A 137704-nucleotide genomic window follows, 5' to 3' on the forward strand; every position below is an offset into this window, starting at 1 on the left:
CACCCAAGTACTCAAGCAGCCCCCAAAACGAGGGCTGGAGTCCCGGCTCCCTCCTTACTCCTCCACACCAGCCCTCGGTTTGGAATCTGGGTCTTCCATCCAGGTATGCTCCTGGGGTAGTCTGGAGGGAATCATCCGAATAGTCACTATCGTTTATTGGGTGCTTGCTGTGTGCCGCTACCTGTCACACAGTTCTGACCACAATCTGGGAGCAGTCACTAACACAATATCTACTTTTCAGACGGGGCACAGAAAAGTGGAGGAGCTTGTCCAAGGTCACATCACCAGTAAATGATGAAGACTTCCGTGGTCAGAGGATGAGATGGTTGGATGGCATCACCGACTCGGTGGACATGAGTTTGAGTAAGCTCCAGGAGTTGGGGGGTCGCAAAGAGTTGGACAGGGCTGAGCGACTGAACTGAACTCCCTGGTGGTCCAGTGATTAAGAATCCATCTGTCAATGCAGGGGACACGGGTTCTATCCTTGGCCCGGGAAGACCCCATACCCCGCAGGGCAACTAAGCCGGCGCACCACAACTTCTGAGCCTGCGCTCTAGAGCCCTTGAACCGAAACTACTGCGCCGGCACGCTGCAGCTACTGAAGTCCATGCGCCTAGAGCCTGTGCTCCACAACAAAGGAAACTGCCGCAAAGAGAAGCCAGGGCACCACAACAGAGAGCGGCCCCCACTCGAGGCAACTAGAGAAAGCCCACAAAGCAACAAACACCTGTGCAACCAAAAATAAAAATAATTAATTTTAAAAAAAAGTGATGAATCTGGGATTCAAATCCAGGCCCTTGGGAACCAAAGCTTGGGCCCCCACCCTTGTGAACTACAGTTTCTTTTACTTTCTCCCCATCCCCTGACCTGCTCAGACTGCTAGACAAGGTAACACCAATAACACCACCATATTGTCCCCAGTCATTTTTATGGCACCTTTAACCACTTAGAAGTCAACTGAGCATCCAGATGAAAGGAAAAAGTAGCTAGGCAATGAAGCACGTACTACCAGCCAAAGCACATAGCCCAGAAGGTCTATAAGCTCCAGGAAGATGGGGATCCCATTAATCTTACCTTGAGAAGCATAAAGACCAGCATGGGGTGAGTGGTCAGTATCTTTTAGTGGAGATGAATCGGACTCATGGTTGTGGCCCTGACATATAGCCTATGTACTCATAGAATGGCAACCCACTCCAGTGTTCTTGCCTGGAGAATCCCAGGGACGGCAGAGCCTGGTGGGCTGCTGTCTCTGGGGTCGCACAGAGTCGGACACGACTGAAGCGACTTAGCAGCAGCAGCAGCAGTGATAGTGAAGTCACTCGGTCGTGTCCGACTCTTTGAGACCCCATGGACAGTAGCCAACCAGGCTCCTCCGTCCATGGGATTTTCCAGGCAAGAATACTGGAGTGGGTTGCCATTTGCTTCTCTAGGGGATCTTCCCAGCCCAGGGATCGAACCCAGGTCTCCTGCATTGTAGGCAGACGCTTTACCATCTGAGCTACCAGGGAAGTCACATTTACTCATAGTTTAGACATAATAATAACTACCATAATAGTTAGTTATGTTAAATGAGCGAAGGGAACTAATCAAGGTGGACAAACCAACAGTGATGAAGGCAAGAGATGGGAGGAAATCTTGCCTGAGTCTGGATTCCTTCTTTTGTAAAATGGGTTATCATAAAGGTTACTGAAAGGTGTATCTTTCAAGTGTCTAGCATGGTGCTTGTCACTTAAATATTAACTTGAATTTTTGAGGAGGCCAGTGTGAAAACTACGAAAACAGACACAAAATCTCAAAAAGCATGGCAGCCTAGGAACAACCTTATGAGGTTTGAGGAGAGCTATTGAACAAGATCAGAACTTGTTTCTGCCACAAAAAGCAGGACTAAGATCCTGTTATTTACAGAAAGCCTAATGGGGATTTGAAAAACTACCTATAACATTGATATAAGTAACAAGAGCTGACATCTTTCAGCTCCAGGGCATTTGTACCTCCCTGCAATTGAATGAAATGGGTACTGTAATAATGCCATTTATAGAGAAGGAAATGGAAGCTCAGAAAAGTGAAGAAACTTCCCCAAAGTCGCCCAGCATACAGTGGTCAGGCTGGGACAAGTCCCAGCTCTGTCTGACCCCAAATCCTGCCCTGAGAAAGATTAAAAGGATAAACACCTGAAGATCAACAGTGATTTCCTCAAGGCCAGAAGTTTGGGCAGAATTTATTGTCTTCTGGTATACACGGAGTATGTTTCCTGACTGTAATAAGAAAAAAGCCAAATATTAAAAAATTCTCCCTAAATATAGGTAAGAGGAAAGTTCAAGAGGAAGAAGACTTTTTCGTTAGGGTCCCCACGGGAAGGACAGGAAAGCCTGGCGTCCTGCAGTCCATGGGGTCGAAAAGAGTCGGACATGACTTAGCGGCTGAACAACAACCGCATGGAAAGCAGGCTCTGAAATTTAGGGATGAGACTTAAGGTCTGTTATAAAGATTCAGGAAAGGCCCTTCCTGGATGTCCAGTGGTTAGGGCTCCAAGCTTCCACTGCAGGGGGCACGGGTTCAATTCCTGGTTGGGAAACTAAGATCCTGTAGGCCTCATGGTGTAGCTAAAAAAAAAAAAAAAAAGTTTAAGGAAGCTGTAGGAAAAGTTCCTTCATGCAACCTGGGGCCGGGTGAGGTTGGGGAACCATTACCACCCCTGGGAGCAGTGGTTTCTGGTCAGGGGAGTGACCAGTTTGCAGGACAGGCTTAGAGCTATCCCCCCGCCTCTCCCATCCACCATCACCTACTGGGTACCTCCTGAATCCACTGGAAGCCAGAGGACCAGGGAGACTCCAATCCACTCCAGCATCCCAAGCTGGATGGAGGGGAATGAAAGTGGGTCTTTTTTTTTCAATTTGGTTGTGCCGGGTCTTAGTTGCAGCACATGGCATCTTTAGTTGAGGCATGCAGGATCTTTTAGCTGTGTCATATGAATTAGTAAAGCCATGTGGGATATAGTTCCCTGACCAGGGATCGAACCCAGGCCCTCTGCATTGTGAGCCTGAAGTCTTATTCACTGGACCACCAGGGGAGTCCTGAAAGTGGGTCTTGAAGGCCACATGGGAACTAATTTATCCTACCTCATATCCCCTGGTTGTTTAAGAGTCAACTCTGGTGGCTCAGACGGTAAAGCGTCTGCCTACAATGCGGGAGATCCAGGTTCAATCCCTGGGTCGGGAAGATCTCCTGGAGAAGCAAATGGCAACCCACTCCAGTATTCTTGCCTGGAGAATCCCACGGACGGAGGAGCCTGGTAGGCTGCAGTCCATGGGGTCGCAAAGAGTCGGACCGACTGAGTGACTTCACTTTCACATATCCCCTCCGGAATGTAAATGAGCAAGGGACAGGATCAGGAAGCCATCCAGACACAAGTCCTGAAGCAGCTGTGACTCTTAACATACAGGAAGTGAGAAGGAGGCAGAGGGCAGGCAGCCCTTCTCTGTACCCTCAGTGGGGGGCCATGGGTCCATTTTAGAGCTGTCAGCTTGGGTGGTTCAAGGGTCCAGGATTACTAAGAGTCTGGGGAATGCTCTCATTTCCAAGAGTGCTCAAACCTCAGTTCCCTAATCCATGAAATGGGTATAACCATGGCTATGCCACAAAGTCACTGTGAGAGTTCGCTACATCATTACACATAAAAGGACCGGGACCATAAAAACGGTAATAGACGTATTGAGTGACAGTTGTGTGCTACAAGTTGTTTAATCGCTTTTCCCGTGTTAATCCACTTAAGTCTCACAATAACACTATAAAGTAGGATTTAGAGATTCAGTTTTGTGAAAGTGGAAACAGGAAGGTTAAAGAATGAGCTGAGGCCCCACAGTGAGGCTGCTGGACCCTTGACCTTCCTTTACCAAATGCAGTGCTTTTTCTACCCACAACCCCATAACTCCCATGGAAAAGAACAGATGAACAAATGGAAGAATGTCAGAGCTGGAGAAAGACTATATTTTCTTGGAGCTGGTGGCGGGTGGCGGTGGGTGGCTAGTATAATAACCCAGGGACCACGTGTACCCATCCCTCTCCTTAAAAAAAAAAAAAAAAAAGTATTTATTTTTTTGGCTGCACTGGGTCTTAGTTGCAGCTTGCGGGACATTTGGTTGAGTCATGTGGGACCTAGTTCCCTGACCAGGAATCAAACCAGGCCCCTTGCATTGGGAGCTTGGAATCTTAGCCATTGGACCAACAGGGAGGTCCCCTCCCTCTCCCTTCTTAACCACTGAGTTCCACTCAGACCTTTCTTGCCAAATCAGGGAGGGGTTTGGGGCAAAACTGGTAGGGGGAAGCATCTTTTTCAAGATCAGAGGAAGGGGGCTTCTCCTCTCCTGATTCTCATTTCACTTTTATCGGGGAAAAGCACCCCCGCCATGCGATGAGATGAAGCAATGGTTCCTGGGGGCCTCGTGGCCCCATTGCCATAGCAACCAGATTCACTAGCAGTTTCTGGTACAGAAACATTGCTTGGACCCACAGCTTGGGCTGGAGAAGTTGAGGGGTAGAAAAGAAACTTTAAGAGCTTTCTTTTGCTCTGAGACTGGACCACTTACTCTTCAGGGCCAGTGGAGACTAGAAGTCCAAGTCCCAGGACACGGGGGAGAGGCACTCCCACCCTTGGCCCCCACTCCTGAATCTGGGGCAGCTGCTTAAATTTTCCAACTTTTGTCTGCACCAAAGACTGTTGGGAAACATCTGAGGAGGGAAGTGTCAGGCAGGATTCACTCAGCATATAGGTCACTTATAGCTCTAGGGGACTTTTTCTTTTGTTTTGCTCTTTTCCTTTTCTTCCCTTTGAATGAGGTATAATTTGCATAAGGTAAAGTGATCAGATGTTGTTTCAGCTTGATGAATTTTTGTGTATCTATACCACCCAGCTCAGGAGAGGTCAGGTCCATTCTTCCAGAAAGTTCCCTTAGGCCCTTTCCTGAAACTCAGTATTCCCCAATCTGACTCTATCATCACGGGTTAGTTTTACTTGTGCTTGAACTTCATGTAAGTGGAACCGTGTGTCCTCTTCTGTATCTTGTGTCTTTCATGTTATGTTCAACCTCTGGTGTTATTAGCCTGTTCTTTTTTGTTGTTGTATTTTGTTGTAAGGATTACTGTTTCCTTGCTCTACTGTTGATGGATATTTGAATTGTTCGCAATAATTGGTTACTGTGACTAAAGCTGCTATGAACATTCTTATATGTGTCTTTTGGGAAACACAAGTTCACATGTCTGTTGGGTAAGTACCCAGGAGTAGAACTGGTGGGGAGTAAGGCAGGTGTTACGTGTAGTCTTAGGAGATAGTGCTAGTTTTCCAAAGTGGTTATAGCGTTTAACGTTCCCACCAAGAGTGCATCAAGATTCCAGCTTCTCCACATTCTGTCAACAACACTTAGCATTAGCAGTTTTTCATTCTAGCCATTCTGGTGAGTCTGGTATTTCATTGTGGTTTTATTTACATTTCTGTGATGACCAATGACACTAAGCATTTTCCCAAAAGCTTATTGGCCATTTTGATAACTGTCATTTCAACTCTGCTATCAGTTTGGTTTTCTTGATTTGTAGATACTCTTTATATATTCCGAATATGAGTCCTTTGTCAGATATCAGTTCAGTTCAGTTCAGTCGCTCAGTGTCCAACTCTTTGTGACCCCACGGACTGCAGCACACCAGGGTTCCCTCTAAACACCAACTCCCAGAGCTTGCTCAAACTCAAGTCCATCAAGTCGGTGATGCCATGCAACTATCTCATCCTCTGTCGTCCCTTCCTCCTCCTGCAAATTTCTTCCTTCTGGAAGAACATGTCCTACTCCGAATTTTCTCCCCAGATTTTGGGCTGGGAGTGACCACAAGAACAAGATTATCCTTTCCTAGTTCCATCATCATGAAGAAAGCAGGTGCCCTGCTTTACTGAATATCTGTGATATGTCAAGGACTTTACATCAGTGAAGTGAAAAGTTAAAGTGTTGGTTGCTCAGTTGTGTCCAACTCTTTGGGACCCCATGGACTGTAACCCTCCAGGCTTCCCTGTTTATGGAATTCTCCAGGCAAGAATACTAGAGTGGGTTGCCATTTTCTTCCTCAGGGGATCTTCCTTACCCAGGAATAGAACCTGGGTCCCCTACACTGCAGGCAGATTCTTTACCATCTGAGCCACCAGGGAAGCTCAAAATCAACACGTCCTGCTGGGATACGAACCCAGGATCTCCTATTTACATCAGTCATACCCTTAAATAGTCACAACATTCTTATTTATTTAACTTACTTATTCAACACATATCTGAAAATCGAACAGGTGCCAGAAATTGTTGGACACAATGAGAACAGGAGTCAGGGTCTAAAAAGAGACTGTGTTCCAGTGGCAAGTGAGGCATACTGTACACATGAAAATACAAAACCAAGGCAGGATCAGAGGGCGGAGGGTGCTGGAAAAGTGGTGGATGGAGAGCAACTGGGGTGGTGGGGAAGATCCCATGGAGGTGAGATGGAGCTGGGGCTTGAAGATGAAAGTCAAACCAGCTATGTAAAATCTAGGGGGAACAGCGCCTCCAGAGGTGGGGGAACAGCTAGCACAAAGGCTCAGTGGGGCCGAAGTGGAGTAAGAAATGGGAGAGCGATCCAGAAGAGGCTGAGTGAAGGATTTAGATTGAATCTAAGAGCCGTGGGGATGGACTACAGCGTCCTGAATACTCAGTCCTGACAGCACAGAGGGTTGAAGCAGGGAGTTCAAGGCAGAGGCAACTGTGATAAGCCAAGTAATCCTGACAGGGACAGGACAAGGGTGTGGGACACAGAAATGGGAAGAAGTAAGTGAATTCAGGCTCTATTTGAAGCCGGTTATTATGGACAGAGGAGCCTGGCAGGCTACCGGCCATAGGGTCGCAAAAAGTCAGATACAACTGAAGCGACTTAGCATGCATGCACATTATCATCCACAATTTGGAGGGAACAGAATCTGAGAGGTCAAGTGACTTGCCCAAGGTCACACAGCTCAGAAATGGGGAACAGGGAAGAAAATTCAAGCCTGACTTGTCAATTATATGAAAGATGTCAGGTTCTGGGCGGAGTGACCTCAGGAGACCCAGAGGTGGGGATCCAGGGTGCTGGTGGGGTACGGGAGGGGGCCTCAGACCCAGAAAATCTACCTGTCCTTAAGTTGGACCCTGCTTGTCCCTGGACTGCAGGGCTGGTAAGCAGCAAGCTACAAATTGAACGGAGACCCAGTGACCAGACGTATGAGAGGTGACCCAAACTAGTCTGGACCCCGTACAGCCAGTGTAGACCATTTAGAGATGACAGGGGCCATGGGTCGTCAGAGACCCTGGAAGTCCCGCCCGATCCTCGTGGGGAGGAGGAGGTTGGGCGCTGCGGCTGCCAGCCCCATTAGCACCAACGTCATTATCCTAGATTTATGTGTATAATTTTTCTCCCCCCACTCCAACCCCCAATAGCTCCAGCATCTCCCCTGGCTGCAAACTAGACTCCCCCGGAAACAGCCGGGGAGCTGCCGGCTTCGCGGTCATTAGCACGCAGGGAAGGGGGTGTGGGAGGAGGGAGCAGTCAGCACGAGGAGGTGGGTACGGGGAGAAGACGAGAGAGGAGGAGGGAGGCAGCAAACGGAAAGGAAGGGAGTGAGGTAGCAAGATGGAAGAGAAGAGGGGAAGGAAACTGGGCCGGGAGGGGAGGAGGCGGCACAGCGGGTTCTGGGAGCGGGCGTGTCCCAGACGGCGTGGCAGCAGAAAGCGGGTCCCAGGGGCAACCCAGGATCTCCAGAGCCTTTTCCGGCCAATGCCGACGAGGGGCTCCTTCAGTTCAGGAGTTACTAGAAAACCAGAAGCCCGAAACCCCTTCTTCTAGGAATCAACGCCCAAGGCTGGCTGCCGGGTCCCCGGCGCCCCCCACGGCTGAGCGAGCCAGCCTGCGGGGGCTGCCCCTTAAGAGCCCAAGCCTCCGGGTGGTGGTCGGGGAGGGGGGCCAAGGCCCCTCCATTCCGAGGGAAATCAATGCCGCGTTAATGTAAGATTTCCAGGCCGGGGGCAGGAGGCGCTTCATAAAAGATGTATTGTTTCGACCGCACGCGCTCCTCTCCGGCATCCTGCAAGATGGCGGCGGCCCCGGCGGAGGGGAGGGCGCGGAGCCGAGCCCGCCGGCCCAGAGAGAGGGGGTGGCAGGAGCGGGGAGTGCGGCCCTCTCTCCAGCTGGGGAAAGTGGGCAGAGATGAAGGAAGGGAGGAGAGAGAGAGAGAGGGAGGGAGGGAAGAGGCTGGGAGAACGAAGGGGAGGCGGGAGCAGGGCCGGCGGGCTGGGGACGGGTGGCGGGGAGGGCGGTACTGAGCGGGGCGAGGATGGCTGGGAACCGGAAGGAGGGAAAAGAGAGGCCGCCCGAGGAGGTGGCGCCGAGAGTGACAGGAGAGCACGCCGGAGCTGGGGGTGGGAGACAGGCTGGGGAGGTGAGGAGCGGGGAGGGCGGGGGCCGGGAAGGGAGGTGAGCTGGAGTGGGCGGGGCGAGGGAAGGAGGCAGTGAAAGAAAATGGGAGCAGGAGGCAGAGCGGCGCCTGGACCGGAGGGATGGGCCACCCCACCCCACCCCAAGCTGTCGCGGGGCTCCTCCCCGCCCTCCAGCCCAGGCCCCCCGCCGGCTCATTGCTGGTTCCTATGCACTGTCCCCACCCCAAGACTCGAGCCTAGGAACCCCCCCTTCAAGGAGGTGGCTGCACCCCATTGGCCTGTCTCCTAACCCTCTTGTCCTGGCACCAGGGGTGGCAAACGAAGAGGGAACAACCTCCTCCATCCGTCTCTCTCTGGGCATCCTGCCCTGCCCAGGGACTGGCATGGGGCAATACCCGCAGTGTCCCCCAACTCAAGGCCTCCAGGGTTGACCCCAAAGAGCCCCCTTAGCGGGAAGGAGGTTTGGGTACATCTACATCCATCCTACCTTCTGGAGAGGCATGCGGAGGTTCCAGAGAGGGGAAACTGCGGCAGAAGAGAGCCAAAGTCACAGTATGGACCGCCTCACCCCTCCCAAGTGTCCCACCCTTAATGCCCCCCAGTACCCCCACCACCCGGCTCCTGGCCTACTCCCCATCCTCCGTGGCAACCACGGTGAGTTTCAAGGCCCCCTCCCCCTCTTCCAACCTTCCTGCTTCACCATAGGGGAGCTCCCAAACGCCTGAAAATATCTTTAAATTAGGAAAAAGAGCTAAGCCGCCAGGGTCCTTTGGTCTGCTAAAGGAGGAGCAAAGGCCACGGGCGCCCCCTCCCACCCCCCCTTACTCTGGTTTTGCATTTGAAGCCCAGACAGAGGATCCAGCTGGAACAATGACGGGGGCCTGCCCAGCCAGCCCCAGCTGCTTCCTTTTCAGTGGCCCTGTGCCCCCTGCCAGGTGTGCCAAAATTAGAATGGCTCCCTTCTCGGGCCCTTTTCATCCCCCTCTCCCCCTCTGTCCCCCTCCCCTCCCCCCGGGGGCTCCTGGGGTTTCCGAAGCACTAATGAAGCTCACATCCCTGCCTTTTCTTTAAGCAGATCCTGCCTGGGGGAACTGGAGCCTGGGTCCACGATGGAAATCTGCCCTTGAAGAACTGCCCCCAGGGATGGATTCCAGTGCTATGCTCCACGTAGCAGCTTCCCTACCCCACTTCCTACTCCTCAAGCCCCTCTAGGTCCTGGTGACATCCACTCCTCCAGCCAGCCCTCCCAGCCTGCTGGCACTTGCTCCCTACTGTTTCCCATGGGGTTGGGCAGTGGGATCTGGCTGTCTAGGTTCAGATCCAGGCCTCACCTCTTTCTGCCTGTATTCCCCCCACCCCCGGCAGCTTGGTTAACCATTCAGAGCCTCAGTGTCCCCATCTGTCAAACGAGGGTAGCTTTGAAAACCTATGGCATGAGACTTTGATGATGCTGAAAGGTCATATGTGCAAACTGGGTAGAGGAATCCTAGGCCTGTTGCTAGAGCCACCCCGGCTCCTCACGTGTGCCAAGCTGCTTCAGTGGTGTCCGATCCTGCTTCAGTGGTGTACGATCCTGCTTCAGTGGTGTCCGATCCTTTGTGAACCCGTGGACTGTAGCCCACCAGGCTTCTCTGTCCATGGGGATTCTGCAGGCAAGAATACAGGAGTGGGTTGCCATGTCCTCCTCCAGAGGATCTTCCTGACCCAGGGATCAAACTCAAGTCTCTGACATCTCCTACATTGGCAGGCAGGTCCTTTACCACTAGCGTCACTTGGGAAGCCCTTATACTGGCCCCTCACTAAACCCCAAACACACACGGCACGCTCCTACCTCTAGGCTTCCCACTGGATGTTCCTTCCAGATGTCCCCACGGCTCCCTCTTCCCTTTACTCACATCTGTGCTAGTGTGCCGCCTCCTCAGAAGGACCCTCCCAAGCCATCGCCAGGCTGTTTGCCATCACTCGTTTGTCACCACCTGGCATTATATTACTTACCCGAGCTTAGGCTCCGCAACCCAAGGGCCCTGGCTTCACAGTTATTGGCTGTGTGACCTTGGGCATGTTACTTAACTTCTCTGAACTTCAATCCCCTCGTTTTTAAAATGGGGATAGTAATAAACCGGTCTCATACAACTGTTGGGTGAATAAGTGACTTAGCAGATGGAAAACCTTCAGAACAGTGCGTGGCCCACACTAGGTGGTATTCCCAAAACTAATTTTGTTTCTCTTATTTTTGAGTACCCTCTCTCCTTCCCTCCCAGCCCCACCCCCAACTAGAATGTATGCCCTCCTGAGGGCTAATACTTCAGGGGGCAGTCTTTGTTTTATTCACTGCTCTATTCTCAGTACTCAAATGACCTGGTATCTAATAGATGCTCAATACTTGTATGTTAAATGAATAAAAGAGGTTCTACTGGACCTGTCCGAGTCTCAGTTTTCTCATCTGTAAAATGGGATGATAATAGCACATACTTCACAGATGTTGAGGATTCCATGAAATAAGCGCTATTAACTATTTTTTGCAGTAATTCAGTGAGTCTACAAACATAATACCTAGTATTAATACTTAGTACACAATGTAATTGTGTATTATATATGTAATTGTATATCATATAATATTGTATATAATACTAGATCTAGAAGCAGGGAGAATTATGAGAGATACCTTTTACTGCCTCCAACACTCTTGGTTTCTTCCTTTGCTAACAGAGTATTTGCTCTGATTAGTTGGCAGATTCCCTGTCCTCTGCTTCCCGCCCAGCCTCCCTTGCCTCTCATTGGCCATAAGTGTGGCTGAGTGACACATTTCTAGCCAATGAAACCCAAGCCAAAGTTGGCTGAGGGGTTCAGGGGAGGATGAGCCTATTATATGAGCCTCCATTGCCTTATGGGAGAAGGTAATGGCAACCCACTCCAGTACTCTTGCCTGGAGAATCCCATGGATGGAGGAGCGGGTAGGCTGCTGTCCATGGGGTCACTAAGAGTCGGATATGACTGAGTGACTTCATTTTCACTTTTCACTTTGATGCATTGGAGAAGGAAATGGCAACCCAGTCCAGTGTTCTTGCCTGGAGAATCCCAAGGATGGGGGAGCCTGGTGGGCTGCCGTCTATGGAGTCGCTAAGAGTCGGACAGGACTGAATCGACTTAGCAGCAGCAGCAGCCATTGCCTTATATATAAAATGGGGATTAACAACAGCAACGAGCTGGGGTGAAGATCACACAACTGATCTAGAGGGATCTAGGTGACCATGGGAATCTAAGTGGTGTTAGCCGTTGGTTTCCAGCAGCACCAAACTCCAGATTGTCTGGTGACAAAAAGGCAACTTTTTGTTTAAGCCACTGCTGTTCAGGTATTTTTATATTTGCAGCCCAATGTATTCCCATATAATGACACTGAATTTTTCTGGATCTCCAAAAATACTCAGGATAGGGTTTTGTTGTTTAGTCACTAAGTCATATCTAACTCTTTGCAACCCCATGGACTGTAGCCTGCCAGGCTCCTCTGTCCATGGGGTTTTCCAGGCAAGAATACTGGAGTGGGTTGCCATTTCCTCCTCCAGGGGATCTTCCCAACCTAGGGATTGAACTCAGTCTCCTGCATTGGCAGGCAGATTCTTTACCACTGAGCCACCAGGGATAGGGTAGCTGTTTATTAACATTTTTATGTTAACAAAATATAGATTGAGACTCAGGCACTGCAACATTAAAAAAAAAAAAATGGAGAAGTGTGTGCATTTAACTGGGCCCCTGTGCAGCCCAGGAAGAGGTGATAAGAAACAGTCTATAAGGGAAGGAGAGAGTTACAAGGTAAATTGTGTCCCCCCTCCAAAAAAAATACATGTTAAAGGCCTAACTCCCAGTACGTCTGAATGTAGCCTGATTTGGAAAGAAGGTTGTTGCAGATGTGTGTAGTTAAAATGATGTCATGCTGGAGTAGGGTGGGACCTTAATCCAATATGACTGAATTATATTATACATTTCTTCTAAGGAAAGAGACAGACACACAATGGGAGAATGCTACATGGTGATGGAGACAGCCTGGAGTGATGTGTCTGCAAGCCAAGGAATGCCAAGGATGGCTGACAACCACGAGAAGCTGGGAGAGGCGTGGAGAGAGCATCCCCTAGAGACCTCCGAGAGAGCGGGGCCCTGCTGACACCTTGATTTCAGAGTTCTGATGTCCAGAACTGTGAGATGATATATTCCTTTAAAAAATTTTTTTTTGCTATTTATTTATTTATGGCTGTACTGGGTCTTCGTGGCTGCACGTGCGTTTTCTCTAGTTGTGGCAAGTGGGAGCTACTCTGTTGCAGTACACAAGCTTCTCATTGTGGTGGCTTCAGCTCCGTGAAAGTGTTAGTGGCTCAGTCATGTCCGACTCTTTGTGACCCCATGAACTGTAGCCCTTCAGCCTCCTACGTCCATGGAATTCTCCAGGCAAGAATACTGGAGTGGGTAGCAATGCCCTTCTCCAGGGGGTCTTCCTGACCCAGGAATCAAACCAGGGTCTCCTGCATTTCGGGCAGATTCTTTACTGTCTGAGCCACCAGTGAAGCCTTTCAGCTCAATGACTTGGAGCAAATCTTTTGCCCACTCCTGGCTTTTGTATGCTTAGCACTCTCTGCAGTCCCAAGGCATAAAGGTGGACAACAGGGGTCCTCTGTCCCATGGACATGGCATCACTTCACATACTGCGAAGCCCTTCCAGCCTTCCAGAATCTCCCCAGGCAGAATTAATGCATTCCAAGTGCCTCAGTGCAGGGTTAGGTGGCTGCTGTCATTACTGAGAATTTAAGGCTATTGATGTCCTTGTTTCTCCAGCAAGTCAAGAACCTCCCTGAGAGCAAGAAATGGCCTTTCATTGATGCAGCCCAGTGTGACAGAACTATCTTCTGGTAAAACAAAGGGGTGTAACTCCCTTTAGGTGCACAGGCACTCAGTAATGTCCATCTGGTCAAAAGCAAGAGAATTTACATGTGTGACACAAGCTGAATCTCAGCGAAGACCCCAGTGCTGCTGTTAAAACGACCTGGGTTCAAATCCCAGTCCAACCTAGGACTGGCTGAATCAGTTGTAAGTGAGTGATTTTGTTGCTCTGTACCTCAGTTTCTCTGACTGTAAAATGGGGAATAGTGGCAGTCCTACCTGGTTGGATCATTTCAAGGATTATGTTTTTTTTTAAAAGTTGAAGTATAATTGCTTTAGGGCTTCCCTGGTGGCTCAGTGGCAAAGAATCCACCAGCAATGCAAGAGATGTGGGTTCAATTCCTGGGTTGGGAAGATCCCCCTGGAGGAGAGCATGACAACCCACTCCAGTATTCTTGCCTAGAAAATTCCAAGGACAAGAGGAACCTGGTGGGCTATAGTTCATAGGGTTGCAAAAAGTCAACATAATTCAGTGACTGAGCACAGCACACACACACATAACTGTTTTACAATTCTGTGTTAGTTTCAGGTATGTAGCAAAGTGAGTCAGTTATACATACGCATATATCCACTCTGTTTTAGATTCTTTTCCCATACAGGTTATTACAGAGTATCAAGTAGTTCCCTGTGTATACAGTAGGTCCTTATTATTTATCTGTTTGATATACAGTACTGTGTATATGAAGGATTAAACCTTTAATCCATTTGAGTTCATTTCACCAGTGATATAAGAAAGGGATCTGGTTTCATTCTTTCACATGTGAATATCCAGTTTTCCCAGAACTAGACTTCCCTGGTGGCTCAGACGGTAAAACATCTGCCTGCAATGCAGGAGACCCGGGTTTGATTCCTGGGTTGGGAAGATCCCCTGCAGAAGGAAATGGCAATCCACTCCAGCACTCTTGCCTGGAAAATCTCATGGACGGAGGAGCCTGATAGGCTACAGTCCATGGGGTCGAAAAGAGTCGGACACGACTGAGTGACTTCACTTTCACTTTCACCTTTTCTCTATTGAATCTTCTTGGGTCCTTTGTCAAATATTAGTTGACCAAATATGTATGGGTTTACTTCCAGGCCTCTTGATTCCATCCTACTGGTCTATGTGTCTTTTTTTTAGTGCCAATACTATACTGTTTTGATTACTATTGCTTTGTAATACAGTGTGAAAACAAGATGTTTGATGCCTCCGGCTTTGTTCTTGCTCCCTTCAAGGATTAAATGAGATCATACCATACTCAGAAGTTAGATGCACAGTAAGTACGTAATGAGTGTTGGTTCCACACATGAGTGGGCAGCACTGGCAGAGTGTGTGCATGGAGAAAGATGTGAGGCCAGCAAGCTGCCCCCCAGGGGCCATACGGTCAGCACCAGTGGACTAAGAACTCTTCCCTTATATCATTTTCTTCCTTATGCAGGTACAGGAAGAGAAAGGGGCTGACTGGGGGTGATTCGAGATCCAATCTAGCCTGACTTGACACTTTACTTCATCATTACTGAGCACCTACTGTATGCCAGGGTATGATTTATGATACAGAAGCCTCTTAGCAGGAGAGAATCAGCTGGATGGAGACTGATGGGGAGGAGGGACTCCTGCTTTGATTAAAGTCAGAGACAAGGCTAGCTTGACATGAGCTAGTGGCAGTGCAAGTGGGGAAATGTATATGGATTCAAGACAGATTTTGGAGTTTGAACTGACAGGGCTTGCGAATGGACTGGATATAAGATGTGAGAGAAGGGGAAGTCTAGAGTGATCAAGTGGATGGTTTACCAGTTACTGTTTTGTTTTTTAAATATTTATTTGTTTTTGACTCTGCTGGGTCTTTGTTGTTGCATGGGGTTTTTCTCTAGTTACAGTGTGTGAGCTTCTCCTTGCGGTGGTTTCTCGTTGTGGAGTATGGGCTCTAGGGCACATGGACTTCAGTAGTTGTGGCTCCAAGGCTCTAGAGCACAGCCTCAATAGTTGTGGCGCACAGGCTTAATTGCTCTGCAGCATGTGGGATCTTCCCAGATCAGGGATCAAACCCATGTCTCCTGCATTGGCAGGTGGGTTCTTTACTACTGAGTCACCCAGGGAGCCCTGTTTTGTTTTTTTTTTTTTTAATGATGCTTTTTCTATCTTAGAAAAAATATTTATTTGGCTGTGCCAGATCTTAGTTGCAACATACAGGATCTTTGTTGCTGCACCCCACTCCAGTACTCTTGCCTGGAAAATCCCATGGACGGAGGAGCCTGGTAGGCTGCAGTCCATGGGGCCGCTAAGAATTGGACATGACTGAGTGACTTCACTTTCACTTTTGACTTTCATGCATTGGAGAAGGAAATGGCAACCCACTCCAGTGTTCTTGCCTGGAGAATCCCAGGGACGGGGCAGCCTGCTGGGCTGCCGTCTATGGGGTCACACAGAATTGGACACGACTGAGGTGACTTAGCAGCAGCAGCAGCATGCTCTTTAGTTGCAGCATGTGGGATCTAGTTCCCCAACTAGGGGTTGCTTTGGGAACTCCAGGTCTTAACCACTGGACCACCAGGGAAGGCCCACCAGTCACTGTTTATGTGCCTTCCCCCACGTCCCTGTGGCACTCAGCATTACCACATAACAAATTATCCCCAAACCTAGTGGCCTAAAACAGCATGCACTTATTATTTGACAGTTTATGCGGCTCAGGAATCCAGGTGTGGCTTAGTTGGGTTGCTCTGAGTCTCTCGCACAGATGCAACTAAGATGGTGGCTGTGGCCATGGTCTCGTCTGAAGGACTGACTGGGGAGGATCCACGTCCAAGTTCACTCTTTGTTGGCAGGATTCAGTCCCTCACTGGCTATTGGTCAGAGGCCTCCTTCAGCTCCTCTCCATGGAGCAGCTCACAACATGATAGCTGGCTTTCCTCAGAATGAGCAAGAGAGAGTGAGAAGGAACCCCAAACGGAAGTCCCTGAGTTTTTGTAACCTAGACGTGGAAGGGATATCCCATCACCTTTGCCACATTCTTTTTTATTTTAAGATTTTTTTAAAAATGTGTACCATTTTTCAAGTCTTTATTGAATTGGTTACAATATTCCTCCTGTTTTATGTTTTGATTTTGGCTGCAAGGGATGTGGGATCTTAGGTCCCCAATCAGGGATCAAACCTGCACTCCGTACATTGGGAGGCAAAGTCTTAACCACTGGACCACCAGGGAATTCCCGCCCTTGTCACATTCTGTTGGTTAAAAACAAGTCATAGAGCCTCATCCACACTCAAGGAGAAGGAGTCACACAAGAGTGCAGGTTGATGGGAGGCATTTAGAGATTGCACTGTGCACGTCGGTCCAACGGCTCCATATCACCAGCACCTGCAACTCTGCTTGGCAGCTCCCTCTGGCTGCAGAGGCAGCTCAGACCTGCCTGGGAGTAACCAGACCTTCCGGAGAATCCATTGCCCTGTGAGCATCCTTCAACCAAAGAACACACCCCAGCTCCCTCAACCCTCAATGAGATGACTCTGAAGTGCAGGTGCCACAGGTCTCCGGAGACGGAGGAGAATTAAGCCCTAGGTGTTCCAGTATAACCTGCTCATGAATATGCTCTTTTTAAAATTTTATTTATTTTTAGGCGTGGGATGGAGAGGGAGATGGGAGGGAGCTTCAAAAGGGAGGGGGATATATGTATACCTATGGCTGATTGATGTTCAGGTTTGACAGAAATAGCAAAATTCTATAAGGCAATTATCCTTCAATAAAATAATTAATTAATTAATTAAAATTTTTAATTTGTTTTTGACTGCACGGGGTCTTCATTGCTGCTCGAGGGCTTTTTCTAGTTGCAGCCAACAAGGGTACTCTCTAGTTGCAGTGCGTGGGTTTCTCATTGTGGTGGCTTCTCTTGTGGAGCACAGGCTCTAAGACACACAGCCTTCAGTAGTTGCTGCACGTGGGCTAATTGGTTGCGGCACACCGTCTTAGCTGCCCCTCAGCATATGGGGTCTTCCCAGACCAGGAAGGAACCTGGTGTCTGCTGCATTACAAGGCAGATTCTTAACCACTGGGCCACCTGGGAAGCCCCACACTCTTTAAAACAAACAAACAAACAAACAAACATTTATTTAGTTAAAATGATTGTGTGGGGTCTTAGTTGCAGCATGCAAGCTTAGTTGCCCTTTGGTAGGCGGGATCTTAATTCCCCAACCAGGGATCAAACCCACATGCCCTGCATTGGAAGGCTGATTCTTAACCACTGGGCTACCAGGGAAGTCCCCATCAATACACTCTTTGCTGGGTGCCCTCCCTCCCCTATCTTCCCCCCACCTCCCCTGCCAGTGCTTCCTGCAGTCGCCTTCCAGGTAAATCACCTGTACTCAAATCAAGGTGTCTCAGAGCTCGTTGTGGAGAACACAGCTATGTTTGCTTCCTAGGGCTGCTGTAATAAATAACCACAAACTTGGTGGCTTAAGACAACAGGATTGTATTGTCTTATAGTTCTGGAGGCTAGAAATCCGAGTTCAAGGTGTGAGGAGGATTGTTATCCCTCTGAAGGCTCTAGGGGAGAATCCTTCCTTGCCTATTTCCTGGCTTTTGGTGGCTGCCAGCCATCCTTGGCTTTCCTGGGCTTGCAGCTGTATCACCCCAGTCTCTACCTCCATCTTTTTTTCTGTGTGTCTTTGCCTCCTCTTAGAATGATGCCTCATCATTGGATTTAGAGCCCACCCTAGGTGGCTCAGACAGTAGAAAATCTGCCCCCAAGGCAGGAGACCTGGGTTCGATCCCTGGATTGGGAAGATCCCCTGGAGTAGGGAATGGTTACCCACTCCAGTATTCTAGCCTAGAGAATTCCATGGACAGAGGAGCCTGGTGGGCTACAGTCTATGGGGTTGAAAAGAGTCAGGCACAATAGTATCTTAACACTTTCACTAGGTCCAGTACATACCACCTCAAGATCTTTGGCTAATGACATATGCAAAGACCTTATTTCCAAGTAAGGTAACATTCTGAGGTTCCAGCTGAATGTGAATTGGGAGGCATTGTTGTTCAGTCACTAAGTCACATCCAACTCTTGGCGACCCCATGGACTGCAGCACATCAGACTTCTCTGTCCTTCACCATCTCCTGGAGTTTGCTAAAACTCCTGTCCATTGATTCAGTGATACCATCCAACCATGGCACCCTCTGTCACCCCCTTCTCGCTCTGCCCTCAATCTTTCCCAGCATCAGGGCCTTTTCCAATGAGTCGACTCTTCACGTCAGGTGGCCAAAGTATTGGAGCTTCAGCATCAGTCCTTCCAGTGAATATCCAGGGTTGATTTCCTTTAGGATTGACTGGTTTGATCTCCTTGCTGTCCAAGGGACCCTCAAGAGTTTTCTCCAGCACGATAATTCAAAAGCATCAATTCTTCAGCACATTATTGGGGGGTGTTATTCCACCCATTACATAATGGAGAACAGTGATGCTGCCATTAACTGAGATGGGGAAGATAGGAGAGGTGCAGGTTTGGGGTGAGTGGAGGGATCAAGAGTTCTATTTCGGGACTTCGCTGGTGGTCAGTGGTTAAGAATCCACTTTCGAATGCAGAGGACATGGGTTCGATTACTGGTCTGGGAAGATTCCACATGCTGTGGAGCAACTAAGCCCATGCCCCACAACTGCTGAGCCCTTGCTCTAGAGCCAGGGAGCCACAACTACCAAAGCCCATGCACCACAACTAGAGATTAGCCCATGTGCAGCAACAAAGGCCCAGAGTGGCCCAAAACACACAAATAAATAATAATTTTTCTAAAATGAGCTCAGTTTCAGACATTATACCTGGGCATACCCATCAGGTTTCCAAGTGCAGACACCCAGGGAGGCAGCTGAAGGTCAGTGGAGAGGCTCAGGCTGGAGGTGTCATTGGAAGATACCATTGTTAGATATAAGTGGCATTTAACTCCTCAAGGCTGGTCAAGATCCCCAGGGAGCTGACCAGAAGTAGACACAGGAATAAAAAGGGCAAGCCCCATGGCTGTCTCTCCAACATTAAGGACAAGGGATGAGGAGGAATCAGCAGAAGACAATGAGCAGAGACAGCCAGGGAGGTGGAAGCAGGACTCGGGAAGCATAGCATCTTGGAGGCTGAGAAAACACCCTTGAATTCAGCAGGATGAAGCCCTTTCCTCAGTTGGGCAGGGGCAAAAAGTCAACTGGAGCAGGAAGGAGAGGGGATTAGAGGGGGAGGATCCGGAGCTGGGGAGGAGAGACGGCTCTTGGAATGATTTGCTGGGGACATTGAATGTATTTGGGCTTCCCAGGCGGCATTAGCGGTAAAGCATCCACCTGCCAATACAGGAGACATAAGAGATGCAGGTTTGATCCCTGGGTTTGGAAGATCCCGTGGAGGAGAGCATGGCAACCCACTCCTATATTCTTGCCTGCAGAATCCCATGGACAGAGAAGTGTTTGCTTCTGGTGGCTGCTGTAACAAGTAGTCATGATCTGGGAGGCTTAAATACCACAGAAAACAAAAACAAAGCAAAACCAGGGCTTCCTGGTGGCCCAGTGGTTAAGAATCTGCCTTGCAATGCAGGGGATGGATGGGAGTTCAATCCCCAGTTGGGGTACTAAGATCCCACATGCTGCGGGGCAACTAAGCCTGTGTGCTGCAACTGCTGAAGCCCAAACGCTTTAACTGCTGAGCCCACATGCCACAGCGAGAGAATATGTGCCCTGCAACGAAAGATCCTGCATGACACAGTGAGGGTCCTGTGACCCACAGCTGAGACCTGATGCAGCTAAATAAATAAAACAGAGCAAAACCAAACCAGAAAACCTATAGAAATGTGTTTTCTCACAGTTCTAGAGGTTAGAAGTTCATAAGCAGTATCATCAGGCCAAAGTCAAGGTAGCCCTTGGAGAGAGTCCACTCTTGGCCTCACCCAGCGTCTGGCGTTTCCAGGTGTGCCTTGCTGTGTGACTGCATCACTCCAACTTCTGCCGCCATCTTCATGTGGCCTTTTCCACTGTCCTTTCCTCTTCTCTTCTAAGGATGCTGGTCAGGAATTCCCTGGTGTTCTGGTGGTTAAGGCTCCATGTTTCTGATGCAGGGGACATGGGTTCAGGGAAGTTCTGCATGCTGTGAGGTGCGGTCAAAAAAGGAAACAAACAAACAAAATGTAAGGACTCTGGTCAATAGAGTTAGAGCTCATTCTAATCCAGTTTGATCTCAAGATTTTTTTTTTTTTTTTTTGCCATACAGTCGATCCTTGTTGTTTATCTATTTTAGATATAGCAGTGTGTACATGTCAATCCCAAATTCCCAATCTATTCCCTCTCTCCCTGCCTTCTTCTCCTCTGATAACCTCCCAAATTCCCAATGTATTCCCTCTCTCCCTGCCCTCTTCTCCTCTGATAACCATAGTTTGTTCTCTAAGCCTGTGAGTCTCTTTTGTAAATAAATTCATTTGTGTAATTTTTTTGACTCTGCATATAAGTGATATCATATGATATTTGTCTTTCTCTTCACTTAGATAGGCTTCCCTGGTGGGTCAGATAGCAGAGAATCCACCTGCAATGCAGGAGACCCTGGTCCGATCCCTGGGTTGGGAAGATCCCCTGGAGAAGTCAACATTCTTAATTTAGTGATATCCGCAATGACTCTCTTTCCAAATAAGGTCACATCTACAGGTTCTGGCAGTAGGAATGTGGACATATCTTTAGGAGAGGGGCCACCATTCAACCCACTACAGGGAGGAAAGGAACAGGGTTGGGGATGGGGAAGATGAGGCAGTGACCTTGACAATCCACATGGCCTCCCAGAGCTGCTCTTTCCAAATAGGCAAAACAAGGACTGGTTTTGAGACTAAAGGTTGAATATGCACAAGACTGTCATGGCTTTATCTCATGGAGAAACCCTCTCTACCCAGAAACAGGGAGAAAGTCCCCAAGTCTCTGTCCACTGATACACACCACTCCTCGTAACCCACTTAGCCCTTGCCTACACTGGACCCATGACTTTTCTCCTGGATCTGAGCCTGCACCATATTCTTTCAAGCTTTAAGATGTTTGCCCAGGAAGTCTCCCCCGACCTGGATGGCATTCCCTCTTGCAACTCTGTCTATCCTCCAAGTTTCAGCTTAAGGGTCTCTTGCTTCATGGATGGGGTTGTAGTGATGCCCAAAGTCCCTATAGTGGATGCTGTCCACTCCAGCACACCACAGACTCTCTCCTGAAGAGTTTCCATGATTGTAATTCCATAGTTTTCCACAATTATTATGTTTTATTTATTTTTGGCTGTGCTGGGTCTTCATTGCTGTGCTTGGACTTTTCCTAGTTATGCCAAGCCAGGGCTACCCTCCAGTTGCGCAGGCTTCTCACTGCGGTGGCTTCTCTTGTTGCAGAGCATGAGGTCTAGGGTGTGCCAACTTCAGTGGTTGTGGCTCCCGGGCTCTAGTATGTGTGCGGGCGTTAGTCGCTCAGTCGTGTCCAACTCTTTGCAACACCATAGACTGTAGCCCACCAGGCTCCTCTGTCCATGGGATTCTCCAGGCAAGAATACTGGAGTGGCTTGCCATTCCCTTCTCCAGGGAATCTCCCCACCCAGGGATCGAACCTGGGTCTCCTGCATTGCAGGCGGATTCTTTACTGTCTGAGCCACCACACCAGGGAAGCACAGGCTCAACAGCTGCTGCGTTTGGGCTTAGTTGCTTTGCATGTGGGATCTTCCTGGACCAGGGATCAAACCCAATTCCCTGCATTGGCAGGCGGATTCTTATCCACTGTGCCACCAGAGAAGTCCAATTATTTTAAATTATTATAATTTTTCACAATAATTTACAATTATTTTTAAATGTCAATCTCCCCCCTTCCAGAATGCTGACCTAGGGAGGCCAGGCCTGGGAGACCACTGTGACCCTTGCATCTAGCTCAGGTATAGCGCACATACAGCAGGTGATCAGTAAATGTGCCCAGGTTTCTGAAGGAATTCCTTTGTCCAGGTGAGGGGGATGTGCTGGGAATCACCCAACTAGACAGGTGACTTGGTGTCTCAGTGATATTCTGGAATCTTCTCTGAGATAAGGGGACGCTAGGCACAAGTGTGTGCGTGTCTGTGCACGCACACACACACACACACACACACAGACAAAATGAGCCCCCAGCTCCCAATTTCTCCACGGAATATTTTTTCCCCAGGGCAGAAAATGAACCATTATTAAAACAACAGGGCAACCGGCTGGGAAAACCCATTTTCAGCGATTTATATCACATCACGTGGCTGCCGAGAGGAAATGGGAGAAGCACGGGGTTTTAAGCACTGGGTGAAGAATCACGTTCCATCAGAGGAGGAACAGATGGGTGTTTTTTCTCCCCTCTCTCCGCCTGTTCGGGCTCCAAGTCAGGAATCCACGTCAGCCCTGGGTTTGTTCTCAGGTGTGATGGGGGCAACTCTGGGAGGAGGCGGCCAGGCTGCTGGGCCCCAGGGGACCCACCCAGGATGCCCTGTCTCCCTGCCCACTGCCTGCCCTGCCACCTGGGCTGGTGGGCTGCCTCCCCTGATCACCTTCTGCTGTTTTACATTTTCTTATCACCACCTGAAATTTTCCTTTCCCTTTATTTCTTCCCTCATCCACTGCCCCTTTCTTCGAAGGCAGTAGCACATCCTGTCCCTTCATCCCCGGCGCGGAACACACAGCAGTTGATCAAATATCCACAGACGTGGGCTAACTCATTACCCCCGCGCATCATGTTCTGAGGTTATTATTTACGCATCTGCCCTCCTTGCCAAGCTGTAAGCGCACTCAAAGGAGGGGGCTCTTTCATTTCTTTCGCTCATCTATGGAGCCACGGTCCTTCCACCTGCAAAGAAAGCCTGATCCACAGCCAGCCTCGGGGTGGAGGGACACAAGGCTGACTGAGTCATTCGGCTGTTTAAAAGCCATCCGTGGCTTCTCTTCTTCAAAGCTGACACCTGTTAGTGTGACTCCAATGGCCCCTCCCAATCTAGACCCCCAAAACACCTATTCAGTTTCATCCTAACGTCCCGCACCTGCGCACCTGCCCTGGGCCCCAGGCCCTTTCTAGTCAAACCAGCGGGCTGATCCGCGGTCCCCATCTCACCCATGATGCTTTGCGCGGCTGCCTCTCAACCTCCCAGTTTCCACTGTTGGGTATGCTGCGCGGTCCGCTTCCACCTTCTGAACCAGGGGCTTGACACCCAGAGCCCAATCCAGCCCACACCTGCGATTTGTTTTGCCCATGCAGGGTTTGTAAAATGGTAATAAGGTACCAGCTCTTAAATACCTGGTGATTGTTGCATAAAAATCTGTATTCCTGGCTTTCCATCAAAAGACACAGCCTCTATGAATCTCAGAGGCAGTGCTCAGTAAGACTGGACCCCACCCCCAGGAGACAGCGCAGGTCTGCCAGTTCTCACATGGTGAGTAGTTCAAGGGAACTGGACCCAGGCAGAGTCACTGTTAGGGAATCTTCCGCTTTCGTCTCTCAGAACAATTCTCCTGGCTTCTCCACCTAGCTTAGTGTCTCGGGAGTCTGGGCTGTGTGGACCACACTGCCGGGCTCCTGGGTCCTCCGGCTCAGGTTGGATTCAGCCAGTGAGGGGAGAGGAAGTGAGGGAGATATTTGTTCCCCAGTTCAGCCCCTGTGGCTTCTGAGGGCCGCTCGCATCCCTGTTGGAGGTCACAGGTCTCCCCCATCCACACACAGCCTGTAGTGTCTCCAGTTCATAGCAACTGCCCACTCAGACCTAGGGGTCTGAGCTCCCACCTGTAGTGTCTCCAGTTCATAGCAACTGCCCACTCCCCTTGCCCCTCAGACCTAGGGGTGCTAATAGCTCCCACTTGTCCTAGTCCAAGGCGTGGCGTTATTCTTTGTGGTTCCTGTGGTACATCTGTCCATGCTGTGTAATATTGTCCCATCATTTAGCTCTGCTCAGATTACCCAGTTTGAAATGTACCATCAGTTTCCAGCCCTACAGCCTCTATGCCTCAATTAAGCTCTCTGGTAAATGGGGATAACACCTGACTGTAGAGTTATGAGAAAATAAATGAGTTAATACTGTGCAAGGAAAGAACTTAGCAAGTGCTAATCAACGTTAGCAGTTATCATTATTCTGTGTCACAGTCACCACTCCTTATTGCCCCTTGACACTGAAGTGAAGGTCACCTGTGCCATTACTCATGCAGACGCCTTCTTGACTGCTCAGAGTGTCTGTATTACCTGCTGTCCGTGATAAGTAGTGGCGTGTGTTGTCAGCAGCTGTGTGATGTCATCCCTGCTATAGAGTTCCTAGGCAGTCCTCCACACCCACGGGATGTCCATCCTTCCACACTGACCCCAGGAATTCGCTGGCAGTCCAGTGGTTAGGATTTAGTCCAGTGGCTACTGCCGTAGCCCAGATTCACTCCGTGGTCAGGGCAGTAAGATCCCAAAAGCCTCATGGCATGGCCCTGTACCTGTACCCATCTATCGATTTATCTATCTACGCATATGTGCTCAGTCAGTCATGTCCATCTCTTTGTGACTCCGTGGACTACAGCCCACCAGGCTCCTCTTATCCATGGAATTTTCTGGGTAAGAATACTGGACTGAGTTGCCATTTCCTTCTCCAGGGGATCTTCCTGACCCAAGGATAGAACCAGCATCTCCTGCATTGGCAGGCAGATCCTTTACCACTGCGCCATCTGCGAAGCCCTATTGTTCAGTCACTCAGTCGTGTCCGACTCTTTGCGACCCTATGGACTGCAGCACGCTAGGCTTCCCTGTCCTTTACCGTCTCCGGGAATTTGCTCAAACTTATGTCCATTGAGTTGGGGAAACCCTTATATATATACAGAAGTGATCCATTCATGTGTTTGCTTTCTCCACTGTACCATGATCCTTTCCAGGGGCTTTGTAAATATTCCGAGAATTGACTATCAGGGCCTCTATTATTATAGTTCCCTAGGGCTGCTATCTGGAGAAGGAAATGGCAACCCACTCCAGTATTCTTGCCTGGAGAATCCCAGGGACCGGGGAGCCTGGTGGGCTGCCATCTATGGGGTCGCACAGAGTCGGACATGACTGAAGCGACTTAGCAGCAAGGCTGCTATAACAAAGGACCATAAACTGGGTGACTTAAAACAAGGGATTTATTCCCTCACCGTTCTGAAGTCCAAAGTTGACATCAAGGTGTCAGCTGGGTGGTGCTCCCTCTAAATGTTCTAAGGGGGGATCCTTCCTGGCCTCTTTCAGCTTCTGGTGGCTCTGGGCTTGTGGCCACATCACTCCAATCTCTGCCTCTGTTTTCACATGGCCACCTTCTCCTCTGTCTTCACCCCTTCTCTTCTCTTCTAAGGACACTTGTCATTGGATTTAGGACTCACCCTAATCCAGGATGATCTCATCCATCGAAAGAGTCTTAATTACATCTGCAAGGGCACTGTTTCCAAATAAGGTGACAGCTCCAGGTTCCAGGTGTTCATATTTTGTGGGAGTCCCCATTGGCCCCTACCAGCCAGGACCCCCAGCTTCCTGGAGCCCTTAGCTTGCTTTCTCTCTTCACTCGTTCAAAAATTTTTTTAATATTTATTTTTATTTATTTATTTGGCTGCTTTGGGTCTTAGTTGAGGCATACGAACTCTTTTTAGTTGTGGCATGTGGGATCTAGTTCCCTGAGCAGGGTGTGAACCCTGGCCCCCTGCATTGGGAGCATGGAGTCTTAGGCACTGGACCACCAGGGAAGTCCAGTGGAGACTCAAGATCCTGGAAGCCCATCCCCTGGCCCCTGGCCCCTGGCCTCTGGCTGCTCACAGTGGGTGGTTCTCCCCTTCCCATCCCCCCACACAGCAGGGGGTGGGTGGGAGGGAATCAATAGGCCCAGTGTCCCCCATGGGTTTGTGTTTCCAGTGTAGGCCAAGCTCTCAGGAAGCCTGCTCCTCTGTGAGCCCCCATTGCCCCCTTTCAGCTCTCAGAGAACATCCCCACGACCCCCCTGCAAGCACTGCGGGGGTGTTGATCACCCCTCGGTGGCGTCAGGCTGGGCTGAATGGTTGTCATTTCTCTTCTACCCGTCAGAACTCTGTATTCCCTTCAACAGCTCGCAGGCTAGCCTCTGACCTGCCTGCGATTTCTTTCCAGGGCTGACAGGTTGGGTTAAGAGAGAGCACTCCCCTGAGCCAAGACATACTTTTTGCTTCAGCCCTCCCTTTTCCAAGAAGGCCCACAGTTCCCGCTTTGCTTCACACTTTCTCTGGACAGAGGCTGTCTATCACCTCACTTTCCCACCATCCCCTCCCTCCATCGCAAAGTGGCCAAGCTGGCCCAGGCCCCGGTCCTGTTCAGCTTGTTTGAGTTGACTCTATTAAAAAAAAAAAAAATTCTGGGACTTCTTTGGCGGTCCAGTGGTTAAGACTTCACCTTCCAATGTAGGGGGTGTGGGTTCGATCCCTGGCTGGGGAGTTAAGATCCCACATGCCTTGGGGCCAAAAAACCAAAACATAAAACAGAAACAACGTTGTAACCAATTCAATCAAGACTTTAAAAATGGTCCACATCAAAAACCTTTTTTAAAAAATAATTTGTTTTTAAGGTAAAATTCACACAAGATAAACCATTTTCAAGTGAACAATTAAGTGTATTATTGTATAGTGTTATACGACTAATTCCAGAACATTCCCATCACCCCAAAGGAAACCCCTGACCCATTAGCAGCCACTCTTCCTTACCCACTCCCTTCACCCCTGCCCCCAGCAACCGCTCATCTCCTTCTGTCTCTCTGGATTTGCTTCTTCTGGACTTTTTGTATAAATGGAGTCATGTAACCTGTGGCCTTTTGTGTCTGGCTTCTCTCACTCAGCATCATGTTTTGAGGGTCATCCATGTCGTAGGGTTCACTCTTTTATCGTGAAGCACGTGCTTCCTAAAATACAGCACTGTGTATTTTAAAAATATGCTCCACCTTGATCATCACCATAGTTCAAGATAGAGAATATTCCAGTCCCTTGGGAGCTCTCCAAGGCCAATTTCTAATCATTGTCTCACCTCAAAAGATCACTTTCCCAGGCTTCCCTGGTGGTCCAGTGGTTAAGAATCTGCCTTGCAATGCAAAGGACACTGGTTTGATCTCTGGGCTGGGAAGATCCCACATGCCGAGGAGCCACTAAGCCCGTGCGCCACAACTACTGAGCCCACTCGCCGTGGCTGCTGAAGCCTGCATGCCTAGAGCTCGTGCTCCACCACAGGAGAAGCCTCTGCAGTGAGAAGCCCGCACATGGCAACAAAGAGTAGCTGCTGCTCCCACCACAACTAGAGAAAGCTCACGAGCAGCAGCAAAGACCCACCACAGCCAACAAATAAAATAAATAAATCTTTAAAAAATATGTCACTTTTCCAGTGATCCTCACCTGAAGCTGACTGTGCCCCCTCAACAAGGGAGGGCACAACTAGGCAAATGCTATTGGCATATGGTGGGGGAGAGGACGGGGATACTTTTTCCACACCCTCCAATGCACAGGATAGGTCCCATGCAGCAAAGAATCAGCCAGCCCCAAATGTCCGTGGTCCATGGTTAGGAAGCCCTGGGCTCCCTAGCTCCACAGATTACTTCTATCTGTCCTTGAGTGATAGGAATGTCGTCATGCATTGCATCCCACTTGTGTCCTGTGGGCAACACGCACAGGGCTGTGTATGTGTTCATGCATTGTTCTTTTTCATCACTGTATTGTATTCCATTGAATTTACTCCAAAGTGAAAGTGAAGTGAAGTTGCTCAGTCGTGTCCGACTCTTTGCGACCCCATAGACTGTAGCCTACCAGGCTCCTCTGTCCATGGGGTTTTCCAGGCAATAGTACTGAAGTGGATTGCCATTTCCTTCTCCAGCGGATCTTCCCGACCCAGGGATGGAACCCTGATCTCCCGCATTGTAGACAGACGCTTTACCGTCTGAGCCACCAATATATATTCTGAACAAATATACTCCAATTAATTTCCCATTTGCCAGTCGACGGTCACATGGCCGGTGGCCAGTATCTGGCAATGGTGAACGAAGCTGCTGTGAACATCCATGTATGTATGTATGTCTTTTGGTGGCAGAAACTCCCATTCCCATTGGGAATGAACCAGGGAATTGAATTGCTGGGTTACAGCAATTGATAGCAATTAGTAGATCAGTCTGAGAGAATTAAAGCTCAGGGAATTTTACCCAAAACACCTGACTTCTAGCTTCTCTTGAAGAATCCGTACCAGCAATTCCAACAGCCTGGCTTCCCACGTGGTAGCTCTCAGCTGAAGCTGAGGAATAGCAAGCGGCTGCTGGCTTAAAAGGGGGTGCATCTCCAGCTCCCCACAGCTGTCACTGTCCCTCCTTACTGCCTCACCCCTGCCCCATTTCTGTTTCTTGTTCCCGTGTCAGCATCTGGCATTGAGGGCCCTGGCCCTGGCCCATGCAAGGTCAGGCATCACTTTTTCCCCCTTTTTATGGCTCTACTGCAGCCTAGTCTCTGCTGGCATTTTTCTTGTCAATGTCCTCAGAATCTCCTCTCTGTCCAGACCATCAGGGTCTTCTATGTTCAGCTGATGGATTCTTGCTGTCTGCTTACAAGTCACTTCCCCAGGGCAACCTTCTCTGAGCCCCCTGGCTGGGGAGGGCCTCTGGTCTCCCACAGACCCTGTCTTCCATCCCACACATCCGTGGACACCTTGCTGGTTTCCAACCAACTGGGACTGCCTCTGTCTCATTCATCTGCTTACCACCCAGCTCAATGCACCGTGAATCCCAGCCATGGGGGTACAGGGTATGAAGGAGAGCCCCAGTGCCAGATTGCAGAAGCAAACTGGGCTCCTGTGTGGAGCCTGGTCTGCACACCTCACTCCTCAGAAGCTTTCCCCCCATGTCTGACGCATGGGGTCAAGATCTGAGAAACTATCCTCCCCCCCGCACCCACTGTCCGTACCAGCCACGACTGGCAAAGTGCCAGGTGCCTTCTCTGGGGTCCCTCATTTCCCACAGACCAGGCCCAGCCCTCAACCATCCCAGCAGTCCCCACGCACTGTCCAAATGTCCCCCTGTCACGTCCACCTCACCTCCAGGGCCATCCCTGACTCCTCACCTGCTCACCCGTCTTCCTTCCCTCAACTTTGCTCTATACCCTCAGTTTCCCCCCCTCCCCAACTCCTCTCTCCTCCAGACACCTCAACTCCCCCTCCTCTCCCCTGCTTTCTCGCAAGCACTCAGTCAACCATCTCTGGCTCCTCACCTGCCTCCTCCAACCTCACCTCTTTCAGCATCCTCTACGTGGGACTCGCTCAGCTCTCTCCCTTCACCCCCATTTCGTCCCCCCAACTCCTCCCCCAGCCCTGCTATCTTTACTCCAGCCCCCTGTCCTCTCGACCAACCAGAGCACCTGCTGGGGAAGAGGCGGGGCCTCCTCCTCACCTGGCGGCCGCAGAGCAGCGGGGCAGCGGCCCCTAGCGGTCGGGGTGGGAAGTGCAACCCAACTGGCCTCCCCTCCCAGTTGGTGCCTTACTGGGAATGGACCACCATTGCTGCCTGCCAGCTGTTGCTCAGACTGGACCTGGGTGGCTTCCTGGACTCTTGTTTCTTGGGAGTGAGGAAGGTGCAGCGTCCGCACTGTGATCCAGAGGTGACATTTGAGAAGTTCTGCTGGGGAAGGGGGATTCAAAGACTAACGTGTCCTATTGGCTCTGTCCCTAGGCTGTGCCTCAAATCTGGCCCTTTCTCCCCAGCACCCTGTTCCAGGCCTCCATCACCTCTCAGCTGGATTGACTGTGGAATCCATCTCCCCAGTCTCCTGGCTCCTTCTCAAATCTTACCAGGGCCAGAAGGTTCCTGTGAACATATAAGTCAGGGGAAAACCCTCCTCTGCCTAGAACCTTCCATTGCTCCCAGGTGACTCTGATTAAAAACCAATTCTCCCCGAAGCACATCAGGCCAGGATGGTCTAGCCCATTACCTCCCTACCCTCACCTTCCTCTCCTTTTGCCCTCACCCCCTCCCTCCAGCCACACAGGCCCGCTCATTGATCCTTTGAACACCCAGCATGTTTCCACCTCAGGACCTTTACGCTGGCTGTTCTCTCTGCCTGGAACCCCCTCCCCCCCCACCGCCGATCTCCCCAGGACTCCTTTTAAGTCTTTATCCAAATACCACCTTCTTAGTGAGCTCTTCCCTGACCTCCTCTATCTAAAACTGCAGCCATCACCATGTTCTGCTGCTGCTGCTGCTGCTGCTGCTAAGTCGCTTCAGTCGTGTCCGACTCTGTGCGACCCCATAGACAGCAGCCCACCAGGCTCCCCTGTCCCTGGGATTCTCCAGGCAAGAACACTGGAGTGGGTTGCCATTTCCTTCTCCAATGCAGGAAAGTGAAAAGTGAAAGTGAAGTTGCTCAGTCCTGTCCGACTCTTAGCGACCCCATGGACTGCAGCCCACCAGGCTCCTCCGTCCATGGGATTGTCCAGGCAAGAGTATTGGAGTGGGGTGCCATTGCCTTCTCTGGTCACCATGTTCTGTCTTCCTTAATTTTCTTCCATAGCACTGATCATCTTCTAACATCCTGTACCTTTTAATTGTCTGATTTCTCATCTGTCTTTCTGATTGGAATGTCAGCCCCAAGAACAGAGAAGCTTGTCTGCCTTATTCACTGCTGTGTTCCCAGCAGCTAGCACAATGCCAGGTGCACAGTAGGTGCTCAACACATGCTTGTTAACTGAATGCATTGCCTTGCCCCTGCCAATGACGGCAGTTGGAATTAATCCCCACCCACACAATATCCTCCCAGCTCAATTCTGAGACCCCTTTACCTGCCTTTTCACTTGAGCCGAGGCATAAAGGACAGGATGGGGCTCCAGCAGTGCCCAAGGTGGGGGTATAGGAAGCCTCCAGGAGAGGCAGGGGCACACAGAACTCCACCCCACCCACTCTTCAAGGCTTGGACAGTTCACCATCCACTCCCCTTAGCACCCTGCTTACTTTCCAGGGCTATTTCCATCATGCTTTCTGTGCCTGCCTTACCCACTGAACAGGGATGCCCCAGAGAGGAACTCCAGTCTTACTGGCAAGACACTAGGGCATTCTCAACATCTGGCCCCCAGCCACTAAATGCTGTAAGGGGTCCTCCGTGTTTGAGGAATACATGGAAAGAATGAATACACTGAATGAGAAGCCCCTCAGGGTAAAAAATGCTGGCCGAGTGGGCTCTAGGTGTATCTGTGCTGGGGGTGCCTGGTGGGCAGTGGAGGGCTGAGCATTTTTCCTGAGACCAGGAACGTGTTTCATTACCAACCCCAACCCCTGCGCCGCCCTCGCATGGGTTCTCGCACCTCCGGCACACGGACCTAAGGAATACGAAGAAACAGGACACCCACGACTGAGGGCGCCAGCCCTGAGGTAGAGGACTCAGAAGATCGGGGACAGAGGAAGGTGGAGGAACACAGCACCCAGGTCGGTCAGCACTGGAGCTCAACACACGTGGACACAGGAGGAGGGCAGAGGGCACAGGTGAGTAGAGCTATCCACGTCTGAGGTCAAGGTGCGCCAAATGCTAGATGCACAGAATGTAGGGTCTCCAAGACGCCGGGGGATCCGTACGTGGGGTGTCCTAGGCGCGGGCCACCTGGGTGTGAGGGTTTTCTGGCATAGGGTAAAGAGAAAAGTGGATGTCCAGGCGCCGGATGGACAGGTAATTGGGTATCCAAGACGCGGGTCACGCTGAGCGTGAGAATCCGAGGCATAGGTAGGATGCGCAAAGAGAGAAGCGCCTTGGGAGTAGGGCGTCCTGGGCGCGGGTACGGACACGCGCGGTGCTGGGCGCCGGGAGCTGGGGCGAGACTGCGCGCGCGCGGCCGCGTTAGTTTCAGGAGCCCGGCTGCTGGCGCGGCCTCCACTGCGGCTGCGCAGCCGGGGGTCTTCGGGGAGAAGCGCTGGGGCTCTTTTGCGCCCCCAGCCTCTACTCATCCTTCTCCTCTTGAGCCCCTCGCCCGCGAGGCCTAAAAACCGCGATAGAATGGAGGCTAGTGAAACCGATCCCGGCCACAACACGGGGCGCTCTGCTGACCACGGGCTTTGGGGAAAAAAGAGGAGGGTTTGGGGGAAGGGAGTCCTAGCCAGGATTTTTCCAAACTGAGCCGGGGGTTCCTTAAAGCATGGCACTCCTTTCCCTCGTATAAATTAAAGACACCGCTTCTCGCAGCAACTGAAGAACGCAAGTTAGTACCGTCCCCCAGGCACATTCATTGGTTCTGAGGGTCCCTCCATAGAGCAGGTGGGTGGGCTACTCAGGGCTGGACGGCAGGGTGGTGGGAGGACTAGGAGCCAGGGGGCTCTGGAGATGCTCAGCCTTCCTTGAGCTGCACGTTCTTCCCCCTTTCAATCCTTCCAGGTTTATAGAAAGCTGGCTGTGTGGATGTGGGGGGAGGGTTCCTGGTTGCCCCCTGCGGTACCGCCAAAGCCTTTCATGGATCCTACCAGGTGCTGCGGAGATATTTCAAAGTGGGAAACTGACGTGTGGAGAAGCCGAACCTCCCCCATTCTCCCATCCTGGTATTGCACCAACCATAGATGGATAGAACCCCCTCCGCAGCCACAAACCTCCACTTCATACATATTTGGTCCCTTAGATCCAGCCGATGGGCCTGACCATCCGTATTTAAGGCCCAAGGTCTACAGCCACGGAACCCTGGGTGTGAAGGAGGAATGAAGTTAGCCCGCCTACTGTCTCCACCCCTGAAGTCTAGGGCTGGATTTGGCCCCAGTTCCAGGCTATGAGAATCCCTGCCCAGTCCTGAAATGATGGTTGCCCACAAAAGCAGGTGGAGGGTGGTGGGTGCCATAGAGGTAAACCCCGGTTACCCGGTCAGCCTGGAAGTCTGGCGTCTCTGTGGGTGCTCAGTCACTCAGTCCTGTTCGACTCTTTGCAACCCCATGGACTGTAGACTGTGTCCGTGGAATTTTCCAGGCAAGAATACTGGAGTGGGTTGTCATTCCCTTCTCCAGGGTATCTTCCCGAGCCAGGGGTCCAACTCACATCTCTAGCATCTCCTGCACTGGCAGGTGGATTCTTTACCTCTGTACCACCTGGAGAGTCTCTGCTTTTCCCTAAATTCAAGCTTCTGGGAAGGGATTTTTAGAGGACGGGTTTATTCACTTGCAGATGTTCCTTTTAGGGTTTCTTAGATTTTTATAGCTCCCCTCTAAGCCTGCCCCAAGTTTTGTCTATTTGTCACCCCAACCCTTTCCATTGCTACTTCCACGCTGTTTCTCAATTCCTCACCCATTCTGCAGAGCCAAGTTGGAATGGCAATGCATTCTCTTCCTTGGAGACAGAGACCAGGGTTTGCCATCTTCCTCGTCCTCAGCACATCCCCTTCCTCTATAATCCAGGTTCGGACTTGTCTGCCCCACTCTCCCCACTATTGCCTGCTCTGTGTCTACCTGAGATTCAGCCCCGACTTTGTATGCTCTGGCCCGTGTGCTAATTAGACCTCCACTGGATGATTCCCTTCCCTAAGGATCCAAACCAGGGATTTGCTCCTTCCCATCCATCAGTCTTCCCCTTGCACCCATCCTTCATAAAACGCCAGGCTTCCAGGTCCGCTCTCCCGAGATCCTCACCGGATCTTACCTCTCAGGACCTTCTAGTACCCGCTGCCCTCTAGTTTTATCCTCAGCCCCCACCCTGCACTGAGCTTTCTATTCTGCCAAAGTGCCTATTTTTGGCCTGGGGCCCGGTTTTATAGCCCCCACTGTGGGTCTTGGCAGTCACAGCTCTGGCTCTGGGAATCCACGCCAAGTCGGACTGCCTTCCCCAACCAGGGAGATGGGGTGCGGGGCTCCCTTCTGCAGCTGCAGCATGAAGCCAGCCCCAGGCCTCACTCGGCCAGATGCCTAGGAACCCGCTGGTTCCTTGTCCTACTTCAAGTCCACCAGCTGCAGTATAGTTGCTGGGCTGCGGAAGTCCATACCGAGTTTTTGCACTTGCCGAAAACCTAAAATGCAATTTTTTCTCTCGGCCCCCCCACCCCCACCCAAAGCAAGACCTTTGAGGCGTTTATAGATACTAACCTCCCCCAAATACCCACCCTCTCCGCTCCTGCGACCCGGTCAGTTCCCAGTCCTTGACCAGTTGCCACAGATCTTTAGCTAGGGTCTTGTCCCATCCCGCATACTCCAGTCCTGGCTTTGCGGTCTTCCCTTGCCTTATATTGTAGGTCTGGTCTCCCAGGGTAGCGGCCTCCTCATTGCATTCCCTTCGCATCGCCCCTGGATCCTGAAACCGCTTTTACCTGCCTGCTTCGGTGCAGCCAGCGCTCCAGATCCTTTCGTGCCCGAGTCCAGCCCTCCTTTTGCCCCTCCTTCTTGCACGTCGCTGCCAGGAAGACGAGGGCAGCCCACGCCGCCTCAGCCACTAAATAGCCCCCTCCCGGAGACCCCTGCGAGTCCAGGTCTGGGAGCTCTAGGCCAGGTCTTGCTTATTCCCACTGCATTAGGCATGACGCATTACTCCGTCTCCCGAGGAAGAATCCGGCCCGAAATTTGCGTGCCCGGGGTGCATTTGGCCCTGTCGCAGCTGCCTTCGTTCCTCCCATCTCTGTCTAATCCAACCCGGGTTTTGCAGACCCCTTCCAGATCGCTCCCATTTCTCCCCTCACCGGGCAAAGCGCCTTTACTCCACTACCTGCAAAATCCGCTCCGGGTCTTCCTCGAGCCTGTCTCCCCTCCCCCACTTCCCGTTCCAAAGCCGGGATCCAGCACAACTCCTTCCCTCTCCCGGTTTTTCCATAGGGACAAGAGCGGGACGAAGGGGAGGAAAGTCCATTCCGGGTTTTCGGACCGGCCTCCGGTGCGCTTGGGCAGGTTGCGGCGGCCGGTCCCGGGCGGCGGCTCCGGGCCGGGTTTTGCGCGTGCCCGCCGCCCCCCTCCCGGAGCGGGTGCGCCGGGGAGAGGGGCGAGCAGGCGGCTTGTCATTGCTGGTGCCCGGCGCCCGCTCGGTCCGCGCGTCCTGCGGTGCCCACGGGCCCGGCCCGGCGCCCCCCCCATCCGGCCACCCCGGGGGCGCGACGCCGCCGCGCCCGCCTACAACCGCGACCCCCCCCCAACAAGCTCCGCGCCGCCCACCCCCTACCCGAGCCCCCCGTGGCCACTGCGGGGAGCCCGACCCGTCGGCGCGGGAGTTGTCGGTTCTGCGGCGCCCCCGCCCCGCCGTCTGCTGAGGAGGCCCAGGCGAATGGGGCCGCGTGGGCCCCGGAGCGGCGCCGCCGGGCGGCGGGGGGCTGCAGGGGCTCCCTAGCTGCTCGATTAACCCCTCGGCTGCCGCCGTCGGAGGGGGCTGGGAAGTCGCCTGGGCGCACACGTGCCGCCTCCGTCGGGGCCGCGGAGCTGCGGGGAAGATGCGGGCAGCTGTTGGCGCCGCCTCGGGGGGCTCCGCCTCGCCCCAGCCCCCGGAGCTCTGACACCGCCCCCGCCCCGCCGCCTCCGCCGCCTCCCTCCCCGGGAGGGGCGCGGACGCTCGCCCCCAGCCCCGAGTCTCTGCCGCCGCGAGGGGGCCGCCTTTGGAGCTGTGTAATCCGCTTCTTCTTCTTCTTCTTTTTTTTTTTTAAATTTTTGGTTGGTGACAGCGGTTCTGGGCCCCGCCACCCCTCGCCCGATTTCCCCCCTGTCCCGGTTCCGGGAGATGTGCTGGGCAGGGGTCCTGGGTTCGCGGAGCCGCAGGAGAGACGCGCAAGGCCGACCCCGGAGCGGCGCTGGACAGGTGAGTGTCTGAGGACCCCGGGCGAGGGAGACGCCGTACCTGGGCCAGGTGTGGGGGCCGAGGTAGGGAGGATGGGAGCCCGGGCCTGTCCGGGCCAGGAAGGGGGAGGGGATGCTGGAACCGCGGGTCACAGCACCTGAGCGCGAGGGGGATGGAGGACGGCCTGCACCTCACCCCACCGGTGAGGGGGCCGGGAGGGGCAGCCCCCGTAGACTGTCGGGGGTGCGGATGCGCGGCCGCGGGGTGCCCGTGGGGGGAGGGGACCGCGAGTGTGCCCGCGCGTGGCTGCGTGTGCCCGCGCGCGCGCCAGCCTTTGTGGGGAAGCGGCGCGGCAGTGCCTGCGTGTCCCCGGTGCGTGTGCGCGCGGGTGCTTGGCGCCCTGTTTGTGTAGGTGTCTGGGTGTGAGCGGAGAGGGTGCGTGTGCGCGCCGCGCGCCGGCCCCAGCCCCCGGAGGAGCCGTGTCGGGGGCTGGCACCCCACGAAGCCGGGCCGGGGGTTGTTTTTCTCTGGGAGGCAGAGGCGCGGGGGATGGGGAGGGGTCTGTCTGGGTGTCTGGTCGGCTGTAGCCGTCGACAGCATCTTCCCTCCGCGGTACCGCGTTAAGCCTGGGAAGCTGTTGGGTTTCATCCATCCGGATTCGGGCTTTGAGGTCCAGCCCTCCCACTCTCCCAGGTGTTCGCCGAGTAGAGCTTGGGGTTTCAATTGTCATCTTTCCATCTGCCTGGGACGGGAGTCCGTGCCAGAAGAGCCTGGGCAGCGCTGTGTGTGTGCTCCCGCCGTGGCCAAAGTGGCCCCACAGGCACACCGCCCCCCGCCTGCACACAGCCCTCATACACATCCCTGGCCCTAACCTTCCAGGCTCGGTCAGCACCCAGCCCCATCGCTGCCCGGCCCCTCACTGGACCTTCCTCGCGCTCCGCTCCTCCTTCCCCTGCCTCTCCACCCCCCCCCCCGCCCCCCGCGCGCACACAGTCATGGCAGCTGAGTGGGTGTCCCTCCATCGCAGCCTTGAGACAGGGCCCCCTTTCCTCCTGGTTCCTGCAGGACCCGGGGCCTGGGTTCCTCTGCCCACATCCAAACATGTGGTGAGCTGGGGGAGCAGGGGGAGGGGTTCAAGATGGCTGCCAAGATGGCTGGTTGCCTTTCCGCCTCTCTCTCTTTCTCTGCTTCTCTCTCCCTCTCTCGGCTTGCCCTGTTCTCTTCGCTGCTACAGGAGTCACCGATGAGAGGGGTTTGGACAGTCTGAGGGACAGATATGGGGGACACATGAGAGTAGATGTCTGCTCAGGGCTGGTGGATCTCAATTCTGCTTGGGGAGAGGCGGGTGATCCCTGCTCCCCTCTCCAAGCACCCAGGGGCCGGGCGGGAACCTGTAACCTGACCCCAGACCCCAACTCCTTCACCCCCGGGCCTAACAGCCTGGGAGCTGCCCGCCCTCCACCTGGTCTCCTAGGCCTGGCACCCTGAATGGGTCATCAGGGTGTCCCACTGAGGGTCCCTGTCTCTCATTCTCTCCATCTGCCTGATGGCCAGGGACTGAGCACTCCCCGCTGATGGGTCAGGCCCCAGCTGTGGGGGCAGGTGACTTCTCCTTCCTCCCCATTCCCCCACCCCCAAATTCTAATGCCGATTTTATTACTTAAAAGTAGGATGAAAACAGGGAGAATAAGAGAAGGAATACAACCTTCATTATCATATCGAGAAAATTATCCGTGATTTTCCTAACTAGTAATTTGCCTGCCATGCTGTTCAGAACTGACTTGCCCATTAATTACAGAGATGAAAAATCATCTGGAAAGCGGAAAAGGGAACTAATTCGATCCCTGGCTGGCAGTAAGGGCCCCCATGCACCAAGCCACATATGTGTGTGCTCACATGTGAGTGCCTGGCCTTCCCACTGGCATTGCCACCTTCTTCCTCCTCTCCCTCAGGGAACTCCCTTGGGGCCTCAACTCACCCCACGTTTGTCACTCCTGCTCTGCATGGGGTGCCCACCCCAACCCCCTCTCCTGGGGAGCTGGCTGATCCATGCTGATTGCTGCCCTTGGGCGTGGAGAGGATGCCCAGGGTTGAGGGAGGGCAGGGAGCTGGGGACCAGCCGCACCTGGGTGCCGTGAGGCCTGCAGGGAGGAGGTGGAAGGCAGGAGACTCGCAGCCTGGTTTCTATTCCCAGCCTGCCCTGGGGAGCCCCTTCTCCTGGGAGGCGGGCCATAGGGGAGGAGCTCCGGGGGCCCTGGCCCTTCTGGAGTCTGTCTGCATCAAGCAGTCTGGTCCTGGCTTGGGCACCACTGCCATGTGGGGGGCTGACAGGAGAGAGCATGGTGCTTCAGCCCCAGCCTGGGCATCAGGGGGTGGGGGTGCCAACCCCAGGAGGCTGTGCTGCCTGGCCCCAGAGGGGGTGCCCCGATGGAGAACAGGAGGAGCAGTTCCCCCTGCCTGCTGTCCCCGTCCCAGCCCCTGCTGGCCACAGGGAGCTGAAGTTGTCAGTCACTGCCCCCTCCTACCTCTCCAGACCCAGACGTGTGACCAAGGACACACAGAAGGCTCTGGTTTCTGTGTGGGCTCCTCTCGAGGATTCAATTTCCAGACGCCAGACAGTTCCCCTCTTCCAGACCCTCCAGGGAGGTGAGGAGGGGGGTGATGCTCCTGAGATGGGGGTTCCCTGGGTACCTGACTGCACCAGTGCCCCTCCCAGCCCTGGGCTCAGCCACCCTGATGAAAGAGGAAGCGGGGTCCCAGGTGGCAGGGGGGCTGCAGAACAGAGGCCTGGGAGCGGGTCCCACCGCCCTGAGAATCCAGGCTGCTGTGACCTGTGGGTACGTGTGCTGTGATTAGGATGGTAACCTGGACGAGCCTGTGTGTGGCCACGTGTCCGACAGGCTGGTCCTGTGTTCATAAGGTTCTCCTGGGTGCTAGTGTCTGTGAGTTTTGCAGAGGGGATGTGTGTGTGTTTCCACGTGTCAGGAGCTGTCTGCGTCTTGTGTGCACCTGCTCTGTGTGCACGTGTGGCTCCTGGGAGCAAGGCTAAGCAGACCTCTTCATGAAACCTGTGAATATTTGCCAAGTGTCTTTTCCACTCAGCGCTGTGCTGGGGACGCCAGGGGGACAGTACCCCAGTCCTGTCCTCAGGGAGCTCACAGTCTAGTGACGCGAGCAATTTCAGTCAAGGGGCTCCTATCATAGGAGTTGGGAAGAAGGCATATATCTCCCCTCCAGAGCGGCCAGAGCCCCAGCTGGGGTGGGGCAGCCCCTTCATCTTGGCACCCCAAGCATGGGGTGTCCCAGAGTCCAGACCTTCATGATCTTCCCTGTCACCCCTTCCACCTCGCCCCCTCTCTCCTCACTGCTCCTAAGCACGCAGTTCGACCACAGGCCCTTTGCACTGGCGGCTCCTTCGCCCGGGCCCCTCCCCCTGACACATGCGAAGCTTTTGCTCCCTCACCCAGGGATGAGGGTTGTCCCCTCCTCAGTAACCTTTATCTACCCCATGTAGCCTGTTTAAAATTTCAGCCTCCCACCTGCCTTCTGACTTTCCCTAGCAAGGATGACTTTGCGCACATTCTGTAATTTACTGATTTATGGTGCCTGTTTGTTTATTGTATGTCTTCCCCGATCAGGACCCGAGCTCTTGGGGAATTTGTTCCCTGGTTTGCTTTTGGACGCCAGGTGCCTAGACTCAGGCCGGGCCCACAGTAGGCGCTTGAGAACTCTTAGCTGAGTGAATGGAGGCGGGGGGAGCCTCTCAAAGGACGGAGACCCCAAGGGACTCCCTCTCCCTGGCTTTGCACACTGAGGGGTCCCTGTGGACCCTGGTCCTCTTAGGGGAGCCAGGGCTACCCACCAGGGGCCAGACCAGGCCAGCTCGGCACCTGTCCCATGCACACTCTTGTGAGGCAGCTCCCTGAGAGGGCCTCATGGGTGCTCCAGTGTGTGAGGGTGTCCCTGTGGGCAGGCGTGGGGTAGTGTGCATATAGGGTTTAGAGCCCAGAGGGTCACGTGGGGGCCCCCGCCTTTGCTGGGGATGGGAATGTCATGCTCAAGGCCTGAGCAGCTTTGATCCAGGGGGACACTGACTCAGACTCTCATAGGATGATGGGACCCCACTCTACCCTTGTTTCAGATCCTAGGAAATCAGCCAAGCAAAAGCTCCCCCGCCCCCCACCTCAGCTCAGCTTAGCGCTCAGTCACGTCTGACTCTTTGCGACCATGGACTGTAGCCCGCCAGGCTCCTCTGTCCATGGGATTTTCCAGGCAGGGATACTAGAGAGGGTTGTCAGGCCCTCCTCCAGGGGATCTTCCCGACCCAGGAATCGAACCCACGTCTCTTGCGTCTCCTGCACAGGCAGCCAGGTTCTTTACTACTGCACCACCCCCTCCCACACCATCCTCCCCCAAATCCAAAATTTGGGGAAGATAAAAATTGCAATAATTAGATGCTAAGGCTAAAAATACCCTTGTTCCCCCTCTCCCCAAAACTAAAAATAGCCAGGGCTCTTCCCTCCGAGGCTAAAAATACCAGGCAGACCAGAAGCCAGGTGGGTGCTCCTATCTGGTGTCAGGGAGGTGAGACAGACAGGCAAGGGGCCCAGGGCAGGGTCTCCCAGCCATGGCGTTCCTGACATTGGGGCTGTGTTGTTCATTCTTTGGGAGGAGGCCTGAACTTTTCAGCATCCTTTGCCTCCATGCTCTAGATACCAGGAGCAATCCCCCCACCCCTGAGTTATGACACCTAAAAAGGCCTCCAGATTTTGCCAAACAGCCTGGGGCAGGTGGGGCAAAATCATGGGCCCTCCCAGGTGAGTACCACTGCTCTAGATTGAGGGTCTGCAGATTCCCTCTGTGAAGACCCAGACAACAAGTGTTGGAGACATTGGCGGGCTTAGCAGCTCTGTTGCATAAACTTTCTCCGCCTCTTCTTCTTAATCCTTTGAAAGCGGCCAAGCTTATTGGCTGGGGGCAGTGCCCAGTCCATAGGTAGTCAACTCCCACCCTGGCAGACCCACCCACCCTTTTTTGCCCCTGGTGATGAGGTCAGGGTGCCCTTGAATGCACCCTCATCAGCAGAGGGGCGAGTCTGGTGGTGTTTGTCCCTTTCACCTCCCTGCCCACACCCCCTGCTGTTCCCCTGTGCCCACTCTCTCACTGGTTGTCAAACACACAGCCCCCGCCTCCGCCGAACAGCCCCAGGGCCTTTGCACAAGCTGTGCTTGCTCCCTGGAATGCTCTTCTCCTCCCTGGGCACCTCTGTGGCTTCTTCCTCACCTTCCCAGAGCTTTATGACATGTCTGGCCTTTCTCCATCACTGTATTTAACATTGCCCAACACACACACACACACACACATACCAACCACTAGTACATCACAGGACTGACTTTTTTTAGTGTTCTTTATGTCTGGCTCATTCACAGCTGTCTCTCCACACCTCGGTCAGTGCCTCACACACAGTTGGTGCCCTAAAAGAGACGTGTGGGTACTTCCCTTGTGGTCCAGTGGTTAAGATTCAGGCTTCCACTGCCTTGTTCCCAGATTCGATCCCTGGTCGGGGAAACTACGGTCTCACAGGCTATGCAGGTGTGGCAAATAAATAAGATAAAGAGTCATGTAGAATCGCTGAATATTATTTCTAAGCCCCACAACCACCATTGTGAGACTTTCGTCCCATTTCCCCAGGGAAGAGACAGAAGGCAGAGGAGGGACCGTGGTGGGGGCAGGGGGAGTTGCATCGTCACACAGCCTAAAGTGGGCACAGCTGGGATTTAAACCTAGGACCCTGAGACCTGGGGCCTCTTCCCTGTTGCCCCACTGAGCGCCATCTCCCCCACCCTCTGGTCTCTGCCCCTTCACTGCCAGCTTGGTGGTAGCAGAGGGCCCCAGAGCTTTCTTCCATGTCTTCTGCCACAGGCCCTGGCTCCCCTGACCATTTTCAGCACTGCTCTGCAGTACCTGGGGGGTTCCCAGGTGGCTCAGCAGTGAAGAATCCGCCTGCAATGCAGGAGACCAGGGTTTGATCCCCAGGCTGGGAAGATGCCCTGCAGGAGGGCATGACAACCCAGTCCAGGATTCTGGCCTGAAGAATTCCAGGAACAGAGGAGCCTGTTGCAGTCCATGGGGTTGCAAAGACTTAGGCACAGCTGAGTGACTAGATAGCAGCTACGGGACCTGGAATGTATGTGAGGCGTGTGATTGGTCAGGGAGCACCTTGGGGTGGAAATGGGTCTCGGGCTGCCTGTGGTTCCAACCTGCTGTGGAGAGGAGCATCGAAGAGGTGGCCGGATGGCCTGTAAGGGAGAGCTTCCTGGCGGAGAGGGCTTCCCAGCCGAGGCCTGGAAGGGAAGGAGGGATAAAGTGGAGGGGAGTCAGGGAGAGTTAGTGAAAGGAAGGGACCCGCCCTGAGGTCAGAAAGAAGTGGGCAGCTCAGACGGGAAAGGAAAGACATTCCCTGGCCAGGCAGGGAGACAGGACGCGGGTCCTGGGGCCCGAAGGACTGCTTTGGATTTGTGTTTCTACTTGTGCACAGGGCTGAGGAGGCCTGGGAAGGGGTCAAGGCCATGAAACAGGGTTAGAATGTTTAGTATGCGCTCCTTCTGGCTGCTTCATAGGCGGGAACTGTGGAGGGCAGGTGGGAAGGGAGCCCAGGCCAGGGGGGAGGTGGGGGCGAGGCCAGTGTGGGTCGGAGGCCACCACAGCTGTCAACATGAAGGCTTGGGCGGGGGCCTTGAGACCTTAGAGAGGGACCCGTGCGGGGCTTTCGAGACAGAGTTGACATGATTCAGTGGGTGACCAATTGGAAGGCAGAAGGAAAGGAGGGGGACGGGGAAACTGCAGGCTTCTGGTTCAGACAGCAGGGTGGACCTAGAGAAACGAAGAGGGTGGGGCCAGGGAGCACCTTCCGCTCTCATCATCACCCCCCACACGTAGAGTCTCATCTCCCCTCGCCCGAGTCAGGGCACATCTTGTCCCCACTCAGTCTCAGGGTGGGCCTTCCCTGGTGGTCCAGTGGCTAGAACTCTACACTCCCAATGCTGGAGGCCTGGGTTGAATCCCTCATCAGGGAACTAGACCCCATATGCCACAACTCAACGTTCATATCCTCAACTAAAGATCCCACGTGCCGCAACTAAGACCTGGCCTAGCCAAATAAATAAATATTTAAAAAAAGAAGCTCCACTGCTCCTGGCTCACTCCCACAGGCCCTGCTCGCTCTGCCCTCTACACCTGCCCTCACCCCTTCCCACTCTCCCCTTTCTCTCTGAACCAGAGCCACGCTCTAGCACATTCCTACCTACCTCAGGGCTTTTGTGTGTGTTCTTCCCATGGCCTGGATACTCTTTCTCCAGTACCTCGGTGGCTCACCTCCTTGTGACCTTTGCTAAATTGTTACCTACTTAGCCAGGCGTTCCCTGACCACCCCATCTATGTTTGCATTGACACATATTCCCCACCCCACCCCCATTCTTTCTCTGCCTCGAGTCTATTTTCCTCCAAAGTACTTGTGACCAGGTGGGAACTAGGTAACTACCCCCTGAATGGACGACGTCTTCCAAGGGTCTGTTTCATCTTTGTTCATTAAACGAATTAATGAGAACGCTCTCCTCACCAGAACTGGGCATGCAACAGAGAACCAGGCCAACCCACGATGGAATGTTCCCTGATGGGATAGATAGACTTTCAACCGCAGAGCCCAAGTCCAGTGAGGGGAGCAAAATGTGGAGGCCCAGTGTACTGCTAGTGTGGGTTCCAATGCAGTCCTGGGGGACAGAGCCTTTTGGAGGAAGAGGGCACAGAGGGCAGGAGTCTTCTGGGTATGTGGGTGAGAGATGTGGGGGGTGAGGAAAGAATAGGCCGGAGCAGAGAAGGTGATGAAAAAAGCAGGAAATCCAGGCCTGAAATACCAAGTCGCAGCCTCTGAGGCAATAGGGAGCCATGGAGGGTTGTAGGCAGGCAGTGATGTGGAGTTTTCATTTTGCCAAGAGCACTCTGGGTGCAGGATAGAGATCAGAAGGGGTGGGAGTGGCAGATAGATGTGGAGGAGACCAGGGAGGAGGCATCCGTGGAGAAGGGGAGGCTTTGAATGGTCCCACCCCTGCCACTCGGCTGCCAGAGTGACCTTTTAAAATTTATAGGCAGACAGACCCCACCCTGTGGCGCCGACATCTAGTGGGAGAGAGATAATAAGCAAATAAGTAAAACGCATGGAGAAGGCAATGGCACCCCACTCCAGTACTCTTGCCTGGAAAATCTCATGGACGGAGGAGCCTGGTGCGCTGCAGTCCATGGGGTTGTTAAGAGTTGGACACGACTGAGCAACTTCACTTTCACTTTTCACTTTGATGTATTGGAGAAGGAAATGGCAACCCACTCCAGTGTTCTTGCCTGGAGAATCTCAGGGACGGGGGAGCCTGGTGGGCTGCATAGTCCAGTCTGTGGGGTCGCATAGAGTCGGACACGACTGAAGCGACTTAGCAGCAGCAGCAGCAGCAGCATGGCAGGCATGATAGGGATGAGTGCCGGGGAAAGCAGGATGCAAGAATGTTTGGGCTAGCAGGACCTCCCAGAGCTGGCAGCGTCACTGTAAAGACTTGAAGAAGGCAAGGGAGGAGCTTTGCAGGTCTGGGGAGGAGGGAACAGCCTGTGCAAAGGCCCTGAGAGGATACTTGCCTGGTGTTAGTGAGTGAGGAGGAAAAGGTGGAAGGAGGTGAGGGTAAGGACGGGATGGGGCTGAGTGCACAGGGCCTTGTGGGCCGAAGAAGGGCTTTGACCTTTGCTCCTAGTGTGGTGGGAGCTGTGGAGGGTTCTGAGCTGGAAAGGGACAGTGTGGGGACTCAGGTGCTCACCGGCGCCCTCTGGCAGCTGTAGGGGGAATAGGCTGGGCTGCGAGGGTGGAGAGCAGGAGAAAAGGGAGGAGGCGGCAGGGCTGGACCAGGGAGGGGACCAAGGCCTGAGGAGACAGTGAGCAGATGCCGAAGGAGGAGACGCCGCAGCCGCTGCGGGGATGGGAGGAGGAGAGGTTCTTGAGCACCTCGGAGGACTCGGGCTGCTTTCTGCTGAGATGTTGGAAGATGAAGGGGTGGAGCTAAGGGTTCAGTGGGGACCCTGGCCTGACCCCACCCCCAGAGCCCACAGCCCCCTTCCTGAAGGAGGTTATGTGCTGGACACTCTCTGGCACTTGCTCCACCTCTGTGACGGCAGTCTGTCAGTCCTAGAGTTGGGATGGGGAGATGGGCTCAGAGAGGCCAGGAGTCTGGCCTGAGAGCAAATAGCACACAGCAGGTTCAGACCCAGGAGCCAAGTCCCTGGCCTTAGCCCAGGCCTGCCGCTTACCCACTCGGCCACGCCTGAGGGTTCCCTGGAGGAGGCGGGCCCAGGGAGCTGGGCTCTCTGGCTGCTGGGTTTGGGGAGGACTCAGGCTGCTGAGGAGGGAGCAAGAGGAAGGAGACTTGTTCTCAGGGGCCCGGAATCCTGCTGGTGGTGTCCCCCACCTCCAGGCATTCAGACTCCCACCCACTCGAGCACAGAGGGTTGCCACGGCAACCACACTCTAGGGCAAGCTCGCGGCTCCCCCTCTCCGCCAGCAGCCGGTTTTCCTCCTGTCGCCCTCCTCTGCCCCATCCCAGGGCACCTGAGGACAGAGGTTGGGCCGCATCACCCGCCCCCAGGACATGCTTTTGCCCCTTGACTTGAGACTGAGGTGGGGCTCAGGCAAAAACAGAGGCAGGTGTGGGGTCAGTGGGCAGCCTGCATGACCTGGGGGTCTTAACACACCTGGGGCCCAGTCTCCCTTCTCAACGTGAGGGTGGCGAGCCCTGTTTCCCATGGGTTAAGTTGGGAAACAAGTTTCCCAAACACTCCAGTTCCCTGAGGCTCAAAGTGGGGACAGACACAGGTGTGCGCTCACCTGACCCCTGTGGGCATGCCCACTTTGGAGGCCACTCAGGCTTACAGAAGCAGTCTGGGCCCAGAAGAGCGGCCTCTTGAGGGCCCCCCAGGTCTCCCCAGCTTGCCGTGATCAGCCTGGGGTTCCAAGCCCCCTTGCCACTTGGGTGCCCTTGGGATCTCACTTTCCTCTCCTATAAAATGTGGGTATGCACCCCCCATCCTTACTAAGTCCTTATGAGGATTACCTGAGATACAGGCGTACAGTGCTCGGAATGGGGCACAGCGCTGTCAGCTGCTGCCCCTGGCCATCGTGGGTGGTTCTGGCAAATGGGAGGTCCCAGCTGACCTCCCACACCCCTGGAGCAGAAAGGTTTTCCTGAAGTTGTGAGGCTCAAGGCCCATCTCCCATCTCTGCCTATATACCACCACCCCTGCCCTGTCTGCCCTGACCCCCTGTGTGAGTTCACTGGGGCTGCTGTTAAAGCCAGGCTGGGTGGCTTTAACAGAAATGTATTGTCTCCCAGTTATAGACACCAGAAGCCCAAGATGGAAGCATTGGGTTGGTTCCTTCCAGGGGCACAGAGAAGGAACCTCTGCCCCAGCTTCTGGAGGTTGGCCAGCAATCCGTAGCTTGAAGGCGCGTCACACCAATCTCTGCCTCGTCTTCATGGGGTGTTCTCCTTGGGGGTGTGTGGGTCTGGGTCCATGTCCTTTTTATAAGGACAGCAGTCTGATTGGATCAGGGTCCACCGTACTGGGGCTTCCTAGGTGGCTCAGTGGTAAAGAATCCATCTGCCACAGCAGGAAAAGCAAGAGATGAGAGTTTGAGCCCTGGTCTGGAAAGATCCCCTGGAGAAGGAAATGACAACCCACTCCAGTATTCTTGCCTGGGAAGTTCCATGGACAGAGGAACCTGGCGTGCTGCAGCCCATGGGGTCGCAAAGAGTCAGACATGACTGAGTGCGCACAGACACACAAACACACACACACCCCACCCTGATGACCTCACTCATTTTAACTTAATTACATCTTTATCTCCAAATAAGGTCCCATTCTGAAGTGCCGGGGGATAGGGCGCCATCGTATCTTTTCTGGGGGGAATATAGTTCCATCCACCCCAAGGCCTCAGGGCTGGTCAGGCCTGGATCTCCCAGGTGGTTCCCACCTCACCACGTCTGACCTCACCTCCTCACTTCAGTGAGCACCAGGTGCCAGGAGAAACTCCCCAGGGCCTAGTGGGTGTGCAGTCAGGCCAGGAAGAGAGGGGACAGAGCTGCTGTGCCCAGCTCCCCCCACTCCAACCCCGAGGTGGGGACAGCCCTGGGGATGCCTGGGGCTTCGTGAGGGAGCTGCTCCAGGGATGGGGCTTCCGGGAGCAGCAGCAGCCCATTGGGAACACTTTCGTGCCCCTGAGGCAATGGTGCCCAGCCTGTGTGGGTCAGGCTTGGCCCCTAGGTCACAGGGCAGATGCCCTGCCCAGCCATCCCCACCACCATTCGTGTGTTCATTTGGTAAATATTTGTTTGTGAACCTATTATACATCTGGGCTTCCCTGATAGTTCAGTGGTAAAGACTCCGCCTACCAGTGCGGGAGATTCAGGTTCGATCCCTGGTCCAGGAAGATCCCCTGGAGAAGGAAATGGCAACCTGCTCCAGAATTCTTGCCTGGAGAATCCCATGGACAGAGGAGCCTGGCAGGCTGCAGTCCATGGGGTCGCAAAGAATCGTGCACAGCTGAGCAACTGAACGACAGCTAGTACTGCACATCTAAGTGCCAGGGGACAGCCTCGGGAACTTCCCTTCTTGGGGGCGGGGGAGGAGTACGAAGGAAATCCACCAGTGGACAAGTCAAGTCACGTGGCAGTGGCGTGACCGGTGGGTGCGGGGATGACAGCGCAGCAGGGGACACCTTGAACTCACTGCACACCAGGCAGGGCCCTGTATGTTCCCTGGGTGTGAATTCATCATGCTGTGCAGCTACCCTAAGCAGCAGCCCCATTTTACTGAGAGAAAAACAGCCGTGGGAGGTTACGGGACGGTGGGAATGGGCCAGGCGGGCACTGGCTGCCAGCGGCTATGGTGCAGGGTGGTGGAGGCCCACCGCATCTCTGAGGGGGGGACATGAGCGGAGATCTAAGGGGCACCGGCCAGGACTGCGTGGCCGGAGGAGCGGGGAAGGGGCAGGAGCTGGACGTGTGTGGTCTCACAGGATGTGAAGTGGGAGCTCTGGCAGGGATTTAAGCAGGGGCGCAGTGTGTTCAGATTCTTTTTTTTTTTTTTTTGGCTCTGCCACATATCTTGTGAGAGCCTGGTTCCCCAACCAGGGGTTGAACCTGGGTCACGGCAGTGACAGCACCAAGCCCTAACCACTGTACCGCCAGGGAGGTCCCAAGATTGTCTTTAGAAAGTCCCCTCTGTGGAAGAGACTTACAGACGTGGGGGCGGGAGGGGTGGAAGGAGAGGGTGGGATGAATGAAGACAGGAGCATAGAAACATATACACTGCTGTATGTAAACTAGACAGCCAGTGGGGATTCGCTACATGACTCAGGGCTCAGGTTGGCGCTCCGAGACAACCTAGAGGGGTGGGATGGCGCGAGAGGTGGGAGGGAGGCTGAAGTGGGAGGGGATGTATGTATACCTATGGCTGATCCGTGTTGATGTCTGGCAGAAACCAACACAGTATTATAAAGCAATTACTTTTCAATTAAAAATAAATAAATTGAAAGAAAAGGTCCTCTCTGTGGAAACAGCCTAAGTATCCGTCAGTGATGAATGGATAGGAAATTCCCTGGTCATCCAGTGATTAGGACTTCACATTTTCACTGCCTAGGTGTTATTAGCTGCTCAGTCTTGTCCAACTGTTTGCCATCCTATGGGCTGTAACCCACCAGGGTCCTCTGTTCATGGGATTTCCCAGGCAAGAATACTGCAGTGGGTTGCCAGTCCCTTCTCCATTCACTGCCTAGGGAGCGGGTTCAGTCCCTGGTCAGAGAACTAAGATGCTGCGAGGCACACGGCATGGCCAAAAACAAACAAAAATAAATTAACACATACAGACTACTCTGTTAAAATACATAACTAATAAGGACCTACTATATAGCACAGGAAACTCTATCAGTACTCTGTAGCGGTGTATACATGAAAATAATCTTTTTAGAAAGTGGATATATGTATATGTATAATGGATTCACTTTGCTGTATACCCAAAACTAACATAACCTTGTAAATCATCTATATTCCAATTAAATTTTTTTATCCAAATGGATGAAGAAATGTGGTTCATTCGTACAATGAATATTACTCAGCCAGGAAGAGGAACCCAACTGACACACTCTTCCACATGGGTGAACCTCAGAAACATCTTGCTGAGTGAAACAAACCAGACGCAAAAGGCCACTGATTATCTGATTCCACGTGTGTGCGATGCTAGAAACAGGCAGATCCATTGACACAGAAAGCAGATGAGTGGTTGCCAGGACCTGAGGGGAGCGGGGAGACAAGAGTTCTTGATCAGCAGGTACCAAGTTTCTGGTGGCTCAGATGGGAAAGAATCTGCCTGCAGTGCAGGAGACCCAGGTTCAATCCCTGGGTCAGGAAGATCCCCTGGAGAAGGGAATGGCAACTCACTCTAGTATTGTTGCCTGGAGAATCCCATGGATGGAGGAGCCTGGTGGACTGTAGTCTGTGAGGTCACAAAGAGAGTCGGATACAACTGAGCGACTAACACACACACAAGTTTCTCTTCGGGGCGATAGAAAAGTTTTGGAAATAGAGGTGCTGGTGGCACAGCATTGAGAATGTAGTTAATGCCACTGAATTGTATACTTAAAAATGATTAAAATCACAAGTTTTACATCATATATGTATATATATATACACACACACATATATATATAGGGCTTCCCTGGTAAAGAACCCGCTTGCCAAGGCAGGAGATGCAAGTTTGATCCCTGGGTGGGGAAGATCCCCTGGAAAAGGGAATGGCAACTCACTCCAGTATTCTTGCCTGGAGAATCCCATGGATGGAGGAGCCTGGTGGGCTACTATCCATGGAGTCGCAAAGAGTTGGACACAACTTAGCAACTAAACAACGGTGTGTGTGTGTGTGTGTGTGTGTGTGTGTGTGTGTGTGTGTGATACCACAACCTTTTAAAAAGCCCCTCTGGCCGCCAGGGGAAGCCTGGGATGTAGGAGTGGAGGTGCTGGAGGGCAGCGGGGAAGGGATCAGAGCTCTTTGGTGAAGATGGGAATGCCCAGGTCTGGAGGACAGATGCTGAGAATGGACAGAGAGACGCTGGGCTGTTCTGGAGGTGCAGACCCCGGACTTAATCCTGAACTGGCTGTGGGGGTGAGGGAAGAGGGAAATCCCAGATTTTGACTCCTTGAATTCTGACCCAAGGTCCTGGGAGGATGGTGCCAGGGGGGACCATGCCCTGAAACCGGGAGTTTGGTCAGGTCTGGTCAGGGTCAAGGTGCTTTGGAGATCCAGACAGAAGTGTAGATGTGAGGACAGAAACGGGGCTGGGACTCAGAGGCGGCAGTTGTCACGGGTACAGATGGTGTCTAAAGCCATGAGGCCGGTGGAATCCCTGAGTGGGGTGTGGACAGGAAGAGGGCTGGGGTCCTGGGGTTCCGGGGAGCGGGGCCAGCCCGGAGGAGAAGATCTAGCTCCTTCATGGATGCTTCCTGGGTCCTGACCCTCCTTACTCTGGGACAGCATCCTGTGCTGGCTTACTGTGCATGTAGGCTGCGGTCCTTATGAGAACCCTGCAGAAACAAGGTGTCAAGGGAACTGGGGGTGGGGGGACCCACTCAGGGCCTTGGGGCATGAAATGACCGAGTTGGACCCCAGACCCATGTTGGCCGGCCACACCCAGAGCCTGGCATCTGGCAGCCTCTTCAGCATTAACCAGGCGCTAACCGGTTTAACTCCCTAAGGGAGCCAGAGGGAGAATGCTAACCAGCTACACTCCCTAGGGGAGAGCCAGGGAGGGGAGCATCCAGCAGCCTAGCGCCAGTTCCCCGCTCCACCTCGAGTCTGGAAAGTAGATGCGGGTGGGAATGAGGTGATGCCCCCCACCCCACCCCGCGCCAGACCATGTAAAATTGTAGAATGCTTCAGAATGAAAGGAAACCATCCAAGGCCGCATCTGGACAGGGTTGTGGGATGAGAGAGATGGTTGTGGGCTGAGGAAGTAGAGGGGAGAGTTTGCTGAAGGCTGGGAGCTGGGGAAGGTCCTGGGGGTCAGGGTGGGGGAGCTGCGCCGGGAAATTACTTTCTATTTCTCATGAGAGGAGACAGCCCTGGAGGGACGTCCTGCCCCATGAGTGAGCAGCCCAAATCTTTATTCCCTGAGAAGCTGTGCTGAGTCCCTGCCCTCAACTGGCTCATGATCTAGTGGGGAAGGCTGACAATAGACCTGCTTATACAAGAAGGTGATTTCAGGGCCTTCCCTGGTGGTCCAGTGGTTAAGACTCTGGGCTCCCAATGCAGGGGGCCCAGGTTCTATCCCTGGTGAGGGAACTAGATTCCACATGCTGAAACTAAGAGTTAGTGCAGCCAGATAAACAATTTCTTTAAAAAGGCAAAATGTTTAAAAGAAAAAAGAAGGTGATTTCAGGTGCTGTGAATTAAACATGGGGCTGGGGACTCCCCTGGCGGTTCAGTGGTTAAGACTGTGCGCTTCCACTGTTCGGTCCCTGGTCAGGGAACTAAGATCCCACAAGCTGCACAGTGTGACCAAAATAAATTAAAATAAAAACAGGGCTAAAGCATGGCGAGCGAGGATACAGGAGTGCTGGGGGTGGTCAGGGCAGGTTGCTCTGCTGGGGTGACCTTGAGGTTGAGCCCTGAGTGCTGAGAAGCTGCAGCAGGCGATGGGGGTACTGGGAGGCTGTTCAGCAGAGGGGCAGCCCAGGCAAGGGCTCAGGCTGGAAGGAAGCTGGAGCTCCTAGGACTGCGAGGAGGGTTGCATTGGAGAACGTGGTGACACCAGCCCAACCAGCAGCCTCTGGGTCCTGGTGATGAACGGAGACCCCAGGGGAGAGCAGAGGGGGAGGTTAACGCTCAAATTTACATCACTGAATGCTGGCCTTAGCACTGAGTGGAGGCAGCGAGGCTGGGAAGAGGAGGAGACCAGGACAAGCCTCTGGGGGCAGCAGGGTGGTGGCTTGGGCCTGGTGGTGGCCCTGGGGAGTGGGCAGATTGACAGGGTACTTTGGAGGGAGGCAGAGCCCATGGGACTTGCTGGAGGAGCTTATGAAGGAGAGGGGAGCAGAGAAGTTGGTAATTGAGGAGGATTTCTAGGTTCGGGTTCTGAGACTGATTCAGCGTGGAGAAGGAAATGGCAATCTACTCCAGTATTCTTGCCTGGGAAATCCCATGGACAGAGGAGCCTGGCAGGCTGAAGTTCATGGGGTCGCAAAGGAGTTGGACGTGACTGAGCAACTGAACAACAGCTGTTCAACAAACATTCAGGCCTGTTGTGGAAGCAGGACCAAAACAATGCAATGATCCCTGCCTGTGGAGGGGCACATCCGTTAAAAAAGAGAAATAGTCACATTTGAACCAAGGTTTGAAGGAGGCCAGGGAGCAGAGGAAGAGGCCATGTGAATAACTGGCAGGCAGAAGATTCACCCAGAGGAAGTGACAAGTGCCGAGGCCCTGGGGCAGGGTCTGGGCTGCTTGAAGAAGAGCAGGAGGCAAGAGTGGGGTCAGGGAGCTTACCGGGCTGGTTGATAGGCTTTCAACTGTGGGGGGAAAAACAACCAGTCGTCAGGGCTCTTTTGTGAGATTCCAAACTGTAAATAAGAGGCTTGGAAAGTATGAGCTTGTCCCTGGTGTTGAGACCATAGGACAGACGTGGGGGATGCGAGTAGAGGACAGACCAAGGGTTTGCACACTAGAAGTGAAGTGAGAGTCACTCAGTTGTGTCCCACTCTTTGCGACCCCATGGACTCTGCAGTCCATGGAATTCTCCAGGCCAGAATACTGGAGTGGGTAGTCTTTCCCTTCTCCAGCGGATCTTCCCAACCCAGGGATCAAACCTAGGTCTCCCACATTGTAGGCGGATTCTTTACCAACTGAGCTATCAGGGAATGAGAGCCAGATAAAACATGGGGTGCTGGAACTTGCCTGGTGGTCTAGTGATTAATAATCAGCCTTGCAATTCAGGGGGTGCAGATTCGATCCCTGGCCAGGGAACTAAGATCCCGCATGCCACAAAGCAACTACACCCATGCCACACAACTACTGAGCTGGTGAACCACGACTAAGAACTCAGCCAAATAAGTAAAAGAGAAACTGTTTTTTAAAAAAGAAACATGGGTGCTGACCCTCCTCAGAGAAGGTACATTTCTAGCAAGTTGCTGTCCAGGCTGGTGCCCCTGGGCCAGGGTCATACTTGAAGAACCGGGGTGTAGATGGAGCAAAAGACCAAGTGTGGAGATCTGGGTGTCCCATCTTAGGAGTATCGCAGGGGAGACAGAAGCAGTGAGAAGAGGAGAGGCTAGGAGGGAGAAAAAGTGGTCAGAACCCGGCTCTGTGCCCTCGAAGCCGCTGTGCCCGGGAAGGACAGACTGGGGAAGAGGGGGCTAGCCTGGGAGGGCATACAGCTCCCACCCCTCCTCCAGCCTCCCCAGCCCCCCCAGGGGCTGCACCCACCCCTCACCCCGCCTGCCCATCTCCAGCTCACCCTGAGGGTCCCCCCGAGAGGAAAGAGGGGACTTAGTTGTCCCTGGTCCCTGATCTGTGGCGCCAGCCAGCTGGATTCTAATTAGCTTCCAGAGCCAGAGAGACAGGAAGCCAAGGGGCTGGGGGTGGGGCCCTGGACTCCAGCCCAAGCCCGCGAGGCTGCATGCCGGGGCCAAGACGCCTGGGTCCCCCACCCTGGACGCCGTGCTGGATGAGGAAGCTGGGGTAGGGGAGACGAACTGGCAGGGTCTCAATTTCAAGAGGCTTCCAGAGGGTTCTCCTCTGGGATGGAGGGTCTGGGGCCTGCCTGGGTGCAGGTGGGCCCTTCTTAACTGATACTGCCTGAAGAATTACCCCAGCCACCTGGGGAAGGGGGCACTGGCAGACCCCAGGAGGTGCTTCTGGGAGATTCAAGGTGCCCAAATGGGTGGGTCCACCTGTTGGGGTGGGGGGGGTTGCAATGTGAGCCAGAGGCCTTGGAGGGGTCAGCCTCTGGCCCAGGGGTGCCGCTTCTGTCAGATACGGCCGGCTTGGTCCACCCCTCTCGGGGCAGCAGGCTAGAGGCCCTCGGGCACCTGCAGAAAGAGAGGGGATCTGCCCTCCTCCTCAGCCCGCCCTGCCCCCCGCCTCACTCTCCCTGTCCTCCACAGGCTGGTGGACCAGGCCGTGGTGCCCACCTGGTGATGCAGGGCGAGGCCCCCTGCACAGCCCACTGAGCGGAGAACGCACCCCTGGCCGCCGCCATGGCCCGCCTGGCCGCCGCGCTCTGGAGTCTCTGCGTCACAGCCATCCTCGTCACCTCAGCCACCCAAGGTAGGTGTTGAGGGGGCCGAGGCAGGGTAGAGGGGATGAAACCCCGAAATACCCCTGACCAGGGCTCCCCTGGTGGCTCAGCGGTAAAGAGTCTGCCTGCCAGTGCAGGAGACCTGGGTTCAATCCCCGGATTGGGAAGATTCCCCTGGAGGAGGGCATGGGAACCCACTTTTTGCCTAGAGAATCCCATAGACAGAGGAGCCTGGTAGGCTACGGTCCGGAGGGTCGCAAAAGAGTCGGACATGACTTAGTGACTCAACCACCACAACCTCCTGATCCCTTGTTAAGAGAATCAGGCCCCCACCCAGCCTAAGTCTGGCAGACCCAGAGCAGAGAAAGACTTGGTGATCAGATACCCTGATTCAAGGGGTCCCCAAATCAGCCCCTCACCCCCAACCCAGAGCTCCAGGGCTCGTCCCGCCAGGGGTCCTAGGGCCTGGGATTTGGGCTGTGGCCTCCAGGACCAGGACAGGCCTTCCTGGTGAGGCTCTTCTGTCTCCTGTGTGTGTGTCTCTCTGTGATTACATCTCCGAGGCTCTCGCTGGGAAGAAGGCTTAATTAAAGCATGCCCGCTGACGTTTATTTAAAAACAACTAATTATCCAGCTCGGCCCTATGCCGGCCCTGGATCCCGCACACGCCACAATTAGTGCCCGGAGCATACCCGCCCACCCTCGCCCGATTACTCAATTACTGTCCCTACGGTGGGCCCAGGCGGGGGCAAGGGCAGCGCGGGATGAGAAGCAGAGAGAGGAGGCCTGCCGGCCTTACCCTCGCCCTGGGGGTGCCCCCTGCCCCACTCTTCCCAGCCCTGTCTGGAGGCCGCTGGTGGTGAGCCCTGCTCACCAGCGCTCCCTCTCACAGAGAGCCTCAAAGGTGGAGGGGGCATCATTCAGCCATGCCACCAGGCCTTGGCACTGCTCCGGCCAGCTGGCACCCTCCAATCCCACAGCACCCGTGTTCTCTGCCCGTCCAGGTCCTGCCCTACAGCCCCAGTGGGGCTGGGTGGGGCTGCTTCCACCCCCAGACCCATCTGAGCCAGCCCTCCACCCCCAGCCTCCTTCCCAGACCCAGGAAGGACTAAAATTAGACGTGGGAGCAGATGGCGCTGGAGGAACACATGTAAAACTTTTCCCCAAGTGGGACTCAACTCACCCCAAAAAACCCTGAGGGCCTGGCTGCCAACCCTGTTGGGCCCCCAGCTGGCATCAGAGGGACTAGATCACAACACAGGGGATCCGTCTGTCTCTGCTGCCAACGCACACTGGGACTTTCTCTCCATCCACCAGTGACAGTCTCCATGTTGGTGGCTTGGGACCCTGCTGTGTATCCCTGCTTCCCTCAGACCCCTGGCATAGGCCTGGCTGGGACCAGTGTGCAAGAAGGTGGCTGCCCCGGCAGGCGTGGATGGTGCTGAGCCCGCTCTGTCCCACAGAGACGAGCTGCCTTAATCATCCTCCTGACAGTAGTAATCAGGGGCCTGTCTGCTCACTGCGGACCAGTTCTGCACCCCTCAGCAGAGGCCCGTGAGGTAGGCGTTGTTGGCTCCCTAGAGTAGGAAGTAAGGGCACTGGGGTGGTCAGTGACTACGTGAAGCCACCAGCCAGGGAATGGCTGCACTGGGATTTAAACCCTAACCACCGGGCTCCTGAGTCCCAGCTTGCAGTCCCTGAAAGGCACAGGAAGGGAGCTGACATGTGACAATGTAGCCCCTCCAAGAGCCAGGCACTCCCATGGCAAGTTCTTCCATTGTCATGGCAACCCTAGGAAGTTTCCCAAGTGAAAGCCAGGGCCCCCTCCCTGGGATGCCCTCGCTGTCCACAGCACCTCCTTCCAGAACATCTTCTAGCACAGAAGCCTCCCAGTACATCCCTGGGCTGTGGTTTGCCCATTTTACAGATCCAGAAACAGGCCTGGTGAGGCGCCAGCAGCAGCTATCCAGACGAGAGTGTGCATGGGAATCACGGATGGGTGTACCCATTCGGGGGCTCCTGGTTTCACCCCCGAGATTCGGGATCAGCAGGCCTGGGTCTAGGGGCACTCAGAATCTGCACTCTGAACACAGTGTGGATATGCCCAGGGCCACACTGGGAGGAACCCTGGCCCAAAGGACCCACCTGGCCTGTCAGCTGGGAAGTAGCAAAGTCAGGCTCTGTGGTTTCTTCCAGAACGTGAGGACATTCCCTAATACACCCTCCCTGCTCTGTGGGTGGGGGTGGTGCGAAGTTAGAGAAGTGCCCCAGGCCACTCTCAGCTTTGATGATTTGCCTGAAGGATTCATGAAATTCACAAGCACCATTATTGTTGTTTACTCGCTCAGTCGTGTCTGGCTCTTTGGGGACCCCATGGACTGTAGCCCACCAGACTTTGCCACTGAGCCACAAGGGAAGACCGTCCCTTGCGGTTATAGTTGATTACTGGTGGCTCAGATGGTAAAGATTCCTCCTGCCAATGCAGGAGACCCAGGTTCGATTCTGTGGTTGGGAAGATCCCCTGCAGAAGGAAATGGCAGCCCACTCCAGGATTCTTGGCTGGGAAATCCCACAAACAGGAGTTTGGCAGGCTACAGTCCATGGGGTCACAAAAGATTTAGACATGACGTAGTGACTAAACAACAACATCGTTGACTACAGTGAACTGATACAGATGAAAATCAGCCAGGAGAGGAGGGGCATGGGGCAACTTCGGGAAGGTTCTGTGCAGGTGGTTCCCTCCCAGTGCAGTCTCAGACAGCGGGAACTCTCTAGGCAATGATGAGCCACACCACGCATGTTATACTGCTAACCAGGGAAGCTCTTCTGAGCTTTGGTGTCCAGAGTCTTTACTGAGGCTCAGTCACATAGACATGGCTGGCCTCAATCTCCAGCCCCTCAAGAGGTCAGCTGATACATCACCCAAAACGCCTACCTGAAACCGCATTGTTAGTGAACTATATTTAATAGTTTGCTAGGACCGTCGTGACCAAGTGCCACAGACTGAGGGGCTGAAGCCACAGAAAGGTATTCCCTCCCAGTTCTAGAGGCCAGACGTCCAAGATCAAGGTGTCGGCAAGATTGGTTCCTTCTGAAGGCCACCGGGGAAGAGTCTATTCCAGGCCCTTCTCCTTGGCTCATAGGTGGTCATCATCTTCCTCCCTGCATCTCCACGTCATCTTCCTTCTTTGTGTGCCTCTGGGTCCAAATTTCCTCTTTTTATAAGAACACCATTCATATTGGATTTGTTGTTGTTCAGTCGTTCAGTCACATCCGACTATTTGCAACGCTATGGATTGAAGCACACCGGGCTTCCCTATCCTTCACCATCTCCCGGAGTTTGCTCAAACTCATGTCCATCGAGTTGGTGATGCCATCCAACCATGGCATCCTCTGTCAACCCCTTCTCCTCCTGCCTTCAATCTTTCCCAGTGTCAGGGTCTTTTCCAGTGAGTCAGTTCTTCGCATCAGGTGGCCAAAGTATTGGAGCTGCAGCTTCAACCTCAGTCCTTCCAATGAGCATTCAGGGTTGATTTCCTTTAGGATTGACTGGTTTGATCTCCTTGCTGTCCCAGGAACTCACAAGAGTCTTCTCCAACACCAGTTTGAAAGCTTCAATTCCTCGGCACTCATATTGGATTAGGGCCCACCTTAGTGGCCTCATTTTAACTTGAGTACCTCGGTAAAGATGCTATCTCTAAATCTGCTCGTATTCTAAGGCAGGGGTCCCTTTCCTGGGCTGCAGACCAGTAGTGATCCATGGTCTATTCGGAATCAGGCTGCAGAGCAGGAGGTGAGTGGTGGGCCAGCAAATGAAGCTTTATCTGTATTTACAGCTGCTCTGCATCATTTGCATTACCGCCTGAGCTCCACCTCCTATCAGATCAGCGGTGGCATTAATATTCTCATAGGAGCGTGAACGCTACTGTGAACTGTGCATTCAAGGGGTCTAGATTGCGTGCTGCTTATGAGAAACATCCGAAAACAATCGTCCCCATACCCCGTCCATGGAAAAAATTGTCTTCCATGAAACCAGTCCCTGGTACCAAAAAGGTTGGGGACCGCTGTTCTAAGATACTGGGGCTTAGGGCTTGATTTCAGCATCTGAATTGGTGGAGGGGGGAAGACCTGATTTAACCCATTAACAGTTCACACAGGCTATCCTGGCATGGCTCCAGGCCCCCAAGTAAAGACACTCTTCTCACAAAGGACACTAGAAGGGCTCATAGGACACGTCCCAGGAGCCAGACTCTTCTTGGGCTGGGCTAATGGCCTTACTACACAAGTGGGCACACCGAGAAGCCCATTTCACAGATGAGTAAACTGAGGTTCATACAGCCTGCAGGCCGATACAGTCAAGCTGGAGGTGGAGCCTCTTCAGTGGGGTTCTGTCCCATCCCTCCTGGGCCTGGTGGTGACCGACTCCCTCCCTCTTCTCCCTGCAGGCCTGAGCCGGGCTGGGCTCCCATTTGGGCTGATGCGCCGGGAGCTGGCATGTGAAGGCTACCCCATCGAGCTGCGGTGCCCAGGCAGCGACGTCATCATGGTGGAGAATGCCAACTATGGGCGCACAGATGACAAGATCTGCGACGCCGACCCTTTCCAGATGGAGAACGTGCAGTGCTACCTGCCAGATGCCTTCAAGATCATGTCCCAGAGGTGAGGGGCTCCAGGAGGAAGGGGTGACAGCAGTCCCGAGGGGCCCCAAATAAGGTGCCTGTCCTCTGCGCGCCCCATGGCCAGCACACCCTGTTCCCCTTCACCCTTCCTTGTGGGCATTCGACACATATTTCCTGAGCAGCTACTAGGGGCTAGGTGCCACGCAAACAGCCAGTAAGACCCAGCCCACCCCCTGCCAGCCTGTCACCTCCCCAAGCCGTACCCTTCGCCAAAAGCCCGTTGCCTCCAGACGCTCATCCTAAGATTAGCGGGGGCTTGCAGGGTACGGGCCAGGGCAGGACAGGGGGCTGTGTCAGAGGAGCTGAGGGACAGCCCAGAGGGCTTCCCTGAGGAGGTGACATTAAACATGGACGGCAGAAGGTTATGTGCTTGTGTCAGAGAGAGGTGTGTGAGAATGTGAGGGAGTGAGTGAGTGTGAAGACTGTTCCTTTCTGTAAGTGTGTGTTTGAGTGGGGGGTGGGAGGTGTACAAAGCTACACACTCAAGCCAGACCACCTACAGCTCGTCAGCCCTTCCTTCAGATTTTACCCAGATTTAGGACTTCCCTGGTGGTCCAGTGGTTAAGAGTCCGCCTGCCAGTGCAGGGGACATGGGTTCAATCCCTGGTCCGGGAAGATCCTACATGCCACAGGGCAACTGATGCTGTGTGCCACAACTGCTGAGCCCATGTGCCACAACTGCTGAACCCATGTGCCACAACTACTGAAGCCCGTGCACCTAGAGCCTGTGCTCTGGAACAAGAGAAGCCACTGCAATGAGAAGCCCGAGCCCCACAGCTAGAGAGTAGCACCCGTCGCCGCAACTAGAGAAAGCTAGCACACAGCAGTGAAGACCCAGTGCAGCCAGATTAAAAAAAAAAAATTTTTTTTAACCCAGATTGATTGCTGCTGTTTCCACGCCAAACCCCCCACGGCTGCTTACAGCATGCTCTGCCCCCTCTCCTTGCCTTCTCTTGCCTGCCTGCTATAGTCTGTTCCCGCCATAGCAGCCAGAGCGCTTGTGAGCACTTGAGTCAGGTTCTGCCCTCCTATCAGATCCCTCCTTGGTGCCCACCTCACTCAGAGCAAAAGGCCTAAGTCCTCCTCAGGTCCACAAGGCCCTGGACACTCTGCAGCGTCCTCTCTAGTCCTCACCTTCTCCATGCTCCTCCTCACTGGATTTCAGTTACCTGGCCACTCCTTAGACTCATCACCCACCTTCTGCTAGGGGCTCCCTCAGGACCTTTGTGCTGGCTGTTCCCCCTGTCTGGAATCCTCTTCCCCGAAACCCGCGTGACTCCTCCCTCCCCTTACTTAGGTTCTTTCATTTGAATTATGGTTTTTTGCTGCACCCCGCTACTAGCACGTGGGATCTTATTTCCTTGACCAGGAATTGAACCCACGCCCCCCGCACTGCATTAAAAGCACAGAGTCTTAACCACTGGACTGCCAGAGAAGTCCCCCATTCAGGGATTTTTTTTTTTTGCCTGACTAGCCTCTTAATGAGGTCTACCTGACCACACTCTAAAATCACAGTGCCCCCGCCCCACTTTCCAGCCCCTTCTCTGTCTCTCTCTCTCCTAGTCTTGACTTCTGCCCACAGTTCATTGGCTGTATTGCCTCTTTATCATGTCTCTTTTACGTCTTCCCTCCCTGGGCTGTCAGCCCCACAGAGTGCTGTCTGTCTCCACCATGTCCGCAGCCAGCTACCCCACAGGCGCTCACTGAATTTTTGCCAAATGCCTGAGAGAGAGCAGGGTTCACTCCAGGACCCTGAGCAGAAAACTGGAAAAGGGGAGGCCTGGGGCCAGCTCCACAGCTCCTCGGGGATTCTAGAATCCCTCACTGGATGGGGCTTCCAGAAGCCTTCTGAGAGCTTGGGGCAGGGAATGGGCATGGTCAAGTGGCTCAGGTAGGTGGGGCGGGCTGGAACCACATCACCCTCTCACTTCCACCATTTCTTTCTCAAACATCTACTCTCAGGACTTCCCTGGTGGTCCAGTGGTTAAGGCTCTGAGCTTCCACTGCAGTGGGCATGGGTTTGATCCCTAGTCAGGGGCTTCCCAGGTGGTGCTAGTGGTAAAGAACCCACCAGCCAATGCAGGAGACATAAGAGACATGGGTTCGATCCCTGGGTTGGGAAGATCCCCTGGAGGAGGGCACGGCAACCCACTCCAGTATTCTTTGGGGACTTCCCTGGTAGCTCAGACGTTAAAGAATCTGCCTGCAATGCAGGAGACCTGGGTTCAGTCTCTGGGTCGGGAAGATCCCTGGAGAGGGGAATGGCAACCCACTCCAGTATTATTGCCTGGAGAATCCCCATGGACAGAGGAGCTTGGTGGGTTATAGTCCATAGGGTCACATAGAGTAAGACACAACCGAAGCAACTTAGCACAGAGAAATAAGGTCCAGCGGTGTGGCAAAACACACAGAAAACAAAAAACTATTTCCCTGAAGCAATCTTCTCCCTCTTCCCTAATTTCCATCTCCCAACACCCCTGCATGGACCATCCCAGTCCAGCCTCCCTTTTCTCCTACCCACTGCCTCTCCAGATCCTCCCTGCCCACTTTACTCGGACCAGCCTCAGGGTCTATGGTGGTTTTCGCCATCTCCCCAAGTTGCTTGCACAGAAACTCGCCTAGTTTCCGACGCCCATGGGGTCTCAATTCTGGGGCAGAGGGGTGGGGGACACAGTAGTTTGGTCACTGGGGCCAAGCGAACATGATGAGGCCACTGCCCCCACTGTCGTCACATGTGGAGACTCTACGTTAGTTCAGGGTCCAGCTCTGTGACTCTGACAGAGACACCCTAGGGTAAGTACAGTGGCCTAAACAGGATCGGCTTCCTAGGTGAGGCTAGTGGTAATGAACCTGCCTGCCAATGCAGATGTAAGAGACACAGGGTCTGTCCCTGGGTTGGGAAAATCCCCTGGAGGAGGGCATGGCTACCCACTCCCGTATTCTTGCCTGGAGAGTCCCATGGACAGGGGAGCCTGGTGGGTTACAGTCCATAGGATTGTAAACAGTCGAACACAACTAAAGGGACTTAGCTCACAAACAGGATCAGAACTGAAAAGACCCTCAGCACCTGCTTGTATCTGAGTACTGAAACCCCGCCCCCTACTTCCACCCCGGGGCCACTCCCTTAAAGGCTACATCATACCCACTCTCACCTTCTGGGTTAGAACTCAAGTCACAGGCACTTCCCAGCAGGGGAGGCTGGACATGTGGTTTTTCCAGGAAGGCCAGCATTTCTGTGTTTTTCTTTTTGTTTTCATAGAGGCGAAATCCACATAACAAAAGATGCACCATTTTAAAGTGAACAGTTCAGTGGCATTAATTACATTCACGATATTGTGCAATCTCTGCCTCTGTCAAGTTCCAGAACATTTTCATCACCTCAAAAGGAAACTCCATCACCCTGAGCAGTCACTCCCCACCCCCCTCCCCTCCCCTGAGTCCCTGGCAACCACTAATCTACTTTCTGTCTCTGGATTTGCCTGTTTTGGACATTTCATATAAATAGAACTGTGAAACACGTGGCCTCAGGCTGGCTTCTCTCACTGAGCATGATGTTTTCAGGGCTCATCCATGGTGTAGTATTAGCGCTTCCTTCCTTTTTATGGCCGAATAATGCTCCACTGTGTGGGTAAGCTGTGCTCCATTTATCCACTCATTCGCCCGTGGGTTGTCTCTACCTTTTGGTGATTGTGTGAATGATGCTGCTGTGAACATTCATATACAAGCAGTTGTACACAAATACACCTTCAGTGTTGCAGGAGATGAACGGACCTGCTTTCAGTTCTTTGGGTCATAGGTAACAAAGTCTCTGTTTAACCATCTGAGCTCAGTGTTATATATATTTTTAAATTTATATATTTTTAATTGAAGGATAACTGCTTTACAATATTGTGTTGGTTCTGCCATACATTGACATGCATCAGCCATACGTATACATATGTCCTCTCCCTCTTGAACCTCCCTCCCACCTCCCATCAGTGTTATATTTTTGAAAAGGGGAGGTGAGGAGTGTGGGTATGAGCAGATGCTCATGAGTTAAGCACTCATTGGTTAAGAGCAGGATTGAAGTGAAGACGCAGGAGCCCCCTCTGCCTCATACCTGTCAGGAAGCCCCCCCACAACCAAACCACTTCTTTCACACCTACAGTCAAGGTGCTGTCCTGCGCAGCCAAGACTCAGCTGCTCCAGGAAACAGAGACCTTGACCGTGGGTATAGACAGCAGAGAAGAAACATCTTTTTGTTGTTGCTAAGTAGACTTCCCATCGCGTGGTAGCCAGACTCCTGAGAAGTTGACAGGGACTTGGGGGAGTTCCGCATGGGGAACCGAGGATGGTTTCAGCATGAAGGGACGACTCTGCCCCTCTCTGGCTGCAGAGCCTTGCGGCAGCTCTGTCCAAAAGGTGGGACGTGTCAAGACGTGGTATGAGGTGGCAAGCACTGAGCATTTCATCAGTGTTCACAAAGATACCACCTTGTATGTATGGCTTCACATCTTATTGAACAAAGGACAGGTTTTATGGTCAATTTATGGGAAAAAAAAGAGACATAATGGCACAGGTGACACTCAGGAGGAAAGTGATGAAGGGTGACTGGAAAAACATTTTATGGAGTGACCCTCTGGCATAGCCTTGAGCTTCCTGCTGTGCCAGGCCTGAGAATAGAAGACTCCTATCTGGAAGGAGAGAGCAGACAGGAGGCAGAAAACAACATCCACATACGGCCCCTGGCATGGTCACCGTGGTTCCTTCCCCAAGTGGAGATGTCCCTTCCTCTCCTGAGCCTGGGCCTCCCCCGCCCAGTTCCAGGCTCGTCTTTTCCCAACCCCCCATCTCTCCTCCACAGGTGTAACAACCGCACCCAGTGTGTGGTGGTCGCTGGCTCCGACGCCTTTCCGGACCCCTGCCCTGGGACCTACAAGTACCTGGAGGTGCAGTACGACTGTGTCCCCTACAGTGAGTCATCTTGTTCCTCACGCGACATGGGCCCTTCCCCCTCCCAGAAGCAAGTGAGGAGGAGACACCTTGAACACACACACACACACACATACACACAAGGCCCAGCTGGGCCAGGAACACAGGGATGGCTGGACCCGCTCCCCCCCTCACAGATTCTCTTTGCTCTGACTCCCTTGTCCACACTGCTGTCTGCCCCACCCCCACCCCCACCCTTGACTCTGTCCCCATCCACTGGGCACCTTCTCCAGCTCCTGTTACTCTGACCTGCTCACCCTGCTTCTTCACCTGCCCTTGGCTTATTTATACACTTCAAGGCCGCACCCAAATACTCCACTTGGCACACTTATTATCTCTCCTCTCCCCGGACCTTGACCTCACTGCCGTCTAATTCCTCCTCCCCTGCTCTTCCCACATCCCTTCCCTTCCTGACCACCTCTTACACACATGCTCTTCCCTCTAACCCCACTTCCTCTCAGCTCCCTCTCCTTTCTCTTATCCTTCTCACTCCTCACAGGCCCCCACTCTTGCCCCTTCCCAATCCTGGAAGCTACCCATAGAAAAGCAGGTCATCCTCTGAGGCCTGGCAGCAGATCTCATGTGAAGGGCTAGGGGCAGCTTCCACAGATTCTTAACTCTTGGTTGGTTTGCCTGTTAGCATGCCAGTACTTCCTTTCTGCACAGGAAGTGCTGCCATGTTGGACTGAGGGTGGTACCCAGGCATCCTGAGGAAGGTGATCTGGGGAGCCAGGGGCCTTCCATTCTTGCACCCAACTAAAGGAAGCAAACCATCAACAGGGTCTCTCCTCCTCAGCACCCCACCCTTAACATGGCCCTTCTTTCCAGCCCTCATGCTCCCCCAACCCTTCCTCATCATCCATTCCCTCCTCTCCACCCCCAGCTTCATGTAGCCAACCTGGAGGTAGGGCCCTCTGGGCAGAGGGGGGAGGAGGCAGGGCCACCAGGGTGTCTTGAGTGTGGGGGGCAGGGGCGGGGGAGCAGGAGGCCCTGTGACTCTCTCTCCTCTCCCCTCCCACCCCAGCCTTCCCCCCAACCTTTGATTTCTCCTCGCAGGTGACCGCAGATGTGCTGGGGGAGATAAGAGCCTCATGTGCTTCCATAGCTTTCTTCTTTTACTCCTTACCCTTTCCTTTCAGCGACCGAGGCCTCCAGTCACCGCCTGAGGGGGACGCCCATCTGATCCTTGAAGCCTCCCCACAGCACTGGGGACACTGCCCACCCCCTGTGGGCTGGGGCAGCAGGGGAAGGGGGACAGGAGTTGGGGAGCACAGCACAGTGGAAAAATCTAGACTGGGTTCGAGGTTCAGCCCCGGCCCTTGGGTTTTCTGGCTCGGAAACTGGAGCAAATGACTTAAATTTCTCTGGGCCGCTGCAGAAGAAGGCAAGAGTCTGGGAGGTCATGTGTGCAAGGCGCCCAGCCCAGGGCCCGCCACAGAGCCCAGTCGTGGTGGCAAAGTGCTGGATGTAAACTCCCCCCACAGGGCAGAGACCTCATCTTCAACCCCCTCCCCAGCGCCCAGACCCAAGCCTGGTTCGGGATGTGCTCAGTAATGGTTTGGGTGCCCTTTCAATCCAGCTGAGCCTACACCTCCCTCTGTGATGCTGGGAGGGGATCAAACACCTCTGAGATGCTGCCGGGACTCCGGAGAACGTGGGTAAAGAGCTCTCTGTGCACCCCCAGCGGGAGATGTGAAGGAAACTGCACCCGTTCTGTTTACTTCACTTCATTGAAGTCGTGTTGCTTCACTTCATTGAACCTGTTTCCTCATTTATAGACAGGATTCTCGAAATGCTGCCAGAGGGGTGCTTAGCTCGCTTCCTGGCGCCTAATAAGCGCTGAGCACTTAGTAGTCGTTGCTTTTCTTTTGACCACTCACCATGACTTTTACCAATTATTATTGCTATTGGTAATCAAAAATAAAACTAACACCAGCTGACAAGCCCAGTTTCTCCTGAGACCAGGCAGATAAAAAGCAGGGGGGAAAAAATCTCTTGGTCCAAGTGGTGTGCAAAAGCAAGTGGGAAAAAAAAAACAAAAACAAATGAGTGGATACTATGCAGGTACAGAAGTAGGGAAGAGGTGTAGAGACTTCCTAGAGCTGAACCTCCGAGTGTGGGTGGGAGGGCATGACCCACAGAGACCAGGAGGGCTCAGGGAATGGGCAGCCCCCAGTCTGATGGGAGAGAGCTACCTTGAGCCCTGGGAGAGGCAGTGGCACACGCGCTTGGGTGCACATGCACACACACACATTCTCACACTCACTGACACGGAGGATGTATCTGGGTGGCTGGGCTAACTCTGGTCCCAGAAGAAGAGGGCTGGCATTCCAAGGGTGATGGAAGCCAGGCCACCAAACAGGGAGGCCTGGCACTCACTTAGCCCCAGACTCTGAGCACCTCCTGTGTACCAGGCTCTGGGAGAGGCGCTGGGAAGGGAGTCAGACACTGCCCCTCCCGGCAGACAGGTGGCAGGAGAGCGAGGCCCAGGTCAGAGGTTCCTAAGGGGCCAGGGGGCCCAGAGCCTGGAGGGGGCACAGCCTGGGCAGCCCCTCTTGCCATGGGCTTCAGAGGCTGGGGTGACCCCAGTGCTGGTCAGGGGTGGGTGCGGGGCTACCATGGGAATGGAGCAGTGGGTGTGTGGGGCACCCCCCACCTCCCCTGGCACACGGACCTGACAGGCCCGACTAACGCTGGATTTGCCTTGCAGCTGAGCACAGTTTAACCCGTGCCCCCTTCCTCCCCAGGTGCTGCCCGCCTGCCCATCCCAGCTGTGGGCTGGGGAGCTCCCAGCTCCTGGGCCCCCAGGGGGGGAGCTGGGCAGAGAGACTGAGTGAGCCTCGGGCTTGCCCCCGGGGGAGCGGGGGAGCGTGTCTGTGGCCCCTCCTGCTGTCCTGCCCGTCTGTGATGTCGCCCCCAGCCCAGCCTCTTCCCTCTCTGCCTCGTCTCCCCGATGGGGCTCTTGGAGGCCCCGGGCTCCGCCTGTCTGCCTCTCCATCGTTCTGTGTCCGACCTGCCACCCTCTCTCTGTGTTGGCTTCCGGGTGGGGGTGGGGTTCCGAGGGTTTGGGGAAACGCAGCTGGACTCTTTTTAAGGCCAGCACAGAAGGGGAGGGCATCCTGCGTGTCTTCTCTGTGGTGCTCCCAGGCTGAGGGTGGCACTGAATCCCCTCCTGGGCCCCCGGTTCTAGCACAAGGGCAGCAGGCAGGGCTGGAGGGGACCAAGGGGTTCCTCCACCCCCCACCATCCCTTCCTGGTGGCCCCTGGAGCGGAGCTGCCTCCCGGCTGGGGCTCCCCCTCCCCAGCCTTGCTGCACTGGGGGTGCCCCCTCCGGGCTGAGGGCTCTGTCCGTCTGCCTACCTGTATGCCCCCTCTCCCTGCCCCCAACCCGTGTCTCTCTCGGTCTCTGTCCTCCCGTGTGTCTCCCTCCTCCCTGTGACTGTCTTCCCGACATCCTCCCTAGGAGGAAAGGACATGGGGGCGGGGGCTGCTCTACCTTCGGGGTTGGGGAACCAGGAGTGAGGAAAAGAAAGGAAAAGGGGGCGTGTTGCCAGAAAAGAAACGAAAGCAATTTAATCTTTTTTTTTTCTCTTTTTTTCTTGCACATTTTTTTTTTCAATTTGTTTTCTCTCTCTCTTCCGATGCTTAAAGTAGAAGTGGAGCAGAAAGGTAAACGCACTGTTACCAATGCTAACCCCTAACTCAGACTTTGTTTTACCTGTACCACACTTATGTGACCTGCCCTCCCCTCCGGCCCCTTCTTCTACCCCCCCACCCCCCAACTTGGTCCAGTCGCTCCCCACCCCACCCCGGTGTCCCCCCACTGGTGGGGCCAGCCCTGGTGCGACCAGGCAACTCCACCCTCCAGACACCCAAGGGAGCTTCTCTGAGCTCGGGCAGGACCTTCTGCTCTCTCTACCTCTGTTTCTCTCTCCTCTCACTCTGTCTGTCTCTCCCTGTCCCTCCTTTCTAGTCCCTGGCCCCTGCAGGGGTGGGGGGGGAACCTGACCTTCTCTCATACTTCTTTTGCCTCCTTCAGGAGAAGTCTATAAGCATCCAGGGTGGGTGGGGAGAGAGGGACCCTCTTCCCTGGCTCCCGACTGGGGGCGGAGGGCACCGGGGAGCCGGCTGTCTTCTCTTTTCTTCCTGCCCCAACTTTTGTGTCTGGTTCAGGGGAGGCGGGAGGGAGGGCACACCTTTGTTTTCCTTTTGGGGAGCAGATTACCTCCTCCTTCTCCTCCTCCTCTCTCTCTATTTCTCTCTCTCTCTCTCTCTCTCTCTGGCTCCTGGTGGTTTAAGTTCCTTCTGATTTGGCGTTTCCAAGGCCCAGAGCTGTTTCGGAGCACGGAGCACCAGTTTTCCCCACCCCCACCCCATCCTCCACCAGCGGGGGGTGGTGGGGGGCAGCCCCTGGGGAGAGGGGTGTGAGTGAGTTGCCCCCAGCCCGGGGAGGGCGCCTGCCAGATCACTGGGGGGCCCGAGGGGGCGGGGGTGGGCCTCACGGTTGGGGGAGCGAGGGGCGGGGGAGCGTTTGTTTTTTTTTTTTTTTTTTGGTTCTGAAATACTTGCGAAGCTGCAGTCAGGGTTTCTTCTGGGCTGTTGTGGTTAGAGGACCAGAGAGAGGGGGGCGGGGGAGGCACAGGCTGGGTCTGGGGGCTTCCGTGAGCACCGTAATTTCCACGGCGGTAGGGAGGGTGGCTGGGCTGGACTTGGCTGTCATGGAGGGCCACCGCCTCCCCTGGAAGTCATGGGAAATGGACAGCACTGAGGCGGGGATGGGAGAGATGACCTTTTGGGATCACGTTGGCCTTGAAATTACGGTGGTCAGTGGAGCGTCCCCTTTGAGGGAGGCAGGGCGGGGTCCCTCCGAGCTGCTCCCCTCCCCCTTGTCCCTCCCCCCATCTCATAGAGGCCTGGGCCACCAGCCCACCGCCCTGCCCCTCACTGCACCCCACCACCCTCTCCCTCTCTCTTTCCTGGAGTCTCTCCGCCCAGCACCAGACACTCTTCTTGCAGGCCCGGTGGTGGTCGGACACGCAGCCTGGGATCTTTTCTCTTCAAGGGACGGGTGGGAGGAGGCTGAAGGGCAGAGAAGGCTTTGGGAGCTTGGCGCTGGGGCAGGGTCCTTGCTGGCAAAGGCCCCGAGCAGGCCCTTCCTCATCTTCTCCCCCTTCCCCCAGGGTAACCTCTAACCACGTTTTCCTTCTCCATGCCCTGCCCACCAGGCCGGGCTCTGAGACCTCCCACTGCCCACCACCCCCCCCTGCCCACCACCCCCCCCCCACACACACATACAAACACATCTGTCAGGCGTCACAAAGCTGGCTGGGGGGCCTGGCTTGGGGAGAGGGAAGACCCAGGCACAGGAGAAAAGGGCAGAGGCCAGTGGGCTGGACAGAAGGTGCAGGCTAACCCCTCAGGGCACTGGGAACACAGCACTGGAGCCCCAGGCTTCCCTCCCCCTCCTAAAGCAGGGCATGCACCTGGCTGCTTTGTGACCCAAGACCCCTGGATCAGAAAGTCCCTGACACTGTGGCGGGCGGGCTGGAATCCCCAGCCACCCACCTAACCCTGCTGAAGAATGGGGCTGGAATTGGAATGAGGAATGGTTCCTGGCCAAGGCCCTCTAGCCACTGGGGCCACGCCCCTCCCCAAGCCAGCACCAAGTCCCAGCCCTCTCTTGTCCCCTCGGGCCGGCTGCTTTGGTGACAGGCCAAGCAGGAGCAGAGAATTCACTACAAACTCTCACCCCGGCCGGTCCTCAGGTTCTGCTAGTCGGGCGGCGCCGAGAGGGAGGCCCCCAGCCATCCTGGTTGGAGGGACCTCGCCACTGTGGGAGAAGGAGGGGAGCCTGGCCACACTGTTTGTGCAAGCCCAGACTCCCACCGGGCCAGTAGGGGGAGTCCAGGAGTCGGTGGCGCTGGGTCGTGACTGGGCAAGGGTGGGCAGGCCGTTGGTGGCCAACGAGATGCAGTTGAGGTTTTCCTCCTTTTCAGGGAATGGGGGGGTGGGGCGGGGCCCCCCACCTTTCTGACATCAGCGCTGCCTTGGTCCCTCCTCCCGAGCCGGGGATGGTTGCAGGTAAATCGGGTCGGGGAAGGGGAGGTGGGGGGCCTGTCGGGGGCGGGCTGGGTCTTTATCCTAGCACCTGGTTCCCTCCCTGGCCCCCTCTGAGCTGGACCTGGGACTGCCCCCCCAAGGGACCCTCAGTCGGGCCTGGGCCTTGGAGTGAATTCTCTGCTCACCCCCCTCTCTCCTCGCCAGCACTAACTCTTTCTTCCCAGGTGCTCTCCGGCGTGCCTCCCTTGGAGCCAGGACCTCGCCGAGCGCCCCCACACCACCACTTGTCTCTCTTCCCTCCACACAGCTCTCCTCCCCCCTACCCAACTCTCCCGGGAGTCCCCTCCCTCTCTGCCCTCGCCCCACCACCCCTGTGCACCAGTATCAGTGTCTGCTGCTCGATAAACCCCATGAGAGACCCTGCCGGCTGGGGGCAGGTCTGGGCACCCCTCAGGAGGGGCTGGACTTTTCAGAAAACTCTTCCCCAGCTCCTGATTTCCTGGGTGCTGGGTGGGGGGTTGTCACAGGCTGCGTCAGGAACCTTGGGTGCCTCTCTCACCCTGGAATAGGAGTGCGCTCCTGACACCCACCCACAGTGGGTACGGAAATATTACTCTACCTTGCAGTTTTTGCAGGAGGAAGAAAATGGAGTTTTTTAAAAAAACGTATATATATATATATCTGTGTCCTGGTGTGGTTGGTGAAAGATGGGACCCTTGACCCTAGCTCTTCCATAGGGGCGCAAATGATGGCAAAGGGACAGGGCCCTGAGTCCCTGGCACCTCAAAGCCACCAGTGGCTCCAATGAGGAAATCTCTCCATCCCCCACTAAAGGCACATGAGACTGACTCTCGGATGGCTCTTGCCAAACCCCTTATCCCCAGCCTGTGGGGTCTCTAGCAGCCAGGGAAGGAAAGAGGGGCACCTCCTCCCTACCCCCCCACCACTAACCCTGCTCTTAATGGCCTCCAGGGTTGACATCTCCAGGGAGAGGGGCAGCTGGGCGGGGCAGGGGTCCCAGCCCAGAAACCCCCTTCCCATCACCAGCCCTACCAAGCAACCGTGACTGCAGCAGCAGGAGGGGACAGCCTGGCTCCCCCCGCTGGCCACGTGACCAACTCGCCTCTCTCTCTCCCTCTCCCTTGCCACCCCCGTCCCCCCCACCCCGCTCCCCGCTCCTCCTCCTCTCCCTGTGTCCTCCCTGCCCCTCCCCGCCCGACCCAGTCTTCGTGTGCCCAGGGACCCTGCAGAAGGTGCTGGAGCCCACCTCAACCCACGAGTCGGAGCACCAGTCTGGTGCATGGTGCAAGGACCCGCTGCAGGCAGGTGACCGCATCTACGTCATGCCGTGGATCCCCTACCGCACGGACACGCTGACCGAGTACGCCTCGTGGGAGGACTACGTGGCAGCGCGCCACACCACCACCTATCGCCTGCCCAACCGCGTAGACGGCACGGGCTTCGTGGTCTACGACGGCGCCGTCTTCTACAACAAGGAGCGCACGCGCAACATCGTCAAGTACGACTTGCGCACGCGCATCAAGAGCGGGGAGACGGTCATCAACACAGCCAATTACCACGACACCTCGCCCTACCGCTGGGGGGGCAAGACCGACATCGACCTGGCAGTGGATGAGAACGGGCTGTGGGTCATCTACGCTACTGAGGGCAACAACGGGCGGCTGGTGGTAAGCCAACTCAACCCCTACACGCTGCGCTTCGAGGGCACGTGGGAGACCGGCTACGACAAGCGCTCCGCGTCCAACGCCTTCATGGTGTGCGGCGTCCTGTACGTGCTGCGCTCCGTGTACGTGGACGACGACAGCGAGGCAGCCGGCAACCGCGTGGACTACGCCTTCAACACCAACGCCAACCGTGAGGAGCCTGTGAGCCTGGCCTTTCCCAACCCCTACCAGTTCGTCTCATCTGTCGACTATAACCCTCGCGACAACCAGCTCTATGTCTGGAACAACTACTTTGTGGTGCGCTATAGCCTGGAGTTTGGGCCGCCCGACCCTAGTGCGGGTGAGGACAGCTCGAGTTCACTCCCCAACAGCCCCTGCCCCTGGGTCTCAAGCGGAGGGGGGTGCACTCTGAGCTCCTAGAGGACCTGGAGGTGCGTTCAAGGGAACCCTGGAGGTCACAGAGGTAGCAACGGGACAGGCTGTTTTCAGCACTTTCCAATTAACTCCTCTGATCCTTGCAGTCTGAGAACCAGGGCTTACTGTTGCCTCATTTACAGATGAGGAAACCCAAGCACTGGGTGGGCTTCCCTGCTGGCTCAGATGGTAAAGAATCCGCCTGCAATGTGGGAGACCTGGGTTCGATCCCTGGGTCAGGAAGTTCCCCTGGAAAAGGGAATGGCTACCCACTCCAATATCCTGGCCTGGAGAATTCCATGAACAGAGGAGCCTGGCAGGCTACAGTCCATGGGGGTCTCAGAGAGTTGGACACAACTGAGCGATTTTCATTTACACAAGCACTGGGTGGATGTAAGACTAGCTAGCTTGCTTATTTGAGAAGCTAGACCAAGGACTCTGGGCTTTTAGCCAAGCTGCACTCTCCTAAGGCCGTTTTGAGCCCTGGAGCCCCTTCAACCCCAGTCTTGGGTGGGAGTACCAGTAAAACAGCAAAGCTGAACTGCTGATATTGACTAGGATTGGGAATCCCTCGGCAGTCTCATTCTAACCCCTCGGCCACCCTAAACCAGCTCTGTGCAGCCCCACAGCTCAAGAAGAGTCCCCTCGAATAAAAAAGGGGGAACTGAGGTCCCCAGAGGGAAGGGACGTGGCCAGGCCAGAGAGCCCAGAGTAAGAGGAGCATGAGGGTGGGAGCCTGCAACACTGCCTTCCTGGCTTGTCCTCTGCAGTTGCTCTCAGACTTCAGAGGACAAATTTCTGCCACCTTCTGATGCTGTATAGTCCCAGGGGTGCATGGGGCCTCTGGGCAGAGAGGGGCTAGGGGAGATCTCTCAGACCTAGTGGGAGACCAACCCTGGGGGTAACCGCATCTTGTGTCCCCTCTCCCTTCCAGGCCCAGCCACTTCCCCACCCCTCAGCACAACCACCACAGCCCGGCCCACACCCCTGACGAGCACAGCCTCGCCAGCAGCCACCACCCCGCTCCGCCGAGCACCCCTCACCACGCACCCCGTGGGTGCCATCAACCAGCTGGGACCTGACCTACCTCCAGCCACTGCCCCGGCCCCCAGCACCCGGCGGCCCCCTGCCCCCAATCTGCACGTGTCCCCAGAACTCTTTTGTGAACCTCGAGAGGTGCGGCGGGTCCAATGGCCGGCCACCCAGCAGGGCATGCTGGTGGAGAGGCCCTGCCCCAAGGGGACTCGAGGTGAGTGCCGAGCCTAGGTGACCTTTGCTGCAGCTGGCTTGGGGAATGACCACTGCTGGCCTGGCCAGGAAAGGGACAGGGGACATGCCCCTAACTCAGCTTGGATGCACTTACCTGTCTACCTTCCCTGCCAAAGTGGGCTGTATGCAAGGATCATGCTTCATGTCTGCAGCTGTGTCCCCAGGGCACAGTCACAGCTCAGTTAGTGCCCCTTGCTCCACCCCTGTCCCCTCCTGCAATTCTAAGCACCTGCCATGCAAAGCCCTGGATGGACCCTGCAGGGAGCCCCTGGGAGGTAACCTGAGTCCTGGCCTCGGACCGAAATGGACACAGGCCCAGGAGCTGCTGGGGGTCAGGACACAGCAGCTGACACACCAGAGAAGGCAGGGCCGGGACCACAGGCTCCAGGGATCCGAGGGAAGGGTCAGAGAGGCTTTGCGAGAGGCGTGGTGGGGCTTCCAAGGTAGGCTTGACCGGAAGGCTCTGACCGTGGTAGGCCAAGCTGGAAGAGGAGCCGAGAGGGAGGGTTTAGGGGAAGTGGGCGGCTCATGTCATTTCAGAGTGACACCTCTCTTTGACTTTCTGGCCTGTTTCACGTCCGGTCTTCCGTGCCCCCTCACCTCTTCCCTCACCTGCTCGTCCCCCTCTCTCTGCCATCTCCTTTTTCCTGCTCTGGCCCATTCCCCTCTCCCTCCCCGTGGCTCCCTTCTCTGTTCCTGTGTGTCTGTCCCTACAGGAATTGCCTCCTTCCAGTGTCTACCAGCCCTGGGGCTCTGGAATCCCCGGGGCCCTGACCTCAGCAACTGCACCTCCCCCTGGGTCAACCAGGTGGCCCAGAAGGTACCAGCAGCCACCCCACCCCCAGATAGGCACACATGCTTACCCTGCTGGCCCTGGGTGCCCAGGCACAGGGCACAGCGGGGGGCGGTGGAACTCCTGGGGAGACAGGCCGGGGTCCACCCCTAGTCTCCAGAGGGGACAGACAGATGGGGAGGGCCAGGGCAGGCAGGGAGAAGGGACCGCAGAGAGGGATGAGAGGGGCTGAGCAGGCTGGGTGTGTGGAGAGAGAAGCAGGATGGTCCCTGACGAGACCGGGGGCTCCCCCTCCTGCCTCCTGCAGATCAAGAGTGGGGAGAATGCGGCCAACATTGCCAGCGAGCTGGCCCGCCACACCCGGGGCTCCATCTACGCGGGTGATGTGTCCTCCTCTGTGAAGCTGATGGAGCAGTTGCTGGACATTCTGGATGCCCAGCTGCAGGCGCTGCGGCCCATTGAGCGCGAGTCGGCCGGCAAGAACTACAACAAGGTGGGCCTGGCGGCGGGGGCCGTGGGGCAGGGGCACCGCCCTAGGAACTTGGGAGACACCCAGCCTGGCACTGCAAAGCCAGGCAGCCATCCACGGCCAGGAGAGGAGAAGGCGAGACAGAGCCCAGGCCGGCCGGGACTCCCTCCTGGATGGTCCTGGGGGCGCGGGGGCTCCCTTAGCAATGGCTCTTGCTCATGGGCTAGCCCCAGGTCAGTGGCAGAGACAGAAGAGGAATCTCTCTGGTGCCCAGACGTGAGTGTCAGGGTTCAAGGAGAGGGGCTGGGAGACCAGCCTTCACCCCACCTCCTTCTTTCCCCAGATGCACAAGCGGGAGAGAACTTGCAAGGACTACATCAAGGTGAGGCCCAGGAGCTCCTGTCTCCTGAGTGAGTGGGGCTGGCCCCAGGAGGCACCGGGGGATAGAGGTTCCGAGAAGGGGGTGCGGAGCCCAGCTGGAGGGACTGAGGGACAGAGCGGGAGTCGCAGCGTTGCCCCGCCACACTTGCAGGCTGTGGTGGAGACAGTGGACAACCTGCTGCGGCCGGAGGCCCTCGAGTCCTGGAAAGACATGAACGCCACCGAGCAGGCGCACACGGCCACCATGCTGCTAGACGTCCTGGAAGAGGGCGCCTTCCTACTGGCAGACAATGTCAGGGAGCCGGCCCGCTTCCTGGCCGCCAAGCAGAACGTGGGTGAGTGCTGCTGTCAGGTGGGGGGGCAAGTCGGGGTGCAGAACTTGAACAGGGTGGGGGGGTCCCTGTTCCTCCTGGACAACCCAGGGCTACCCTGGCCCTCAACCTTGCCTGGGCCTCTGGACTGTGGACAGACCCCAACCTTGTGTGCCCTGCCATCCCGTCCCCACAGTCCTCGAGGTCACAGTCCTGAACACTGAGGGCCAAGTGCAGGAGCTGGTGTTCCCCCAGGAGTACCCAAGCGAGAACTCAATCCAGCTGTCTGCCAACACCATCAAGCAGAACAGCCGCAACGGTCAGTGTCTGAACCCTGAGCCAGTACCCCAGCTCTTCTCATGGGGAAGTTCTTAACTCTGATCAGGCTGAAGACTCTGATGAGAGGTTGGAGCCCATAGCAACACACAGAGGTGTCCTTCATGCAAGCTAGTGTAACTTTTCAAGGGATTCAGGGGGACCCCAGAAAGCCCCACAGAACCTCAGACAGTTTGGAGGGCTCACTCCTGTGCGACAGCAGCATGATCCTCAGAGTTTAGGGCAGGTTGTGCCATTTGAGATTTAAGGCCCGGAGAGGTTAGGGAATTGCTCAAGGTCACACAGAAAGTGAGAGGTGGGTGAGGTGTGTCCTGGATCACTACCCTGCCATTGGGAACTGCCTGCAACTGAGCAGCGGTCCCACGGAAGGGCTCCTAGAGCCCCCTTGCCTGGGCGGCAGCCTGACTTCAAAGATCCCAGCAGCCAGTGTAACTGGAGGGCGGCACCAGCCAGGGGCTGACACACGCCTGCTGGGCCTGTCCTACCTAGGAGTGGTCAAGGTTGTCTTCATTCTCTACAACAACCTGGGCCTCTTCCTGTCCACCGAGAATGCCACGGTGAAGCTGGCGGGTGAAGCAGGCTCGGGGGGCCCAGGGGGCGCCTCCCTGGTGGTGAACTCGCAGGTCATCGCAGCGTCCATCAACAAGGAGTCCAGCCGAGTCTTCCTGATGGACCCTGTCATCTTCACTGTGGCCCACCTGGAGGTGAGCTGAGATGTCCACTCCTTCTGTGAGTGTCCCAGCACCCTCCGCTTTCCCAGGCTGCAGATCCATACCCCGCACTGTGTGTTCACCCACCCCGAGAGCAAGTTACAACCCCTCCCTGGAGAAGCAGCCTCCCAGCCCCCACCTTAGCATCTCGGGCCATCTGTCCCCAGAGATCTCAGGCTGTGACCTGGAGCTGGAAGCCCCAGGCATGTCTCCTGCTTGTCCCCATGGTGGGGTGTTGGGGCTGGGGCTGGACTCCCAGCTCTGACCCCCTGGCCTCCACCCCACAACAGGCCAAGAACCACTTCAACGCTAACTGCTCCTTCTGGAACTACTCAGAGCGCTCCATGCTGGGCTACTGGTCAACCCAGGGCTGCCGCCTGGTGGAGTCCAATAAGACCCATACCACATGTGCCTGCAGCCACCTCACCAACTTTGCTGTGCTCATGGCGCACCGCGAGATCGTAAGCTGACCGGCGCCCCGCCCCTCCTGGCGGGCCTGCTTCCTGGCTCAGCCTTGCATGGCCTCTTGGGTGGTGCCAGGGAAGGCCACCTTCATGGGCGTGGGGGGCCCTGAGTCTTGCCCAGGGCAGGAGGCCACATGTCTGGCTCTCCCTAGTCCGAGTTCCACCTTTTCCCAAGGCCCGCTGGAGAAGCAAGTTGGTGTCAACCTTTGTCATGTCTCCACAAGCCTGCCAGAGCATGGGAAGTGAGCGTGCCACCTGTAGAGGGGTGGGGGCCTGGCTAGTAGACTGGGGTGGGGCAGAAGGCCAGGTAGGTGGCAGAAGGCCCAGTGGGCTGCAGCTCGTGGCCCCTGGCCTGGCCCATGTGTGTGTGCAAGGCTCAGCATGCCCCCTGCTCCTTCCCCAGTACCAGGGCCGCATCAATGAGCTGCTGCTGTCGGTCATCACTTGGGTGGGCATCGTCATCTCCCTGGTCTGCCTGGCCATCTGTATCTCCACCTTCTGCTTCCTGCGGGGGCTACAGACCGACCGGAACACCATCCACAAGAACCTCTGCATCAACCTCTTCCTGGCGGAGCTGCTCTTCCTTGTCGGGATAGACAAGACTCAGTATGAGGTGGGCGGGACTCTGGGGCAGGAGCGGAAGGGGCGGGGAGGAGATTGTGATGCCCACTGGCAGGTCGGCGGCCAGGGCAGCCCCTTACCTGCGTTGCTTCCCCACCCCTGTCCCCAGATCGCCTGCCCCATCTTCGCGGGCTTGCTGCACTATTTCTTCCTGGCCGCCTTCTCCTGGCTGTGCCTGGAGGGTGTGCATCTCTACCTGCTGCTGGTGGAGGTGTTTGAGAGCGAGTACTCCCGCACCAAGTACTACTACCTGGGCGGGTACTGCTTCCCTGCCCTGGTGGTGGGCATTGCGGCCGCCATCGACTACCGCAGCTATGGCACCGAGAAGGCGTGAGTGCCCCCTCTACCTAGTCTCTCCTCCTTGTGGTTCCCTGCTCAGCAGCTTCCCTTGAGCCAGGACCCTCAGGGCACTGGCCTCCCTTCTCCTGAGCTCTGGGGCCTGAGCCATTAGAGTCCCTGGGCCCTGGGGGTCAGAGGGAGGGAAGGGCGCACCCCCTCTCCCCTGCCCCCCTCACTTCTCTTCCCCCGCACCGCCACACCTCTCTTCCCGGCCCTGCTTCCTTTACAGGTGTTGGCTCCGAGTGGACAATTACTTCATCTGGAGCTTCATTGGGCCCGTCTCCTTTGTTATTGTGGTGAGTTGGAAGGCAGTATCCCTAGCATTGAGTCTGTCCTTCATCCAGACCAGCTCTGACCCCCAGACCCCCATTTTCCCCAAGCCCTTGAAAACTGAGCAGCCAACTGAGGCAAAAAAGAGCAGCTTGTGTCTGTAAAGCTCCAGCACTGAGGTCGGTCTGTCTAGGAGCTGTGGTGTGAGCTCCTGCTCTATGTCAGGCCCCCGAGCCCTGTCCCCCCAGCCCCGAGAGCCACATTAACAGGCACCTAGGGGCAGGAAATGGCAACCCACTACAGTATTCTTTCTTGGGAAATCCCATGGATAGAGGAGCCCGGGGGGTATAGTCCATGGGGCTGCAAAAAAGTTGGACGCGGCTGAGCACACATACCAGCAGAGGGGACCCTGAGGCGGGGGTGGCAGCTGGGATTTGGTCAGAAGCCGCTGCCTGGAGGCAGAGGGGCCGCGGGCCAGCCCTCCCCTCACCCGCCCGCAGGTGAACCTGGTGTTCCTCATGGTGACTCTGCACAAGATGGTCCGGAGCTCATCCGTGCTCAAGCCTGACTCCAGTCGCCTCGACAACATTAAGTGAGCACCCCTCCCTGCACCTCTGCCCTGGCACCTCTGAGCTGGGCCCAGCCTCTCCCAGGCTTTCCCGAAAGGTGGTGTTCTCACCTCTTGTGTTGCTTTTTAAGGACGAAGGTGGTGTTTTACTATGTTCTTTGTGTGTCTGTTTAACGAGTATTAGACAACACGGTGTTAGCACATCCAATGAAGGTTTCAGGCACATCACCGCTTAGGGTGAGAGAGTTCACAAAGCAAGCGCAGCGAGTCCCCTGGAGGTCTGGTGGTCAGGATTCGGTGCTTTCACTGCCAAGGGTGTGGGTTCAATCCCTGGCTGAGGAACTAAAGATCCCGCAAGCTGTGCAAGGTGGCCGAAAAAAATACGCGAGTCCATTTTAGGGTAACTTAAAGACACGTAGGCAGCAAAAGATAGATTAAAGGTTTGGAAGTGTAGCCAAGAGGATGAAGGATACAGGAGAATGACTGGCTATTCAGAGAAAACCCTGACCCCCCGACCTCCACATGCCCCCCAGGCCTAGCTGGGCTGATGAGTGTCGCTGGGCAGGCCCGCTCACCCCAGGGCACTGCCCAGACTTGCTGAAATAGGGACGTGCAGCAGGGCCCTGGGGGTGGTGTCCCCGACGGCGGGGACTCTGACGTCCTGTCTCCTCCCCACCACCCCCCCAGATCCTGGGCCCTGGGAGCCATTGCGCTGCTCTTCCTGCTGGGCCTCACGTGGGCTTTCGGCCTCCTCTTTATCAACAAGGAGTCCGTGGTCATGGCCTATCTCTTCACCACCTTCAACGCCTTCCAGGGGGTCTTCATCTTTGTCTTTCACTGCGCCTTACAGAAGAAGGTGAGTTCTGGGGAAGAGGGCCAGGGGCCTGTCTTCTGCAGCGGGACCTGTGTCTGCCTGGAGGGAAGCACAGGCTCAGGCAGATTCTAGCCCGTGGTGAGGAGGGTTCTGGAAGAGAGCAAGACACAGGAGCCCAGAGGAACGAGAAAGCAAGACAGATGTGGGGAGTGGGGAGAGCTCAGGGCAGGGACATGGCTTGGGGTGTAGATCAAGCGTGTGGAGGAATACAGCTCCGGGTGCCACCCAGACAGAACATTTCCTACTTTAATAGTCGCGGGGTAAACCATGAGTTTTGTGGTGACAGGAAGTTTCCTTTTTAAATAAAGAGTGTTAAAGTCTGAATCTTAAAAATAAAGAGGTAACAGAAGCAGAGGAATGTAGAGAAGAGTCTACAGGCTGTAGACTCAAGACGGAAGCCAGGGAAACGGAGCCAAGGAGTGTTAGACTTCATCTTGAAGGCAGTGGGGAGCCCCAGTCAGGCCGTTGTTGGTCTCAGAGGACAGTGAGGTGGGTGATGGCTGCACAGGGAGTGAAGAAGGCAGGGGTCACTGGTCTTGGCTGCAAGGTCAGCTGTGTTCCTGTTCTGATGACAGGTCCACACTGGACGCACAGTGACAGTGGCATCCTTACAGGGCTCCCCCACCGGCCCGCAGGGTCCGCCCTGGGCCCCCCTTTTCTCCCCGTTCCTCCAGCCACGCTCTGTCTTCTGTCTGCAGACACTCAGGCATGGGCCTTCCTCGGGGCTTGTCCCCTACCCCTCCCCAGATCTCTGCGGGGCCCACTGCCTTGTTGCTTTCAAGTCTTTGCCAAACGTCTCCTTAGTGAGTCCCCCCGCTCCCCCGTCTATTGGAAATCACCACCCACTCCCGCCACCAGCCCTGCCTAACCCCCAGCCATGGTTCTCTGGGCAGACAGCCCACATAACGCACTGCTGCTGTAGATGTGTTCAGTCTCTGTCTGCTGGAAGATACCAGCTCTGAGAAGGAGGGCTCTGTTTCTGATTTGCATCTGTCCTTGGGGCCTAAACCACACTTGGCACATAGAAGATGCTCCCTTAAGGTCTGCTGAGCAAATGAACAGATGAGAACTTAATGGTGAAGGTGGAGAAAGGAAGATGGGCCTGAGTGAGAAGAGAGCCTGCTGGGCTGACCGCTGGAGGCAGGAGGGGATGGCGGGGTTTCTGGTGCCCACCAGCAGCTTGGTCTCGGGTCTGCCAACTGCCTGCCCTCCTCGCCCACCCGCAGGTGCATAAGGAGTACAGCAAGTGCCTGCGGCACTCCTACTGCTGCATCCGCTCCCCACCCGGGGGTGCGCACGGCTCACTCAAGACCTCAGCCATGCGGAGCAACGCCCGCTACTACACAGGGACCCAGGTACAGGCAGGATCCGCGCCCCGGGCTGAGGGCCGGACCCAGCGCCCCAGGCGCAGGGCACTTCTCCGCCCAGTCCCTGGTGGTACCCATCGGGCATGGGGAGAATGGGCGGCCCGAGAGCCCTCATGTCTGGGTTACGTCCCCAGAGCCGAATCCGGAGGATGTGGAACGACACCGTGAGGAAGCAGACGGAATCCTCCTTCATGGCGGGCGACATCAACAGCACCCCTACCCTGAACCGAGGTGAGGGGGCACTCCTGAGCCCCGCCTGCGCTCCCTTTGAGGTTCTCCCAGCTGCCTCGTGACGTCCTCCCTCCTGGGCAGGTACCATGGGGAACCACCTGCTGACCAACCCTGTGCTGCAGCCCCGTGGGGGCACCAGCCCCTACAACACCCTCATTGCCGAGTCAGTGGGCTTCAACCCCTCCTCGCCCCCAGTCTTCAACTCCCCAGGTGAGGGCACGCTGGTGCCAGAGAGGGTGCCAGGTCTGGGGGTGGGGAGGGTCTCTACGGGGGGCACCCTCGTGCCTCCTGAACTGGTCGGAGCCTAGACCCGGCATTCTGAGCCTGCTCTCACCTTCTCTCTCTTCCCTCCTGGCCGGCACCTGCAGGGAGCTACCGGGAACCCAGTAAGTGTGACTGTTTCCTGTTGATGTTTCCAAGGGTGGGGACGAGAGGGGAATGCGACAGCGGCCCCCTCAGGTGACCACACCTTAGAACTGGGGTGCCCCCCACACACAGACAGGAGTCTCTGGCTTGGCAGCCGGCTGGATGATGTTGCATTAGGTGAGGAGTCATGGTGTTGGAGATCACGGGAAAGGGACCTGGCTACCCAGGCTCCTCATACTGCTGAGACTCCAAGCCCCCAGATGGGAGGGGACCCTGGGGAAATCGGTCCCTACCCCCACTAACCGTCTGCTGAGCTGGTTCCCCACTGCCAGTGAGGAAGAGAGGGAATAGAAGACCCCAGACCTCAGGGACAGGGTGAACCCAGGGAAAGCCAGGTGAAGGCAGACACCCACCTCCCATGTGGCCCACATCCCTTCCACCGCCCAGCTCTCCTCCTGAGCTGCTCCCTTCTGCCTGCAGAGCACCCCTTGGGAGGCCGGGAAGCCTGCGGCATGGACACGCTACCCCTCAACGGCAACTTCAACAACAGCTACTCCTTGCGAAGCGGGGATTTCCCTCCTGGGGACGGGGCCCCTGAGCCCCCTCGAGGCCGGAACCTGGCCGACGCCGCTGCCTTCGAGAAGATGATCATCTCGGAGCTGGTGCACAACAACCTGCGCGGGGGCAGCAGCGGAGCCAAGGGTCCTCCACCGCCGGAGCCCCCTGTGCCGCCAGTGCCAGGGGGCAGCGGGGAGGAAGAGGCTGGCGGGCCCGGGGCTGACCGGGCAGAGATCGAACTTCTCTACAAGGCCCTGGAGGAGCCACTGCTGCTGCCCCGGGCCCAGTCGGTGCTGTACCAGAGCGATCTGGACGAGTCGGAGAGCTGCACGGCGGAGGATGGAGCCACCAGCCGGCCCCTCTCCTCGCCTCCAGGCCGGGACTCCCTCTACGCCAGCGGGGCCAACCTGCGGGACTCGCCCTCCTACCCGGACAGCAGCCCCGAGGGGCCCAGTGAGGCCCTGCCCCCACCCCCACCCGCACCCCCTGGCCCCCCCGAAATCTACTACACCTCGCGCCCGCCGGCCCTGGTGGCCCGGAACCCCCTGCAGGGCTACTACCAGGTCCGGCGGCCCAGCCACGAGGGCTACCTGGCGGCCCCGGGCCTTGAAGGGCCAGGGCCCGACGGGGACGGGCAGATGCAACTGGTTACCAGTCTCTGAGGGACCTCACGGACCGGGGGCTGGTGGCCCGGGCCAGGGAGGGGCCCCTGGGCGGGGCTCGTGGGAGAGGGAGACGGATGGAGACCGTGGCCGATGGGCCACTCTCTCCAGGCGCCCCTTGGCCGTGGGCCCTCCAGGCCCCTTGGGGGCTGCGCTGTGGGGGCCCGAGGTGCAGGGTTCACAGACAGGGTTTCCCACCAGCCATGTGCACCAGCTCAATTTGGGGGAAGTGCAGTGAGGAGCCAAGAGGCCCCCAGGGGAGTGAGGAAGGAGACATTGGAAGGGTGCAGCCCACCCTTGACTTCCCCCGCCCCCCTACCCTTCCTGCTCCCTGGAGGGAAATGAGGGTTCTGCTTGCCCTGGGCCAAAGGCCCTGCTGGATGAAGCCTGTCAGCTGCTCCTCTCTTTGCAGCCGGAAGTGCTCCCGGCTGCACCCAGATGGAGCAGTGGGCGCAGGACAGATGGACAGGTTCCTCTGCACTCCAGTTCCCTGCTCCTCCTTGGAGACTGGGGCCACTGGCCTGGGAGAGCGCCCTCAGGGGGAGAAAGCCCCAGGGTGAGAGGAACGGGCGGTTGTGGCTGGTGGTTTACAGGTGGAACTTTCTCTGAAGCTCCTTCTCTCTGCTCTTCGTCCCTGCTTTCCCCGGCAAGCCTGCCCCCTCAGCCCTCCCTGAGTGCACCCAATGACCCCCTCCCTTGGGGCGACTCCTGATGAAGCACAACTCCCCGCAGGGCCCCCAGCCCACAGGGGTGGCCGTATTTGAGCAGTTCCCAGTCCTGTGGGCTCGGCTATCTGGGGAGCAGATTTTGGGTCTGGAGCTCCCTGGGGAGTGGGTCCTGGGCTTGGATCTTTCCCTAGGGGGCCCTCTTACCCCCTCCTCTCTCTTTCTCCTCCTCCTCTTCCCCCATTGCTGTAAATATTTCAATGAAATGGAAAAGAAAAAAAAAGACAAAAAAAAAGAAAGAAAATCTCATCACTTGAAGCCACCGGGAGCCTGCGGCCCGGCCAGCCCGGGATTTTTCCGGAGCAGAGCTGCGCCGCTGGGCCCTGGCAGCCAGGACTTCTCCATGTATGTGTGCATCCCCCAGCCGGGGTGGGCGGGCCACCAGAGCAGCTTTTTACAATCCAGAGACAACAAAATCTAGAAGCAACATCGAAACAAAGAACCGTTTCCTTCCCCCAGCACCTGGTTCTGTCGCCCCCCCCGACCCTCCTGGTTTGCCTCTCCCTGGCATCAGTCAGCCCTCCTGAGGCGTGTACCTCACTGTCTGCCCCAGGGCTCGGCCTGTCTCCCCTGCCCCTCCCCGTGGCCCGGGGAGGCACCCTCACGCCCAAAGATGCTTCTGCCGAGATGGCTGCGCTGTCCCTTTGAGTTCCTGCTTCTTGTATATTGCTTCTGGGACTCAGGGCCTGGGAAGAAGGGGCTGATTTCCTGCCTAGAGACGTTGTTGGGAAGGAAAATGAGGGCGGCGGTGTTTGCTGGGGGCAGGTAGGACTGGGAAGGAAGGAATGGGAGTGGTGAGATGGTCTTACACCGGGTGGGGAGGCCGAAGCTGAGAGGTCGCCTTGCCTCCCCTCCACCCTCCCGCAGGAGAGTCAAAGCCAGGTACTAGGGCCTGGTTGGGGTGTCTCCTGAGGACCTCTCCCTGCCCCCTCTCCAGTCTGTCTCCCTGGCCTTCCCAGCAACCCTCCCCCCTCACCTCTTCGGGGGTAGTGTAGTCCCATTGCCATAGCCCAGCCCTGTCATTGCCATTTCCCCAGGGGTAGCCCTCCACCTTTGCTCTGACCCCTCATCTCTTTTGTCCCTCTTTTCTCACAAGTGCCATGAGTTTTCAAACATCTTCGGGTCTCAGCCTGCTGCTGCCATGAACTTCTTCGGGTTCAGGGGGAGGGACTCTAGGGAGGAACTGGGGAAAGGGGCAGAGGGGTGGCTGGAGGGACCCTTTTTGCTGCTAGAAAGCCCCTCCCTTCTCCTGAGGAGCTGGGGCTGGCTGGTCCCCATCAGTTAGGGGAGAAGGGGCCAGACCAAAGAAGCTGGTTTGTCCCATGCCGGGGGACAGGAGTGGGGAGAAGGTAAGGCTGGGTTCCATCTGTTTTCTGGAAGGGAGGGTTAACCCCTTTCACCAGATCATGGGCAGGTCTGAGCGGGGAGGGGAAGGAAGGATGGGAATGGTCTTTCCCAGGTGGCTCCGTGAGGAAGGTATGGGGCAGCTCCACTGCTTTCCTCGACTTCATTAGGCCAGAACTCCTCTCTGGGGACTAGAGAGCTGCTGGGAGACAAGGGTAGGTGGAACGGTGGGCCTGGCCCAGGCATCAGCCAGGCCATAGAGTCAGGCCGCCTCTGGCACCAGCAGAGAGGTCTGGAAGAGCTGGGGGCAGTGGGGGGAGAGGTCCGGAGGACTGGAGGCAAGCAAGGCGCCCCGCTTCCTCTTCCCTGCCCAGTCCTTTTTTCTCTCCAGTCTCCGACAAGGGGAGAGAGAGGGTGCAGTGGGTCCCGGGGCTCCCACTCCAGCCAGAATCCCCAAGGTGGGCTCCCAGGCCTCAGAGCTGTGTGGCAGGGCCCCCTGGTCAGTAGGTCTGGACATGCCGCAGTCCAGCACGAGGCTACCCTGAGCGCCCAGGTGTCCCCCCACCCCCGCCAGACCTGGTGCCTTGACGCCCCCACCCCAGCTGGGACAGTGTAGAGAAGGAAGGGTCTTGGTTTCCTCTCCTACTCCCTTCCTTGGGCTCCTGAATTCATTTGCTTTGAAATCTTGTTGTTTTTCTCTGGGTTTGGTGTTTTTGGTTTTTGGTTTTTTTTTTTGGGGGGGGGGGTTGGTTTTCCTTGCCTTCCTTTCTCAGTGTCTCCACCTCTTCCCCTGTGTCTCAGTCTCTGTGTTCCTCTTCTCTCACCCTCAGTTTCTCTCTGTCCATTCGGGCCTCCTCCCCTCTTCTCCCATGACCCCAGTCCCTCCTTGGTCTCCTTTTCGATATGCCAAACCAATTTTGGGTCGAGTGCATTTAACGAGAACAAAACAAAAGGCTCATAACAACAAGAACGTTTCAGAAAAAAACAAAAAGTTAAAAAAAATTGTTGAGTCAAAAATCAATAAAGAAATTAAGATTTCTTGGAATGACAAGAGTGGCATGACTCATTGAGGTGGGGGGGTACGGTTGGGGGTGTGTGGTGAGTGAGCGGCTCTTTGTAGAGCATTCCTGTGAGGCTGTGACACAGGAGCCTGCACTGCCGTTCAGAACCCATGGCAGAGGTCTGGTGAGTCAGCCAGTGTTCACAACACTTGGTGGGCTCAAGGGCCTAGCTGGACAATTCAGGTGCAATTTCTCTCAAGCCTCATGAATGCTTTGGGTGGAGGGTGCTTGCGCTCCATTTGACAAGTGGGGAAACAGGCCTGTAGCACCTGGATACACATCCCAGTCTCTGGGCTAGGCCACTGTGCCACATGGTGTCTCAGCCAAGCCCTTCTTGGCCCAGACAGCTGTCCACAGGCTATGTTGAGAGCCAAGCCCAGGGACCATACACTGCACCTTGTATGATTCCAACTGCCATTCCTGGACTCCCACATGTTATTGGAGTGGTGCATTTTTGATCGTGACAGCACAGTGGAATGGCATCATGTGTATTTCACTTTCTCAAATATAGCAGCCAGTGTTCAGAGAGAGAGAGGAATGACCAAACAGTACAAGAACCTCTCTCCATGCCCGTCTGCCCTCAACACAGGCATGTGGGGTACCACCCTCCGCCATTCCTCTCCCCAGCTACTCCTTCCCAGTCTCCATGCTGGTTCCCTCTCATCTCCTGACCTCTTAATGTTGACAGGCCCAAGGGTTCAGCCTTGGACCTTTACCTACACTCCCTGGAAGATCTCATCCCATTTCATGGTTTTAAATAAAGTTGACCCTTGAGCAACACACCACCACACAGGTCCACTCGGATGAGGATTTTTTTTTCAATAAGTATATTGGAATCATTTTTGGAGATTTGCAACAATTGGTAAAAACTCAGGTATAGACTAGAAATACTAAAAAAAATTAAGAAAGGTATGTCATGAATGCATAAAATATATATAGATACTATTTTATCATTTACTACTATAAAATATGGGTTTTCCAGGTGGCTCAGTAGTAAAGAAACCATCTGCCAATGCAGGAGACCCTGGGTCGATCCCTGGGTTGGGAAGATCCCCTGGAAGAGGAAATGGTAACCCACTCGAGTGTTCTTGCCTGGGAAATTGCCTGGACAGAGGAGCCTGGCGGGCTACAGTCGTGGGGTCACAAAAGAGCCGGACATGATTTAGTGACTAAACAACAATCATAAAATATATACATATCGATTATAAAAAGTTGAAGTCAAAACTTATCAAAGCTTTTGGACTTACATACCATACATGGCGCCACTGACCACACAAGGCTCCCATAAAGCAATCATTGGTGCTTCTTCATTACCAATGTGTGAAACATTATACCTGTAAATAAAAATGAATTTCTTTTTCAGTTATCTAATTTCATTTTTGATGTCCACTGTTAGGAATATGTGTAACATCTACAGTGTTTTTTGTATCATATAAGAAAACATTGATGTAGATACTGAGAGACAATTCATCTTGTAGACAGAGAAGGTAAACTTAAATGTATTTTCTCTTCCTTATGATTTTCTTAATAGTTTCTTTTCTATAGCTTATTTTACTGTAAGAATACAGGATATAATACATATAACATACAAATATGTTTTAATTTACTTTATGTTATTGGTAAGGCTTCCAGTCAACAGTAGGCTATTAGTAGTTAAGTTCTGGGGGAGACAAAAGTTATACATGGAGGGACTTCCCCGGCAGTCCAGTGGTTAAGACTCTGTGTTTCCACTGCAGGGGACACGGGTTCAACCCCTGGTTGGGGAACATGCTGTGTAGTGCAGTCAGAAAAAAAAAAGTTACACATGGATTTTTGATTGCCAAGGGTCAGCATCCCAAACTCCTGCATTGCTCAAGGTCAGCTGTACCATCTATTCTACTGATGACTTCCAAATGTAGAGCTCCAGCCTGAACTTCTATCTCGAGCTCTAGATTCATTTACATCTGATGAACCACTCCACATCTTCCCCTGGGTGTCTGGTAAGATCTCAAATGTAATGTGTCCTGAACCCAGCTACACACACCTGCTCCAGTTCCTCCTAATGTAATGTGTCCTGAACCCAGCTATACACACAGATACACACACACACACCTGCTCCAGTTCCTCCTACCGGCTTCACCTTGATTAACAGCAAGTCCATCCTGAGATTCAAGATAAGACCCTTGGAGCCTCCCTTGAACTCACTCGCTGTTTCATACCCCACATCTAATCTGAAGCAGAGGCAATGGTGGCTCTAACTTTAAAACACCCAATTAACTAGTTCTTACTACCTTGGTTCAAGCCCCCACTGTCTCTCACCAGGACCATGGTAACAGTCCATGAACTAGCGCCCTTGTTCCTCTTCAGGCTTTTCTCAACACAGAAACCAAAGTGATCTCAATAAGCATACTTTCGTCCCTCCTTGGCTTAAAGCCCAGAAGGCCTCCTCCTGGCCCAGACAAAAGGGCCAGGACAACAAAATGGCCCACAAGGCTCTCCAGCATCAGATCTCATCCCCATGGCTCTCCTCCTTCCCTCCACTCCAGTCACACTGGGGTCCTCACCATCCACAAACATGCAGGCACTCTCCTGTCTGCCTCAGGACCTTTGCACCGGCTGTTCCTAGGGTTCACCTATTCTCCTTGCAGGGCATATGAAAATCAGAGCTTCCCAGCAGGCCTTACCAGGCTACTCCATTTAAACGGCAATTGCTGCTCCAGAATTTCCCAACCCCTGTCTTGCTTTGTCTCCCATCTCACAAACTATCTTTTTTGCTTGTTTATTGTCTGCCTCCCAAACTAGAATATAATGCACAAGTCACGTCCAACTCTTTGTGACCCCAAGGACTATACAGTCCATGGAATTCTCCAGGCCAGATTACTGGACTTGGTAGCCTTTCCCTTCTCCAGGGATCTTCCCAACCCAGGGAAGATTGCAGGCGGATTCTTTACCAACTGAGCCACAAGATAAGCCCAAGAATATAATGCATAAGGGTCTTTTTCTTTTCACTGCTGTTTCCTACTGTTTAGCACAGTGTCTGACACACTGTAGGTGATCAATGAACATTTGTTAAAAGACATAAAGCTGAACTGAGCATCAGACCCAGAGGACGCCTGAGATGAGTTAAAACCCTTCCCTCAGCAGCTCTCAGCTCCCACACACTGTTTTGTATGATGCTGATGTTAGCTCAGCAAGGTCCTGAAACCTAAGTTCAACAGTTTAGCTAATGCCCAACGATATCCTATGCTGATGAGGAACTAGTTCTACTGGACTTACTGAGAGATGCTCTGTGAGCAAATTTGGGAGATCTAAGCATAGTTAAACTTAATTGTATATGATTCTGACCTCATGCTCTTTGAAATTTAATCCTGGCGTAAGATGAAATTCTACAACAAGGCCAGTTCTTCCACCTTTTTGCCCAGCACTGTACACACGACTCCTTCCTCCGCACATACAGTGAAACCTGCTGTGCCTGACAACCTGTGACCCTCAGGGCTTGTTACTGGGGCACCTGTCCACACTGGGGGCAACCATATGCACGTGCCAAGGAACAGTAACACTTAAGTTGAGACTCCTTTCAAAGCTCTTTGCTACATTTCATCTTAATTATCATAAGATATATATTATTATCCCCATATCAGATGAGGAAACTGAAGTTAAGAATAATTAAATGACTTACTCAAGTAAGATTACTAAGCAGTTCAAAGTGCCCACACCCTGTAGATACCTTACGTATACTGTCCAATTTAATCCTTCCAACCACCCAATGAGACAGGTTTTACTTAGTTCCATTTTACACGTGCAGAAGCTGAAACACACCGACGTTCACCTGGCCAAAAAGAGAAAGTTGGACCAGGCCTCCATCTTGGTCTTCTGACCCCAGGGGCTGCATCTAGGGTTGTCTGCACTCAGCTGTGGTTTCCCAGCACCATCCCCCTTCCTGCCAAGCCCACTCAGATCAGATCAGATCAGATCAGATCAGTTGCTCAGTCGTGTCCGACTCTTTGCGACCCCATGAATCGCAGCACGCCAGGCCTCCCTGTCCATCACCAACTCCCGGAGTTCACTCAGACTCACGTCCATCGAGTCAGTGATGCCATCCAGCCATCTCATCCTCTGTCGTCCCCTTCTCCTCTTGCCCCCAACTGCTCCCAGCATCAGAGTCTTTTCCAATGAGTCAACTCTTCGCATGAGGTGGCCAAAGTACTGGAGTTTCAGCTTTAGCATCATTCCTTCCAAAGAAATCCCAGGGCTGATCTCCTTTAGAACGGACTGGTTGGATCTCCTTGCAGTCCAAGGGACTCTCAAGAGTCTTCTCCAACACCACAGTTCAAAAGCTTCAATTCTTCGGCGCTCTGCCTTCTTCACAGTCCAACTCTCACATCCATACATGACCACAGGAAAAACCATAGCCTTGACTAGACGGACCTTTGTTGGCAAAGTAACGTCGCTGCTTTTGAATATGCTATCTAGGTTGGTCATAACTTTCCCTCCAAGGAGTAAGCATCTTTTAATTTCATGGCTGCAGTCACCATCTGCAGTGATTTTGGAGCCCCCCAAAATAAAGTCTGACACTGTTTCCACTGTTTCCCCATCTATTTCCCATGAAATGATGGGACCAGATGCCATGATCTTCGTTTTCTGAATGTTGAGCTTTAAGCCAACTTTTTCACTCTCCTCTTTCACTTTCATCAAGAGGCTTTTGAGTTCCTCTTCACTTTCTGCCATAAGGGTGGTGTCATCTGCATATCTGAGGTTATTGATATTTCTCCCGGCAATCTTGATTCCAGCTTGTGTTTCTTCCAGTCCAGCGTTTCTCATGATGTACTCTGCATAGAAGTTAAATAAACAGGGTGACAATATACAGCCTTGACGTACTCCTTTTCCTATCTGGAACCAGTCTGTTATCCCATGTCCAGTTCTAACTGTTGCTTCCTGACCTGCATACAAATTTCTCAAGAAGCAGATCAGGTGGTCTGGTATTCCCATCTCTTTCAGAATTTTCCACAGTTTATTGTGATCCACACAGTCAAAGGCTTTGGCATAGTCAATAAAGCAGAAATAGATGTTTTTCTGGAACTCTCTCGCTTTTTCCATGATCCAGAGGATGTTGGCAATTAGATCTCTGGTTCCTCTGCCTTTTCTAAAACCAGCTTGGACATCAGGAAGTTCACGGTTCACATATTGCTGAAGCCTGGCTTGGAGAATTTTAAGCATTACTTTACTAGCGTGTGAGATGAGTGCAATTGTGCGGTAGTTTGAGCATTCTTTGGCATTGCCTTTCTTTGGGATTGGAATGAAAACTGACCTTTTCCAGTCCTGTGGCCACTGCTGAGTTTTCCAAATTTGCTGGCATATTGAGTGCAGCACTTTCACAGCATCATCTTTCAGGATTTGGAATAGCTCAACTGGAATTCTATCACCTCCACTAGCTTTGTTCGTAGTGATGCTTTCTAAGGCCCACTTGACTTCACATTCCAGGATGTCTGGCTCTAGGTCAGTGATCACACCATCGTAATTATCTGGGTTGTGAAGATCTTTTTTGTACAGTTCTTCTGTGTATTCTTGCCATCTCTTCTTAATATCTTCTGCTTCTATTAGGTCCATACCATTTCTGTCCTTTATCGAGCCCATCTTTGCATGAAATGTTCCTCTGGTATCTCTGATTTTCTTGAAGAGATCTCTAGTCTTTCCCATTCTGTTGTTTTCCTCTATTTCTTTGCATTGATCGCTGAAGAAGGCTTTCTTATCTCTTCTTGCTATTCTTTGGAACTCTGCATTCAGATGTTTATCTTTCCTTTTCTCCTTTGCTTTTCGCTTCTCTTCTTTTCACAGCTATTTGTAAGGCCTCCCCAGACAGCCATTTTGCTTTTTTGCATTTCTTTTCCATGGGGATTGTCTTGATCCCTGTCTCCTGTACAATGTCACGAACCTCATTCCATAGCTCATTAGGCACTCTTATCTATCAGATCACACTAAGGGGGGCTGACTATATGGGCTCCCCACATCAGAGATGCCCACAAACTGTGCCACACCCTGATGGTCCCCACATAGCTAGTATGTTAGAGGACTATCCAGAGTGGACTCATGTGAGTTAAGCTAGAGGGAAAGCCCTGATGTAGAGCAATGGTAGATTCTCTCAGATACCCAAAGGGCTGAAAACACTGGAGCCTCTGCTGTTGAGAAAACCTCCTCTCTCCCATGAACTCTTGGGAAGGTCTAGAGGTGCTAGGTTGAGGCTACCCCTTTATCCCCACAATATCCCTTTTTTTAAAAAATTTATTTGGCAATTGAAGGCTAAACACTTTACAGAATTTTGTTGTTTTCTGTCAAACCTCAACATGAATCAGCTATGTGTGTTAGTCGCTCAGCCGTGTCTGACTCTTTGCAACCCCATAGACTGTAGCCTGCAGGCTTCTCTGTCCATGAGATTCTCTAGGCAAGAATACTGGAGTGGATTGCCGTTCCCTTCTCCAGAGGATCTCCCAGACCCAGGGATCAAACCCTGGTCTCCTGCATTGCAGCCATTCTTTACTATTTGAGCTATAGGGAATCAGCCATAGGTATACATATGTCCCCTCCCTCTTGAATCTCCCTCCCATCTTTCCCCTCTAGGTTGATACAGAGCCCCTGTTTGAGTTTCCTGAGATACAGTATTCTTTCTTATTTTTGGCTGTACTGGACATGGGTTACTGCACATGGGCCTTCTCTAGTTGCGGTGAGTGGGGGCTGCGCTCAAGCTGCGGTACACAGGATTTCTTGTGGCTTCTCCTATTGCGGAGCATGGGCTCTAGAGCACATGGGCTTCAGTAGTTGCAATGCCTGGGCTTAGCTGCCCTGTGGCATGTGGGATCTTCCCGGACCGGATACTAAACCTGTGTCCTGTTCATTGGCAGGTGGGTTCTTAACAGCAGGGTCACCAGAGAAGTCCCTCCTCAGGCTTATTCTGCTCCTCTCACCTTTTCAAACATCTCAGTCATGGCAACAAGCTGCGATGACAAGACCCGCTCCCACCTGCATCCCTTCCTACGTCACTGGGCCTCTCCTTGATGAAAACCCTTGTAACCACGACTCTTCTATCTGTCCTGGCCACTGTTTTCCACCACCCTTTGCCTCTGTCCAAGTGATCCCATCTTCTCACAACTGAAGCCCTCATTTTAAGCCAACCAGTCCTCTCCTGGGAATTGATCCTAAGGAAACACCCATGTGCATGAAGACTGCAACAAGAAGGTTCACTGTAACAAGGCTTCTAAGAGTGAAACACTAATCTAAAATTTCAGCACAGAGAACTGTTATGTGAATAATGCACACCCATATGCAGCCACTCAAAATGACAATGTAGAAGAACACTAAATAATGTGAAAATATATTCATAATAATCCTAAGGGTAAAAACCTATATATAAAAACAAGGTAAAGTATGACTTTACTTTTGTTGTGATGGCATGTATATACAAAAAGTGTGTATATACAAACATGAAACTGTATATGTGTGTATAAATATAAAATATATGCAGAATATAAAGCTAAACATCAGAATATTAACAGGGGTAACTTTAACTTTCTTGAAACTCTGTATTTGAAAAATTGTTTGCATTACACATATATTACTTTTGCAACAGGAAAAAGTATTTGTGTGTCCTACTTTCTATGGAGGAACAAAAGGCCAAGGATAACCAACACAAATGGAAGAAGAAAGAACAAGGTGGGGAATTAGCCTTGCCAAGACTGGTTATAGTGTGTTAATATTTCACCCAATGGGGTGTTGGCAGGGGAAGAGATGAAAAATCTGAGGGAAGAGACCTGTGGCTAGATGGGAACTTGCTCTAGGCAGAGATTACAAATCACTAGGAAAAGGATGGAAGAAGGCAATGGCACCCCACTCCAGTACTCTTGCCTGGAAAATCCCATGGATGGAGGAGCCTGGTGGGCTGCAGTCCATGGGGTCGTGACGTGTGGGACACGACTGAGCGACTTCACTTTCGCTTTTCACTTTCATGCATTGGAGAAGGCAATGGCAACCCACTCCAGTACTCTTGCCTGGAGAATCCCAGGGATGGGGGAGCCTGGTGGGCTGCCGTCTATGGGGTCGCACAGAGTGGGACACGACTGAAGCGACTTAGCAGCAGCAGCAGCAGCAGCAGGAAAAGGATGGGTTAATCCAGAGGATCTGATATTTTCTGGTCTTGAGCTCCCTTCACTCTTTTAAAAACTTATTTTAAAAATAATGGTAGGGAAGGGGCTGTCTGGGAGGAGCACAGAGGATTTTTAGGGCAGTAAAGATACTCTGTATGATACTATAATGATGAATATATGTCACACATTTGTTGAAGTCTATAGAATGTACACCAAGGGTGAACCTTTCTGTAAGTTGCGGATTTTAGGTGATAATGATGTGTCAGTATAGGTTCATCACAAATTCAGCACTTCAGTGGTGGATGTTAACAGTGGGGGATACTATGCAAGCGGGAGGCAGAAGGGGATGTGAGAAATCTGTCATGAACCTAAAACTGCTCTAAAAAATTAATTTTAAAAAAATTAATGAGGACCCTAATGAGCTGTTCTTTATGGGACTAGAGATTATATCTATTTATACTTACTAAATTGGAAATTAAAACTGAGAAAAATTTAAAATATTTAAATTAGGTAATAAATCTTTTAAATGTTAAAATAACCTATTAAAAATAACTGTGTATTTTTAAAAAACAGGTAGTGAGAAGAATGGCATTGTTTTACATTTTTGTAAAGCTCCTACCCTCTAGCGTAATCGAAGAGCTGGATTCTGACATAGGTTTCTACAATCAATCCATTGCAGTATGCTGTTTTGGTTGAAGTATATGAAGAAAAGCCAGACTAACAAAGACATATAGTTGGAAAAGGGAGGAGTGTTATAGACTTTTCAACTAATTTGGGATATTTTACTTGGTTACTATACCAAAACTCAACAAGTGGTAGTGTATTAAGTTTGTTACAATGTAGAGTATGAAACTCTATCAATAAACTTTTCATAGTTATACTGGAACTCATTGGTCTATTTTACAAATTTTTATCTTTTATGACTGATTTTGTAACATCATGCATTGGTCTTTAGAAAACATTAATATGCTGAGTTATTATATTTCACTATATAGTATTTTAAAAAATATATGGTAATTGTATCACCACTGATCTCATCAGGAAAGCCTTCAAATATTGAAAAGTTGGGGACTTCCCTGGTGCTCCAAATAGAGAGCTTGGGTTCAATCTCTGGTCAGGGAACTAGATCCCACATGCCGCAACTGAAGATCCTACATGCCACAATGAAGACTGAATATCCCATGTGCCCCAACTAACTAAGAGCCGGAGCAGCCATATATATATATGTTATCAGGCTCATGGTGATGAATAAAAGCTTCCCAAATGTCTGTTTTGCTTAAAAGCTCAAATATTATCACTGACAACACACTGTCAATCTTCCTCCTAGTGACAACTCACTTCATTCATTTCTGAGAAAATACATGGCCAATATCCTAATCTGAATAATTAATAATTAGCGATTATTCAGTAAAAATGGTGTTCATGAAAAAAGTAGGCTGTTCCACCTCCACTCAAACTGGACAAGTGCATTACCTCCTTACCGTCATTCTCCAGCATGCAACACAAGTGCTCTATGCAAAGGTCCCATTTCACCACCCAGAATATTAGGAAGACCTGCTGCAGGGCTAAGCTTTAACACAATTACTACTTTCACTGCTCCTTCAAGGACATTCTTCAGTGAAACTGTTTCAACACTGAGTGTGTGTGAGGTGGTGAGGAATACACGACGACCACTACATAATACAGTGACACTGCACTGATTGCTGGAAGTGACCAGCAGTTTTACTAACTGTTGCTTTTGTACCAACAGTACACAGACAACAGAGCACAAATGAAAAAGGCAAATAATGCTTTAGAAAATTATGAAAACAGTTTATCTCATGGATTCCCTAAAAGGTTCTTAGGGATCCCCAAGGGACTATATTTTGAGAACCACTGGACTGCTCAATAAATGGAGCTGAAGCTGGAACAACTGGTTATCCATCTGAAAAAAATTAAACCTACCTCACATCATAAACAAAAATAAATTCCAGTTTGATTTTTTTAAGCTAAATATGAAAAATAGAACTTCCAGAAGAAATACAGTAAGATATCTTATTGACTTCAGTGTAAGATTTCTTAAGCAAGACACAAAAAACACAAACCCTAAGTAGATTTATAATTCCGATGACATTAAAATAATGATGATGGTGACAGTAATAATAATAAATTCTGAACATCAGTAGACATCACAGTGCAACTTCTCTGGCAGTCCAGGGGTTAAGAATCTGCCTTGCAATGCAGGGGATTTGGGTTTGATCCCCAGTTGGGGAACTAATTGGAGAAGGAAATGGCAACCCACTACAGTACTCTTGCCTGGAAAATTCCATGGACTGAGGAGCCTGGTAGGCTACAGTCCATGGGGTCACAAAGAGTCGGACACAACTGAGAGACTTCACTCACTACTGGGGAACTAATATTCCACATGCCTCAGAGCAACTAAGCCTACACGCCCACAACTAGAGAGAACTAAGACCCAGTGCAGCCAAATAAACATTTTTTTAAAAAATGAAAAAGACACCATACAAACAAAAAGGCACACCTCACTTATAAGAAGTCCTGCACTCAGTAAAATGAGGACAATCCAGCAGGAAAATGGACAAAGATATGAACAGGCAATTCACAAAAGCAAATGGTCAAACAAACATGAAAAAAGTTCAATTTCCCTTGTTAATCAGGGTAATGCAAACTGAAACCAGTAATTCACACCCATCATAAGGACAAGTATGTAAAAGTCTGACAACAGCAAGTGTAATAAGGACACAGCAACAGCAACTTTGTTGGCAGGAGTGAGAACTGGATCCATCATTTTGAAGAACACACTAGCAATATCTAGTCAAGGTAAATATTCCCAAACCTCAGCAAATCATCACCTAAGTATGCATCCCAGGGAAACTCCTGCACATGTACACCAAGAGCCATGCACAACAATGAACACTACAGTGCTGTTTCTAAGAGTAGAAGACTGGAAACTGGGCTTCCCTGGTGGCTCTATGGTAAAGAATCCACCTGCCAATGTAGGAGACATGGGTTAGATCCCTGGTCCGGGAAGATCCCACATGACGAGGACCAACTAAGTCCGTGTGCCACAAATATTGAGCCTGTGCTTTAGAGCCCAGGAGCCAAAACTACTGAAGTCTGTGAACCCTAGAGCCTGTGTTCTGCAACAAGAGAAGCCACCGTGGTAAGAAGCCCACGAATGGCAACTAGAGGGTAGCCCCTGCTTGTCACAGCTAGAAAAAAGCCAGCACAGTAATGTGACCCAGCACAGCCAAACATAAGTAAATTTTTTTAATTTAGGGAAAAAATAGAAAAGTGGAAACAAATAACAAGCAAGAGGTGGATGGATAAGTAAATTCTGTCCAACAAAACTTTCTGTGATCACGCAAGCATTCTTTATTGGAGTTGTCTAATGTGGCAGCCACAAGCCATGGTGTCTATTAAACATATGAAGTGTGGCTAAGTAACCAGGGAGTTAAATTTTTCATTTAATTTGGATTAACTGGAAAAAAAAAAAATAGCCACACGTGGCTAATGGCTACTGCATCATACAGCACAGCTATACAGGAGGGAAAATAAATGACTACAGCTATACATGTGTCACAAATACATTTTAAAAACATTACACTTGACCAAAAAAATGCAAGTTTCAGAAGGTAGGGCTGGCACCAGAGGCAAGCTAGGTGTCTAGACAAAATTGTAGGAGGCACTTGCCTTCAGAGTCATACAAGTATAGGTTGGCACTTGTGTGACTTGGAGGGTATGTCTCTCCTTAATGCCAGCCCTGATGGGGTATGTCTGGTATGACACTGCGTTGGGGGTCCAAGATAACCCCTGCTGCTGCTGCTGCTGCTAAGTTGCTTCAGTCGTGTCCGACTCTGTGCGATCCCAGAGACGGCAGCCCACCAGGCTCCCCCGTCCCTGGGATTCTCCAGGCAAGAACACTAGCTTCTATGATTCATGAGGAGGATTCATAGAATTTAGCATCTAGCTTACTCAAGGTATGATTTTGTTTGGGTTTTTGCTTTTGGCTGCACCATGAAGCATGTGGGATCTTTGTTCCCTCACCAGGAACTGAAACCATGCCCTCTGCCATGGAACCATGGAGTCCTAATGACTGGACTGCCAGAATTTCCCAGGGTATGATTTCTTACTGTGAAAGGACACAAAGCAAAATCAGCCAAGAGAAAAGGTGCATGGGGCAAGGTCTGGAGAAAACCAGGCACAAGCTTCCACAAGTCCTTTCCTGGTGAAGTCACATGGGACTTCCTGAGTTCCTACAGCAGAATTGTGACAACACGTGTGAAATGTCTACCAGGAAAGCTCAGTACCCAGGGTACCTGGGGCAGGAGGGGGCTGATCAAGTTTCAAACTTCCAGACTCCAGAAGGAAAGCAGGTGTTGGACCCAAATCACATTGTTTGTACAGTTTAGGCCCCACCAGCCACTTGTATCATTTAGGGAATGGTGGGAACTCTCCTGAAATCCAAGTTCCTATACACCAGCCAGGGCCAACCTTGCAAATAGGGCTTTCTAAGGACAGTGGTCTCAGGCCTGATACAGTTAACTCTTTTGTGCACAGCTATCACTTCTGCAGGGCTTCCCAGGTGGTGCTAGTGGTAAAGAACCCTGCCTGCCAATGCAGGAGACGCAGGAAGATCCCTTGGAGGCAGGCACGGCAACCCACTCTAATATTCTTGCCTGGGGATCCCGTGGACAGAGGAGCCTGGCGGGCTACAGTCCATAGGGTCGCAAAGAGTCGGACACTATTGAGGTGACTGAAGTGAATGGAGTTCCCACCATTCCCTAAATGATACAAGTAGGCTCGTGGTGCCTAAACTGTACGAACAATGTGGTTTGGGTTCAACACCTGCTTTCCTTCTGGAGTCTGGAAGTTTGAAACTTGATCAGCCCCCTCCTGCCCCAACTACCCTGGGTACTGAGCTTTCCTGGTAGATATTTCACATGTGTTGTCACAACTCTGCTGTAGGAACTCAGGGAGTCCTTTGTGACTTCACCAGGAAAGGACTTGTGGAAGCTTGTGCCTGGTTTTCTCCAGACTTTGCAGCAGTATCATTTCCATAAGGTTGTGACATACAATACTATATATAGTTTGAAGACACCTATTAAAGATGTACAAGCATGTACAGAAAGATAAACACTAAATCCAAGATTGTAGTTACATCTGTAAAAAGGGGAGGAATAGGTCTGAGGCAGGGATATATAAGGCCTTTCAATTGCATCACTAATGTTTTACTTAAGCTGGATAAGGAGTAAAAATGTACTTTGTTATAGCATTTCTTCTTCTCTTTTGAGTGAGTACACCTGAAATACTACGTAAGTTAAATGATGACTGTGAACTGCTAATGTTTCTTATTTATGAAGTAGTTTTCACATTCCAGGTACCATGTAAGCCCTTTATATGGATTTATTATTTTTTAAAAACAATCTACTGAAAACTTTCTACATGTGAGGTCCTGTGCTAAGCTCTGGAAATACACTGAGAGGTCTGTATGAGACAGGTGGAATCACTGTCCTCAACCAGCTTTCAGTCTACTGAGGGACAAGAGTTCCCTGGTGGTCTAGCAGTTAGCATTTGGGGCTTTCACTGCTGTGGCCCAGGTTCAATCCCCAGTAAGGGAACTGAGATCCCGCAAGCCATGCAGTGGAGCCAAAAAAAAAAAAAAACATATCTACAGATTCTGATAAGTGCTCCTAATAAGCAGGCTTTTGTGATTAATGAAGGTCTACTTTAACTAGGGTGGTCCAAGAAGACTTCTTCTAGAGAGACATCTGAGGTGAACCATAAATGAGAATGAGACAGCCCAGCAATTATCTAAAGGAAGCACATTCCAGGCAGAGGGAACAGCAAGTGCAAAGCCATGCAGCAGGAATAAAGTTTGGTGTGTTGAAAGACAGGAAATAAAGCCAGCAGGGCCTGGGAGTGGTGACAAGAGGGAGACTGGCAGATGAGGTCAGTTGAGGCCACTGTGCAGGGCCTCCTAAGCCACAGTGAAGATCTTAAGTTTCATCCTAAGTATGATAAGCCTTTGAAGGTTTTAACCAGAGTAATGACATGAACTGGTTTATAATTGAAGATTATTCAGCCAGCTGTAGGGAGAAGGCATTATAGACAGAGACATAATACTTCTGACTGATGAACTTTTCAGGGGCTATGAAAAGGCTGGGGCTGAGAATAAAGGAAAAAAAGTTCCACAATGCAGAAAGAAAACTACAAAGTTGTAATGAATAAAATGTTTAATATCTAGAAAACAAAACATAACAACTTCATCAAAGTTCATATGCATAAGCAATTGAATTACATTTGGAAATAATTTGAAAATTTGACCTTCTCAAATCACAGAAATTCCTAAGGATGCCCAATGACTGCCAAGAACCCAGAGCCAATCATAATGGGAATTTTCTTGCAGCCAAATCGTTTCAGTGAGGGGAAAAATCCTTTCAATCCTACTTTATTTGAGATGGAGATACAATACAAAAAAAAAAAAAGAGAGAGAAAATATTCTGAGCATCACGAGGCCAAAGAGGAGGATGTTTAAGAAAGGCTGCTGCTGCTGCGTCGCTTCAGTCGTGTCCGACTCTGTGCGACCCCATAAACCGCAGCCCACCAGGCTCCCCCGTCCCTGGGATTCTCCAGGCAAGAACACTGGAGTGGGTTGCCATTTCCTTCTCCAATGCATGAAACTGAAAAGCGAAAGTGAAGACGCTCAGTTGTGTCCAACTCTTAGCGACCCCATGGACTGCAGCCTACCAGGCTCCCCTCATCCATGAGATTTTCCAGGCAAGAGTACTGGAGTGGGGTGCCATTGCCTTCTCCGATAAGAAAGGCCAGTGGCTTGAAATACACCGTTCAAGCTTATGTTCTACGAATTTGAATGTTGTTCGGGGGGCTCTTGGATTTTCCGAAGAAGACATCTGAGAAAAGACTTGAATAACAAGGAGGCACCAGAAAAGAGGTTGGGGCTGTCACGTCGGATTTTATGGAAAAAAAAAAAAAAAGGTCAGTTTGGCTGAAGTTGGTATTGGCTATCCAATATCGGAAGCCACAGGGGATGACAAGCACCTGAATGTGGCTAGTGCCACTGTGAAACAGAACATTCCACGTCGCTTAACTTTCATCAATTAATATTTCCATTTATCACCGACATGAGATTGAGTTCATGGGAAATTTTAACGTATGTTGGGAAACATTTGGGCATGTGAATCTCCATTTCAACTGTAAATTTTTGTGAAACCTCAACTATTTCCGGTGAAAACCTAGCGTCCGGATCACAGATGTGGTGTAACGTGTAAAACACACAGGTTTTCAAACCTTTAGTACTAGGTAACAAAAGATACCTCAGGTTCGTGTTTTTTTTAATACAGATCACATGTTGAAATGATATTGTGGCTATAGTACATTACATTTAATATATATATATTTAAAGTGGTTTCTATAGAAAAGTGTAACATTAGGTTTGTTGCCGCTGGACTGACGGGAGTGCGGAGGCCCCTCGAGTCTTCCAGACAGGGGGCGACGGTGGTCCCGCCTACGCCTGGGAGTGGAAAGAAATTTCTAGATGTATTATGTAGTCATAAATCAGGCCAGTAAATTTTCATGACCCCGTTCAACGAGCCGGGAAATGAGGCCTCGGGTGGTGCGTGGCAGAAGCCGGATTCGAAATCCCATTCAGCGCCGTCCACCTGAAACCTCCCCAGAGGCTCTCAAGTAAGAACCTGATTCGAACCAGGCCCGACTACTGGGTCCCGGGCCCCAGAGCGCCGCGTTACCCCGGCACCGTCTCCGCTCAAGGGTGAGTTAAACGTTCACAACGTTCACAACGGACTCCCAGGCTGCTGGGCCTGCGGGGCCAGGAGCCCCTTAGAGAAACTTCCGGCAACGCTCACCTGCTGACAGACGCCGATGCCGCAAACGCTACTCCCTTCTCTTCACACTCGGATCAACCGCGTCAGCTGCTGACTTCCGCTCTACTTCCACGAATCCCCGGCCGAGTCTTCTCTTCTCCCGCCCCCGAGCCAATTCAGCCAATCATCTCTCAGAAAACCTGCCTTATCTACGCCCCATTTCTGCCTGCCAATCACTGCAAGTCCAGCACCTCCCTTCCTTCCCGCTTAAGCGAGCGCTGTGCGCCACCACTCGGCGGTTGACTGCGCGGCCCCCAGCTGGAAGTCTCTCCCGGAAAGGCGGGGCTAATCGCGGACCTCGCTGATGCGGGGACCCTCGGGATTGGCCAAGAAGAGCCCGGCGCTCTGACCCCGCCCACCCCTCCCTGGACAACCGAGTCGGAGGCTCTGGGGATTGGTTCCCTGCGGACACCAAAGAAGCCTAGAGACGGTCCCGCCTCCCTCGCTCATCCCCTAAGATGGAGCTCCAGGGATTGGTCCCGGGTGTCTCGGCGCGCGCCGACCGGCGCTCCAGGATTGGCTGAGGAAGCGCTTGCGCAGTCGTGGAGCGTTGACGGTGATTGGCCGTAGGGTGAGAGCCGGCTATTTGAAGGAGGCGCGCGGACTAGATACGCACTTCAGATCGCGGTCAGAGGAGGCGGGAGCGGATTTGGGCAGAGCTTCTCCGCTGACCCGACAGGACCCAGCCGCGGGCTCGGCCCCAGCTCTGGCCTCAGCCGCGACCCGACGAGGCGATGGCTAAAGTGTCAGTATTGAACGTGGCGGTGCTGGAGAATCCGAGCCCTTTCCACAGCCCTTTCCGGTTCGAGATCAGCTTTGAGTGCAATGAGGCCCTTGCAGACGGTGAGATTGGGCCCTTGTGGAGACCCCACTCCCCTGAGCTAACCTCGACCTCCCTTTGCAGACAACCCCGAGGCCAACCCTGCCAAAAACACTCCCTCTCCCCCTCCCCCAACCTCGATCTCCCTTGAACCAAAGCCCGCCCGCCAGCCCCAACCCCGCCCCTTGGAGACTACCCCCATCCCACCCCACCCCCATGGTTATTCCTCTTTTTCCCTAATGGAGACCACTTCATCCCCATCTTTCTCCTGGGCCGTTCCTCCTGAGCACCTGTTTTCTGTGTAGAGACCTCAGCCTCAGTTCTTTAACTTGTAGAGACCCTCAGCCTCCCATCTTCCTTAAGAAACCCCCCATCTTCTATTTCTGTATGGGCAGACTACCATTCCAGCCACCCAGCCTCCCCCACCAATCCCCTCTCCGCCACCAATCCCCTCTCCCCTGTGGTGAGACACTTCTACCTCACTCTTTTCCTGTGAGAGCTTAAGACATCTAAGATCTCTTAGAGCTAGAGATCTAAGCTCTAGCCCCCTCCCATGTCCCATATAAAAACCGCAGCCTCCTCCCCCATTGTCCCTGTGAAGATCTTCCCCCTCTGGCAAGACCTCACACATCTTTATCTCCCCATTTGTCTCCCCATAATATCCCCTACCTGCTGATACTTAACCCCACCCCACCCCCCTTCTGCTTGTTTTCTATCTCAAAGCACATACCCTAGAACCTGGCTTCCCTCCTTAGTCTGGCCCCAACCCTCTACTTCCTCAAGAGAGGCATGACCTGGCTTCCTGCTCCAGTGTTTGAGGATGATCTGGTCTCCCCAGCTCCTCTTCCTTCCTCCTCCCTGACTGTGGGCTTCAATGAACACACTCAGATCTGAGGAGTGGCATGGCCAGGCACACGTTAGCTGGTTCCTACCGTTGGCCTGCTGGATTCCTGCTGACCCACTGCAGCAAAGCTCGCAACACTTTTGATGGCCTGACCTCGACTTGTGCGGTGTGGGTTGGGTGTGCCAGGACGAGCCATGGTGATGTTTGGCTTCAGTCTGGGAGGTCACAGCCTTTTGTGCATCTTTTCCAATGTGCTTTCACAGATGTGCTTATTCATCCCTGTGACAAAAGGCGGACATGGCTCTCATCTCACAGATGAGAAGGCAGGAGACAGAGAGTAAAAGACCTTTCAAGTTAAAGGTCTATAAAAACCAGAAAAGCTAAGGTCGTTCAGCGAGTCTTGGCACCACTTTCAGGAGCAAGTACTTCCATTAGACCTCTTCTCCACTTGGTGGTTAAAAGAGAAGAGGCAGCCTTTAAGGAGGTAGAGATCTGGAAGGCCAGGGTGTGGTAAACTAGCACTTTTCAGTGGTCGGTGGGTCGTTTGCCTGCAAATGGGCTTCTCCAGCTAGCGTGGGGTTGAAGAGTTTTGATGTCTGTGTGCTTGGGTGGGGCCATTGGATCACTCCCTGCTTTCTCTCCTTTTTAAATCAAGGAGTCATTCTACTTATGACTAACTATAGAATATGCCCAGTTAAATCCTTTCTGGAACAAGGCAGGGTGTAAATAAATAAATAAAGTGTAGAATGACCTTGTGGAATAAGACTTAATTTTAAAGCCAGGAGATGTAAGGAGCTAATAGTTCAAGGGATTCATAGTTCCCAGATGGCAGGAGATCGGGTTTCAATCAGCCTGTTTGAGCTCCTGGCATTTAAAAATGGTTGCATGGTCATTATCTAGTACTTTCATTCCTGCAAAGCTACTGCCCTGTTACTTCACTAATCTGTTCATAGAATCAGGAGAACCTAAAGTCAACCTGCTGGTCATTGTTTTTTATTTGTGTTCTATTTTATTTAAGATTTATTTATTTTTGGCTGAGCTGGATCTTCGGTGCTTTGCTCAGGCTTTCTCTAGTTGGGGTGAGCAGTGACTACTCTTCGTTGTGGTGCATTGGACTTCTTGCTGCGGTGGCTTCTCTGGTTGAGGGGCACAGGCGCTAGGTGAGCAGGCTTCAGTAGTTGTAGCACTCGGGAGTAGTTGCTCCACAGCATGTAAGATCTTCCTGGACCTGGGATCAAACCCATGTCCCCTGCTTTGGCAGGTGGATTCTTAACCACTGGACCACCAGGGAAATCCCTAAAGACAGTTCTTTCTTTCCCCAAGGTCATTATTTTTTTAATGGAAACAAAATGATTTTTCCAAGGTCACACAGCTGGTGTGTAGAATTATTAACACTAGGTCTTGTCTCTGAGTTCTGAGTCAGGGTTCTTTATCTTTGCTATAAACTGGAAAAGAGTGCACCCACTATTTTAGAAGTGGGACATAAACAGGACAGAAGAGGGCAACAGGGTCCTATTATTAATTATACCTGGACAATAAAGCTTTTGCTCAGAAGAATTCTAGTTGGAAAGCCAACTCTGGACTGGAAGTCTAGACTCTCTGGTTGTACCTCTAGGGCTGTGCTTCACTCTGACCTGTCAACTTGCTTTCTGCCTCTTCCCACAGAGCAGAGAGGATTTGTCTCCTGCCTCCCAAACAAACGGACTAGGCCTGGCTTTAGAAGTCTCTTAGATTCTGGAGAAAGTCTCAGTCAGCCTTATTTCCTGGCAACTGAAGATCTGAACACCCAGCCCCCAGTCTAAGCCATTTCTCAAGGGCTCTGAACCTCTTTTACTCTCTCTCTCTCCTCCTCAGCAGCATGTGGAAATAGATGCATCCAAGGCCTGGGTCTATATTCAATACATTGGGTGTGTTTTCCCCCAGTTTAGTGGAGAGATTCATGAGATACTGCCTGAACAAGCCTTAGAGCCAGATTTTCTGACCCACATCTAACACGCTGTGGTCAGGCCAAGGTTCAGCTGTATTATGAACAAAGGGAAAGTGATAAACAGAAAAAGGCCTACTAGATAAGTTGTTGGGGTTGGGGTTGTTTTGGGTTTTTTTGATTGGGGGTTTGTGTGTGTGTGTGTGTTTGTGTTTGGCTACAATGGGTCTTCATTGCTGCACTTGGGCTTTCTCAGGAGCTGCTCTTCCTCGTGGTGCTTGGGTGTCTCATTGCAGGAGGCTTCTCTTGTTGTGGAGCCTGGGCCCTGGGATGAGCAGACTTCAGTAGCTGTGGCACATGGGCTCGGTAGTTGCGACGCATGGAGTTAGTTACTCTGAGACCTGTTGGGATCATCCTGGACCGGGGATGGAACCTGTGTCTCCTGCATTGCAGGTGGATTCTTATCTACTGTGCCACCAGGGTAGTCCTGTTGTGATTTTTTGGGGGCAGGAAACAGATTCTCCAGCAAGTTCAACTACCGTAATTTTTTATGTTTTTCATCATATCGTTGGTCTGGATTTTGATTTCACACATAGTGGAGGAGCATTTTGTGCAGTGGTTAGATGATGAAGTCACGGCATAAAGACAAAACAATGGAATCCATTTACCCTTGGAATTACTTAGGCTAGGCATACGTTACACGTGTGCGACCTTAGCTCATATTCAGTAGGAATGAATTTGTGCTGTTTGTGACTGACGTCCCCACATCTCATTCAAAAAAGTGAAGTCACTTCAGGATGCCTCTGCTTAAGAGTCAATTCCAATTTGTAGGTCCTTGTTTCAATCATCTTCTGTCTTCCATAGATGATTTTATAAACTCTTTAACTCTTATTATTTTTTAATATTTATTTATTTATTTGACTGCCCTGGGTCTTAGTCACAGCATGCGGAATCTCTTCAGTTGTGACATGCAAACTCTTATTAGCAGCATGTGGGATCTAGTTCCCCAAGCAGGGATTGAACCTGGGCCTAGCTGCATTGGGAGCTCGGAGTCTTAGCCACTGGACCACCAGGGAAGTCCCTCAGCTCCTTAATTCCTGAGTGAGTATTGTCGTCCTTGGTTAATTCTCTGGTTTCTTTCTGACCTGACTACTGGGAGCCACTTCAACCCATTCACCTGACCACCTGCGTTTCTCTCTTCCAGTCTGCACCCACACAGGCTTGTTTAGGTTTTGCCGACAGGTGTTTTTGGGTTTTGGCCATTCCATGCCAAATTTGGGATCTCAGTTCCCTGACAAACAGGCCACAGCAGTGGAAGACGGGAATCCTAACCACCAGGCAACCAGGGAACTCCATTGCCAACAACATTGAAAGCTGAGTGGTGTGGTATACATCAGGTCCTATTCTATTAAAATCTCTCTTTTGTATCCACCTTCAGCACATTAGTTAGGTTTCCCAGGTGGCTCAGTGGTAAAGAATCTGCCTGCCAATGCAGGAGACTCGGGTTTGATCCTTGGTTGGGAAGATCTCCCGGAAGAGGAAATGACAACCCACTCCAATAAATGCCTGGAGAATTCCATGGACAGAGGAGCCTGGAGGGCTACAGTCCATGGGGTCACAAGAGTCGGACACAGCTTAGCCACTGAGCACATATGCAACACGTATGTGACTCCACTGATGATGGGGAAGGCAGCCAGAAGGAAAGATACCAAATGATAGAACTGTGTCAGAAAGGTGAGAACAAGGCTAGCTTGTTTTCTGTTCATCCAAAAACATGTTATTTCCGGTTGTGTCACTACTTGTAGCAAAAATAAATCAGTAAGCTTAACTCCTTCCTGCAAATAAGAGAATGGGGTTTGACTGAAGCCCAGTTCAGTCCAATGGCCACCCACATCCTGTAGGCCTGCTAGGGTCCCTGAGTAGAAGGCCGGGTGTCAGCTGTGAAGGGACAGGAAACCAGTGTATCAAGGAAGGGCGTGGAGCTCAGGTTTCAGACCTCCATAGTCATGGCCCAGCATTGCTGTGCTTCCGAAGTTGGGTGCTCTGGGACTTCCCTGGTGGTCCAGTGGCTAAGATGCCAAGCTTCCAATGCGGGGGGCTCAGGGTTCAGTCCTTGGTTGGGGAACTAAGATCCCATGTGCTGTGTGGCAAAGCCAAAAATAAAGTAAAAGTTAAAAAAAGAAACTGCCACAGGTTTTAATTAGATTTAGGACATGCTAAGATTAATAAGGAAGAGGGGTCTAAGGATTATGAGAGGCCATTCCCCCCGGTCCTCACAAACACTTCAGGGAATATTGATATAACAGTCAGGAGGACACTTCTCAGGCCCTTCTAGACATGTGCTCAATCGCTCAGTCATGTCCGACTCTTTGCAGCCCCACAGACTGTAGCCTTCCAGGCTTCTCTGCCCATGGAATTTTCAGGCAAGAATCCTGGAGTGGGGTGTCATTTCCTTCTCCAGGGGATATTCCTGACCCAGGTCTCTTGGGTCTCCTGCACTGGCAGACAGATTCTTTACCAGTAGCACCACTTATAGACGTGGGGGTGACCTTATCCATTCTCAGCCCTACCCTCATTCACTGCCCTCTGCCTCAGAGTAAATGGTCAATTCAAATGACAGGTGTTTCTAATTCACCTCTGTGCATTTTAAAAGCAGAAACAGTAATGTTTCAGTCAGGAACTGTCTCAGGAAGACATATGTTCCTTTGGCAACATGTACTCCAATTCATTTCCTAGGATGAGCCCTCTTAGAGGCATGTGATGTCCATACTGCCTGAAGGGCCAGGTGATTTTAGAAGGACTTCCCTGGTGGTCCAGTGGCTAAGACTCCGAGCTCCCAATGCAGGGGGCCCAGGTTCGATCCCTGGTCAGGGAACTAGATCCCACATGCCACAACAAAGAGTTCACAGGCCACAACTAAGACCCGGTACAGCCAAATAAATAAATATTTTCTTAAAAAGGCACCAAAGTTGGGTGCTCTTGTGGGACACTAGACCAAGGAGCAGGGCAATGTATAAGACAGTGTGCTTCCTGTGAAAATCACAGCTTGGGAAACTTCTCCCCCGGCTGCTGCAGCCCGTAGGTTGTGTAATTTCAAAGAACCTAAAATAAGTTTCAGGTCTGTGGCCAGATTTCCCTGTACTAGCGTGACCTTGCCCCTGATATACTTGGCCCTCCTGCCAGAGCCCTCAGTCACTGGGAATTTCCTGTGTTTGATAGGCGGGGTCTCACGGAGCATTTTCCTTTTATCTGGCCAGAAGAGAGCCAGGAATGGGGGTCTCCCAACTGGAGGGGATGCCAGAGAGTTGGGGTTCAGGATGGCCTTAGGGTGCCACGTTTGTGGACTGAGTCGCTGTCACCCGAAGGTCCGAGAGCAGGTGTGACTTGGTGTTGGATCTGGAGGACCCGGGGACTGGCCAGCTCCCCCAGCGACCTCATCTCCCCCTCCTGCCGGCTGGCTCTCTGACCAGATTGCAACCCGCCGCTGCCCCAGTTGTCGAGGGATCTACTCAGTTCAGTGGCACCAGTCCCTGTGTGTGAAAGAGGATGCTGCCTCCTGTCCCAGCTCCCTGCTCTTCCCTCCTCAGCATGTCTCTGAGCCTCCGTCACGTGGCCATTAATTCAGCCTCTGCCATATGGTTCACCCTCAGGCTCTGAGGGGCCTGAGTTGCCCTGGAGGTGCATAGTCAAGGTCACCTGGCCAAGTTAGGCCCACAGGAGAACTTTCCCCACTGGAAATAGAGCTTCGTGCCTGCCCTGGTGACCAGCAACACAGTGCCTGGCCCTGGGTGCCCAGTGGATGTCGGGTGTTCTTTATTAAAATTAAAAAAAAAATTTTAATAGATTTTATTATTCACAGCAACCCTCCCAGGTTTCCCCCATTTTACAGATGCAGAAATTGAGGCATGGCGAGGTTAAAGAATTTTTCAAGGTCACAGTACAGAAGCGGGGATTCAGACCTTGGCAGGTTACCTGCAGTAGATGTCAGATGTCCTTGAGAATTAAAATCTACCAATGTATTAAGGACCGATGCAAAACTACCACGAGAAGGCCCTTTCCCAGCTTTCTTGCTGTTAAATAATTTCTGTTCCTAACACCCGTATCCTTGCAGACCTGGAGTGGAAGATCATTTACGTTGGCTCAGCTGAGAGCGAGGAGTTTGATCAAATCCTAGACTCAGTACTGGTTGGCCCTGTCCCAGCAGGAAGACACATGTTCGTCTTCCAGGTAAGAAAGACTCGGCCTTGGTCCTTGACACCTAGAAACATCCTCTCTGACCCAAAAGCACACAGATGGTTCATTGGTCCGAGTTCAGGTTCAGATCCTGGCTCCACTCTCAAGCACTGTCTGACCTCTCAAAGGTAGTTCAGACATCTCCCATCTCTATTACATCATAGCTGTTACCATGAGCCACCAATTTACAGCTGATTCTTGTTATGGGAGTTCTGTAAAGTTGCTGTGGACACTGAATTAATGAATCCCAAACCATTGCCCCTAGAGCAGCTGTCGCCAACCTTTTTGGCACCAGGCACTGATTTCCGGGAAGACGATTTTTCCATGGACCCAGAGGGGTGGGGGGATGGTTTCAGGATGATTCAAGCACGTTACATTTATTGCGCCCTTTATTTCTATTATCAGCTCCACCTCAGATACCATCAGGCATCAGATCCGGGAGGGTGGGAATCCCTGCCCTAGAGGAAATACAGTGTTAAGTTTCTGCAAGTCAACATTTTTGTCAACCGGTCAATGCATAATCTTGTTTTATGTGTTTTTCTGTTTGAAGACACCTTATTTTCGATTTATTCACAGTGCCCACAGGACTATAACTCATGCCTGAGCAGAGCTTACCTAACATATGTGTTTTCTCTACAAGGTACATCCCTTCTTGCTTTTAGGAACACGGCAGCCCTCACTCAGCACCACGTTTAGGGCCCTTTTAAACAGCAAAATTACCAACAAAAACGCAGAAACTGTGGTCTAGAGATGGCAAAAAAAAGACACGTTTAGTCTGAGATTGCCTCGTTCTGCCTCAAGTAGGAACATGCACACTGAGCTACTCAGATCCCACCTGTGCTCTGTCTGTCCATGTCCTTCAATGACTGTGAAAGCCCCCAGATGTTGATTTTGGGGGTTGCAAATAAATTTGAGCAAATAGTCGAATTTTCAAATATATGCAGTGTGTGAATAATGAGGATCCAGTGTAGCTTGTAAGTGGCTCCACTCCAGCATCACGGGCTTCCCTGGTGGCTCAGGGGTAAAGAACCCACCTGCAGTGCAGGAGACGCAGGTTTGATCCCTGGGAAAGATCTCTGGTGGGAAAGATCCCCTGGAGCAGGAAACAGCAGCCCACTCAGTAATCCTGCCTGGGAAATCCCATGGACAGAGCAGCCTGGCAGGCTACAGTCCGTGGGGTCACAAAAGAGTCAGATACAACTTAGAAACTAAACAACAATCCAGCATCACAGGGGTTGTCAGAAATGGAGATTTCCTGTGATTCTTAGACAATGCTGCTGCTAAGTCACTTCAGTCGTGTCCAACTCTGTGCGACCCCATAGACGGCAGCCCAACAGGCTCCGCCGTCCCTGGGATTCTCCAGGCAAGAACACTGGAGTGGGTTGCCATTTCCTTCTCCAATGCATGAAAGTGAAAAGTGAAAGGGAAGTCGCTCAGTCGTGTCCGACTCTTCGAGACCCCATGGACGGCAGCCTACCAGGCTCCTCCGCCCATGGGATTTTCCAGGCAAGAGTACTGGAGTGGTGTGCCATTGCTTTCTCCATTCTTAGACACGGTAAAGTTTAAAAGCCAGGGCTCAAATCCATTCATTTACCTAATCCTGGCCATTCCTGCCCCAATCTCAGCAACCTCATCCCATCACCAAACTCCTTGCCTACCTCTACCCCATCCACTGGCCAGTCCCATCTACTCTACCCCACAACAGGGGCATGCAACCCATACAGTCACACAGGGCCCCACACTTGCTATAATGTTCTGCCATCACTGGCTGAAACGTAACTAATTTTTGAACCCGAGGCCCCACGGTTTGATGTTGTGTTAGTCTGCTTTTGCACCAGTTGTATAGCGGTCCTGTCCTTAGCAACACCCCCCGAAATCTGTCCACTTCTGTCCTTCTCTAAGGCCTGTTCTAAGCCACTGCCCTCTCTCCAGGATGACTTCTGTAGCCCCCTGCCTGGTCTCCCGACTCCCACTTAGCTCTTTTCCTATTGCAGCTGCACTGACCTCCGGAGTTGAATTTTCAGATGGAATGAGCAATGCCACACCTATCTCCTGCTAAACATCCTCAACCTTTCCCAAGCCTTTAACTCACTGATACCTCCTTGCTCACCTCTTCAGCCTCATTTGATCCCGCTCTCCACCTTGCTTCTCAGGTGGCTCAGTGGTAAAGAATCCCTCTACCAATGCAGGAGACTCGAGTTTGATCCTTGGGTTGGGAAGATCCCCTGGAGAAGGAAACAGCATTCCACTCCAGCATTCTTGCCTGGGAAATCCCATGGACAGAGGAGCCAGGGGGGCGCAGAAGAGTCGGACACAACTAAGTACCTAAACAACAACCACCCTCTTGCTTATTACGTTCCTCCTCGGTGCCATGTACGTCTCCTTGGTGGCATCTGCCCCATTCGGCACTTTGCGGGCATGGGTATGATGGATTCTGTCTTCCTCCCTCAACTGAAAACTCCTCAGAGCAGGGACCACCCTTTTGAATCTGTAAATACACATTGCTTGAGAATCATATTACTGGGTAAGATGAGACTGTCAGTATTCAAGCCCAGCATGTGTTTCCCCAGGCGGATGCCCCCAACCCATCCCTCATCCCGGAGACCGATGCCGTGGGAGTGACCGTGGTCCTCATCACCTGCACCTACCATGGACAGGAGTTCATCCGAGTCGGCTACTATGTCAACAATGAGTACCTCAGCCCCGAGCTGCGCGAGAACCCGCCCCTGAAACCAGACTTCTCTCAGGTGGGGCTCTTCTCCACACTTCTACTTCAGACAGGCTGGCTCCTTTGCCCCTGGGGGTAGCTGAGTCCCTGGAATTAGGAGCCAAAGTCATTTATTAAGGTTTTCAAGTGGTGCTCAGCTCTCACAGCACCGGGCTGGAACAAGAGAGAGAAAGGTCTTTGTTTCTCAGAACTTTGCCTCACAGAATCAAGATTAGATAGGCCCCAGGACTTCCCTGATGGTCCAACCAGGGTTAAGACTCTGTACTTCCAATGCAGGGGCCATGGGTTTGATCCCTAGTTGGGGAGCTAAGATCCTGCAAGCCACGCAGTATGGCCAAAATAAAAACAATAATATATTCTTTCTCAAGCCATTATCAAATGTAGTAGAAAAGCTTTTGTGTGTATATACACACACAAAAGCTTTTTTTGTATATAATATATGCTGCTACTGCTGCTAAGTCACTTCAGTCGTGTCCAACTCTGTGCGACCCCATAGACGGCAGCCCAACAGGCTCCCCTGTCCCTGGGATTCTCCAGGCAAGAACACTGGAGTGGGTTGCCATTTCCTTCCCCAATGCGTGAAAGTCAGGTCACTCGGTCGTGTCTGACTCTTCGCGATCCTACAGACTGCAGCCTACCAGCTCCTCCGCCCATGGGATTTTCCAGGCAAGAGTACTGGAGTGGGGTGCCATTGCCTTCTCTGTATAATATATGTAATGTGTATATTTTAGAAAACTTATGAATTTTTGCCTAACTAAAAAATTTATGACATTTTGATTCCACTTGTTTGACTTAGTGTGAATAGGATACTAGATTTCCAATTTAGTGGAAAAATAGATATGCTACAAACAACAAAGATTTACTGAATATATAGCACAGGGAACTATAATCAATATCTTACAATAACCTATAATGGAAAATAATCTGAAAACTAATATGTGTGTAACAATCACCTTGCTGTGCACCTGAAACATTGTAAGTCAACTATACTTCAATAAAATATATATATTAATAAAAAAATAATAATGATAAAATTAGGCCCCAGCCCTAAGTCATGGCACACAGGCCTTCCCTGGAATTGCACACATGTTGATGGTAATGGAATAAGCAAAGTCGGCTCTTCCTGGGCTTCGGGAGGGGGTTTGAGAGTGCACTGTTCTGTGGGAGGAACACGAGGGCATGCTAACGAGGGTTGGTGTTGCTTTTTCTGCCCCAGCTCCAGCGGAACATCTTGGCCTCAAACCCCCGGGTGACCCGCTTCCACATCAACTGGGACAACAACATGGACAGGCTGGAGGCCATAGAGAACCAGGACTCCTCCCTGGGCTGCGGTCTCCCCCTCAGCTGCACCCCCATCAAGGGCTTGGGTCTCCCCAGCTGCATCCCGGGCCTCCTCCCTGAGAACTCCATGGACTGCATTTAACTGTGGGACTCCAGGCCCTACTTGGGCCCAGCTGGGACCACGGCCAGTCTCTCCTGACACATCTGGAAGGGGCGGCCAGGTCTCCCGGAGAATGTCGGGAAGGCCACGTGGAGGACTTTGGGGCCATCAGCTATATCCAGGCCAGTCAAACTCAGCCCCCAGGAAGGAAGGGGCTTCTGGTCTTTCCTAGCCCTGGCCCAGAGGGTCATCTCCCCTCTACTGCCCAGGCCTGAAAGAACCTGGTACTTCAGTTCTTAATTCTTTCTGTCTTGTGTCCTTTCTCTCTTCTACACATACTATATACTCCACCTGCGGGCCATTGTGCCACTGTCGTCCAAGGAGTGCCACTGACCCACAACTTTTCCCACAGACCTCCCTGGCCTGCCTTGAGGCTTTCTTGGTCAGTGCCTGGCAAGGCTCCAACCCTGTTGGGCCAAAGGTTCTGCCATTCATTTCCCTTCGCAACCATCTGAGCAGAGCCACCCAGCTGCCTGGAGTCCCAGGCCAGGAGTCTTGGTAGAAGATAGACTCGGACACAGTTTCTGTCCTTTTGCAAGGATGATTTTTTTAAGACTTTTCAATTCAACAGCCCTCTGGAAAACTCTGTTCCCAAAAAGGTGACCAGCAGGATGCTGAGGTAAGATGGTTGACTCTCCTTTGGGTCACAGCCACCTTCCTCTTGCCTTCCAACTGAATCTGGCTTTCCCTGGAGGCTGCCCCTTGGAGACAATGGCATGTTGGAGGGGTCTGCTGTTCTCAGTCTGTCTCAATACTGGTGTCAGGACCCCTCTGCTTCTGGCTACCTTGATCTGCACTCTGCCAAGACCTCATGTTCTCAGGCCACAGTGCAGACCAGGGAAGCAGTAGAGACCCTGAAAACCTTCCTTCCCCTGCCATACTCCTCACCTTCACCCCTGTTCCCTTGCTGCTACGTGGATGCTGTTGTGATTGCAGTTTGTGTATTAAAGGGTTTTTATATTAAATATTTGGTTGGTCTGAAAATAAAAAGCACTTCATCTAGACTCTTTCTGCTTTTGTCTCCACTAGGCTGAGGCAGTTTTGTCTCTTTCTTCTCATGATGGGGGCAGTGGGTGGTGGCGGGGGGCCTCTTGCCTCAACAGTAGATTGACTGACCCTTTCTCCCTTACTCACTTCTTTTTATTGTCTTGTCATAGTTGTATTCCAGACTGAGGTCCAGGAAGATTCTTTTGTCAAAACTTAAGCAACCCAGCTGTTCTGTAGATAGAGCATACTAAGTTGCTTCAGTCGTGTCTGACTCTGTGCAACCCCATAGACAGCAGCCAACCAGGCTCCCCCATCCCTGGGATTCTCCAGGCAAGAACACTGGAGTGGGTTGCCATTTCCTTCTCCAATGCATGAAAGTGAAAGTGAAGTTGCTCAGTCGTGTCCGACTCTTCACGACCCCATGGACTGCAGCCTACCAGGCTCCTCTGCCCATGGGATTTTCCAGGCAAGAGTACTGGAGTGAGGTGCCATTGCCTTCTCCGAGATAGAGCATAACCAGTGATTTTTCAGACTTGTCATGACCTTGACCCACCAGAAGAAATTATCGTTGCTCTCTGAGGACCCACATATCAATACTTGTATTAAATTTTACTTAAACTTTGTAACTCCATATCCCCAGGTGAAGTGGTGAGCCATTTCCCCATAATTCACAGGAAAACCCAGACTTCTCTCCCTGAAACTATGGTGAACTTAGGAACATGGGTCTAGATGGCTGCTGGGTGGAGTGTACTGGTCATACCAGTCCAGGCTCAGAGCAGCCAGTTGGCTTGTAGACCTGAGACCAGTCAGCCTCCCCACACTGAGGGGGTGGCTAGCTCATCCAGTCCCCTGCCCCTGGCATCACCTCCTGTTTGGGCTTTCCTCTACCTCAGTGGTTTCAACTGGGCAGCAGTTTTGCCCCCAACCAGGGCAATTTAACAATGTCTAGAGACGGTTTTGGTGGCAGGTGGCACTAGTGGTAAAAGAACCCGCCTGCCGATGCAGGAGACTTAAGAGATGAGGGTTCAATCTCTCCCTTTGGAAGATCCCCTGGAGAAGGAGATGGCAACCCACTCCAATATTCTTGCCTGGAGGATCCCATGGACAGAGGAGCCTGAAGGGCTCCAGTCGATGGGGTTGCACAGAGTTGGACACGACTGAAGCGACTCAGGATGGCAGAGATGGTTTTAGCTGTCACAGGTAGCAGAGGAAAATGAAGCTCTACTGGCATGGGGGGCGGATACTGCTGAACACTACAATGTACAAGGCAGCGCCCCACCCCCAGCCCAGCATAGACTGAGCCAGACCCGAATGTCACAAACGTGGCGGTGGGAAACTGACCGTCCTCACGCTGTCTGTATTTAAAGGGGACCCTGAAGGAAGAGGGGCTTTCCAGGTGGTAAAGGATCTGCCTACCTCTGGAGGACACACAAAAGACGCAGGTTCAATCCCTGGGTTGGGAAGATTCCCCTGGCAGAGGAAATGGCAACCCACTCCAGTATTCTTACCTGGATAATCCCATGAACAGAGGAGCCTGGTGGGCTACATTCCATGGGGTCACAAAGTTGGACACGACTAATCATGCACACACGCACGCTGAAGGAAGGGGCATCTTGCTACTCTGTTCCAGGAGATGAGGTTCCTTTTGCATTGCCCAGAGGGAATCCTCAACCTGGCTGTGCCCCAGATTGCTCATCTGTAAAATGGGAGTGATGATAATAGTACCCACTTGAAAAGAGTGTGGTGCAAAGTAATGTATTTAACAAGTGCCAGCTCTTACTGGTATGAGGCCAGGGTAGGCACCCAGCAAAGAGGTGTCTACTGAGTGCCCCACTCCCAGAGCCCAGCATCCTCCTGAAGCTCTTCTAGCAGGGTCCCATCCTGGACCCGACCCTGGTGCTGCTATCCTGCGCCAGGCCTTATGAATGACGACGGCCGGCGGCCCGGCGACCTATGACCCGCGGCGCCTGCCGCGCCCCTCCCCCGCTTGGCAGGTGGACAGCGGCTGCGCCGGGGTTGGGGTTGGGGGGGGGGGGCCGAGGCGCCAACCTTGGCTGGCCCGCAGCCGCTGCCGCACTGAACGGGGGCGGGGGACTGCGGCGCGCACGGGGCCGGGCGAACGCCTGCCTGGACCGCCTCCTGGGCCTCAGAGCGCTGCGCGGCCGCCAGCCAGCGTCCGCCGGCGCGCCGGGGCAGCAGACTGCGCCTCCGCCCCGCCCTCTCACCCAGGGATTGACACTGAACGCTCTGCCGGGGCTTGCGGGACAGCGCGCCTCCACGAATTGGCAGCCTCGCTGGGCGGACCCCGGGCCCTGTCGGAAGCCTCCACCAATCAGACGTGTTGGCCCGCCCGGTTAGGGTCTCGCAAGCGCTCGAGTGGCCAAGCGTCCTAGGAGCGCGTCATGAGGCCGAGAGCCTATGGCAGCGCGGGAGGGTCGCGAAGGGCCAATGAATGGCAGCGTAGCGCCGTCAGTCAGGGCGGCCTAGGCCAATGAGCTGCGAGCTGCGGGGGCGTCACGGACAGCAGCAGCGGACTTGGGCTGAGGTTCCCGGGCGGGAGGGCGCGGAGAGACGCGGGAAGCAGGGGCTGGGCGGGGGTCGCGGCGCCTCAACCAGCGCAGCCAACCCGAGGGGCCGCCGCTGCCGCCGCCCAGCGTGCTCTGGGGCCGCGGGCCGCCTCCAGCACCCGCCGCGCCGCAGCTCCGGGACCGGCCCCGGCCGCCGCCGCCGCCGCGATGGGCAACGCCGCCGCCGCCAAGAAGGGCAGCGAGCAAGAAAGCGGTGAGTGCCCGGGCCGTGACCCCGATCCCGGCCTCGCGCTGCCAGCCTCCTCCCTGTCCATCACTGCTTGGCCCCTCCCCCCACGCCCCCCCATTTCTCTCTGCTTACCCCCAGGCGCCCCTTCCCCGTGCCTGTCCAAGGTTGGGGCCCAGGGCCCGCAGAAAACCTCGTAGGAACCCCGTTGCCAAAGACCTCCCCTCCACTGCAAAGACTGTGCTCCCCCCTCAGCTGTCACTGCCACCCCATGGCACGTATGACCGCTGGGTCCCCACATGGGGCCCTATCACCACCCAACTCCCTACTTTCCTAGTCCCTCTCCGCAGATTCTAATCCCCCACTTCCTCACTCACCTCTTCCACAGATGAGACCCACTGCCGAACCCCGACCCAGGCTTCTGCCGGCCTGGGAGTGCTCTGGGGTCTGCCTCCACCCGACAGGGACCTTGGCCACTTGGTGACCACACCCCTCCCCCCTCCAGCCCCCGCCATCTTTCTCCTGCCCTTCCCCTCTTCACCTTATCACAGCCCCCCTTCAAACCCACCCTTGAGCATTTCCCAGAGCCACCTCCAGCATTGTTTTTCCCTTCTGTGTCACTTGGCATGGGGGACAGGATCTTTCTGGGTCCCTCTGCCCCTCTCTCATCCTGTCAGTCACTGCTTCTCTGCTTGTGCTTCCTTCTCCAAGCAAGCGTCTGTCCCCGGCTGGGGTCTCACACTGTTTGTGAACCTAGAGAACTGCTTCTGTGCTTGCAAAGCCAGGTTTGAGCCAATCGTGCTGGAATTCCATGCGTCCTCTTCCTTGGCTTTGGGGGTGAGGGGTTTCAGCAGAGAGCCCCTTCCCATCTCCTGCTGTGCAGTGAGCTCTAGGCTCTTTGGCGGGCCCCTCAATAAATGGTTGTGTCACAACTGAGGCTTGATCATTCACCCAGTCCCTCAGGCTTCTTTACCTGCTTGGGATGAAAAGTGGGGGATTAAGAGTGAGTTTACCAGGGCTCATTCAGCTAGAGCTGGGATGGTGAGAAAGAGGACTCAAGGGATGACAGTTGGGAAGAGTAGTGGGTGACATCTAATGACTTGCTTTGCCAAGAGACAGATTGTGATCATCCCCAGGGTTCACCCAGAGGGGGCCCTGTTTCCACCCTCAGCCCCCAAATCATATTGGCCTTTTCCAGCCAGCCAGGGAAAGAGATTCTGTATCTGGAAATGCCTTCAGAAATGGTCTTGAGTTCCTTCCTCAAGTCATCTGGCTCTCAAATTGTCATCACTCCAGCCCTAAAGTTGGGCCTCAACTAGGATCCCCTTCCAGTTACCCAGAAATAGAGTTGAAAAGGAATGGCCACATCCAAATATGCCTTTCCCAGTTATTTGTCTCAGATCCCAGTGTCTGAGTTCCCTGAATGCTCCCTCCCAGAAAGACCCAAGCATGGAAGCCAGGGAACTTTATTTCCACCCAGATTCAAATAGCAGAACTTATAGCTGCTGAGCAGCCATGGAGAAGCCTGACATGTCACCGATGGGCGGGGGACAGGGAGGCAAGTGCCTGTAGCTGAGCGCTTGATGACAGAGGAGCAGGTGGGTAGTGACCAAAAATGGTCTGGGCATGAGCTTGGAGGGGACTAGACAGAGGGGGAGGGGCCGGGCCCCCAGCAGGTGAGGCTGGCCCGGAGGTGGAAGGTAGAGGCAGGCAGTTGTATATTTCAGTGACTCAGTTGAAAGTTGGGGAGATGACATAGTCCTGGAAAACTTTCAAGGCGTATCAAACACATGCAGTGGAGAGAGGTGGGGTGGCAAAGCCACACAGGGAAAAGGATTCCCAAGAAAAAGATCAGAAGCTCCGGAAGGAACCGGTAATTCAGAGTACAGGCTGGACACCCAGGAAGGGACTATCAGGATAAAATAGAGCCACTATTTACTGGGCAGCTAGGATGTGCCAGGCTAAATGGTCTCCATAGATCTATCTGCTCGAGTGATTTTTCATAACAGGCTGTTACCTGAATTTTACAAATGAGCTCTCTGAGTTTGACATAGATGATGCCACAGAAGCAGGATTCACATCCATTTCCATCTACCAGCCAAATTCCTGGACCCCAGAATTTCCCAACTCAAACATTTCCAAGCTGCCCCCTGATTTTTCACTATATTCACTTCTATTTTGTTAACTGAAATAAAAATTTTGACTCACTTTTGTTCAGATGTAAGTTTCGATCCGTCCTGAGAAATATAAATGAAATCATGGGATTGCTATACCAGTTATATTCTCTCTGGTACACCTTAAAATACAATGTAACTAGAAAGGCAAAATATCCTTAACATCAGTTCGTCCCCAGCCAGTGGGACCTGGTCACACTTTGGGAAACACCCTAAGCTGTACTTCCTTCCAGCGATTTGCAGGGGCTCTTGGAGAAGAAGAGGATGAGGAAAGAAGCCCCTCTGCTTCAAAGCTCTGATTCTGAGAGGTTGGAGTTAGACAAAATTTGCCCTCTCCCACAACTAGGATGGGGTGGGAGTGGGGATAAGTAGCCAGGCCAGCCTTCAGGGGGCACCTGACTTTTATCTGCCAGACATCAGCTCAACTAGAGTAAGGAACGTGCCAAACCTTAGTAGGCACCATTTGGCATCCTGCAGCCCCCTGTGCTGCTGTCTCCATGCTGGGGCAGGACAGCCTTGGCCTCCTCTCAAGAAAGCAGGGATTCAGAACCAGCCCGGGAATGGGGTGGGGGAAAGTGTTAGTCACTCATGTCAGACTCTTTGCCACCCCATGGACTGTAGCCCGCCAGGTTCCTCTGTCCATGGGATTCTCCAGGCAAGAATACCGGAGTGGGTAGCCATTCCCTTCTCCAGGGGATCTTCCCGACCCAGGGATCAAACCCGGGTCTCCTGCATTGCAGGCAGATTCTTTATCGTCTGTGCCACCAAGGAAGGGGGAAATCTGTACCCAAAGATGCCAAAGCCACTGGTGGTAGCCTGGGTAAGATGCTAAGAGGGCAGAGGAAAAACAAGATCAAGCTCAGGGCTCTGAACAAGCTAGAGGAATTGAGAGAGGGCAGTAGTCCCAAGAGGCCCTGGGGACGGGTGCCAACTGGGGCTCCAGCCTTGGCTGCCCTGCCCAAAAAGGTACCCCTAAGAGCTAGTCCATGGAAGAAGGTACAGGACTGGTAAAAGGAAGCCCTCCAGACCTCCCCCAACCCCTACCCCAGCTCCCAGAGACCAGAAGATTCACGTGCTGAGAATGAGACTTGCCCCCAAGAGGTCCATAGATGGGAAGACTTGTGGCCCTCGTAACATACTACAGAAGCCTGAGAGGGCCAAACACCGTTTGTGTGTTGGCAGTTGTACAGGTGCCCAAGAGGGTCCTGCCAAGACACGTTTCCTTTACGTCCACCTGGGCTTAAAGAAGCTTGAGGGTCCTCTCTGCCCCTCCCCTGCACCCGCTGGCTCCCAGGTTGGGTTTCTCTTCCTGCCACCACCCCACTACTCCCTGGCTCCCCCTATAGGCAGGGTTCTGGTGATGAGCAGCTAAGCTGGTGCAGCAGGTCTCATGAGCCTTCCCAGCCACCGTAGTCCCGGTGCTTTGAGAGGAAGACTGAGTGATGGCTTCCAACCCTAACGATGGTGAGGCTGAGCCCTGTTGCTATAGCAACTTCCCAGGCACTCTCTGACCCTCAAATCAAGGAGGGATTACAGTAGAGTTTAGGGAGCAAGTGGAGAGGAAAAGGCTGTGGACCCCTGACTGGCCCTGGAAACCCTTCCAAACAACCCTGAGTGGAGATGGGTGGTTTAGTTCAGACAAGGGGGTGGGGGGTGGGGTGGATGATCCACCCAGAGTGGGGATCTGACCCAGACCAGGCCGTGGGTTAGACCAGCTCAGTGATGGGGTTCAGCTCAGAGTAGGGGTTGGTCCAGCTCAGTGATGGAGTCCAGGTGGTACTAGGCAGTGGTCCAGTCCAGTGTTGAGGTCCAACTCAGACAAGGGGGTGGCCTAGCCTACGGCTTGGCTTTCCTGCCACAGACTTTCCAGGACGAGCAGGTTTCAAGGAACAGAGGGTCCTGAGATTTTTTTTTGGAGGGGGGAGGAGATCTGAGGCTGGGATCCTGCCTCCTGCTGGGGCCCTGGCTTTTTGAGGGCTGTTTTCCCTGTGAGCCCAAATGGAATCCAGACCAGGGTGGAAGCTAGTACCCCTCCTGTGGGAAACAGGAGCAGGCCAGGCCTACAGTCTCCAAAGACAGCAGCTAGCTGGGTTTCCCTTCTCTGGCACTTCCTGTTGTCAGCAGGGGCCGAGGTTGCCGGGCACTCCCGGGAATAAGTAGCTGCCACTGACCCTGCACTTCTTTTGGGGATCTGGAAAGAAGGAGGAAGATAGTCAAAGCTGCCTCCCCCTCCCCCACCCCTGGGTTTAGCGTTTCGTTTCCGGTTTGGACTTTCTGGGCTGAGAGCAGAGCCAAGCACAGGGCAAGGTTTGACAGAGGCCAAGGACATCCCGGGATGCCATGCCCCTCTCCGCCCCTGCACAGGAGCAGGGCTGAGTTAGTGTTACCCATTTCTCTCTCAAAGTAGCCAAATTTGAGGCCTCTAGCTTCAAAGAGCACTTGCGGGAGGAGATAGGGTGTTTGTAACTGCCCCCCCCCACCTCCGCCTTTCTCTCCAGCTGCTCTTTCAGCTAATTAATGGAGTTCTGGGGCCTCCTTGACCCCCAGGGAGGCCCCGGCTGCTGCCTGGGCCTGAGCCTTAACTCCTTCCGCTCCCCAGTGGGCACTGCCCTGGGCACATTGGATGCCATCCTCTGGGCAGTCTAGCACCCACTGAGAAAGGCAGGGCCTGGCAGCAGGGAGCAGTGAAGTCCTTGGAACAGGAAGTTAGCTTTAGCACCCCGCCCCCAGGGCAGGCAGGCTAGCCAGGAGGGACACCCTCAGGAGACTCTTCCCACCACCTGCTGCCAAGGAGGGCCTTTACCAACCTTGGCCAGCTGGGAGCAGGTACCTTTAAACGCTTCCCTAGCAACCAGCTCCTCCTCCCCTGTCCACCCCCACCCCCAGGCCCTCCCAAGGAACTCAGCTCAGAGACTCTGCTGTATTCCTGGTTTCCCTGTTCCTGGGAGAGTCAGGGCGGCCTGGGATGGATCCGGGGTCAGGCAGAGGCTGGGATGGGGACTCAGAGACCACCTTCCAGCTGTGGCTGCAGCTGCTTCTCTGGGGCCATCTGATTGTCCGCCTCCTGGGCTACCTGCGCCATACCCTCTGGGCACCTAAGCCGCAACCAGCACCTTGAGCCTCCCTGGCCACGGGCAGACGGGCCCCCGATCACCCCATCCCACTCCACTCCCCGCCCTTGTACCCTCTGCTGGAAGAGGCAGGAAGCAGAGGTGAGTATGGGGACTCCTGGCTGGGTTTTCCCCCCATCATTATTCCTCTTTATCTGCCCTCTCTTCCTGCCACTGCCACACCCTGTCCCTCACCCCCAAATCTGGCAAGCTGACGAGAGCGCACATAGCCTGGTCCCTCCCGCACTTTGGAAAGGTCGGAGCAAGGCTGTGTCAGGATCAAGGTGTCCTTGTGGAGCCTCTTAGTGGGGTACCAACAGACAGAGACGCTGACCCACCACGTTGGGAAAAAACAGGATGTGGCATTTCTCAGGGACAACTGAGAGGAAAAGAAGAAGCAGGACCTGCTTTTCTCCTGGAGTCCTCTCAAATGCACTCCTCTCTGCCTTCTTGGGTGGATGACGGTAGAGTCCCAAGAGGGTACTTCACCCCCCTACCCCCCTGCCCACCTTCATCCAGCATTCAGCGTGTACGTTTGGAGGTTTCCAAGGAAGGTGTCGTATGTCAAGAAAGATTCCGCTAGTGAAACCCTTGCAAGCCGTGCAGCCCCCAGGCTCGGAGAGTTCTCAGACAAGTTGGTGGCTCAGCCAGGCATACCAAGCGAGGACCCTCGGCCATTCCTGACTGCCCCCTCTCTGCCCAGTCATTCTTCATAGGGCTTTCCTAGCCAACTATCTGTCCTCCATCTGCCACTCTTGTGGCCCCCCACAGAAGGCTCTTTTGGAACACTGAGGGAGAGTCTTAGGATTGATGGGGGGAGGGGTGTGGCTACCCACAAGGCTGTGGGCATTCCTGGCACTGCCTACGGGTGAGATAGGCAAATAACAGGCAAAGCCAAAGTACAAGTGTGCAGGACCCTCTCAGGGTGGCAACCGTCCCAGGGACATCAGGGTTGAGGATAGCTCTGTCCGTGGGCCACCCTGGTGCCCTGGGACCCGTCAGAAACAAAGCACTTAATCTCGTGGGTGTGAGGGACTGTCTGGAAAGTGGTCAGAGGCCAGTCTTCTCATCTGTCCAATAAGAGTAATAGCAGCTCTGAGCCATCAGTGTAGGAGTTAAGCGTGGAAAGCATTGAGTGTGTCACAGAGCTGACACGCAGAGAGGGTCCCGAACAGCAGCACGGCTGGCCCCAGGTGGGCCGTTGCAAGGACAGGTCCATACTGCTAGAGTCCATCAGGCCATGCATTCAAGATCTGAGCATTCAGTGCTCTACCTGTATTTTATACCTCTATTTTAAAATACACTTGAACCTCCCTGAAGACTCCACGCTTCCACTGCAGGTAGGGGGCGCGGGTCCCATCCTTCATCAGGGAAGTTCTGCCTGCCATGCCATGAGGCCCCAAAAACTTAAAAAATACTTCACAGCAAGATTAATAGCTGACATTTACATAGCACTTACACCCTGTGCCAGCCACCATCCAAACCCCCTTTGCCAAGATTAACTCCTTTAGTCCCTACAACTACCCTACTGGGTCATTACGATTATTATCCCCAGTTTACGGATAAGGAAAACTGAGGCCCAGAGGTCAGTCACACAGCTCCTTAGGGACCAGGTCAGGAGCTGAACTTGATCTTATCCCAGAGTCCTGGCCCCTACCTACTTTGCCGGGGTGCTGCTCCACACTGGTGGGAATGCCTGTTTTCAGGCTTCAGTTCAGGGGGGTGGTGAATGGGAAGAACCCATAAAAGGAATGTGGGGGGCAAGTGAACCAAAGGAGAGAGTGGACACAAAGTAGCAAGCCCAGGGTCCACAGGGAAATCTTCAATGCTAGCTGGATGGTAGCGTTCACCTGGGGCTGCTGAGGGGCCTGTAGGGGGCAGGCATCAGGCGAGGCTTTCTCTGAAGCGGCTCAGGAGCCAGGGGCCCTCCATTGGCAAAGGCGGGAATGGAGCCAGCTGGGGGCCAAGGCAACAGCTGAACCCCCCAAGGGCGCCTGCTACCCGAGCCCCAGAGGCCTCCACCCGGGCCGGCCTCCCCAGAGAAGGGACCAGAGGAGCCGCCAAATCCAGAGGCTATAAATACCTCGGCTGGCGTCGTCCCTGGCCCTGGAATGTCGGTCAAAACTGGGGCGAGTGGGGGTGGGCTGGCCCGGGCACTGTTCTCTGTCCCCCCACCAAGAGTAACCCCCCAAGTCGCCCTGTCCCCCATTGTAGACAGAGTTGAGACTGGACCCCAGCTGTCTGTAGTAAAGAGGCCCCATACCCCAGCCCAGATCAGGCCCCGCCACCCACCCAGGATTACCCTCAGACTCAGCCAGGACACCCAAAGGCACAGGGAGAAGGTCAGGCTCTAGGTTAAGGCGACTGCACCCCACTTAGCACAAATCAGCATCTCCCCAGGAATAGCCTGGGCCCATGCCAGCAACATGGGGTCTTCACCTCACTGTCTTCCTCTCTTTGTTTCAGTGAAAGAGTTCTTAGCCAAAGCCAAAGAAGATTTTCTTAAAAAATGGGAAAATCCTGCTCAGGTAAGCCCCCTGGGTACAGAGTCCCGGGAGGTGTGACTGACGGCCCCCTCACCCCCAACCACATCCAGGTGACATGGCTAGGATTTTGGGGCCCTGTAGAGGCACCTCACCTGCCCTCATTAACCCCATTGATGCTCATGGGGGCACCGGATCACACATTGCCAGGCTCCTCCACCCCACCACCCCCTTCCAACGGGCGGCCCCTGCCCCCCCAGGCAGCTGCCAGCAGCTCCTGGGCCCCTGGCCAGGGCTGGATCCGGACCCTGCCACCAGCCTTAAGGAATGCGCCCTCTGCCATCTTGTTTTTCCGCCCCCGTCCTTACCGGCTTTGCTCCACCCGGTGCCCATGGCCCCCTCTGCTGGTGGCAGAGGGGACGCTCCAAACTTGGGCCGCGCAAGCTGCAGGGCTTGGGGTGGTCCCTGACCCTCCAGAGCCCTCTGCCTGCAGAACACAGCCCACTTGGATCAGTTTGAACGAATCAAGACCCTGGGTACGGGCTCCTTCGGGCGGGTGATGCTGGTGAAGCACATGGAGACCGGGAACCACTACGCCATGAAGATCCTCGACAAACAGAAGGTGAGTCTGGCCCTGCGACACGGCCTGGGTCCCGGCTACCAGGGCTCTGCCTGGGCAGTGGTCATTGCCTGGAGCACCTCCATAACGTGCCAGACCTGGGGGCAGGAAGGGTACCATGCTGCCTTCAGAAAGCTTCCCCTCCCGGGGAGCCACCAGTGTCAATCCCAGCATGGATGCGGCATCAGACACCTAGCCTGTCTCGAGAAAGCCAAGCATTTTCCAGCATGAGGGGAGTGATGTCTACACAGACCTCCTTTCTGTAAATATTTTTGCCAGACAAAATGCTCTACAGCAGCACTGTCCAGGAAATATATCACAAATGGTTGTACATTTTCTAGACTCCTCGTTTTATTTTTATTTATTTGCCCAAGTGGCTTGTGGGATTTTAGTTCCCTGACCAGGGATCGAACCCAGACCTTCAGCCATAAGAGCATGGAGTCTTAACCACTGGACCACTAGGGAATTCTCTAGAACCCTCATTTTAAGAGCTTTAAAAAAATACAAGTGGAATTCATTTTAACAATGTGTTGTAATTAAGTCAGTATATCTCCAATATTATCATTTCAACATATGTATCCAGTGTATAAATATCATTAATGAGACACTTTACATTCTTTTTTTCCATACTAAGTCTTAGAAATCCAGAGTGTACTTTACACTTAGAACACATCTTCGTTTGGAGGTTCATTTTCACTAGAAAGAAAAGAAAAAGACAAGTTGAAAAAGCAGGTTCACATAGCCCAAGTTGTTCCAAGCAGGCTTGAAAGTTGCCCAGTAACTGCACTGAGTATCAGTTTTTAAATTTTCATTTTAAATACTTTGACTTTTATTGTTTAAAACATCTTTTTTGGGCTCTGCTGAGTCTCTGTGGCTGCTCAGGCTTTTCTCTGGTTGTCGCAAGCGGGGGCTACTCCAGTTGTGGTGCACAGGCTTCTCATTGCGGGGGCTTCTCTCGTTGTGGAGCACAGGCTCAGTAGTTGTGGCACGTGAGCTTAGTTGCTCTGAGGCAGGTGAGATCTTCCCGGATCAGGGATCAAACCTACATCTCCGACATTGGCAGGCATATTCTTTACCACTGAGCCACCAGGGAAGCCCCAAGATACTTTGCATTTTAAACTCCATCTGTCAGTCAACCAGCCAGGTTTCAAGTACTCAGCAGTCATACGTGGCTAGTGTGGACTGTCCTGGACAGTGCAGGTATAGACCCAGAGGATGTCGTAAACAAAGCAGAAGAAGCCCCATTGCAGTGGGGCTCAGAGCTGACCGAGGGGCCAGATTGCGTGCGTGTGACAAGCTGGTCTGAGGTTGACTAGCTGCATGTGACCTTGGGCACCACACTTCCCTTCTCTGCATCTGGACTTCCAGACATGCATGTTCCCAGTGCATCCTCCTCAGGATTCCTGTCAGTGTGTGAGGCGGCTGCTGGGGATGGCTGAGGGCGGAGGAGGAATTAGCCCTGGGTTCAGGTGGATTGTGGGGAGGGATGCGCTCTAGTTGCAAGGAAGGTATTTCTAAACCCCCCACCCCTTGGGTGCCCCTTCTGCTTGTATGTTCTGTTTCAGCTCAGCTGCCCCTTCCTCCAAGAAGCCTTCTCTGACTCCTCAGACTTCACCGGGTGCCTTATCTGGGCATCCACAGGCCCCCAGCTTCCCCCACCACGGCTCTGACCCCTGTGGCCTGGTGACTCATGTGTTCTTGCCCTGAATTGCATGACTGCATGCCATGTGGGGACAGGCACCTGGCCCAGGGCTTGACAGTCCCCAGGCACTAAAACAGCGTGTGTGTATGTGTGTGTGTGTGTGTGTGTGTGTGTGTGTTTTAGGTCAAAGCTTATTTATTTATTTATGACTGCACTGGGTCTTTGTTGTGCAGTGCACACAGGCTTTCTCCAGTTGCGGCGAGTGGGAGTTCTCTCTAGTTGCTATGTGGTGTACGGGCTTCTCATTGCCATGGCTTCTCTTGTTGCGGAGCATGGGCTCTAGGGCATGTGAGCTTCAGTAGTTGGGACTCACAGGCTCACTTGTTGTGATGCATGGGTTTAGCTGCCCCATGGCATGTGGCATTGTCCCAGACCAGGGATCAAACCCGTGTCCCCTGCATTGGCAGGCGGATTCTTCACCACTTGAGCACCAGGGAAGTCCCCACTCATACAATTCTAGATGAAGGACCTGGCCCGGCCCTGGCACCTCTCCTTTTTTTTGGGTGGTCAGGAGGGAAAGGACTCGCTCACACCCCGTCTTCTCCACTCTCCCCTCCCACTCCTGCAGGTGGTGAAGCTGAAACAGATTGAGCACACCCTGAATGAGAAGCGCATCCTGCAGGCGGTCAACTTTCCGTTCCTTGTCAAACTCGAGTTCTCCTTCAAGGTGGGGTTCCAGTGGCGGCAGACCAGGGCCGCTGCCAGGCAGTGCAGCCTCTGGGTTCCCAGAGCCGGAGCCAGGCTGATCACCACCAGTGGCTGTCCACTGATGGGGCGGGGGCGTGAAAATCAGCCTGGGGCTCTGATAGCCCCAAGTTCAACTGGGCCTGCCAGCCTCTAGCTTGATAACCTGGGGCTAGTCCCTCAGTCTGGATAACGTCCCTCAAAATCATCACTCCGTTTATAGCAAGAACCTGACACATGGCCACAAGCCATGCCACTCAGCCTGGGTTCCAGTGCCAGCCCTGTTCTTCCTGGCCGTGTGACCCTGGCCAGGGACTTTACTCCCCTGAGCCTTGGTTTCTTCATCTGTATAATGGGTATCGTGGCAGTCCCCACCTGGGGCTGCCGTAACAATTCAAAGCACAGCATGAGCGCCCTGTGTGAGCTGTTTTGGGCATCATCCTAAGCCTTGACTTCGAGAGCTGGGAAAGGCCACTCAGGGTCTGTGACCCCTGCAGTCACAAGGGCCCTGCACTTAGTTGAAGCCTCTGCTGCCACCTTCTTGAAATTTGTAATCATGTTTTTTAACAAGGGGCCTCACACTTTTATTTGGGGGGCCCCACAAATTCTGTAGCCCATCCTGGTCCCAGTTGACAGATGATAAAACCGTGGCCCCAAGAGCCTTGCTCAGGACAGTCACAGACATGAGCCACCATGGAGTTCTGACTGCAGCCCCGACGCCGGCCAGTTCCCTCATGTACCCCTAACCGGCCCTCACTTTGGGCCCCCGTGAGCAGGATGATGGCTGCCCCTAGTTTCTCTCAGGCAGAAGGAAATGAGACAGGTAACTGGTGAGCACAGCGCCTGGCACGTGGGACGCGCTCCGCTTGGGAGCCAGGATGGTGGTTGTCACTTTCTGAACACCTGCCAGGCCAGGGCACTAGGCCTGCAGATGGGGCCCGGAGCTTGGGGAGCAGAGCCCTGATCACTTGCTGCTTCCCGCAGGACAACTCAAATTTATACATGGTCATGGAGTACGTGCCCGGTGGGGAGATGTTCTCACACCTGCGACGGATCGGGAGGTTCAGGTGAGCCCGACGCCCCACCCCACCACCTTGGGGCTGTCCATGGGCATCATCCTTGGAAGTGGTCTCTCGGGGTTCCAGTGGGTTCTCGTTCCCCCTGAGCTGAGGAATCTGAATCTACAGTATCTCAACTACCATGAAACAAAACAAACACAGTGACTTAGGTGTCACCCCGTGAGTGGGTGATGTTATGTCCTTTAAATTTATGCTCTCGTTTTATTTTACCTATTTAGCAATACATTTTATGTACAATAAAATGCACAGGTTTTCAAAACCCGGTTCCATGAGTTTTGACAGCTGCACATATGTGTGTAGCCATCATCCTGGAAAATTCCCTCGAATTCCTTTCTAGGCAAATCACCGGCCCAACAAAGGCAAACGTCGTTTCTGGCTTTCAAACACCATAAGTGCGTTTGGTCTGGGTCTGGACTTGATATAAATGGACTCACACCGTTCATATTCTTTTGTCCCTTTCTTCTTGCTTCACATAATCATTTTGAGACCCAGCCACATTGTTGGGTATATTCCTCATTTGTCCTGGTGGTGGTGTTGGGTCCGATCCCATTGTATGAATCTGTTGCAACCTGTGATTCCATTCCTCTGCTGATGGACACATGGGCTGTCTCCAGTCTGGGGCTGTAGATGAAGAAGGTTGCTCTGTGGGTCCTTTTTTTTTTTAATCACAAAATAAGGCTTTTCATTATTTAGCTTCTTAGAGTACTCACACAAGAGAAACTGACAAATCCACCTCCTTGTTGTTTAGTCGCTTCGGTCGTGTCTGACTCTTTGCAACCCCATGGACTGTAGCCCTGCCAGGCTCCTCTGTCCATGGGATTTCCCAGGCAAGAATATTGGAGTGTGTTGTCATTCCCCTTCTCCATCTGCTGATGCATCATGATCACCTAGGCTGGAGGCAGCTCCACAGGCCCACCTGCTGGACTGCTCTAGGGTGGGCAGGTGCCGCGGGTATGGCCACTCCCACTCACCCATCCCCTCCTCTGTTATCTCCATCAGTGAGCCCCACGCACGCTTCTACGCCGCCCAGATTGTCCTGACCTTTGAGTACCTGCACTCGCTTGATCTCATCTACCGGGACCTGAAGCCAGAGAACCTCCTCATCGACCAGCAGGGCTACATTCAGGTGCCCACTGGGCCGGGCGAGGGGGCAGCCCCAGACGGCCCCGGCCTGAACCCTCCCGCCCTCCCAGCCAACCGCCCGTCCTGTGCCCGCAGGTGACAGACTTTGGTTTCGCCAAGCGTGTGAAAGGCCGCACCTGGACCTTGTGTGGGACCCCCGAGTACTTGGCCCCCGAGATCATCCTGAGTAAAGTAGGCACCTCCCAAGCCCTCCCACCACCCGGAGGCCTGTTCCGCCCACGCCCCTCCTAACCCTCCTCCTCACACCTGCACCTCACCCTTCTCCCTCCAGGGCTACAACAAAGCTGTGGACTGGTGGGCCCTGGGGGTCCTCATCTACGAAATGGCCGCAGGCTACCCGCCCTTCTTTGCCGACCAGCCCATCCAGATCTACGAGAAGATTGTCTCTGGGAAGGTGAGGCCCGGATGTAGGGGGCTCAGCCCTAAGACCATCCTGCCCACTGTGGAGCCCTGCTCATCACTGTCAGAACAATCTCGGGAATTCCTTGATGGCCCAGCGGTTAGGACTCCGCGCTTGCTTCCACTGCAGGGGGCTTGGGTTTGATCCCTGGGTTGGGGAACTAAGTCCCGCATACCTCAAGGGGCAACCAAAGAAAAACCAAAAGAACAATCTAGAAGTTGATGAAGTCGGGCCAGGTGGTGATACCAGACACACCCACCACACTGAGGCCACCACTTCACACAGCCTCACTCATCTCTGGACCTTCAGTGCCGAAACTCCACGGGTTTCCAAAACCCCAGGCTTCACTCAAACTCCTGCCCTGCCTGACATGAGGCTCATCTCACCTCTGTGTGACCCTCTTAGCCTGAGTTTCCATAAGTTTGACATCAGAAAAGCAAGGGTGTTTAGTTCCCAAGCACTACCCTAGAGCCCTACAGGGAGTCACCCAGGACATATAGCCCCACCTCGTTTCCCAAATGCAGACTTTCTAGGTTGGAGGATGTGGGTAAGGGGTGGCTGAACTGTTAGAGCCCTAGAGTGCATTAAGTACCTACTGCCCCGTGCACCCCCTGGGTCGTACAGCACTGTGAGGGAGAAGGAAGCTGAGGCCCAGAGATTGGACATGTCTGGTTCAGGATTACACAGCACTGTTGTCCCGAAAGAGGCTGGGAACCCCAAGTCTGCCTTCGGTTCACCCACCTCCCCTGGAGGACCAGCCATCCCTCCACCTGGCTCAGAAAGTGGTGGAAGTGGCTCCCAGCTCAGCCTCGGTGGGCAGACCTGGTTCTAAGTCCCAGCTCTGCCATCCATCAACTTTGAAACCTCAAGCCAATATCTGTGCTTCTCTGAGTCTCATCCATCTCAGAACTGGGGAATCAAGCCACTTGGCTCTCAGGGAGGTTTAAGAGAGTCACCAACTACAAAGTGGAGTCGTTAAAAAAGGGAAAGATGAGGTGTCTGCCACAAGGCAGAATAGAGGTTGCCAAGAAAATGGCCCAGAGTGGGGAGAAAAAAAGTCATAGAAGTTTCTGAGGGGGAGAGGAGAAGATGAGCTTGACTCCCTTCTTTGTAGCATTTTACAGTTCCCACGCACCCGCAGTGGGATTATCTCCCTCATGCAGCCTTGGGATATCTGCCCCGTGCCAGAGAGGCAGGCACAGGCCCAGAGAGGTTAAGGTGGTGGCCAAGGTCACACAGCATGTAAGAAGCAGAGCGGTGCTGAAGTCAGTTCTTGCAGCTGTAAATCCACTGACTACTTATATACAAGGCTGTAGCCTCAAAGCATTTGGGGGAAGTTTCTGGAAGAGTTACACTGAGCCTTAAAGAATGGAAGAGCCTTAGCTATGCAGAGAGAGAGAAATAGAAAAACAATTATTTCTCTCTGAAACATGAATATTTCTGAAGTACCCCAACCCCAGCAGAGCTGCCTTAAGAAGCTGTGGCTAAGGATGCACATTTTGGAGTCCATCAGACCCCACATATGGAACCAACCTGTCCTGCTCCTCAGTGTGACCTTAGGGAAGCTGTTTAACCCTGCCAAGCCTCAGTTTCCTCTTCTGTAAAATGGGAACCTCGGGAATTCCCTAGCAGTCCAGTAGGTAGTCTCTGCTTTCACTGCCAAGGATCCAGGTTCAGTCCCTGGTCAGGGAACTAAGATCCCACAAGCCTCACAGTGAGGCCAGAAAAATAAAAAATCAAATGGGAACATCATAGCTCTTACCTTGCTGCAGCAGTTCTCAAAGTGGTCCCCTTTCCAGCAGCATCAGCATAGCCCAGGCACTGGCTAGAAATATAAGCTCTCAGGCCCTACCCAGATCTCCTGAATCAGAAACTCCAGTGGGCCCAACAAGCTGTTTTAAATGGGATTCCAACACACAATCCAGTTTGGGGTCTTCCACCCAATAAGACTGTTGGGTGAGGAAGGCAGTGTGCTGGGCTCCCCAAACTCCAGAGGATTTTCTCAGTCTTTCTGTGTTATCCACTCTCCAGGTGCGGTTTCCGTCCCACTTCAGCTCTGACTTGAAGGATCTGCTGCGCAACCTCCTACAAGTGGACCTCACCAAGCGCTTTGGGAACCTCAAGAATGGGGTCAATGATATCAAGAACCACAAGTGGTTTGCCACAACTGACTGGATTGCCATCTACCAGAGGAAGGTAGGGCACCCCCTTCCTTCCTCAGGTGCTCTGGGGGGTTGGGGAGAAGGGAGGAGTATTACCAATGGAGAGATGAACAGGGAAGGGGAATCTAAAAATAGCCTTCAGGCTCTGGGTGAATCTAGATGTGGCAACTTAGAGCAGTTGGGGTCTAGAAACAGAGTTGCAGAGTCATTTGGCCACTCTGTGACCTTGGGCAGGAGACTACTCTCTCTGGAAAGTATTAATAATTTGCCCATCAATGTGTTGGCTATAAAATTATTTTTTTTAATTTATTCATCTGCACTGGGCCTTTAGTTGCAGCATGTGAACTGTTAGTTGCAGCATGTGGGCTCTAGTTCCTCGACTAGGGATCAAACCTGGACCCCTTGCCTTGGGAGCACAGAGTTGTAGCCACGGGACCACTAGGGAAGTCTCTATAAGATTTTTAAGATGAGTCCACACTAATGCTAAGCTCAGGCCTGGGTCAAAGTAAGTTATGTTATGAATGTTAACCCATTCACATTTATTGTTGTAATGATGATTATGTTGACTGCTGAGGTCTGAGTGGTTCTTGACCCCTCTCCAGGTGGAAGCTCCCTTCATACCAAAGTTTAAAGGCCCTGGGGACACAAGTAACTTTGACGACTATGAGGAGGAAGAGATCCGAGTCTCTATCAATGAGAAGTGTGGCAAGGAGTTTTCTGAGTTCTAGGGGTGTGCCTGTGCCCCCATGGGTTTTCTTTCTTTCCTTTTTTTTTTTTTTGGTGGGGGGGTGGGAGGGTTGGATTGAACAGCCAGAGGGCCCCAGAGTTCCTTGCATCTAATTTAACCCGCCCAGCCCCACCCTCCACGGTAGGGGGAGCAGGAAGTCCAGGTATTTGGGTCAAAACACCAGCTGCTCCCCCTCACCCCCTTTGCCCTCCTGCCTCCCCACCCACTGCTTTTGCCTTCCTTCCACAGCCCCCCACCCCAGCCCACTTCTGCCTGTTTTAAATGAGTTTCTCAGTTCTTCCCTTCTTCAGGTCAGACCAGGTCTCCCTGGTTTCAGGGACAGGGTGTGGCAAGAGGGGCCCAAACTTAACTACAGCCACCCCTCCCCCTCCCCCCCAAAAAACCCGACAGGCACCACTCTGTAATGGCGAATGAATGAAAAGCCAACCTTGCCTTCAGAATAATCCTGCCAGGGAAGGAGAGATTTTGGTGACATGTTCAGTGGGCCACTTGGTATAATTTTTTTTTAAAATACAATTTACAATCTTATTTAAGTTCCACCAATGCCGCCCTCCGTCCTTCCTCTCCCACCCTTTCCCATGCCCCTCCTCTTCAAATCTTTTTTTTTTTTTTTTTTAACAAAAACTGGGAAGCAGACTGACTGTAAAGGAAGGAGCTGGGGTTGGAACCTCTCCCCCAAGCTGCTAATCTCTCCTGCCTCCTCCCCCTATCCCTTCCCCAGGATCCCCTGCCAAGCCTGGAAGGGTCTCAGCCCCTTTAGGAAGCCCCTACTCTGTTCTGCTCCCAACAGACCTGTCTTCACTCTTGGGCTTCGGGACCCAGACAAAGCAGCTGCCCCTCTCCCTGCCAAAGAGGAGTCGTCCCCTGAAAAGACAAGAGGGGAAGCCCCGAGCCGAGGGTCGTCCCTCCCAGTAACACTCTCCCCAAACTCCTTGATTTTATTCTCAGCTAGATTTTAATGTCCAGCTTCCTGTCAATTGGGAAGGCAATCACCGCAGAAGGAGGTAGAGCGCCCCCTCCCCCGGGTTCAAGGCCAGGGTTCCTGCGAGGGACTGCTTATTTTATTCACCCAGCAGCCTCCGCCCTCCACCCCCCATCTTGGGCGCTCCTCCTCTGCTTAGCTGTCAGCTGTCAATCACCGGTTCTCCCCCCCACCACCACCACTGCCACCACCCATTTGTGGTTTTTTCTCTCTGAATAGAAAAGTCGGGAGTCACCCCATTCATCCCCACATTTGTTCCACTCATCATTTCTCCCCATCCTAGGAGGAGCTCTCAGGCCTGGGGTGGGACCCCGGGTGGGCGCGGGGGTGATTCAACCTGTGTGCTGCGAAGGACGCAACTTCCTCTTGAACAGTGTGCTGTTGTAAACATATTTGAAAACTATTATCAATAAAGTTTTGTTTAAAAAAAAGTGTCGCTAGTGTTCCTGACTTCGGTCACCCACCCACGCACCCCCAGGGGGTTGGAAAGAGAATTTCGGACCCCAGCGTCCAAGCTGATCAGCACCTGGCCTGGAGTCCTTGTAAAGCTGGGTTTAGCTGGAATTCCGCCACTCCCCTCCGCCCTGCTGGAGAAGGGGGCGCCAAACTGCCCTCTGACCCAAGATTAGGGGTCCCCACATTCTGAGGCGCACCCCCTCTGCGTCCAACGAGAGGCCGAAAGGGCGGGAGCTCTAGGGAGACGCTGGGGCCGGCGCGCCGGGAAGCCGAGCGGCGGCGGGGGCGGCCCTGGCAGGGGGGGTATGGGGTGGTGGAGACCGTGCGCGCCCCCCTCCCCGCGCAGGGCCAAGAACGCCCAAGGGGCGCGGAGGCGGCGGTGGTCCGAAGGTCCCTGCGGCGCCGGGCTAGTGCAGTGGCCCGGCCCGCGGGCGGCGAGTTCCCGGTAAGTGCGGTCCCGAGAGCGGAGCGCGCCGGGGAGGCGTGGAGAGGGGGGCTGGGCGCCGGGGACGTCTGGGTCCCGCGCCCAATGGCTGGAGGGCGGCCGAGCACCGCCCGCCCGCCCCGCCCGCCCCCTCTCCCCTCCCCCCGGCGCTCCCCTCCCCCTCCCCCGCCCGCCGCTTTCCCCCGCCCCCGCCCCGGCGCCAACTCCGCGGCGCCTCCTTAAAAAGCGCGCGGGAGTTGTAAGGGGGGGCCGGGGCGAGCCGGAGTGAGCGAGAGCGCAGGGTAAAGGGGGCGGGCGGGGGGCCCGGGCTCCACCTTAAAAGCGGGCGCGTGGGGGTGGGAGGGAGGAAGGCGGGCGGCGGGGAGGAGGGAGGGAGGGAAGGAAGGGGGGCCGGAGTGTCCCGGGCGCAGGGCGCGCGTGCGGCGGCGGCGGCGGCGGCGGGGAGGGGCCGGCCGCGCCGCGCTCCCCTCCTCCCTCCTCGCATCCCCGGCCCCGCGCGCGCCCAGCAGAAGCGGGTCTGTGTGTGCGTGCGTGCGAGTGAGTGAGTGTGTGCATATTTTTTCTCTCTTTTCTTTCTCTCTCACTGTTTTTTCTCTCTCTCTCTCGCTCCCTCTCTCTCTCTCGTTCTTTTTTTTTTTTTTTTTGCAAAGAAACAGCAGCGCCGCCGCCGCTCCGCCGAGGCGCTGCGCCCCCCGGGGGGGGAGGCGGAGGAGGCGGGCAGCGGCGGAGGGAGGGGTGCCGGGGAGGGGGGCGCCGCGCTGGGAGGGAGGCAGCGCGCACGGTGCAGCCGGGCCGGGCGGGAGGCATGGCGGGGCCCCCGGCCCTACCCCCGCCGGAGACGGCGGCGGCCGCCACCACGGCGGCCGCTGCCTCGTCGTCCGCCGCTTCCCCGCACTACCAAGAGTGGATCCTGGACACCATCGACTCGCTGCGCTCGCGCAAGGCGCGGCCGGACCTGGAGCGCATCTGCCGGATGGTGCGGCGGCGGCACGGCCCGGAGCCGGAGCGCACGCGCGCCGAGCTAGAGAAACTGATCCAGCAACGCGCCGTGCTCCGGGTCAGCTACAAGGGGAGCATCTCGTACCGCAACGCGGCGCGCGTCCAGCCGCCCCGGCGCGGAGCCACCCCGCCGGCCCCGCCGCGCGCCCCCCGCGGGGGCCCCGCTGCCGCCGCCGCGCCGCCGCCCACGCCCGCCCCGCCGCCACCGCCCGCGCCCGTCGCCGCCGCCGCCGCCCCGGCCCGGGCGCCCCGCGCGGCCGCCGCTGCTGCCGCCACAGCGCCCCCCTCGCCCGGCCCCGCGCAACCGGGCCCCCGCGCGCAGCGGGCCGCGCCCCTGGCCGCGCCGCCGCCCGCGCCTGCCGCTCCTCCGGCAGTGGCGCCCCCGGCCGGCCCGCGCCGCGCCCCCCCGCCCGCCGTCGCCGCCCGGGAGCCGCCGCTGCCGCCGGCGCCACAGCCACAGCAGCAGCCGCCGCCGCCGCCGCCGCAGCCACAGCAGCCGCCGGAGGGGGGCGCGGCGCGGGCCGGCGGCCCGGCTCGGCCCGTGAGCCTGCGGGAAGTCGTGCGCTACCTCGGGGGTAGCGGCGGCGCCGGCGGCCGCCTGACTCGCGGCCGCGTGCAGGGTTTGCTAGAAGAGGAGGCGGCGGCTCGGGGCCGCCTGGAGCGCACTCGTCTCGGAGCGCTCGCGCTGCCCCGCGGGGACAGGCCCGGGCGGGTGCCCCCGGCCGCCAGCGCCCGCGCGTCGCGGAGCAAGGTGAGCGCGCCACGGAGGGGGGCGCCGTGCGATGG

The 137704-nt window shown here is 53.7% G+C and overlaps 5 protein-coding genes, 3 long non-coding RNA genes and 1 other non-coding gene across 16 annotated transcripts in view; 6 read left to right on the plus strand and 3 right to left on the minus strand.

The window, feature by feature from the left end:
- Positions 1–1436: 1436 nt before the first annotated feature.
- TRNAC-ACA (transfer RNA cysteine (anticodon ACA)) lies at positions 1437–1508 on the minus strand. Its single transcript has one exon. It is a non-coding gene; the product is annotated as a tRNA-Cys (tRNA).
- A 4703-nt stretch (positions 1509–6211) lies between these two features.
- LOC133250527 (uncharacterized) lies at positions 6212–10019 on the plus strand. Its single transcript, XR_009737342.1, has 3 exons — positions 6212–8473; positions 9316–9406; positions 9547–10019. It is a non-coding gene; the product is annotated as an uncharacterized LOC133250527 (long non-coding RNA).
- A 2667-nt stretch (positions 10020–12686) lies between these two features.
- Positions 12687–35367, minus strand: LOC133250526 (uncharacterized). The gene is made up of 2 exons (XR_009737341.1): positions 34635–35367; positions 12687–20475 (listed from the first exon to the last, which is right to left on the minus strand). It is a non-coding gene; the product is annotated as an uncharacterized LOC133250526 (long non-coding RNA).
- A 643-nt stretch (positions 35368–36010) lies between these two features.
- Positions 36011–85967, plus strand: ADGRL1 (adhesion G protein-coupled receptor L1). 6 transcript variants are annotated; one of them, XM_061421852.1, is made up of 24 exons: positions 36011–36100; positions 54322–54484; positions 58901–59114; positions 63978–64087; positions 67757–67774; positions 71390–72190; positions 73199–73513; positions 74250–74353; positions 74634–74819; positions 75139–75177; positions 75328–75511; positions 75684–75806; positions 76313–76527; positions 76824–76994; positions 77401–77610; positions 77728–77948; positions 78187–78253; positions 78728–78819; positions 79483–79651; positions 80896–81024; positions 81171–81267; positions 81349–81477; positions 81636–81653; positions 82114–85967. In XM_061421852.1, exons 2-24 carry the CDS (start codon positions 54415–54417, stop codon positions 82851–82853), a joined length of 4422 nt encoding a protein of 1473 aa, XP_061277836.1. In that variant the 5' UTR covers positions 36011–36100; positions 54322–54414; the 3' UTR covers positions 82854–85967. The 6 variants fall into 6 exon arrangements, with proteins under 6 accessions (XP_061277836.1, XP_061277838.1, XP_061277841.1 ...); XM_061421854.1 differs by having other exon boundaries at positions 67760–67774; XM_061421853.1 differs by lacking the exon at positions 36011–36100 and adding an exon at positions 37090–37185.
- A 15185-nt stretch (positions 85968–101152) lies between these two features.
- On the minus strand, positions 101153–102294 carry LOC133250525 (uncharacterized). The gene is made up of 2 exons (XR_009737340.1): positions 101984–102294; positions 101153–101631 (listed from the first exon to the last, which is right to left on the minus strand). It is a non-coding gene; the product is annotated as an uncharacterized LOC133250525 (long non-coding RNA).
- Positions 102295–102328: 34 nt separating this feature from the next.
- On the plus strand, positions 102329–114995 carry ASF1B (anti-silencing function 1B histone chaperone). The gene is made up of 4 exons (XM_061421859.1): positions 102329–102844; positions 109701–109816; positions 112393–112569; positions 113767–114995. Exons 1-4 carry the CDS (start codon positions 102736–102738, stop codon positions 113971–113973), a joined length of 609 nt encoding a protein of 202 aa, XP_061277843.1. The 5' UTR covers positions 102329–102735; the 3' UTR covers positions 113974–114995.
- A 2495-nt stretch (positions 114996–117490) lies between these two features.
- PRKACA (protein kinase cAMP-activated catalytic subunit alpha) lies at positions 117491–134660 on the plus strand. 2 transcript variants are annotated; one of them, XM_061421893.1, is made up of 10 exons: positions 117491–117759; positions 125483–125544; positions 125993–126121; positions 128389–128487; positions 129489–129571; positions 130583–130709; positions 130802–130897; positions 130998–131120; positions 133158–133322; positions 133891–134660. In XM_061421893.1, the coding sequence occupies exons 1-10, from the start codon at positions 117714–117716 to the stop codon at positions 134014–134016; spliced, it is 1056 nt and encodes a 351-aa protein (XP_061277877.1). In that variant the 5' UTR covers positions 117491–117713; the 3' UTR covers positions 134017–134660. The 2 variants fall into 2 exon arrangements, with proteins under 2 accessions (XP_061277877.1, XP_061277878.1); XM_061421894.1 differs by lacking the exon at positions 117491–117759 and adding an exon at positions 120599–121370.
- On the plus strand, positions 121377–123112 carry SMIM46 (small integral membrane protein 46). The gene has a single exon (XM_061421898.1). It carries the CDS (start codon positions 122872–122874, stop codon positions 123022–123024), a length of 153 nt encoding a protein of 50 aa, XP_061277882.1. The 5' UTR covers positions 121377–122871; the 3' UTR covers positions 123025–123112.
- A 1626-nt stretch (positions 134661–136286) lies between the features above and the next one.
- The window catches only part of SAMD1 (sterile alpha motif domain containing 1), a 3357-nt gene continuing 1939 nt past the window's right edge, over positions 136287–137704 (plus strand). The window contains exon 1 of one of the 2 annotated variants that reach the window (XM_061421888.1): positions 136287–137669. In XM_061421888.1, the coding sequence (XP_061277872.1) occupies positions 136725–137669 (945 nt within the window). In that variant the 5' untranslated portion in view covers positions 136287–136724. The remainder of the gene's footprint in view (positions 137670–137704) is intronic. The other variant, XM_061421887.1, reaches the window with a different exon arrangement.

The sequence above is a fragment of the Bos javanicus genome, chromosome 7, assembly GCF_032452875.1.
Source record: "Bos javanicus breed banteng chromosome 7, ARS-OSU_banteng_1.0, whole genome shotgun sequence".
NCBI classification, from domain to species: Eukaryota; Metazoa; Chordata; class Mammalia; order Artiodactyla; family Bovidae; genus Bos; species Bos javanicus.

Excerpts from the sequence above, each read along its gene's own strand:
- ADGRL1 (XM_061421852.1), top strand. The coding sequence starts at position 54,415 with ATGGCCCGCCTGGCCGCCGCGCTCTGGAGTCTCTGCGTCACAGCCATC. Across the intron at positions 75,178-75,327 it reads CTTGCAAGGACTACATCAAG|GCTGTGGTGGAGACAGTGGA; the intron begins GTGAGGCCCAGG and ends CCACACTTGCAG. Across the intron at positions 77,611-77,727 it reads TAGACAAGACTCAGTATGAG|ATCGCCTGCCCCATCTTCGC; the intron begins GTGGGCGGGACT and ends CCCTGTCCCCAG.
- SMIM46 (XM_061421898.1), top strand. The coding sequence starts at position 122,872 with ATGGATCCGGGGTCAGGCAGAGGCTGGGATGGGGACTCAGAGACCACC.
- PRKACA (XM_061421893.1), top strand. The coding sequence starts at position 117,714 with ATGGGCAACGCCGCCGCCGCCAAGAAGGGCAGCGAGCAAGAAAGCG. Across the intron at positions 129,572-130,582 it reads CGACGGATCGGGAGGTTCAG|TGAGCCCCACGCACGCTTCT; the intron begins GTGAGCCCGACG and ends TATCTCCATCAG. Across the intron at positions 131,121-133,157 it reads AGAAGATTGTCTCTGGGAAG|GTGCGGTTTCCGTCCCACTT; the intron begins GTGAGGCCCGGA and ends TCCACTCTCCAG.
- ASF1B (XM_061421859.1), top strand. The coding sequence starts at position 102,736 with ATGGCTAAAGTGTCAGTATTGAACGTGGCGGTGCTGGAGAATCCGAGC. Across the intron at positions 109,817-112,392 it reads GACACATGTTCGTCTTCCAG|GCGGATGCCCCCAACCCATC; the intron begins GTAAGAAAGACT and ends GTGTTTCCCCAG. Across the intron at positions 112,570-113,766 it reads TGAAACCAGACTTCTCTCAG|CTCCAGCGGAACATCTTGGC; the intron begins GTGGGGCTCTTC and ends TTTCTGCCCCAG.